The sequence below is a fragment of the Staurois parvus genome, unplaced genomic scaffold (assembly GCF_062004578.1).
Source record: "Staurois parvus isolate SC_StPar_1 unplaced genomic scaffold, SC_StPar_1.0 ptg001168l, whole genome shotgun sequence".
Taxonomy (NCBI): Eukaryota; Metazoa; Chordata; class Amphibia; order Anura; family Ranidae; genus Staurois; species Staurois parvus.
This window is the reverse complement of record NW_028318964.1, coordinates 53,596-197,774: the sequence shown is the minus strand read 5'-3', so window position 1 is coordinate 197,774 and position 144,179 is coordinate 53,596. Positions and strand designations below refer to the sequence as shown.

At 43.0% G+C, this 144,179-nt stretch overlaps 2 protein-coding genes, 1 long non-coding RNA gene and 1 pseudogene across 3 annotated transcripts; 1 reads left to right on the top strand and 3 right to left on the bottom strand.

The window, feature by feature from the left end:
- The first annotated feature begins 12,064 nt into the window (after positions 1–12,064).
- Positions 12,065–21,043, top strand: LOC149438991 (uncharacterized). Its single transcript, XM_089659602.1, has 2 exons — positions 12,065–12,154; positions 19,486–21,043. Exons 1-2 carry the CDS (start codon positions 12,083–12,085, stop codon positions 20,251–20,253), a joined length of 840 nt encoding a protein of 279 aa, XP_089515728.1. The 5' UTR covers positions 12,065–12,082; the 3' UTR covers positions 20,254–21,043.
- Positions 21,044–51,288: 30,245 nt separating this feature from the next.
- LOC149438990 (apolipoprotein L3-like) lies at positions 51,289–56,639 on the bottom strand. The gene is made up of 2 exons (XM_089659600.1): positions 56,622–56,639; positions 51,289–54,225 (listed from the first exon to the last, which is right to left on the bottom strand). Exons 1-2 carry the CDS (start codon positions 56,637–56,639, stop codon positions 53,449–53,451), a joined length of 795 nt encoding a protein of 264 aa, XP_089515726.1. The 3' UTR covers positions 51,289–53,448.
- Positions 56,640–66,912: 10,273 nt separating this feature from the next.
- LOC149438989 (uncharacterized) lies at positions 66,913–113,783 on the bottom strand. Its single transcript, XR_016307884.1, has 4 exons — positions 113,729–113,783; positions 97,492–97,552; positions 77,131–77,172; positions 66,913–66,969 (listed from the first exon to the last, which is right to left on the bottom strand). It is a non-coding gene; the product is annotated as an uncharacterized LOC149438989 (long non-coding RNA).
- A 24,344-nt stretch (positions 113,784–138,127) lies between these two features.
- Positions 138,128–139,704, bottom strand: LOC149438988 (WD repeat-containing protein 53 pseudogene; annotated as a pseudogene).
- Positions 139,705–144,179: the final 4,475 nt, after the last annotated feature.

The window sequence follows — 144,179 nt, the reverse complement described above, 5'->3', positions numbered from 1 at the left end:
ATTCCACAAATTGCTTTCCACGCATGGCAGTCATGATGGCCCATTTAACCACATACTTATGCACCTTACAGATGATGTCCCGGGTTTGTTTATATCCTGGGGTGGCGGTAATAAGGCCCTGTGCGTACAATCTATTTCCACTGGCGCTGATGCAGATTCGCCCAGGATAAGACTGAAGATCCCCTGGAGTGTGGGTACCAGGTCTTGCGCATGGGTAGCCTCAGGCAAACCATGAATCTGTATGTTCTGCCGTTGCTCGCGGTTTTCATAGTCATCCAGTTGTAATAAAAGGGATTCAATCATGGTGTCATGTGTATGGGAGGCTTCCCCCAGTTTAGTCACCGTATGGGATAGATCTTCATGAGCCGTTTCTAAAGTGTCTACTCGATGACCTATAGCAGTGGTATGAGCTCGCACTTTATCCAAGGCCTCTTTAAAGGAAGATTCCATGGCTGCAATCAGCTGCACCATATCAGCCTTAGTAGGGAGGGCCCTAATATGCTCTTTAATGTCCCAGTCTCCTGTAAGGTCATCTAGTACAGAGCCCACTGTCGAGGGCTGTGTAGAAGTATGTGAAGGAGTAGGGCTATCACAGCATAACTGAGAAGAGCTGGCAGCATCCCCATGGTCAGAGGCAGCAGCTGGAGAAGAGGCAGAGGACAGATGGTGATCCGGTGCCATCTTGGATTCCTCATGGCGCGGTCCCAGTAAAGTAGGAATCCAGGGCTCCAGAGCGAGTCTGTGGGGCCCGGGCAGGTGTGGAATATGCCCGCTGCTTTCTTGGCATTGTCAGTTATATGTATATCAGCGCCCGCGCTCTGTGAAGCGGTAAATGGCCCTGGGTGGACGGGAGCTCTCAGGCTGCATGTCCTCACGCTTTCATGGCCAGACCACACCCCCCAATACTCACCTCCACTGTCACAATTTGAAAATAGCGTGGCCATTAAGGGCTATGCCAACACAGCTGGGTAATTTATTCACAGTTTCCTGTGAATAAATTACATAGTTACATAGTTAGTCTGGCTTAAAAAAAGGCAAACGTCCATCCAGTTCAACCATAAAAAAATCAAAACAAGTTTTAATCCTATACCCACAGAGTTCACTATATGATCCACTGATGTGTTTATACATGTTGATCATATCACCCCTTAATCTCCTTTTCTCAAGAGAGAATAAATTCAGTTTCTCTAATATTTCCTCATAGCTGAGCTCCTCCATGCCTCTTCTCAGTTTGGTTGCCCTTCTCTGTACTTTCTCCAGTTCCCCAATGTTCTTTTTGTGAATTGGTGCCCAAAACTGCACTGCATATTCCAGATGAGGTATTACTAATGATTTGTACAGGGGTAATATGATATCTCTCTCTCTGGAGTATATACCTCTTTTAATACAAGAGAGGATTTTGCTCGCTTTAGAAACCGCAGCTTGGCATTGCATGCCATAATTAAGCTTGTGAAATGAAATTGGCTGTTTACCATGTGATCAGCTGTGTCCTATCACAGCCCATCACAAATGTAAACAAACAGCTGTAACTTGCTGTTACCGCTTCTCCTTGTAACACACGGAAGAGAAGGAGAAGGGGAACAGTGAGTTACCGCATTCAGTACTGTGCACCACACTGCCCTGAATGCCTGTTACAGCTGCCCATCAGTGTACCTGTCACCAGCCCATCAGTGTACCTGTCGCCAGTCCATCAGCATACCTGTTGCCAGCCCATCAGCATACCTGTCACCAGTCCATCGGCATACCTGTCGCCAGTCTATCAGCATACCTGTTGCCAGCCCATCAGCATACCTGTCACCAGTCCATTGGCGTACCTGTCGCGCAGCCTGTCAATGTACCTGTCAGTACAGCCCATCATGTACCTATCAGCACAGCCCATCATGTACCTGTCAGTGCAGCCTGTCATGTACCTGTCAGTGCAGCCCATCAAGTACCTGTCAGCAAAGCCCGTCACGTACCTGTCAGCACAGTCCATCATATATCTGTCAGCGCAGTCCATCACGTACCTGACAACACAGCCAACCAGTGTACCTGTCCTGCAGCCTGTTAGTGTACCTGTCAGTACAGCCTGTCAGCATACTTGTCAGCACAGCCCATCATATACTTGTCAGCACAGCCCATCAATGTACCTGTCGTGCAGCCCATCAGTGTACCTGTCAGCACATCCATCAGTGCAGCCTATCAGTGTACCTGTCAGCACACACACCAGTGCAGCCTATTAGTGTACCTGTCATCAGTGCAGCCTAATCAGTGTACCCATCACAGAGCTGCCATCACTGCCACCCATCAGCAGTGTACCCAACACAGTTGCCTGTCATACAACCAAGATGTAAAAAAAAATATTTCACTAGTGAGGAGGCTTTTAAAATCCTCTGCATGATGGACGAGAGCAGTGGGGAGCTCGCACCATCTGATTCTGATTTGGAATACGAGCTAGTTAAAATTAGTGGATCAGTGACCGAATCAGAAGAGGAAGCAGTCCCTCCTAAAAGAGTAAGATGCTCTGAAGAGCAGGCAACCATAAGCAGCGCCAAACAGAGCAAGACCCCAGGATGAAAGTACCAGCACTGGAATATCACACCAGACCCCAAAATTCAGGGCCCAAACAAACCTCCCAGATGCTCTGGCAAACCCTTTATGGCTGCCTTCCAGCTCAGGATCAGCTACAATCCCCCCTTTCACTGCACAACCAGGTGTGCAGCCCAACACAGAACATTTTTCCCCAATTGATTTTTTAAATTTATTTTTCTCCTGATAATTTCCTTCAATTTATTGTGGATCAGACTAACCTGTTTGCTCAACAATATATCACAATCAGCACAAATGTATGCTATGCCCATCTATTTGAATGGAGACGGCTAACAGTAGAGAAGTTTAACTTGTTTTTGGGCCTTACGATCAATATGGGGCTTACAAAAAAAAATGTATTGCATTCATATTGGTCCACTCACCCCATCCATCACATTCCCATCTTTCCAGCTGTAATGTAATACATTCCCCTGCTAAATAATTTTTTTTCTAAAATATTTGCTGAACTTTATGTCCCTGACCAAAATATCTGTGTGGACGAATCTCTTTCTACTTTCCTGTCATGGAAAGTAAGCAAAACATTCCCAGTAAAAGGGCTAGGTATGGACTGAAGTTCAAAAAGCTTTGTGAAAGTGCCATGGGATATGTGCATGCCTTCCACGTGTATAAAGGCAAAGACCCCCAGCTTCAGCCCCCTGGGTGCCCAACCTATATTGTCACAAGTGGAAAAATTGTTTGGGACCTGGCTTTTCCACTTTTCCAAAAGGGGTATCACATCTACCTACAGTTATTACATAAGCCTGCCCCTTTTCCTCCACCTGTAACTTGAGAAAACAATGGCCTGTGGTACTACCCGAACAAACAGGAAGGGCTTCCCACAAAATCTAGTGAACACAAGGCTACAAAGGGGGCAATCTGCATGAATGAGGAACGAGGAAGTGTTGGCCGTGAAGTGGAGAGATAGGAGAGATGTTTACACCCTGTCCACTATCCACAATGACACCATGGTGGAAATTCACAGAAGACAAGGTCCCATCTGAAAGCCAGAGTGTATCTGCAATTACAGTCAATTCATGAGAGGGGTGGATTTAAATGATAAGATGCGGCAGCCCTATTTATCAACAAGGAAGTCCCTCTTCTGGTATAAAAAAGTTGGAATATACTTTTTCCACATGGCCATTTTTAATGCATATATCACCTAACAAGTCAGTGGAAAGACCTACCACCTTCCTCAAATTTTATAGAAGATGTTGTCACTACCCTAATCTATCAGCAAGGATCTCCACCACAAAACATTAGCTCCAATTGTGTCATGATCGCCATTTCCCTGAGAACATTCCACCATCAGAAACAGGATGAAGAAGCCAAAAACAATTTAGGGTATGCAACAGAGGAGGAGTTAGGAGAGACACCAGTTTTTATTGTCCCCAATGTCCCTCCCAACAAGGCCTATACATCAGAGACTGCTTCCAACATTATCACACGTTACTAAAATATTAGTTCCACTTATTTTTAACAGCCTGCAATTTCCCAATTTTTATTATCTGTGCTGATCCTGTGCCTGCTGCCTTGATTGACTATGCCTCTGCTTTCCACCTTAACTGACCCTGGCCTGTTTACCAACAATGCCTCTGCTTGCTATCTGGATTGTTTCTAAACCACATTTCTGCCTTCCACCTGAGCTGACCCTGGCCTGTTTATCAACTATGGTTCTGCCTGCCGTCTGGATTATCAACCACGTTTATGCCTTTTTCTTGGACTGACCTCAGCCTGTTAAATCGACAATGTTTTTTGCCTGCCACTTGAATTGATCTTTTGCCCTGCTACTGTAGTAGTAGGATTCAAGATAACATAGGGGTCTCGCATATGTGAGGGGCTTCAGAGTAGAGTTCTGAATAGAGAAAAACAGTTTTTGGTTTTCTCCGGGTTTTTTAATCCCCGGAACAAGGTCTGTTTGTCTGGAGGCTTCAAAGAGATTGGATGGGATGAAACCTCTACCCCTGTGGCCTGGTCCTACCTGACCGAGGACCTAAGCTTGATGTTTCTGCTTGCTGCCTGGACCAATACTTTGGCTGTGCTGAGCATATCTCTGCTTGCTGTCTGTATTGACCCAAGACTTTTTATGAACCATGTTCCTGGCTGTTGCCTAGACCAATAATTTGGCTGTGTTGGCCATATCGCCTCTTAATGTCTGTACTGACCTAAGACATTTTATGGACCATGTTTCTGCCTGCTGCCTGGATGTCAGCCTTCTGCCTGTTCTGACTCTGGCCTGTTTATCACCATATTCCTGCCTGCTACCTGGGTGATTCCTGTGGCTGTTGCGTGCTTCCTAGTACAATGCTCTCCTCTGCGGACAACTGCTCTACTAAAACCAAAGGTAATCTTTTTTTTATCTTTCTTCAGCTAGGCTGTGAAAAAGTATCACATGTGGTATTGTCATGTTCAGGAAGAGTAGCAAAATGTATATTTTGAGTAGAAATATCCTATAAATTGTCAACTTTGTGTAAAAAAAATACTTTTTCATTTTCTTTCTACATTTTCCAAAAACTTGTGGAAAAAAATTCCATGTTCAAAAGACTCTTTATGCCTTAACCACTTGCCCTCTAGAGGATTTACCCCCCTTAATGACCAGGCCTCATTTTGCTACTCGGCGCTGCACTAATTCAACTGATAATCGCATGGTCATGCAATGCTGTACCCAAGAAAAATTTACGTCTTTTTTTTCACACAAATAGAGATTTCTTTCGGTGGTATTTGATAACCTGTGCGCTTTTTTTTCGCGCAATAGACAAAAAAAGACCGAAAATTTTGAAGAAAAACTACCGTATTTTTCGCTCCATAAGACGCACCTGACCATAAGACGCACCTAGGTTTTAGAGGTGAAAAACAAGAAAAAAAATATTCTGAACCAATGGACTGCAGACACAGTACAGGAGATGACCAGAGACTGCGGACACAGTGCAGGAGATGACCAGAGACTGCGGACACAGTGCAGGAGATGACCAGAGACTGCGGACACAGTGCAGGAGATGACCAGAGACTGCGGACACAGTGCAGGGGATGACCAGAGACTGCGGACACAGTGCAGGGGATGACCAGAGACTGCGGACACAGTGCAGGGGATGACCAGAGACTGCGGACACAGTGCAGGGGATGACCAGAGACTGCGGACACAGTGCAGGAGATGACCAGAGACTGCGGACACAGTGCAGGAGATGACCAGAGACTGCGGACACAGTGCAGGAGATGACCAGAGACTGCGGACACAGTGCAGGAGATGACCAGGGACTGCGGACACAGTGCAGGGGATGACCAGAGACTGCGGACACAGTGCAGGGGATGACCAGAGACTGCGGACACAGTGCAGGAGATGACCAGGGACTGCGGACACAGTGCAGGAGATGACCAGAGACTGATTTTGCTCTTTTTTTGTTAATTTAGCAAAAAATAAAAACCCCAGCGGTGATTAAATACCACCAAAATAAAGCTCTAGTTGTGTGAAGAAAATGATAAAATTTTAGTTTGGGTACAATGTTGTATGACCACACAATTGTCATTCAAAGTGTGAGAGCGCTGAAACCTGAAAAATGGCCTGGGCAGGAAGGTGTAAAATTGCACGGTATTGAAACGGTTAACTGAGAATTACGCAGTCATGCAATACGGTACATAAATGAAATGTTCTTATTTTCACACAAACACCCCCAAATGACCCCTTTTCAGAAAGTAGACACCTTAAGCTATCTGCTGAAAGGCATATTGAGTCCATGGAAGATTTACTCTTTTTCCACAAATGTCTGAAAAATGACAAAAAACGTTTTTTTTTTTTTTACACAAAGTTGTCATTTAAATGATATATTTCTTGCACAAGCCATGGGTATATGTGGAATTACACCCCAAAATACATTTTGCTACTTCTACCAAGTATGGGGATACCGCATATGTGAGACTGAGCCTGAAATCAAATGACCACTTTGAAAGCCCGAAGGTGCGTAACTTCCTCAAATTCACATCCTCACTACCTATCACAGTTTCAAAGGCCCTGAAATGCCAGGATAGCACCAAACCCCCCCCCCCCCCCAAATTACCCCTTTTTGGAAAGTAGACACCCCAAGGAATTTAAAAAGAGGCATGGTATTTTGCAGATCTCATTTTTTCTCACAAGGTTTTGAAATATAAAATAAGAAAATATAAAATAAGAAACAAAAAAATATGTTTTTGCTTTTTTTCTTCATTTTCCAAAAACTTGTGGCAACAAACGAGATCTGCAAAATACTCACCATGCTTCTTATAAAATTCCACGGGGTGTATACTTTCCAAAAAGTTGTCATTTGGGGGGGGGGGTGCTATCCTGGCATTTCAGGGCCTCCGAAACTGTGATAGGTAGTCAGGAAGTGTAAAAACCTGAAGGTGCTTATTGGATTTTGTACTTGGCTAGACTGCCAAAATGTCTCTCACATGTGGTACCCCCATATAAGTAGCAGAATGTATTTTGTGGAGTAATTCCACATATACCCATGGCATGTGTGAGCAATAAATCATTTAAGTGACAATTTTGTGTAAAAAAAAAAAAAGAAAATGTTTTTGTCATTTTCCAAAAACTTGTGGTAAAAAAATAAATTCTTCTATTGATTCAACATTCCTCTCAGCAAATAGTTTGGGGTGTCTACTTTTCAAAAAGGGGTTTTGGAGGCTGGGGGCATTTTATGCCCAGTATTAGAAGTTTATGCCACACATCACTCACTCTTCTAACCACCTGAAGACCAAGCCTTTTCTGACACTTTTTGTTCACATGAAAAAAATCAGTATGTTTTCTAGGAAATGAATTTAAACTCCAAACATTATATATTTTATTTAAAGAAAACACCCTAGTGAATAAAATGGTGGGTGCTGCAATTTTTTATGTCACATAGTACTCTCGCAGTGATTTTTCAAACTCAATTTAAAAAAAAAATACATTTATTTTACTTTAAATGCACAAAAACACAATATATTGGCCAATTATTTGGTAAAATAAAAATATGATGGTATGCCGAATAAATAGATACCGAACATGACATGCTTTAAAACTGCGCATGCCCCATGCAATGGCGACAAACTGCATACGTTTTTAATATCCATAGGCAACGTTTTAAAAGCCTTTTCAAGCTACCATTTTAGATTTACAAAGGAGGTCTAGTGTTAGATTTACTGCCTTTGATTTGACATTCGTGGTGATACCTCATATGCATGGTGCAAACGCTGTTTCCATACTGGCACAGGGTCAGCGCTCACAAACGCAGGTGGGGCGAGGGTACTTTTTGTAATATTTTGATTTCTTAAATTATTTTTACACTGTCCCTTTAATTTTTTTTTTATCACTTTTATTGCTATCACAGGGAATGCAAATATCCCCTATAACTTCAATGAGCATTGTCATATATTCTTTTTTGAGAAATCTGGGTTCTTTCAGAATCTAGATATCTCTCTGCCCTTACATTATCTAATCAAACCAAGATCGGTGTGATCAGCTGCTTTCCCAATTTACAAATGGCGCGGTTTATATCCTGCAAGACTAAAGTGATGAAATGCTCGTAGATTCCGATTTCTTAGGCTATAGAGATGATTGTCACCATTCTGGTCTCCATTCAGCTCTATGGTCAGCTGGCAGAAACACCGGCTGCATTTTCAGGTTCCCCTGATGACACGGGACTGCCCAATAAGGCCTGTGGAAGGCAGCGGGGGAGGGGGCATAGTCTCCCGCTACTTGTAAAAGCAATCCTGCAGCTAATTAGCAACTAGGATTGCTTTTACATGAAAGCCGATCGCCAGCTGAAAAAAATTACACCATTATGATGCCTTCAGCTGTAGGCATCATCCTGGTATAACCATTCAAAGTCCAGTGATGTACCAGTTCCTCACTGGTCCTTGTTGGGTATATATGCTATGTTCTTTTTTTTTTTTTGTATGTGGCCTTTGGACTGAATTGAAAAAATGAGAAGAAATCTCTGCCAGAAAAAGTGTGTGGTATGCCCACCATTAGAATATACCACCCTGCATCCACCCACTTCTAATGGTGGGCACACATTAGGTCACACGGTGCCAAAAATTGTTCATGTATAAGTGGTACCCCATATGGAAAAAGGATGACACCAAGTCCCAAACTATCTTGTCACTACATGTAGTATGACTATCTTTTCCCTTCTAAATCTGAAACTTATAAGTATAGCTTGTTGCCCTCTCACAGGTCTTCTACATCTTGACCCCATATCTGGTATACTTTCTGGGGAGAAATTGTTTGAATGCAATGCGGCCAGAAAAATTAATGAGGGGCTCATCAATGCAGATTTTTTGCTGGGGAATATAGACATCTGCAAATTTTTGGTTAAGGTGATTTACGAGGGGCTAAATTTTGTGGAGCCGGTCAAATTCAGGGTCACCTCAAGGATGACAGAGTGTATTGTTGAAATGCATAAAACTCATTATATTCTCATATCTATGCCTGGCCATGGCAGCAGAGAACACTGGATATAATGAATCAGGTCTGTGGGTCAATACAACCGCAATTCATTTTTTTTGTAATGCCCATGTTGAGGGTTAGGTCCAAAAAAAAATTTAAATTTGGAAACTGTAATGAGTTTCCATGCAAATGGTCTGGCAAGGTTTGAATTTGGGTTGGTGGCGATAAATTGTTGTGCATATAAATTGCTTTGATCCACAATCAATGCATACAGATCTTCCGTGAAAAACAGCTCCAAAAAATCAAAGGGAGTAGTTAAATTTGCTATTTCCACCCGAATTCCAGGTTGGGCAGTGAATGGGGGAAGTACGGGTGCTGCAGAATTTGTGGGCTACCAATCAAGATTTGCAAGCACATCCTGAAGGATACTAGGGGCTCTATGGGCTTGTGTGTGAATTCTTGGTGGTTGTGGGACAATACTTGTGCTCGCCACTGCACCAGCTTGTACTGCACTTATGGGATTCACCACCTCACCAAGTGATACTGCAGTGCTGGTATTATTATTATACAGGATTTATATAGCGCCAACAATTTTCTCAGCGCTTTACAATATAACGGGAGACAATACAGCAACAATACAGTTCAATACAAGAGGGTTAGGAGGGCCCTGCTCCTTGGAGCTTACAATCTAAGAGGTATGTGAAAGACCAGAATGTACTAGGCCACTAGTGCTCACCAGTTCACCAAAAGGTAGCGCGGCACTAGTACTGGCACTCTGCTGCGTATGAGAGTCATCAAAATTTACCAGCAAGTGCTAACAGAGATCAGGCCTGATTCTGCGAACACTGCGGTTTTGTGTGCAATGTATCAAGTGACAGTGACCTACTGACACTGCACTTGCTGGGGGAGAAGGGGGGGGGGTAAGCGTAGGGGCTAATCGCAGGTGCTGGTAGGTGCCGGGGCTGATCCCGCTAATGCTGCATTTTTGGGGACACTATACTAATGTGAACGCTGATATAGTGCTGATTTGATCAAAGATATTGATCTGTTCCGACACTATACTAGCAATGCAGGTTTATTATGTATGAGCGTGTTCCTGGCAATCAAGGGGTTAAATGTGATGACTGGTGTACTGACGGCAAGCCAACGCTATCTGGGAGGGGCGTGAAAACCAGAGGAGTGCGAATCACGTATAAATATGTGATTTTGTGCACCTGTGCCGCCCTGTAGCAGTATTTCTGCTATAGGGCAGTCAGGAAGCGGTTACATAAGCGGTTTGTGTTATGGCACTGCATCATTTTAACTGACAATTGCGTGATCATGCAACGCTGCACCAAAATTAAATTTACATACTTTTTTTCCCCATGAACTGTGCTTCATACTGATCTCTAATAATTAAAGATTATACATTTAAGGCCCCATTCAGATGATCAGTCCATTTACATCTGCCGCCCCATAGATGTGAATGAAGGGTCCAATCTGGTCTGTCACAAAAATGGACAGGTGGACCCAATTGGACCCTTCATTCCCATCTATAGAGCAGTGAATGTAAATGGACTTGCCTACTACTAATCTGTCCCACTAAAAATAAACAGAAGGGGATCTGTTCCCCTCTGTCTAGGTGGTTCAGAACGGAGGGTTGTCGGGTGTAAATGAACAGCTGGTCTGTGTACACCTGACTGCCCACAGAGCAGAGCAGGCTGTGTCCACTCTGCATAAGCGGAGCGGATAAGGACCTGTCATCCATCAGCTCCACTCGGGACAGATCCCTTGCTGAGCGAGTGGATTCTGCCCATGTGAAAGGGGCCTATGTTTGATGAATGTTTAGCAATCACTTGTGCACCCTATCGTACCAGCAACACTTTAGTTCATAAACTGGTCATTTTCAAGCCTCTCCCTGTTTTATAAGCTTGCATTCACACTTGAACGTTTTGTAGCTTGAAGCTCCAAAAATGCTCAAACTTAAAAAGATCAATTGCTCTCTGTGGTGCCTGCTCACTGATCAGGTGTGAACAGGCACAATAGTGAACAATTGATGTTTTTAAGTTTCAGCTTTTTTGGATTTGTGAGCTTCAAGCCTCAAAACGCTCAAGTGTGAATGCAACCTTAGAGGACAATTTCCCCCCATTCTAAAAATTCCAGTTGCATGCAGCTCTGCATGCACTTCCCAAAATATCTTCAAGTCATTTTGTAAATCAAATATTTATTTAACTGATAATTGCATTCCACTTCTAGGTTGAATGAGGCACTGGTGTCAAAGCCAGGGATTCACAAAAGTACCCTGGGAAGGCTATGCCACCATTGCCTTCCAGGGAGAGATGTTGGCTGTGTGCTGCATGATCTCATGAACTTTTTGAAGATCTCAGATGTAGTGTTATCTAAAGAATAGGATTTTTGGGTAGTGGAGCATGTCCAAAATCTTTCTGTGCATCCCTGGGGGGTTGAAACCAATTCTGAGAACAGAAGTGGGACTGAATCTTCTGCTCTCAGTTAATATGAGTAGCAAAAAAGGTAATAAAAGATTCAGCAGCCAATTCACAAACTGTATAATGGTGCCGGTATATTATTAATGGGTAGTAAGATGAAGGTCAGCTTTAAAGATTTTGTCTAAACAGATTACATGATCTAGAGTATACAAACACAATGGGGGGTTGGGATTTACTAAAAATGGTGCACTCAGAATCTGTTGCAGCTGTGCATTATAACCAAGCAGCTTCTAATTTCAGCTTGTGCATTTTGAGTCCAATTGGCAATAAAACCTGGATGCTGATTGGTTACTATGCACAGCTGCACCAGATCCTGTGTACACCAGTTTTAGTAAATCTCCTCCAATGCATACATACACACAGTAACTCTCAGCAACTTTTTCATTTCAACCATTTTATTCCTCAAAAACTGCATTACAGCTGTTCAGAAGGACAAATTCTTAAGTAACAATTACTAAGGGATATGCATACAATGTAATATTTCTGCTCTTCATGTGAGGGGGGCTTATGTGGAAGAAGGCGCAATGTTTATTTATTTTGGTGTATTGGCTTATAAGATTTAAAATGATTAGCACACATTTATTAAAAAAATGTTTATTGATTTAAAGCAGAGGAAAGTGCAGCTGACATGATGGACCCAAGTTCTGAGTCGAATAACTCTCAAATCTCAGAGTATGAGATGTTGGCGCTAGAGACAGAGGTAATTGTTTAATATTTTGCTACATTCTCAAGTAGATGTATTTTTTTACTATCATATAATAGCTATTTACTTTATGTTCATGTAAAACCAATAATAGCAATGAAGATATACACTCACCAGCTACTTTATTAGGTACACCTTGCTAGTGCCGAGAAAATATCTCCCACACCATTACACCACCAGCCTGCGCAGATTATACAAGGCATGATGGATCTAGTCTTTCATGTTGTTTATGCCAAATTCTGACCATTCTCCTCTGACATCAACAAGGCAATTTCCTCCACACAACTGCCGCTCACTGGATATTTTCTCTTTTTTGGACCATATTCTGTAAACCCTAGAGATAGTTGTGTGTGAAAATCTCAGTAGATCAGCAGTTTTTTAAATACTCAGACCAGCCAATCTGGCACCAACAACCATGCCGCGTTCAAAGTCACTAAAATCCCCATTCCTCCCCATTCTGATGCTCAGTTTGAAGTTCAGCAAATCGTCTTCACCTCGTCAACATGCCTAAATGCACTGAGTTGCTGCCAAGTGATTGGCTGATTAGCAATTTGTGTTACCAAGCAATTTAACAGGTGTACTTAATAAAGTGGCCGGTGAGTGTAAATACACTATATTGCCAAAAGTATTGGGACACCCCTCCAAATCATTGGATTCAGGTGTCCCACTCACCTCCATGGCTACAGGTGTATGAGATCAACCACCTAGGCATGTAGACTGCTTCTACAAACATTTGTGAAAGAATGGGTCGCTCTCAGGAGCTCAGTGAATTCAAGCGTGGTACCGTGATAGGTTGCCACCTGTGCAATAAGTCCATCCAAGTAATATCCTTGCTACTAAATATTCCACAGTTAACTGTTAGTGGTATTATAACAAAGTGGAAGCAACTGGGAACAACAGCAACTCAGCCATGAAGTGGTAGGTCACGTAAAATGACAGATCGGGGTCAGCGCATGCTGAAGCTCACAGTGCGCAGAAGTCACCAACTGTTTGCAGACTCAATAGCTAAAGACCTCCAAACTTCATGTGGACTTCAGATTAGCACAACAACATTGCGTAGAGAGCTTCATGGAATTGGTTTCTATGGCAGTGCAGCTGCATCCAAATCTTGCATCACCAATTGCAATGCAAAGCATCGGATGTAGTGGTGTAAACACGCCACCACAATATTCTAGAGCAGTGGAGACGTGTTCCGTGTCTAGGTTTGACAGTTGCCAGGAGAATGGTACTTTCTTTACTGCATTTTGCCAAGTGTACAGCTTGGTGGAAGGAGGATTATGGTGTGGGGTTGTTTTTATGGGTTGGGCTTTGCCCTTTAGTTCCAGTGAAGGGAACTCTTAAGGCATCAGCATACCAAGTCATTTTGGACAATTTCATGCTCCCAACTTTGTGGGAACAGTTTGGGGATGGCCCCTTCCTGTTTAAACATGACTGCGCACTAGTGCACAAAGCAAGGTCCATAAAGGCATAGATGAGCGAGTTTGGGGTGGAGGAACTTGACTGGCCTGCACAGAGTCCTGACCTCAACCCTATAGAACACCATTGGGATGAATTAGAGCAGAGACTGCGAGGTAGGCCTTCTCATCCGACATCAGCACCTGACCTCACAAATGTGCTTCTGGAAGAATGGTCAGACATTCCCATAGACACACTCCTAAACCTTGTGGACAGCCTTCCCAGAAGAGTTGAAGCTGTTATAGCTGCAAAGGGTGGGCCAACTCAATATTGAACTCTACAGACTAAGACTGGGATGCCATTAAAGTTTAATGTGCATGTAAAGGCAGGCGTCCCAATACTTTTGGCAATATAGTGTATATATACACAATATAAAAACCAAACATGAAAGGCTGACCAGAAACTGGAGATCTCTCAGCAGTGATTGTATGAGGTCCGATATCTGCATATCTTAAAGTGTAATTTCACCCAAAATGGTAAGTTCCGTTTGTCTGTCCTCTGCCCTACTCTTTAACTTTTTGCACTTTGTTTTTGCTTTTGACAGGTAACCACTCTAACTTCTACCTGGATCGTTTAGGCCAGGGGTAGGCAACCTGTGGCTCTCTAGCTGTTGTGGAACTACATGTCCCATTAGGCATTGCAAAGATTACAAAACTGACAGTTACAGCTATGACTTGCAGAGGCATGATGGAACTTGTAGTCCTGCAGCTCTCGGGTTGCCTACCCTTGGTTTAGGCGATTTGAGTGGAAGTTTGAACCCCCATTCGCTCACTGCTTTCTGGAATGCGTCACAAGCCCCAGAATGCTGCGTGACCATTCACAAAGTGCAGCACTTGCGCATGTGCAGTGGGAAGCCAACTGTGGAGCAGCAAGCAGTCACAGTCAGCTTCCCAAAGTAAACATGCCAGCATCGGTAACCAGAACACTAGCAAAGAGCTGGCCCAGGTGAGGACGGCGCTGGATTCCTGAACAGGAAAGTGTCCTATTTTCAAAAGTCACTAGCTACAGTATTTGTATTTTTAGATTCTAGGGTGAAGAACCACTTTATTATTATTATTATACAGGATTTATATAGCACCAACAGTTTGCTCAGCGCTTTACAATATAACGGGAGACAATACAGCAACATTACAGTTCAATGCAAGAGGGATAGGAGGGCCCTGCTCCTCGGAGCTTACAATCTAGGAGGGAGGGGCTAGTAGTACAAAAAGGTAGTAACTGCGGGGGATGGGCTGGTTAGAAGAGTAGAAGATTCCATTGTTAGCTGAGGGCAGGATAGGCTTCCCTGAAGAGATAGGTTTTCAGAGATCGCCTAAAAGTGAGCAAAATAGGCGATAGTCTGATAAATTGGGGTACAGAGTTCCAGAGGATGGGAGAAGCTCTGGAGAAGTCCTGGAGATGAGTATGGGAGGAGACAAGGGAGTTAGAGAGCTGCGAGGAGCGAAGCGTACGGTTTGGGTGATATTTAGAGATAAGATCGGTGATGTAACTTGGGGCTGAGTTATAAATGGCTTTATACGTTATTGTTAATGTTTTGAATTGTATCCGTTGGGCAACAGGAAGCCAGTGGAGGGATTGGCAGAGAGGGGTGGCAGATACAGAACGGTTAGTAAGGTGGATGAATCTGGCAGCAGCATTCATGATAGACTGAAGAGGGGATTGCCTGCGATGAGGTAGGCCAATGAGGAGGGAGTTACAATAGTCAAGGCGAGATATAACAAGGGAGTGAATAAGTTGCTTAGTGGTTTCCGAGGTTAGGAACAGGCATATCTTGGAGATGTTGCGGAGCCGATTATATATTTCAAAGAATTATATCTGCATGCTAGGCTAAAACAAATGTTTGTGCCTGAACACAATTTAGCAACTTTGACATGTCTTAGTAGAACTGTACATGTCATTGTAACTACTTTTTGTGTCCAGGCAAAAAATACCTTGTTTTTATTTTAGAACGAATCAGACCTTCTTTTCGTGGTAATTGGTAAAGGATATTTTTTTTTTTAATTATCAAAGGAAAACTGACCCATTATAGTATAAAAAAACAAACCAAAAAAAAACACTTTTTTTAACCACTTCCAGTCCGGATCAATTATGACATTCCTCTCCTACATGTAAAAAAGCTTTTTTTTTGTTAAAAACTAGTTAGAACCCCCAAACATTATACATTTTTATAAGCAGGGGCCCTAGAGCAGGGCTTGAAAAAGCCACTCGCCAAATGTGAGGAGAAATTCCTCTGCAGCGAGCACAGATGAAGCATGGAGCGACTGCACCTGCGCTCCAAGCCTCAGGTGGGGTTGGGGGGCGGATCTGGGCAAGGTTGGGTGGGGCAACTGGTGGAGAGTAAGTTTTGTGACTGGCTAGTAGGTCTGGACTTGAAATTTTAACCCCTGCCCTAGAGAATAAAATGGTGGATTTTGCATATTTTTATGCCACGTGATATTTGTGCGTCAGTTTTTCAAAAACAATTGTTAAAAAAAATACATTTTAAGAAGTTTTAATCCACAAAAACAAAATATAATAATTGTTTGGTAAACATATAAAAGATACCAAACATGTTTCACTTTAAAATTTCATACACCGTGGAATGACGCCAAACTACGGTACCTACAAATATCTATAGACAACGGTTTAAAAGCCTTTATGGGTTTATCAGCCTAGAGTTACACAGGAGGTCTGGTGCTAGAATTATTGCTCTCATTCTGATATTCATGGCAATACCTCACATGTGTGGTGCAATCAGCATTTACTTTGTGTGTGAGCATGGGGGGACGGGAGCGCTTTACATTTTTTTTTAAGTTTATTTTTTATTTTTTCACTGTACCTTTTTTATCAACTTTATTTCTAATACAAGGGATGAACATCATCCTTTGCGATAGCAATAGGCATGACAGGTCCTCTTTATCAAGAGATCTAGGTTCTACTAGACCTCAGATCTCTCTTCTATCCTCCAATGCAGCCACAGATAAGTCTGATCAACTGGACGGTAACCAGCAAGTAAGCACAGCACTGTCACTTCCAGTTAATGATAACACACAGTGGGAGGAACAACATCCATTCCTCTCACTGACTGCCTAGAGCCATGTGGATGGTAGAGTCCGGTAAAGGTAGCGCTAGAAGGGGGGGACCACCGCCTGTAAAAGTAATCCAGTGGCTGTTTAGCCACTTGGATTACTTTTACTAAAGAGAATCGCTGTATTTAAAAAATTACTGCATACCAGGATCATGACTGTAGCTGCAGTCATGATCCAGGTATAACCATTTCAACCTTAGGCCATTTATACAGGATGGGAAGCAGTTACATTTAGCTGTATATTTCTTCCTATTAACATCATTTATCACTAAAGAACAACCCATAATAAATTTTCCTGTTCCTGACGAGTGCAGCATTACCAAATATGTATATGCTAGTTGTTGTTTGTCCATTCAGAGGAGGAAGAAGACACATGGGTGGGCTGCACAGTGACTAACCACTGTGATAGCCAAGCGATCAGGGATTGGGTACTGGGGGAGGAAAGAACAAAGAGAGGGTGCACAGGCCTAGTGCATTACCATAAAAAATGTTTAATAAGAAATAAAATAGGTGTTGTACTCACAAACGACAATAAAGTCAAGGCACATCATAAAAGAACAGTTGGGTCAACACCGCGCTGAGTAACAGTCCGTAATGGGGAATGTAGACATCCAATAGGCTGACGCGTTTTGAGGACTTGCCTCTTCCTCAGAGCCACTGGGGGGTTCTAATTCCCAAATGTTAGTACGAGACCCAGGGCTCTCAGTGAGAGTCCAGTCTCTGTGTTGGCAGCATGCTGTGCAGTGCGCTCCCAGCACAAACACAGGTACACATAGGCAGCCTCACAGGAGAAGATCCACTTCAGTGAGGCAGTATGTGTACAGGCAATGCAAAGGGGTTCAGACTGTCTACTGATCAGGCCACAAATAGCAAGATTAAGCACCTGTCATGTCATGACACTGGGTACCAACTGCCAAGTACACAATGGGCCCTTAGACCATATCAAAAATAAAAAGTAAATACTGCACAGCCAGAATTATTCCTGTACTAGAAATGTTAAGAAGTATTTAATATTAATCTGTGGTCAGACCTCTCTAGCTGCATGTACTGTGTAGTAATTCATTTTCCAAAATCCTCAACGATCATAACAAAGACTCTTAAGTTAATTTTAATCTGTTCCTAACAGCCTACACTTGCTGTACATTAGAAGGCTGGCAGGCTCCTAAGCTGCCATAGAAAGTAAAAAAAGGAAAAGTAATGTAATTTCGGTACCTCTGCTGTGAACTTTGAAGACAAATTTTTCTAAAATGCCTACACCTACAGGGGTGAATGAGGGCTCTGGCATGATATCACTGATAAGAAAACTCTCGCTCTTGCTCAGTATTACACCCATTTTCTTTAGCGTACCTAAATGTGCATATCTAAACAAGTCAATATCAATAAACCCTATTACAGATATACTGTAGTTAAAGTAATACTCTCTTAGAAGCAAAATAATGTGTACACAATTATCAACCAAAGTGAACTTGTTTTTTATGTTTGTAAGATGCCAACCTAATAGAAAATCTGTTATACTCAGGCCCTGAAAGTCCTCTGGCAACTCACTGGACCATTTAGTGTCCCCTTTCCCAGAATCTACCTTATGACACATGCAGTAACAGTAACATAAATTTTACTTTGTTACAAACAGACCAGATGAAACTGATGTAATGGTGAGCATCCCATCTCCTGCAACTTCCACCTTACCACCTTCATGGCTGCGTAGTACGGCGTACTACAGCACAGCCATCCACAGCAGTGTGCTTACACTGAAGCACACTGACACGGCCCCCTAGTAAAACACTCCCTGCACACAGTTAACCCTTTGATCGCCCTTCATGTTAACCCCTTTCTGCTCAGTACAATGCCACTGCTATTTTTTTAGCACTGATCACTGTATTGGTGTCACTAGGGATGTCAGTGACACCAAGTCAGTTCCCCCAAGTGTCAGAATGTCTGCCGCAGTTCCATTATAAGTCGCTGATCGCCTCCACTGCTAGTAAAAAAAAAAAAATTCTTGTATCTATACCGCCATTTGTAAACACTATAACTTTCACGTAAACCAATTAATTTACACGTATTGGGATTTTTTTTTTAGTAAAGACATGTAGCAGAATACATTTTGACCTAAATTTATGACGAAATTAGCTTTTTATTTTATTTACTGGACATGTTTAATAGCAAAAAGTAAAAAATATTTTTATTCTCACAATTGTCTGTCTTTTTTTTTTGTAGCACAAAAAATAAAAACCGCACATGTGATCAAATACCACCAAAAGAAAGCTCAATTAGTGGGAAAAAAAGGCCGTAAATTTAATTTGGGTGCAGCGTTGCATGACTGCACAATCTTCAGTTAAAGTAACGCAGTGCCGTAACGCAAAAAATGGCCTGGTCAGGAAAGGGGGTAAATCCTCTGGAGGGCAAGTGGTTGAAGGACAGGGTGCCCAATGTATGATCTTGCACACAGGCTCTCTGATTTCATTAAATACTCCTGTTTTAATATATACAGCACTGGAAAATAACTGTTCAGGAATATCCGATGGCTATAAAAGTGACATAAGGAGATTATGGTCACAAGAAACATCCTTCTGCAAGATACGGGATACGCATCATAACACATAACTGTTGTATCTCCCCCCCTCCCCTCCAAAAAAAATGACAAAACTTCAGTTTTAAAAGTTAAAACAATGATGAAACTAGAGAATGATGACAGCAGTGATCAGTGTACATATACTCTACATATCCTAATAAATAGATTACTACAAAGATGATGTTTTTCTCTTGGCATGTATTTTATATACTTTCTGTTTTTAATTCTTTTTTGCAGATTGGACAATACATGAAAGAATTCGGAGAAAACCATAATGTGCTGCAAGAGAGCCTTAGTATGTGTATCGAGGAATTGCTTGACATTGCAAAGTACATAGATGAATTTCATAGAAAGGCTACCATTACTGGTGTCTTTGGAAGTTCGGTGGGCATAGCCGGAGGGATCACCACTGTAGTAGGCCTGATTCTGACACCTTTTACACTTGGTGCTTCTTTGATTGTTAGTGCAGTTGGAATGGGTGTGGCTACAGCAGGAGGACTCACTGGTGCTGTGGCCTCTATAGCAGACAATGAGAACATTAAAAAGAAACTCAAAAGAGTAGAAGAAATTGTAAAAGAAATTCAGAATCATATTAAGCACGTACAAACGATTTCTGAAAAAATGAACAGTGTTTTTCAAAAACATGGTATCAATGACTTTCGTAATGTTGCCACAGTTGGGGTTGTACTCACAAGTGCAGCAGTTCAGGTAGGCAGGCTGGTCCGGCTGGGCAGAATAATTGCAACTGCAGCTCAAGGTGCTAAAACAGCAGCCCAAGGGGCCCGTGTGATTACGGCTGTTTCTGGTGTTCTTGCTGGATTGTTTTTAATTATTGATACAGTTTTTATTGTAAAGGGAGCACAAGATCTAAAAAAGGGTTGTAAAACAAAGGAAGCTGCTGAGATTAGGGACCTGGCTCAAAAACTTAGAAAACTCAAAAGTGAGCTACAATCTAATGAGGAAGAGTTGAGAAAGGAATTTGAAGAGCATAACTGGTTTCATTAGGCTTGTGTCTGATGCTTTGTTATCTGTGCCACATCTTCTCAAAACCCATTCACAATATGGGCATGCAGGCTTGGAACATCACAGAGGGGGACTACGTCTGCTTCCCTAATGCTCAAGGGATATTAGACCACATGTTTGCTGCATAAATATTGACTTTAAAATAATAATTATTAGACAAATCAGTAGATTAGGCTGGAAGCACTACTAAAACCGCCAGTGATTAATCAGTCATTACACATTTGTTACAAAAACCTCTCTATGGAGTGAGGTATACAAGTAGCAGGTAATAGCTTGTAATAGTGATTAATCCCACACATTTGGAGCATTGTCAATCATTCAGTCACTTCTGCATGCTACTTGTGTTCCTCAATCCATAGCCATTTGTTCTACATGTGTAGTGGTCAATCAACACTACTACTATTAGCAATTTTATTAACATGTTTGAACTACTAAATATTGCCAATGTGCTCCTAGCCTTAACATAAAGCTTTTGACACAGAAAAATATTGAATACGTTAATCACATAATGGTGTAATGAATTGTAAGTGTTTGATAGATTACTTCCCAGCTGCTTTAACTTTACATGATTTACATTTACAAACAGTAACTGCTGTCAATTTTCAGCTGATGGTGTAATACTCATTTATCTACAGACTGTCAATTTATGTCGTTTTTATTTCAATAGTAAATGTTTCTTTTGTTTCTGTCAAAAATGCATACTAAATATTTGAATGCAATGTATCAGTTATATGGGTTCCTGTGGCAATAAATGGATTAAACATTTATTTCATCTTTCTATTTACGTTACACCTTGACAACAGATATGCTCTGCACTATAGTAAATGTAAGTACCGTAAGCATAGAGACATTTTAAACACTGGGTCTAAATATAAAATCATCAATACTTCTCTACTATATTCTTCTCGAAGGTTAATTTTAGTAATAAGTAGGCAAAATACATAGACATAAGTTCAGCTTTCTATGAACCCCATACGTTTTGGTTCAGAGAAGAAAAAAGAAGCTCACTTGGGAACAAGTGGCCAATTTTGCCTCAGGGATAGAAACAATTTGACATTATCTAAAGCAGGGTCTCCAAACTTTCTAAACATAGGGCCAGTTTATTGTTCATTAGACTTTCGGGGTGCCGGACTGTGGCCATTGGGACTAGAAATTGTCCCGGCATCAGTGGGAGTAAACAACGCATCTTTGGTATTAGGGGGAGGAATAGCGCCCAATTGTTGGTGTCAGCATAAGGAATAGTGCCCAGTTGTGTCAGTGGGAGGAATAGTGCCCCATCATTGATGTCAGTGGGAGAAATAGTGCTCCATCGTTGGTGTCAGTGGGAGGAATAGTGCCCTATCATTGATGTCAGTGGAAGGAATAGTGCCCTATAGTTGGTGTCAATGGGAGAAATAGTGCCTCATTGTTGATGTCAGTAGCAGTAACTATGCCCTATTGTTGGTGGGAGGAAAGGAATAGTGTCTTGTACCAGTGGGAGGAAAAATGCCCTGAGGGCCAGATAACGGCAAGCAAAGGGCCACAACCAGCCCCTGGGCCACAGTTTGGAGACCACTGATCTAAAGTTACAAAGTAATACATACAGTTTGTTTGTTTTTTTTCCAGAAAAATGCTTTCATTTGGTGAAATTGTCTTGCAAAAGTTATTACTTCCAAGCAATTCTATATTGAACATTGTTAGTTTAACAACTGCCTCTCCGGAGATATATATATATTTTTTTTCTGATTTTTTTTTTTAGCTAGAAAACTATTTAAAACCCCTAGCAAATGATATATTTTCTGAAATCTAGGCCCTGTAGAATAAAAATATGGTAGTTGAAATGTTTTATGTTGCACAATATTTGCGCAAATGTTTATCAAATCTATATTTTCAGGAAAAATACACTAAAATGAATGTCAGTGTACACAAATACAAAATACTGTATTTTTTGTAAAACATAATAGGCTGTGTAAAGTAAATAGATATTAAATGAGGTAGGCCTCAACACAGTATGCACCTGTGGAATCACAAAAAATGATGGTACCCATATTTATCAATAGGAGATGCTTTAAATAGCTTTATAGCTCATCAGTTTAGAATTAACTGTAAATAAGGGAAAATTATTTATCTCACTTCAGCATGTATGGCGATATCCAATAAGTGTTGCTTAATTGCTGTTTGTTTGTTTATGTATGCATATGTGCCTTACACATGCATTTGTGCAGCGTGCTGGGGTCCTTTGTATTTTTTCATCATTTTTATTTATTGTATTACACTTTTTTAGATTCTTTATTGCTATCACAAGGTGATGAGACTTTCATTGGGCTGGTTTACATCAAGGTGTGATTATTTTACAGATTTGACATAATCTTTTAAACCAGGTTTAGTAAACTGAGAAAGTGAGTTTTATGAAAGGAAGGTTCCAGTTCTGAATATGATACTGAATTGAAAATACTGTGTGTGTGTTACGTTTCTGTGAGTTGATCACAATATATAACAGTTCTTCTATCGCTGCCAATGACAAAGGCCCAAAAAAGGGTTCACAACCAATCCAATTTCAATAAAGTTCTGTCTGCAAAACCTTTTTTTTGTTTTTTTGGAAGGAGGAGGAAATAGTAGAAATTGCTATAAAAGGTTTTTAGAGTACCCTAGTGTCAAGGTCCTACCTTTTCCCTGAGGTTAGGTTACTTCATGTGCTGGCGTCCATCTTGGATTCTGCTGTGCTTGATGGGAGTCCTTTTATGCCTTCAGGTTTCTGTGGTCTATCCTCCAGAGGGGTGTGGCTGATGACATATAAGCCTGTGGCCCGCACATGCTCACTGCACTTGTGTCTTGTGTCTTTGTGTTGCTGTTACTCTGTTCTGACTCTCGTGACTCTCCTGGTATCTGATTCGGCTTGTCTTGACTATTCTTTGTATTCTCCTTTGATCTGACCCTCTGTTGCTGAACCCGGCTCGTGACCTGTGATTCTCGTCTGCTGTCCTGTACTGTTCTGTCCTGTTGTTGTTGACTCCGGCTTGTCTGACTACTCTTTTGTCTCTTCCACCAGCTACACGCCATTGGCGGCGGCCATTACCGCAGCTGAGGTGTCTCGGGGGCCGCGACCTGGTTCCTGGCTGCGTCAAGTCCATCCCCACCATCAGGGGCCCTGGTGAAGGGCAGCCTGGGATTTAGACTCCGCGCCCTGAGCGACTTCGGTCTGTGGGTGGTGGTTGTCGTCAGCCAGTGCGTTACATTGTTAGGCCTGCCTGTCCGTTCCTCAGCTCCTGCCCTGACATTACACAAGTGCCATGAACCCTGACGGTGCAGGCACGCCTTCGCTCCCAACGCTAGTCGCCAGACTCGATCAACAGGATCACCTGTTGGATCAGTTCGCTCAGGCGTTGCAAACTCTGCTTGCACGCACTGCACACCTTGCTCCTGGTGCTATTAGGCCGGTAGTCGCTCCGGTGGTCTCTCCCCCTGCTTCTCCGCCTATTGCGTCCACCACCTCGACGGCGGCATCAGCGGCGCCCAGAGGTATGACTGGTTCTGCCCCTCTTCCACAGCGCTTTGGGGGTGAGCCGAGTCAGTGTCGTGGGTTCCTCAACCAGGTGGGTATTTATTTTGAATTAATACCCCACGCCTTTCCGTCTGAGAGGTCAAAGGTGGGGTTCCTCATCTCACTACTCTCAGACAAGGCCTTGGCCTGGGCAAATCCCTTATGGGAGAGGAACGACCCGGTGATTCAAAATTTTTCTGGTTTTGTCGATGCCTTCCGTAGGGTATTCGACGTACCGGCCCGTTCCGCCTCGGCGGCCAAGCTGCTCATGACCATGCATCAGGGTTCACGGACCGTGGCCGAGTACGCTATAGAGTTTCGTACCCTGGCGGCAGAGGTCGGTTGGAACAATGAGGCTCTGGTGGCTGCGTTTTCCCATGGTCTTTCTGACTCATTGAAGGACGAGATTGCAGCTAAGGAACTGCCTGTGGTGTTGGAGGAGCTCATCTCTTTCCTGATCCTGATTGACACCAGGCTCAGGGAGAGGCCTTCACTCAAGGAACGCCTGCGGAGGCCTTCCAATCGACTGGCACCTGCGTTTTCTGTCCCACCCGTTCCTCCCTCTCCTCCCACGCCTCCTGGGGATAGCTTGTCTGGTGGGGAACCCATGCAGCTGGGGTTTGCTCGCCTTTCCGAGGGGGAGCGGGCCGCTCGGCGTCGGGAGGGTCGCTGCCTGTACTGTGGTCTCGGTGGGCACTTTCGGCAGTCTTGTCCGGTCCGTCCGGGAAACGCTCGCACCTGAGATCATGTCGGGGACAGATCTTCACCGTGGTCCTTTCTTGGACGGGGGGCTCGGTGACGGCCCAGGCATTGGTAGACTCTGGGGCCGGTGGGTTGTTCTTGGACAGCTCGTTTGCTGCGCAGCACTCCATTCCCCTGCAGGCTCGTGCTGCCCCATTGGTTCTTGAAGCAATAGATGGCAGGCCCCTGCAGCCGCCGCAGGTTACCCACGAGACTCTGCCAATAGAGGTAGCCATTGGGGCTGTTCACAGGGAGTTGGCCTGTTTTCAGGTGATTTCTTCCCCACACTATTCGGTGGTTTTGGGGTATCCCTGGCTCCAGAGGCACAATCCAACCTTCAATTGGCAAACAGCCGAGATTCTCTCATGGTCTCCACAGTGTGGGGCCGGGTGCATCCGGGGGCCGGTTAAGGTATTGTGTGCCTCCTCGGACTCTGCGTTGCCCACCGACTATGGGGAATACCGGGACGTGTTCGATAAGGTACGCGCTGGTACCTTACCACCGCATCGTCCTTACGACTGCGCCATATCCTTGCAACCCGGGGCCACTCCTCCACGTGGCAGGGTGTACCCTCTCTCGGTTGCGGAGAATAAGGCCATGGAGGAGTACGTTGTGGATGCGCTTTCCCGGGGGCACATTCGTAAGTCTACTTCCCCAGCAGGAGCGGGGTTTTTTTTCGTAAAGAAGAAAGGTGGGGAATTGAGGCCCTGCATCGATTATAGGGGTCTCAATCGGGTTACCATTAAAAATGCATATCCAATTCCTTTGATTTCTGAGTTGTTCGACCGCCTTAAGGGAGCAACGGTCTTTACCAAACTCGACCTTAGGGCGGCGTACAACCTCGTACGGATCAGACAGGGGGATGAGTGGAAGACCGCGTTTAACACCAGAACTGGGCACTACGAATACCTGGTGATGCCCTTCGGATTGTGCAACGCGCCCGCGGTCTTTCAGGAATTCATAAACGATGTCCTTCGTGATTTGTTGCAGCAATGCGTAGTGGTTTACCTGGATGACATCTTGGTTTACTCTACCTCCATGGAGTCCCATGTCCAGGATGTTAAGCAGGTGCTGCAACGATTGCGTGAGAACGGACTCTTTTGTAAACTCGAGAAGTGCGAGTTCCATCGATCCCAGGTTGCCTTTTTGGGCTACATAATTTCCGCGGAGGGATTTTCCATGGACCCTCAGAAGGTTGCGGCGGTTCTGCAGTGGCCTCGTCCCAATGGTCTTCGGCCCATTCAGCGCTTTCTGGGTTTTGCCAACTACTATCGGAAGTTCATCAGGAACTTCTCCACATTGGCAAAGCCTCTCTCTGACCTAACCAAGAAGGGGAGTAACCCTCACGAGTGGCCATCCGAGGCCATCATAGCTTTCGAGGCTCTGAAAGCTGCCTTTGCTTCGGCTCCTATTCTTTCGCATCCCAATCCTGGGTTGCCCTTCGTCCTCGAGGTTGATGCTTCCGAGACGGGAGTAGGGGCTCTCCTGTCTCAGCGTCGGTCGCCCGATGGACCCCTACTTCCCTGCGGGTTCTACTCCAGGAAGCTTTCCTCGGCTGAGTGCAACTACCAGATTGGAGATCGGGAGTTGTTGGTCATCATTCTGGCTCTCAAGGAATGGAGGCACCTGCTCGAGGGTTCCACGGTTCCGGTCCTCATTCTTACCGATCACAAGAACCTGACTTATCTTTCGGAGGCCAAGAGATTGACACCCCGCCAGGCCAGATGGGCTCTGTTCTTGTCACGCTTCAACTATGTGGTTTCATATTTGCCTGGTTCCAAGAATGTCAGGGCTGATGCGTTATCACGGCAATACTCTGAGTTGTCCAGGGAGGACTCTGAGCCAATCTCACTTATACCTCCAGATCAGATCCTGGCTGCCATTCGCACCAGTCTGACCTCTCCCCTTGGGGAGCAGATTTTGGCGGCTCAAACTGATGCTCCTCCCGGGAGGCCGGAGGGTAGATGTTTCGTACCCGAGGGATTGCGCACCCGCCTGCTGCGTACCTACCATAATGCCAAAACTGCCGGGCATCCAGGGAAGAACCAGCTGTGTTGGGTCGTCTCTCGCTTATTCTGGTGGCCAACCCTCCGTGCTGACATTGCCTCTTATGTAGCGGCATGTTCGATCTGTGCCCAGAATAAGTCTCCACGGCATCTCCCTTTGGGTCTTCTGCAACCCATTCCCAATGGGGAGCGTCCTTGGTCACATCTAGGGATGGACTTTATTGTAGACCTCCCGGTGTCTCGGGGTCATACGGTCATCCTCATGATCGTCGATCGGTTTTCCAAGATGTGCCATTGCATTCCACTCAGGAAATTACCCACAGCGCAAGAACTGGCCACGGTCTTTTCCAGGGAGATTTTTCGCCTGCATGGGTTGCCTAAGGTGATTGTCTCAGACCGCGGGAGTCAGTTCGTGTCCAGATTCTGGCGTGCCTTCTGCTCCCAGTTGGGTATTAGTCTCTCCTTTTCATCAGCCTACCACCCGCAGTCCAATGGGGCTGCGGAGCGTTCCAATCAGGCCTTAGAACAATTCCTTCGGTGTTATATTTCAGACCATCAGGACGATTGGGCCGATCTCCTGCCATGGGCAGAGTTTGCCAGGAACTCAGCGGTCAACTCCTCCACCGGGATGTCTCCCTTCATGGCCAACTATGGGTTTCAACCCGCGGTATTACCTGAGAGGTTCTCACCACAGGACATTCCGGCTGTGGAGAACCATCTTGCTGCCCTGCGTTCTTCTTGGGGGCAGATCCAGAGGGCCTTGAGGGACTCAGCTCAGCGCCAGAAGTTCCAGGCTGATCGCAGACGGTTGCCCGCTCCTTCATACCAGGTCGGCGATCGGGTGTGGTTGTCTACTCGCAACCTCAATCTTCGGGTGCCCACACCCAAACTGGCTCCCCGTTTTGTCGGTCCTTTCCGCATTCTCCGCAAAGTGAATCCGGTGGCCTATGCCCTTGCCCTTCCGTCTGGGATGCGGATCTCCAATATCTTTCATGTTTCCCTGTTGAAACCTCTGATCTGCAATCGCTTCACTACCTCTCTTCCTCGGCCCCGTCCTGTCCGGGTTGACGGTCATGAGGAGTATGAGGTGAGCCGGATCCTGGACTCTCGATTGGTGCGCGGTCGATTACAGTTCCTGGTTCATTGGCGCGGTTATGGTCCCGAGGAGCGTTCCTGGGTTCCTTCCGCGGATGTCCATGCTCCTGCCCTCCTCCGCGCTTTTCATACCCGCTTTCCTCAGAAACCTTTTGTTGAGCCGCGGAGGGGGAGGGGCCCTTGAGGAGGAGGTACTGTCAAGGTCCTACCTTTTCCCTGAGGTTAGGTTACTTCATGTGCTGGCGTCCATCTTGGATTCTGCTGTGCTTGATGGGAGTCCTTTTATGCCTTCAGGTTTCTGTGGTCCATCCTCCAGAGGGGTGTGGCTGATGACATATAAGCCTGTGGCCCGCACATGCTCACTGCACTTGTGTCTTGTGTCTTTGTGTTGCTGTTACTCTGTTCTGACTCTCGTGACTCTCCTGGTATCTGATTCGGCTTGTCTTGACTATTCTTTGTATTCTCCTTTGATCTGACCCTCTGTTGCTGAACCCGGCTCGTGACCTGTGATTCTCGTCTGCTGTCCTGTACTGTTCTGTCCTGTTGTTGTTGACTCCGGCTTGTCTGACTACTCTTTTGTCTCTTCCACCAGCTACACGCCATTGGCGGCGGCCATTACCGCAGCTGAGGTGTCTCGGGGGCCGCGACCTGGTTCCTGGCTGCGTCAAGTCCATCCCCACCATCAGGGGCCCTGGTGAAGGGCAGCCTGGGACTTAGACTCCGCGCCCTGAGCGACTTCGGTCTGTGGGTGGTGGTTGTCGTCAGCCAGTGCGTTACATTGTTAGGCCTGCCTGTCCGTTCCTCAGCTCCTGCCCTGACACCTAGGCCTCCATTGGATTGATTTTCCCTCACTAACTGTTCTGACAATTGGTAAATTCTGGGACAGGGTGAAAATAGAACAAATGTAGCAATAAGAACACTTGCTTTTAGTAGCATGGGAAAGGGTTGAAAATTAGATTACAGTAGCCAGCTACTATTTACAATACAAATGTGAATGCATGCTATCCATGTGTTCACATCTCCTAATGATTACTTGACAAACACTCCCCTACACCATTTCAGTATTTATTAAGATAAACTCATAAGGGAAGACATGGGCATGGAATATATGTTGTAATTTATCATTCCTGCACAAATATGTTAGCACTATAACATAGCACTTCAACTAAGAATGCAATTATAAACAGGGTTCCTATCCAGACAATGCAAATGAATCTGTTTTATCCCATTCAGTTCTTTCTTATCAAATCTGATTTTTTTGTTTATAATCTCCACCCTGTATTATGCTCTCTCTACCTTTCCTTCTCTATTTCCTTTACCCTCCTCTCCACCCCACAGTTATATATATATAATTCTCATTCCTGCCCTCTCCCTCTTACTGCACTCATCACCTCCTGCTTGTTTTGAACCCACATGCTGACATAACCCTCAGGCCACTAGAGCATGTGTCCTCAATACATTTTTGCTCCCATCTTACCTTCCTCATCCTCCTGCTTCTTCAAATCTTGGGTTATTTCACCTAACTTTGGCTCTCTACGATCTTACTTTCACAACCTCTGCTTAAAACCCTCCTTTCTCTAGCAGCAGTTGCAATTCACACACTCTAATTTCTATTCCCCTGCTTCAAAGAGCCAGCCCTTTCTCATGTGCCCACTGGAATGCCTACTCTGTGTGTAACAAGCGCACCTTTGTCAATGTCCTTTTTGTCTCCTTTAAACTACTTGTTCTTTCTAAAATCTGGCTTCAGGAATATGACTATGCCTCTTTATTTGATCTGTCTCATGGTGACCTCCACTGGACTGATTCACCCAGACTTAGTGGACCAAAGGGAGTTGGAGCCAGAATCCTTCTATGCCCACAAATCACTTTTCAAGTTCTTCCTATGGCTCCATCTCTATCCCTCTCCTCTTTTGAAGCTAGCTGAATTTTTTTCTCCAGCTTCTCTGATTACTGTGATTTATCAGCCTCTTAGACTGGTGTCACACTTTCCTGAAGACATCACTGCATGGCTAAACTATTTCTTCTTCAAGAAAATACCCACTATCATCCATGGTGACTTTACCATTCCTGTCATCTACCTCTTAACTCCTCAGTCTAACCTTTTCCTTTGATCTATTGGACATACGCTTCTACTTACTGTAGGGCAACATAAGGGCAACACCCTTGGCCTTGTGTTATCCCACCTCTGCAACCTCTCCAACACCCCCTTTCCTCTTCGATCACATCCTTATCAGTTTCACACTCTTCCTGTCTTCAGCCTCTTATCCCTGCAACCATCAAACAGTTACCAAATAACCCTTGCCACTTAAACCCTTCTTTACCTATTCTGCAACAGACTACCTCTATGACAAAATCTCACCCCTGTCCTGACCTAACCTGGCCACTCATGACCACAATAGCTCATTTTCATCCTTCCTGAACACACTTGTTCCCTTTGCCACACACAGGATTAGACCCTGACCACTACAATCCTAACATACAGCATATAGATGACTATTTACTGCTGTAACAGGAAAGTGAAGGTAAGACTATGAAAATGGAGGCTGTTAGTGCAATATATATCTGACTGTATATTAATTTATGTGACTTGTAGCCCTCTTTTCAGGGTGGCTTATGAGAAATGGCCCTCCCCAAGCAGGATAGTGTGCTAAGCCTATAGGTAAATAAGAGAACCAGAACCTTTGCTAACTGGAAGAGTGGGTTTGATAATAAAGTTGGTAGTGCCTCCACCCAGGACATGTTCCCTGTGAACAGTGGGGATTCCCTTCCTTGGAAATTAACTAGCTATGTAATCAGAGTAATTGGGACTAGAGGAACTACTGCAACTAACCTATAACATTAACCATAAGTACTGTATATATCATAGATGAACACCAGCATGAAAACAGTAGAAGCTTTATATAGGAAAACATTGATAATAGTAAACACATGCAATGAACAAACATGTACTATCAGCACAGGGCCCAACAGGAGTCTTGGTGGAAATGCACCTATACTCAGGTATATACAGTTATTAAAAAAGATGCCTTCAGATGATAGTTCAGTTGCAGGGGCCCCTGAGGATGATCATGATGCAGCATTTTTCCTTTGTGTCAGTGACCTAAAAACAAGATCACGGTGATGGGGAGATTCTCAAACCATTGTCCAACCAGCCTGGAATGCAGCTTCTCACCAGTAGAAACTGGGGTGTGGCACTGGAATTCTACTCTGCATCTTAGTCCCTAATCTTTTCTAATATGCTATGCAACCAGATCTCTAACTAACAAAACTAGCTGTCAGAAGCCTAATCTGGCTCTGGCCTTTGCTGGTTATTGACCCCTAAGCTAAAACTAGCTATAGAATCCCAGACCAGAAGGGACAGGATCAACTAAAATAACAGGAACTGCATATAAATTGTATTGCAATAAACAGGTTCACCTACTAATATACTGGAAGGCAACCACTACACACATCAGAGGTATAACTAGAACATTCAGGCCCCAGTGCAATAAACCATGAAGGGCCCACCTGACACCCCCTTTCCCTTTCCATCGGTCTCAGGCCCATTCCCTCTGAGCCTGGGGCTCTTCCCACTGATCCTGGGGCCTTTTACTCCAATTGCAGGGCCCTTTATTACAGACCCAGAGCAGGACCCTTTCACATGTTCTGCAGCGGGCCCCCTTCCTGCCATCTTGGGGCTTCCCCATGGTGGCAGAAAACAAGAGATGCACACCAGGGAACTCCATATAAGGGTCTAACGCAGTGGTAGAACTACTAGAGTCGCAAAGGTCGCATTTGCAAACAGGCCCTCTTGCTGTTCTGTTCCTGCTATTGACAACATTTATTCATCCACTCTGTCTCCATGGCAGCGACAGCAGTATATTAGGACCTAGTACTGGCTACATTATGACTGATGGGGACATGTGCGAGAGGGCTGCCACTATTGGTTGTAAACAGCTGAGCTCCACGCTGGTTACCTGACAATGTATAGCCTTCTCTGTTGACATGCCGATCAGGATGTGATACGGGTGATGTTCCCGATCAGCTCTAATATTAAATATGATAATAATTTTATTGATCAGAGCCCTACGTTACTGCATGGAGGCCACATGGCTGCTGAACATATTGTTGATATATATGTGAATGTAGAGAAACAAATATGTGTATGACCGCACTCAAAATCTCAAGTGTTAAACCATCTAAAACAAGAAAAAGTGTTAAAATAATAATAAAATCTAAAATGTATCAACAAAATATACACTTTCAAAATATTGTGCAACTCAGTTCACAAACAATGTATCTATAATAATTATTATTAAATCCGAATAAACAAAGCCCTTAATGTCCACCATCAGATACAATATGTGCAGAAATAAAAAAAAAAGCTATATATAGTGAAATAAAATTGTTTCAACACAACTTAAAATACAAAGTAAAAATTCTTTCCTTTAAAAGGTATCATACACAATGCAATCCACTTCCAATCTTGCTGTAGCACTATGCAATTTTTAACAGCCAAAGATGGGTTAATAGATCCACTCTTTTCATTAATGGGCTTGCAAGTTTTTCACAGTTCCAGACCATTTGCCAGAATGTAGAAAAATAGAAGAGAAGGCTACATAGCGTAAAACAATCTATTATTTATTAATAAAAACCATCATAGGTACACTCACATTGCCATGTGTCATGCCCAACACTAAGGAGGTATGCACATTTCTTATTTATTTCAGGTACTTATATAGCGCAGTCAATTTACGCAGCGTTTTACACACATATATACAGTGGGGATCGAAAGTTTGGGCACCCCAGCTAAAAAGTTGTATTAATGTGCATAAAGAAGCCAAGGAAAGATGGAAAAATCTCCAAAAGGCATCAAATTACAGATTAGACATTCTTATAATATGTCAACAAAAGTTAGATTTTATTTCCATCATTTACACTTTCAAAATAACAGAAAACAAAAAAATGGCGTCTGCAAAGGTTTGGGCACCCTGCAGAGTTAATATCTTGTACTGCCCCCTTTGGCAAGTATCACAGCTTGTAAACACTTTTTGTAGCCAGCCAAGAGTCTTTCAATTCTTGTTTGAGGTATCTTTGCCCATTCTTCCTTACAAAAGTCTTCCAGTTCTTTGAGATTTCTGGGCTGTCTGTCACGCACTGCTCTTTTAAGGTCTAGCCATAGATTTTCAATTATGTTGAGGTCAGGAGATTGTGAAGGCCATGGCAAAACCTTCAGTTTATGCCTCTTGATGTAATCCCCCGTGGATTTTGAGGTGTGTTTAGGATCATTATCCATTTGTAGAAGCCATCCTCTCTTTAACTTCAGCTTTTTCACAGATGGCATCAAGTTACCATCCAAAATTTGCTGAAATTTTATTGAATCCATTTTTCCTTCTACTCGTGAGATGTTCCCTGTGCAACTGGCTGTAACACAACCCCAAAGCACGATTGATCCAACCCCATGCTTAACAGTTGGACAGAGGTTCTTTTCATTAAATTCTGTGCCCCTTCTTCTCCAAACGTACCTTTGCTCATTCCAGCCAAAAAGTTCAATTTTAACCTCATCAGTCCACAGAACTTGTTTCCAAAATGCATCAGGCTTGTCTATATGTTCATTTGCAAAGTTCAAACGATGATTTTTGTGGTGAGGACGTAGAAGAGGTTTTCTTCTGATGACTCTTCCATGAAGACCATATTTGTACAAGTATCTCTTTATAGTGGAATAGTGTACCACAACTCCAGTGTCTGCCAGATCTTTCTGGAGGGATCGTGCAGTCAAACGTGGGTTTTGAATTGTTTTTCTCACAATCCTGCGAGCTGTTCTGTCTGATATTTTTCTTGGTCTTCCAGATCTTGCTTTAACTTCCAATGTTCCTGATGACTGCCATTTCTTAATTACATTCCGAACAGAGGATATTGACATCTGAAAACGCTTTGCTATCTTCTTATAGCCTTCTCCAGCTTTGTGAGCATCAACTATTTTCAGTTTCAGTTTTTTAGACAACTGCTTAGAAGAACCCATGGTGCTGATTGTTGGGGCAAGGTCAGATGAGTCTGGGCATTTAAAACTTTGAGATTGACATCACCTGGTCTTCCCAGACGATGATTGAGAACAATCCATGACACTGGCAGGTCTCAGCTTGGCAAAGGGGGCAGTGCATGCTATAAATTCTGTAGGGTGCCCAAACTTTTGTAGACGCCATTTTTTTGTTTTCTGTTATTTTGAAAGTGTAAATGATGGAAATAAAATCTAACTTTTGTTGACATATTATAAGAATGTCTAATCTGTAATTTGATGCCTTTTGGAGATTTTTCCATCTTTCCTTGGCTTCTTTATGCACATTAATACAACTTTTTAGCTGGGGTGCCCAAACTTTCGATCCCCACTGTATATATATATATATATATATATAGTATATTCACATCAGTCCCTAACCCTCAAGGGGCGTACAACCTAAGTACATATCCAAGTAAAGCCGCTGGCCCCAGCCCCAAATACAGACTGCAGGTCAAAGCAGACTCAGTGCGGGGAACTTCACTCAGAGCGTGGCTCTGCCTAACATGTTTCGACATGTATCGTCATCAGAGGCAGGCTGGGAACCCCCACTGTGGTAGAACGCCAGGTCCCGGTCGCAAGTGTGACCTTTGCGACCCTGGAAGTTCCATGTACAGTAGCCCAGACCTAGCTCTCTGGCACTGTGCATGTGACATAATAACAATAGGACAGATATAAGTCTGTCACAAGGATTTAGATACACACACATGCATTATAGGGAGCTACAGTTAAACTTTTAGAACATAGGAATAATTATATAATTGTCTCTGCTTCTGGCTTGAATGAAATACAACAGGAGGCCCTTAAGGTCTTCTCAGAAGCCCACTTCACCACCTGCCCCCTGGACCCTGTCCCCTCACAACTCCTTTGTTCACCCTCCTCTTCCATCCTATGCTCACTCACTCACATCTTCAATCTCTCCCTCTCTACAGGTGCATTCCCCTCCCCTCTAAAGCACGTGCACATCACTCCCATACTTAAGAAACCCTCCCTAGACCTCACCAACCTGAACAACTTTAGACCCATCTCCCTGCTGCCATTTACCTCTAAACTCCTAGAACGATTAGTCTACAATCGTCTGAGCTCCCACCTCACTGACAACAACCTTCTCGACCCCTTACAGTCTGGCTTTCGCCCCCCTATACTCCACCGAAACTGCCCTACTAAAGCTCTCTAATGACCTACTAACTGCAAAAACCAACGGCCACTATTCAATACTCCTACTACTCGACCTCTCCATGGCTTTCGACACGGTTGACCATCCCCTCCTCCTCAAAAAAATTACACTCTTTTGGCCTCAGCGACTCCGCTCTCTCCTGGTTCTCCTCCTATCTATCTCAGCGCTCCTTTAGTGTTACCTATAACGCTGCCACCTACTCCTCTCTCTGTAGGGGTCCCCCAAGGTTTTGTCCTTGGACCCCTTCTCTTCTCCATCTACACCTCCTCCCTTGGTCACTTGATAAACTCCCACGGCTTCAAGTACCATCTCTATGCTGATGACACACAAATCTATCTGTCTACCCCTCACCTCACCCCTTCAGTTTCCACCCGCATCGCTAGCCTACTAAGCAACATATCGGCATGGATGTCACTCCACTTCCTCAAACTCAACCTTTCCAAAACTGAGCTCCTAGTATTCCCCCCTGCCCGCGCCACCCCCACTGACTTCACCATAAATATTGCTAACACCATCCTCAGTCCATCCCCTCACGCCAGGGTACTAGGTGTAATCCTAGACTCCCATCTGTCCTTCCAGCCCCAGATCCAATCGCTGACAAAATCATGTAGACTTCACCTCCGCAACATCTCCAAGATACAACCGTTCCTAACCCAGAAACCACTAAGCAACTTATTCACTCCCTTGTCATATCACGCCTCGACTACTGTAACTCCCTCTTCATTGGTCTGCCTCATCGTAGGCTATCCCACCTCCAGTCTATCATGAACGCTGCTGCCAGACTCATCCACCTCACCAACCATTCTGTATCCGCATACCTCTCTGCCAATCCCTCCACTGACTCCCAGTTGCCCAACGGATAAAATCCAAACTCTAACAATGACATATAAAGCCATCCACAACACTTCCCCAACTTACATAACCGATCTTGTCTCTAAATATCACCCAAACTGTACACTCCGCTCCTTGCAGGACCTCCTACTCTCTAGCTCCCTTATCTCCTCCTCCCATGCTCATCTCCAAGACTTCTCCAGGGCGTCACCCATCCTCTGGAACTCCCTACCCCAATCTATCAGACTATCACCTACTCTACTTGCCTTTCGGCAATCACTGAAAACCGTTCTCTTCAGGGAAGCCTATCCCGCCCTCTGCTAATTCTGAAATCCTCTACTCTTCCAACCACTCCATCCCCCACAGTGACTACCTACTGTACCATTCACCCCTCCCTCCTAGATTGTAAGCTCCAAGGAGCAGGGTCCTCACATCTCTCTTGTATTGAACTGTATTGTTGCTGTATTGTCTCCCACTATAATGTAAAGCACTGAGTAAACCGTTGGCGCTATATAAATCCTGTATAATAATGTATAATAATAATCTTCTGTGTGTAAAAAGTCATGTGGCTTCAGACTCTCTCTTTCTCCACTTCTTTCTTCCGGGGTTTTCAAAGTCAGCCTCCCAGAGACAGGAAGTTCTAATACACAATTATATATTATTATTATACAGGATTTATATAGCGCCAACAGTTTGCTCAGCGCTTTACAATATAAGGGAGACAGTACAATTACAATACAGTTCAGTACAGAAGGAATAGGAGGGCCCTGCTCATGGAGCTTACAATCTAAAGGAAGGACAAAGGTAGAACATTGATATTTGCAGCTAATAGAAGAGGGCAGCAGATCCCTACAGAACTTAAGTGGGTATATTTGCTTGAAAATTTGCAGATAATAGTTTATGCCCCCTTTGAAATATCAATATCAGTGAAATGCCTTAAAGTAACCTTTTCCATTTCAGCTTAAATGGACACCCAGTGGGGATGATTTCTTAAAGGGATAGAGACTGTCCACTGTAGTATATTGTGTGTAATAAATATCTAGCTATATATAGATAGACAGACAGATAAATAGATAGATAGATATTGAATGAACACACGTAGGCCAGTGACTAGCCAATTTACACATTAAAAGGGAGGTCAACCACTTGCCCTCCGCCCTATACCAGAAGTACTGCTACAGGGCGGCACGGCTGTGCAACCTCATGTATATATACATGATTTGCAGTTCCGGGTAGGGTGCGCGTACGCCGACCTACCCGCACCACTATTGGCAGCTGGAGATGTCAATCATCGGGTCCCGGCCGGCGATTCCCGACTGGCACTCGGTGATTGCCGGGAAAGCTGACAGGGGAGAGACCTGTTTGCATGGACATGCTGCTTTGTATCTCTGCACAGCAGAGAGATACAAAACAGCATGTCTCCAAAGTAAAACAGCACACACAATACACTGTTAACCCTTTGATCACCCCAGATGTTAACCCTTTCCTGCACAGTGTCTTTAGTACAATGTCAGTGCTTTTTATTAGCACTGATCACTGTATTGGTGTCACTGGGGATGTCAGTGGCAGTTAGTCATTTCCCCCCCCAGTGTCAGAATGCCCGCCGCAGTCCCACTATAAGTCGCTGATCACCGCCATTACTAGTATAAAAAAAAAAATAAATAAAAATTCCAGTATATATACTGCCATTTATTGACACTATAACTTTCACGTAAACCAATTAATGTATACATATTGGGATTTTTTTTTAGCAAAGACATGTAGCAAAATAAATTTTGGCCTAAACTTAAGAAGAAATTAGATTTTTTAGGTTTTTTTATTTTACATGTTTTATAGCAAAAAGTCAAAAATATTGTTTTTTTTCAAAATTGTCGGTATTTTTTGTTTATAGTGCAAAAAATAAAAACTGGCAAGGTGGTCAAATACCACCAAAAGAAATCTCTATTTGTGGGGGGAAAAATGACATAAATTTAAATTTATGTACAGTGTTGGATGACCACACAATTGTCAGCTGAAGTAACACGGCGCCATACCGCAAAAAAAGGGGGGTTAATCCTCTGGAGGGCAAGTTAAGATTGATAGAGCTGGCAGACTACTCCTATGATAATACTTCTTAGTAGGCAGATGGTACTTGTATAACTGTATCGAGAAAAATGTTAATTGGCCAGATGTTCACTTGTTTATTGTCCTGGGTAACAGGGGTTGTAGACACTGTAGCATCATTGTAAGTCTTAGTTGTTGCTTATAGTAAAATGCAAGTAGGGTCTTTTCATGTTACGATAAAAAGTGCTTGACCAACCCATCAGCTGTTTTTAGAAGGGGGTAAGAAACTGTATATCAAGAAAAGATTTTTTTGTTGCTGACACTACATCATGATGAAAGCATAGGCCTAAAAAGTAATTATTCATTATTGCATGCCAGGAAGCTACCCAGGTGTATATTATAGAATGAAAATACAGTATGTTGGACAGGTAGAATACCTCTATGCCTGCTAATGTATCATCAGAGCAGGATTGCCAACATTCTGTGGACTCTGTGCTGGGACCCAATAAATGGAAGCCTCGCTGGAAACCCAAGTTGCTGTGGGATAAAATCATTTCTTGGATAGAGGAGTTTTACATTACATATAGGCTAGCTAACTCTTGCCTCAACAACAATAATAATAATAATTACTCCTCATCCCTGTAATATATGACAACATCCACTTGCAAGTGAATGCTCACTTATTTTAAGCTGGATCTATATTCATTTTGAATACTTAATCAAGTGCAAAGGAAATTTTAAAAAAATGTTTTGCTTGTCTAAGATTGTGTGATTCCTTGTTCAGTGTTGTATGGCTGTTTGCAATTTTTTTTAAATCCAAAAGAGTTTTCAGTTGTATTGAAATTGGCATAAATTAACATCAATGCTGACAAAGACATGCAAATATGTCACACACATTCAGTCAAAAGAACATATAATACAAGGTCTCTGCAATATAGCACACGTAGAATGAATGTATTACATAGACAATCAGCAAGTTAGAGTCATCTTGGATACTTTAGTAGCGGGGGGGGGCACAAAAAGAGTAGGAACTACAACCTGTGATGCTGAAGTAGTTTGAAGCTCACAGAAAGGGGGTGCCCTATTGGCCATATCAGATCTCAATGGGGAAAAATCTCATGCTGGATATCTATACTGATATGGACTGGGTAATGTGTTAGGAATGTAAGGATGCCCCATCATTTGATGGAAATGAAAATTATCAACCTACAGAGGACTGAATTCAAAGACACCCCTGAAAATCAAAGTGAAAAAATGATGCAGCAGGCTAGTCCATTTTGCTGAAATTTCATTGCAGCAACTCAAAGTGGTACTCAGTAGTTTGTATGGCCCCCACGTGCTTGTATGCATGCCTGACTATGTCGGGGCATGTTCCTACTGAGACGACAGATGGTGTACTGGGGTATTTCCTCCCAGATCTGGACCAGGGCATGACTGAGCTCCTGGACAATCTGAGCTGCAACCTGGTGTCATCGGATGGACCGAAACATGATATCCCAGAGGTGTTTTATTGGATTTAGGTCAGGCGAGCATGGGGGCCATTCAGTGGTATCAATTCCTTCATCCTCCAGGAACTGCCTGCATACTCTCACCACATGAGGCCGGGCATTGTTGCGCACCAGGAGGAACCCAGGACCCACTGCACCAGCGTAGGTTCTGACAATGGGTCCAAGGATTTCATCCCAATACCTAATGGCAGTCAGGGTGCCATTGTCTAGCCTGTAGAGGTCTGTGCATCCCTCCATGAATATGCCTCTCCAGACACTCACTGACCCACCACCAAAACAGTCATGCTGAACAATGTTACAGGCAGCATAATGTTCTCCATAGCTTTTTCAGACCCTTTCACATCTGTCACATGTGGTGAGGGTGAACCTGCTCTACTCTGTGAAAAGCACAGGGCACCAGTGACGGAATTGCCAATTCTGGTGTTCAATGGCAAATGCCAATCAAGCTCTATGGTGCTGAGCAGTGAGCACAGGGCCCACTAGTGAACATCGGTCCTCAGGCCACCCTCATGAAATCTGTTTCTGATTGTTTGGTTAGAGACATTCACACCAGTGGCCTGCTGGAGGTCATTTTGTAGGGCTCTGGCAGTGCTCATCCTGTTCCTCCTCGCAGAAAGGAGCAGATACCGGTCCTGCTGATGGGTTAATGACCTTCTACGACCCTGTCCAGCTCTCCTAGAGTAACTGCCTGTCTCCTGGAATCTCCTCCATGCTCTTGAGACTGTGTTGGAAGACACAGCAAAACTTCTGGCAATGGCATGTATTGATGTGTCATCCTGGAGGAGTTGGACTGCCTGTGCAACCTCTTAGGTCCAGGTATGGCCTCATGCTATCAGTGAAGGGGATTTCACTGTTGAAGACCGATACTATCCGAGAAGGGTGGACCAAACTGTGGAGGTCACTCTTGTTTTCTAACAGGCGTTTTGGCCCTTTGGGTCGCTTCAAGGAGGTAAGGGGGCAATTCAGCCGTTTTATGGAGTATTTCCTTCTGGTTGTCATGCAAATGTAACTATATCACCTGCACTTTCTGAATTGTTGGATTAGTTGGTATTTTATACGCACCTTTGAACTTTATTTTTCTGGACAAATTTATGCGACACTTTAATAGTGGTTTCTTTGAATATCACTTTTGTTGTGATATCACCTAAATAATGTTTGATTTTATTAATTATTTTTTGTCTTTTAATCACTGCACTTGTCATTATTGTGTGTTATATTTAATCCCACATTTAGAGATTCACGGATCTTTTTTCACTACTTTTCACTATTTTTTCGCTAATTTACAGCCTCTGTGGTCACCATTATTATCAGTGTGATAATTGATCCCATATTTCAGGGATTCACCTTTTATGTTGATTATTATAGTTCATAATTATTGGAGTCCCATTAGGACTTTTTGACTTATTTTCTTTCACTGGTGTTTCTTCATCTATACATTATCAATTCCTTTTTTGTCCCACTATGGATCCCCTAGTGGATCAGTTCACTTTATGATCTGTGAGTGATTGGTTTCTTGTATTCACTGAATAGCACTGGTGGCATTCATTAGTCACTTATAAAGTTTGATATGAGCCATTTTGGATGATTCAAACTGTTTTATGTGCATTCTATTCTATTTTACACATGTATTGTCTATTGGTATGTTACATCATTTATTCGTTTATTCATCTGATATTTTTTTGGGATACGTTAGTGTGGAAGTAGGGTAGTATTTGGGGTAGCGCTGCACCATTTATTTTACATATTGCACAATACCCATTTGGTATATGGTTGGGTGTTAGCAGTCCCCTCCCCAAAATTGTCATTAGTCCATTTTGAGTAGCGCAGGAGGTCCTTATCGTTTTATAAGTAAGCTTAGGAGTAACCAAGAGTGCAATATGTGAATATAAAATAATTGGTGGATAATTGGATTACTACATGAATATATTTTTAGCGTATGCTATGTCTACTTGATCTCTTTAGGAACCTGGATGTGACTTGTTGAGGAGCTGGAAGGCCCCCTAGTGGTCCATAATATGCATTACTACAGATAGCTCCTTAGGCCAGTGTTTCTCAACCTTTTTTCAGTCAAGGCACCCTTTAAAATTATGGACACCCCCGAGGCACCCGTTAAAATTATGGACACCCCCAAGGCACCCCATTGTAAAATGGGGTGCCTCTAGACTGTCCATGATTTTAAAAGGGCACCACATTGTAAAATATGAACAACTATTCTAAGGGCTCATGTACAGTGCAGCTGATAAACTCACGTTTAGGAGCTGTTCAGCGTTTTTTTCAGCAGCCCCTGAACTCTCCCTAATGGTGTTCTATGTGTCAATGTACACATCTTCATTTACAGTCGTTTACAGGCATTTAAGTTTACAGTCATTTTTTTTAAACGCAGAAAACTTGCATTCAGCAGTCGATTTTATCAGCGATTCAAATGCAAAACGCTTGTAAACGTGGCTAAATGAAGCATATCGCGTTTATAAGCGTTTGCGGTTGAAAATTTTTTGTTAACTCTTCCAGTTCCCGATGCTATCCAGAGCCTTTTTTCATCATAAAAAATGCATGCAATGTGTTTTCAAGGTACTCAAATGGACAAAACACTGAACACAGGATGTTCCCACCAAGCTTGTCACACATTGTAAAGACCAATTCACACCTCAGACCTCTCCCACCCTTGGAAACAAAAGATATGTTAATGACCATTCACACCTCAAATTCCTCATGAAGACCCCCTGCCAGGTGACCTTAATGACTCAATCCACCAGACACCTGTCCCACCCTTGGAAACAAAAGAAATGTTAATGAGCAACTCACTAAGCTAATCTCAACACATACTGCTGTCTCTGATTCTACTCTCTGTATTTCTCTGAAACAGTCTGAAATAGTTAATAATTTACCACTTTTCCGTGCATTCTGGGCATTTGGGAGGTTCTCCTGTGCTTATCTTTAAAAAACGCTTCTAAACACAAACACGCATAAACGCGTTATGCAAACACGGCTAAACAGACATTTAATAAAGCGGAACTACACTGCATTTGAGCAGCACAAATAAAACAATGCCATTTAATTAAATCTATATTCATAACAAACTCCCTATCCATCCATGTGTCCTTGCTTTATTTTGCTCAGAATTCACTTTGAAAAACACCCCCCTAGCATTTCTAGATGCAATCATCTTAAGTAAGTGCAGAGGATCCATGGAGAATTTACTTCCTAGAATCAATCTGCCCTTAGCTCAGGCATGCAGGCAAGAAGTTGTGCTTCGCTGAGAAAACCCTCCAATACTCATAAACATTGCAAGCAGTGAAGATGAAGTCCATCTCACTACCCGCTTGTGAGTAGAAAGACTTCTATACGGAATAATATGCATGCTGCTACTGTAATTGATTATAAACTTGTAACATCCCTGTTTATTTTTCTGCCCAGATGTGGCAGTTGGCAAAGTGTGCCCCGACCTGGTCCCCTGTGGTCTTCCAAGTCCCCATACAGAATACAGTTTTGTAATAATAACCTATTAAACAATAATTATGTATGTGTCTCAGTACTTGCACACAGGGCTTTTTTCAGTGGGAACGTGGGGGAACGCAGTTCCGGCGCTGAATGTATTTAATGGCAAGGGATACTGGGGTGTGCTGGAGGGTCTACTGATGCAGGCTGCTCGGGATCTAATGTCACTGGAGGGATTCTATTTTTTCATAGTGGTCTATAGTTGCTGGGGAGGTCTATTGATGCTGGTGGGGGATATATTGTGTCTGGAAGAGGTCTACTGTTGAGGAAGGGGTCTAATGTTGCTGGCTTCTGGGAAATCTGTTGTTTGCTGATGGGGGTCTATTTTTGCTAGGGTGATTTTTTTGTTGTCAGGGTCCATTGTACCTGGGGGAATCTATTGTTACTGGGGGGGTCTGTTTCTGCTGGCTGCGGGGGATCTATTTTAATGCTTTTCTTGTTATCACTAACAAATTCTATAAAAATTACTTTGCATCACAAAATAACACTTGGCTGTGCATTCTCTATAAGCAGTGGTACTGGTAGGTGGGTAGGGTGGAACCAAGGTACTGTGCTCAGAGGTGGGTAGGGGGGCAGAGACAAGACGTGATTCAGAAGTTCCTGCACCTATTTTCCGAGAAAAAGAACCCTGCTTGTACACAGAGGTATATAATGACTGTATAGAGTACCACTAAGTCCTATTTTTTTTTTAAATGTTCTGTAGTTAAATGGTAGAGATACAAATTGGAAATGCAGATCAGCTATTGCAAAGTGTAGAAAATGTGCAGAGTGCAGAACCAGCTGCTGAGAAAAGTCTCTAGCTTTTTGTCTAGCATTGCCTTGCTTAGGTGAGATAAGGGTGGGTCTGCCAATGGTGGTGACAAGTTTCCGAACAGAATGCGCAAATGTTGACAGAGTATTTTGGAACAAAGTTGGAATGTTTTTTCTCCCTAGAGAGTATATCTTCAATTGTTATTGGCTTGAAAAATATGTGTCGGTGAAAAGCAGGATGCAGAGTAATATTCTGACATTTTTTTTGTTCCAAAAATATTTGTTTAAAAAATGTTGAATACCCTTTACAACTGTTGTTTCTCTTTGTCTGTAAATTGTCTTTTTTTGTATGCACACAATAGTTTTGCTGTGTCTTTGGCAGCTTTGAGAGAGAGAGGAAGCCTATTTGTGATGGTCATGTCTGGCACTTGGCTCCCTGTGCCTTGCTTAAATGCTGTTGTGCATGTATTGGATATTTCAGCATCACTGCACATGTGCCGGTTAGAAGGCAGCAGCACACATGGATTAGGGGTTGTCCATACATACTGTACTGATATCAGCTGATAAAAGATACGTGTGTGGAGGCCCGAGGCCATACCGTTGAAGTATGCCGAGTTGTAAGGATCTCAAAGGCCAGAGTGTTGTCCAGGAAAGGGTCAGTTAGATGAATGTCCAAAGCATTACGGATTATATTCTGTCAATATATTGTGAAATATCCCAGTTCCATAGCAGAGAGAGGTTTCTTAGCATATGAAGAGGCCTGAGTGATGTACTAAGGGCCCTTTCACACTAGCCCAGTCCACTGTAGTGTTAAAAGCACACGATTTAACATCTGCAACATCAAGGCAGCCCATCAATTTGGATGTGATGCCTAATGCACCAAAAATCATGCATACAACATTTTAACAGCACTATGCAAAACACACATAATGCACCACAAAGCACTAATGCAAGTAACACACATTATTCTGTGTTGCAGTAACAATATTTAGCTTAAATCCTTTTAAAGTGTTCCTAAACCCAGGACCCTGCATTCATTATATCTGGTCTCCCACAGTACACAGAACATGGAAATGCAATTACTTTAGTAAATAAAAACTGATAAATACCCTTTCTCATCAGAAGTTAGAGCAGTGTTGTGGCTTCTATCAGTGTTCAGCAAAGCACTAGCTACAGCTTGTAGGAAGAGTTTTCTTTCTGCTCTAGGAGGATGCTAAACCGCTGACCTTTGTCTGGACAGTGCTGATTGGCCCTGTGCTGATCACATGCACTGTCCCAAGAAAAAAAAAAAAACTTCTCTAGCAATACACACCAAACTGAGCATGTGCAAAATACCTATGGTTCAGTCTGTCTTATCAGGGAATAAGAGGTGGTAGCTTAAACAAGGGGAGGAACAGAGCAATAAGGATCAAAAGGCCTTTTTACACAATGCAGAGGATTAACCCCTTAGGTTCCACAGTGAGTATAACAAGCATGCTTTAATGCAAATACTACTGATTTTACTGTTGTGGGTTTAGTAACACTTTAAGGAATGGAATTCAGATTCACTGCAACCTTGGTTTTGAGGCAAATACCTTGGTTTTGTTAGTATTGCAAATGTCAAACTTTTTCCAATGTTTTCCATTTTTCCACAATAGTGCAATGTATATCCTTTGCCCCCAATCACCTATGTCACAAAAGCCAATAATCTGTAGAAACGGATAACCCAGCCCCTGTATAAAAAGGGAGGTCTCAGAGCAGCCATATTGCCAGAGTGTGTTGGAGCTGCTGGGAAGAATGTAGGGAAAGATACTATGTTATATTATGGATTGCAGTGGTGGGCCATATATCTTTTGGCACTTCATCCTCTCAAAAGTCCTTTATAGGACATCTGTCACAGCAACAAGTATGATATTTTTTTGTTTCTTTTGTAATATATTGGGGTCCTTTTTTTCGTTGAATATCTTCTAGGGTTAAAAAAATTACACATATACTCTCTCTGTGTATATAAATACTATATATACAGTATATATAAATATTTTTTCAATGTTGCTAGGGCCTTAATCAAGTTTGGATGTGCAGCATACAGTATACTTGTTGCTGAACAGTTTGTCCAGCTTCCCATTTGTGTACAGTACGGTGCCCACATTGCTGTATGGTAACTCATTTGCATTATAGCACCACACATTCACCCCTATCTCTTTAGTATAAATACAATCTAGACTTTCCAGTCACCTCCATAAAACACTACAACTACTATCAGACCTGACCCACTTTCAAAGTACCCTTGCCCCAATGTAGAGGGAGAAGGGTGTTTTCTCCAACTCTGCGTGCTCCTACAAAAAAAAGTGGGATAATAGTGAAATGGGGGACTTATGTTGAATATGGAAGCCCCACTTATAATAGGGGTTGCCCCTATTATATCTGCCCTCTGTGCCCTATTATATCTACACTCTGTGCATCTGCCATCTGTGTACAGGAGTATATTAGTATCTGTCACTCATTCTAACAAAGGGTTAAAAGTAAAAAAAAAAAATACCACAAAATTAAAAATCCTTTAAAAAAAATAAAGCACAAGGGGCTTGGCCAATGAGTAAGGACTGTAAATGAAGTCTGCTCAAACACTTTGAGACGTGGTTCTCATACAGAGTGCCACCTTGGGCTTTGTATCATTGCGGGTAAACACATACCTAACATCTTTTAAAATAAACCTTTTAATGATCCCAGAATAAATCCAGTGTGAGTCATGGTATCTAGTAATGTTCCATCAATAAAGTCATCCAACCAGGTAATCCAAGTCAGTCTGTATACGCAGCACTCCCGCTACTGAATGACAAATTTCTGGCTGTGGTCATTTAAGTTCACTGCCAGGAATCCCTTGTAACATCATTGGCCAAATGCCAGAATTTCCCCAGTGTACCTTAGTTCAAAGTTGAGTCCCCTAAATGGGCATACTGGGGTTGAATTGCTAAAGCAGAAAGGATGTTTACTTTGCAAAATGAATTATCACTTTGCCAAAGAGTTTTCACTCAGCTTACTGAATGCAGTGTAATGCACTTTGCAAATAATATCCTACTGTGGGCAGTGGTGTATTTTGGTTTTGTGCTGCCCTAGGCAAAACTAAAATCGGGCAACTCCTCCCCCCCCCGGCATCTAAATTTGTCCCACCCTTTCATCTTTAGGCTCCACCTCTTCCTATTAGAGCTCCGCCCACTGAAACCAATGATGGGACACTATTCCTCCCACTGACACCAGTGATGGGGCACTATTCCTCCCCCGGACACCAATGATGGGGCACTATTCATCCCACGGACACCAATGATGGGGCACTATTCCTCCCACTGACACCAATGATGGGGCATGATTCCTGCCACTGACACCAATGATGGGGCACTATTCCTCCCTCTGACACCAATGATGGGGCACTATTCCTCCCCCGGACACCAATGATGGGGCACTATTCATCCCACGGACACCAATGATGGGGCGCTATTCCTCACACTGACACCAATGATGGGGCATGATTCCTGCCACTGACATCAGTGATGGGGTACTATTCCTCCCACTGACACCAATGATGGTGCCCCATCATTAGTGTCAGTGTGTGAGGAATAGTGCTCCATCATTGGTATCAGTGGGAGGAATCGTGCCCCATCATTGGTGTCAGTGGGAGGAATCGTGCCCCATCATTGGTGTCAGGGGGAGGAATAGTGCCCCATCATTGCTATCAGTGGGAGGAAGTGCCCCATCATTGGGTTCAGTGGGAGGAATCGTGCCCCATCATTGGTGTCAGTGGGAGGATTAGTGCCCCATCTTTGGTGTCAGTGGGAGGATTAGTGCCCCATCTTTGGTGTCAGTGGGAGGATTAGTGCCCCATCTTTGGTGTCAGGGGGAGGAATAGTTCCCCATCATTGGTGTCAGTGGGAGGAATAGTGCCCCATCATTGGTGTCAGTGGGAGGCCCGGAGGCATAGTGCCCCATCATTGGTGTCAGTGGGAAGAAAAGTGCCCCCTCATTGGTGTCAGTGACACCAATGAGGTGGCACTATTCCTCCCACACTGACACTAATGATGGGGCACTATTACTCCCACTGACACCAATTATACTTACATCGCCGTGCCGCCCCCCTGAAAAGTGCCGCCCTAGGTAAATGCCTTGTTTGCCTCGTGGCAAATTTGCCCCTGGGACAAGTGAGGGGCAGTGGGACAGGAGGAGCGCAGTGGGATAAGTGAGGGGCAGTGGGACTGGAGGAGCGCAGAGGGACAGGTAGAGGGCAGCGTGACAGGGGGCATGGGACAGGATCGGGGCAGCGAGACAGGAGGAGCGCAAAGGGACAAGTGAAGGGCAGTGGGACAGGAGGATCGCAGTGGGACAGGTGAGGGGCAGTGGGACAGGATAAGGAGCACAGAGGGACAGGAGGAGCTCAGAAGGATAGATGAGGGGCAGTGGGACAGGTGAGGGGCAGTGGGACAGGAGGAGCGCAGTGGGACAGGTGAGGGGCAGTGGGACAGGAGGAGAGCAGAGGGACAGACGGGGAACAGTGTGATGGGGGGGAGGGCATGGGACAGGATCAGGGCAGTGGAACAGGAACAGCCCAGTGGGACAGGTGAGGGGCAGTGGGACAGGGGGAGCCAAGTGGGACAGGTAAGGGGCAGTGGGACAGGAGGAGAGCAGTGGGACAGGTGAGGGGCAGTGGGACAGGAGAAGGAACACAGAGGGACAGGAGGAGCACAGAAGGATAGGTGAGGGGCAGTGGGACAGGAGGAGCGCAGAGGGATAGGTGGGGGGCAGCGTGACAGGGGGCATGGGACAGGATTGGGGCAGCTGGACAGGACGAGCGCACAGGGACAGGTGAGGGGCAGATGGACAGGAGGAGCGCAGAAGTATAGGTGAGGGGCAGTGGGACAGGAGGAGCGCAGAGGGATAGATGGGGGGCAGCGTGACAGGGGGAATGGGACAGGATCAGGGGAGCAGCTGGACAGGAGGAACGCAGAGGGACAGGTGAGGGGCAGATGGACAGGAGAAGCACAGAGGGACAGGTGGGGGGAAGTCGCGAAGATGGGTGGTAGTGGGGACAGATGGGTGGTAGTGGGACAATGTGGGGGACAGGACTGGGAAGTGTAACAGGTGTGGGGCAGGGTGACATGTGGAGGCAGGGGGCAGTGTGATGGATGGGGGGCAATGGGATGGGGGAGGGAAGTAGAACAGGTGGGGGGCAGTGTATCAGGGGACAGTGAGACAGGACCGAGGGAGCACCAGTCCTCCAAGCACTTACCTGTCCAGCAGCGGCTCCTCCAGATGGTGTCAGGCTCATTCCAGGACAGGTGCCTGTGTCCCTTCTCCCCCACGATCTCCGGCGGCGGCTGCAAAGGAGCGGGTCAGCTCCGCCCCCCTGAACTCATCCTCTTCTGCTTCCTCCTTCGCTGGCACCTTCTGGCCTTCCTGCAGATCCCGGCAGACTGACAGCGGGCCCCGCCCCTCACGCGCACTGAGCGCACACTGGGGATCAGCCCACCACTCCGCTCTCCTCTGCAGCCAGTCCCTCAGCCATGGCGGTCCTGCCCCTGTCCCTTTCCCACGGAAGTGTTCCTTGAAAAGTGCCGCCCTAGGCAAATGCCTAGTTTGCCTCGCGGCAAATATGCCCGACTGTGGGAAAGAAAAAGTAAATATTTCTTTGCACATGACTGGATGATTGACATCTGCAGGGCTTCACCCCATTCACTAAGCTAATTGAAAATTTCTTGCAAAGTGAAAATTTAGTTTGCTAAGAAAACAGCCTATACGTCTTCAGTAACACAACTCCAATGAGTATCAAATAATTCAAATAATCAGCAAAAAAAAAAAAAAAAACAACCTTTAGTGTTGATTCACACATGTGCGGAGCTCAGGTTTCACAGCTAATTGGCACAGTAGCTGTTCACCGGTACACGTCAGGTTTACATCAGGTTCAGGACAGGAATAGCTCTCAGGATTATCCTGTTCGCAGATGTCAGATTTAGAAATGGTTCCCATAAAAGTCAATAGCCTGGAATCTGCACCTGAACCAGACCATACTGCTCAGAAATTGTACATGTTCAAATATTGTACATGTACAATATTACATTTTTTAAACAGAACTGAATCCGCATCGGCAGTGTACCAGACATATGTGAACAGGCCTCATAGGAAGCAATATTATTTTACATATCATGCAGATTGGATGTGGTTCAAACCACATCCAATGTGCATATATATTAACGGCACTTAAACATTTGTGATTTCTGTGTCATGTTCAATCAAGAGACTGGACACTGTTAAGTGCCCGTTAACATATATGCGGATTGGATGCGGTGTGAACCGCATCGAGTCCACGTGACATGTGACATGTGACATAACACTTCTTCCTATGGTGCCTGTTCACATATGTCCAGTGCACTGCCGGTGTGGATTCCATGCGGATTCAGCACGGTTTGAAAAAGAGTCATGTATGATTTCTGAGCAGTCCAGTTCAGGTGCAGATTACAGGCTATTGACTTCTATAGGAACCTTTTCTAAACCGCACATGTGAACAGGATAAAACCCTGACCTAATCCTGTTTTGAACCTGATGTAACTATTATGTGTACCGGTGAACAGCAACTGTGTCAATTAGATGTGAAACCTGAGCTTCAATCTGCACTGCACATGTGTGGATCAGCATTTACAAATGTTTTCCTACTGCTTATTTGCAAAGCTGGAGGTGGGTAGTATGTGTCCTTTCAGAAGGAGAAACACCAATATTGGATTCATCTTTTTTCTAAAAAGGAGCCCCTGGATCTGACAATAGCTTGAGGGGCAATTTAGCAGACTGTCAGACCTTATGAAACTACTAAAGAAATTGTAACAATGAAATGCAGTGGAGCTTCTGATATTATCATATATAAACAGCAAACATGAGTGATCACCAAACAAAGTTGTTTGCTTGGTTTAGTGAAGAAGGTGGAGCGGTGTTCACTTTAAATGTTCATTCATGCGCAAAGGAATGAAAAAAAAACAGGATGTTTTGCTTGATTGATTGGATGACTGAAGACAAACCAGCTTTATCACTAGGCTAGTAACCATTCCCTACTCCTTTGGTAACTCACTCCATTGTGCCTATTACAGATATAAAAAAAAAAAACATGTATTTATGAACTCTGTTAATAACTATCAGAAAACTTACATGAATTAGATTAGTATGGAGTAAAGAAAACATGTCCAGAGAGAAATATACCTCTACTGACCTCCTTCAGAAAATGCTAGTTGCATGGCCAAGTATGGCTTTAGATTTTGTAAGTAGTTGACCCAGAAACAGGTATGTACTACGTAATATCAGAACTCTGGATCTGCATGCTTGGTTCAGATCAGTGAAGTACGGAAGCCAATATATTACCAAGCAGCTAACATTTTCAGAAGAGGAGGTCAGCATTGGAAACCATTATATTAGCCTCAGGACAGGTGTGCGGAGAGAATTCCTTGCTGGATTCCCAATAAGCCCACTCCATTCAAAAATTGGAAACCTTCTTTGGGTAGAATTGCTGTTTAACAATGCGACAAAAACAATTTGCAAAATTTCCAGAAATAATTAAAAGAGAGACATATTTATTCATTGTTGAGCCGTGAAACGCTTTGAACCAATAGGTATTAATAGCTAACTATCATTCCACAATTCATCTTTTGTGGATAGAATTTCTTCTCATAACAGGATAAAATACAAATTTTCTGTGTATGAGTTCATTCAAAAGAAATTGGTCTTCAAGACAAGTGATTCTGTGAAAACGCTACTGGAAAAGCTTCAATAACATTAGTATGATTGCAAAAAGTGTAATCTTAAAAGAAATCTACAGTCACAGATACACTTTTATTTTATAACATCAGCAACATAGTGACAATATAAACAATAGTTATATTTGATAATCCAACATAAGCTTACTTGAAATATCTCCTTTCATGTTGTGAGCTCTGCCTGTCTGTTCATCATCTCTTTCCACAACTTCCTGGATTTTCTGCATGCACCCTTGTCTCTGCTGTTTACTTTCAACTTCTAAGGACTACATGCCCCATGGTACTGCAAGCAGTGATCCCTGTACTGACTCTGCCTCCTGAAACTCCTCCCCTTAGCACCTCTGTAGTCCAAAAGGCAGGCTCTCCGAAATATATGACACACCTGTGCATAACAGGACACAGTGATTACATGACACAGGATTCAAGGAAATAAAATGAGGGGATCTTCACAAGGTAAGTTTGCAAACTTAAAGATTGTTCAGAGCAATAGGAGTAGGCTAGAAATAATTGAAATACAATGTGGAATATGAATATATGATATGCTTTAAGCAGACATTCAACAGACTGATGATAATCAAATTCTGTAAGCAACATCATGGTTTGCAATCTACTGGTTAGGAATGGCTGATAAATATACATACTGTATATCATATATACACTGCCAAAAAAATTAAAGGAACACTTTAAGAACACATCAGATCTCAATGGGGAAAAAATCTCATGCTGGATATCTATACTGATATGGGCTGGGTAATATGTTAGGAACGTAAGGATGCCCCATCGTTTGATGGAAATGAAAGTTATCAACCTACAGAGGACTGAATTCAAAGACAGCCTGAAAATCAAAGTGAAAAAATGATTCAGCAGGCTAGTCCATTATGTTGAAATTTCATTGCAGCAACTCAAAATGGTACTCAGTAGTTTATATGGCCCCTATGTGCTTGTATACATGCTTGACAACAATGCGTCATGCTTCTAATGAGATGATGGATGATGTTATGGGGTATTTCCTCCCAGATCTGGACCAGGGCATCACTGAGCTCCTGGACAGTCTGAGGTGCAACCTGGTGGCGTCGGATGGACCGAAACATGATCTCCCAGAGGTGTTCTATTGGATTTAGGTCAGGCAATAGTAGGGACCATTCATTGGTATCAATTCCTTCATCATTCAGGAACTGCCTGCATACTGTCTCCACATGAGGCCGGGCATTGGCATGCACCAGGAGGAATAGGTTCAAGGATTTCATCCCAATACCTAATGGCAGTCAGGGTGCCATTGTCTAGCCTGTAGAGGTCTGTGCATCCCTCCATGGATGTGCCTCCCCAGACCATCACTGACCCACCAACAAAATGGTCATGCTGAATGATGTTACAAGCAGCATAATGTTCTCCACGGCTTCTCCAGACCCTTTCACGTCTGTCACATGTGCTCCAGGTGAACCTGTTTTACTCTGTGAAAAGCACAGGGTGCCAGTGGCAGACCTGCCAGTTTGGTGTTCAATGGGAAATGCCGATCAAGCTCTAAGGTTCCGGGCAGTGAGCATAGAGGACGCTGGGCCCTCAGGTCACCCTCATGAAGTCTGTTTCTGATTGTTTGGACAGAGACATTCACACCAGTGCCTGCTGGAGGTCATTTTGTAGGGCTCTGGCAGTGCTCATCCTGTTCCTCCTTGCACAAAGAAGCAGATACCGGTCCTGCTGATGGGCTAAGGACCTTCTACAGCTCTGTACAGCTCTCCTAGAGTAACTGCCTGTCTCCTGGAATCTCCTCCATGCTCTTGAGACTGTACTGGGAAACACAGCAAACCTTCTGGCAATGGCACATATTGGCATGCATCCTGGAGGAGCTGGATTGCGTGTGCAACCACTGTAGGGTCCAGGTATCACCTCATGCTACCAGTAGTGACACTGACCCTAGCCAAATGCAAAACTAGTGAAAACCAGTCAGAAAAGTTGAGTAGTGAAAAAAATGTCCTTGGCTTCCGCCTGTAAAACCGTTCATGTTTTGGGGGTCGTCTCATTGTTGCCCATCTAGTGCACCTGTTGATAAATTCATTAACACCAAAGCAGCTGATACTGATTAACAACCCCCTCTGCTACTTAACTGACCAGATCAATATCCCAGGAGTTTAATTGACTTGATGCTATACTCTGATTAAAAAGTGTTCCTTTCATTTTTTTTGAGCAGTGTACATACTGTATATACAGGTATGCATACTATTCATAACCAACTTGTGAGATGAGTCCCGTAATTTCAGCAAGCAGGTTTTTATTATTTGCTTGCATGCCATGTCTTGTTTCCAGCAAATGAAAAGCAATCTCCCTTATCTGGCCCGCTGTCTCTGTCTTGGCACCTTCATGAAGCTCTACTGCTCCACTTACAACGAAAGCTGTATCAATGAATATAAATAATGCAGCAAATACTCCAGAAATGGCATTAATTACTCGAGCGCCCTGTGCTGCTAACTTAGCCCCTTTAGCTGTAGCTGCTGCTATCCTCCCCAGCTGAAGCAATCTGCCTACTTCCACTGCAACAAACACTCCTTTACCCCCCATTCTGACGGGGTCTGCTAAAGGTGCAGTCTTGATCGCTTTAACTGTGGCATTGATATTTGTAGCAGTTTTTTGTACTGCATTTATCATGTTGTCAATTTCCTTTACCTTCTCAGTTACTGTCTCACATTTCTTTTTGGTATTTATAGAATCAGCTATGGAAGCAGATACTCCAGTGACTCCTCCAGCTGTAGCGGCAGCAATTCCAATAGCGCTTACAACCAGAGATGCGCCAAGTGTCACTGGAGCCAGAGCTATGCCTACAAGTGTGGTGATACCACCGGCAATCCCAACTGCACTTCCTGCAACATTGGCGATGACAGCATTCCTATGGAACTTGTCCACATCATCAGCAATACTGTACAGTTCTAAAACGCAGTCTGAAGAAGCCTCTTCCAAAAGGGATGATTCTTTTTCGTACTCTTGGCGATACTTCTTCAACTATTTAAGAAAAAAAAAAAGAATAAAAATGTTTAATACATATCTTTTTTGTTGCATAAGCATGGCTGGATTTCTGCATAGCCAACACAGATGCTGACGCAGGGTTGCCCAGTACAGCACACAGTCACAGTTCCTATTGTCAAGCTCCCTCTACAAGTGTGTTTCTGTTGGTGGAATATTGTACCTACAGTAAACATACTGTGTGTGTAGTGTACACCTAGAACTGAACTGCTAGCAGAGTGTTGAAAGCTGCTGGTGAAGAGCGGGAAAATCAACTTTTTCAGCTATTCCTTTCCCAGACCCCTATATGTCCTCATGCACACTGGACGTTTTTACAACTGCTGTTTTAGGCGTTTGGCATTAATTTCTACAGCCACTAAACTCCCCAGCATGTTATCCTATGTGTCCATGCACACATACAGGTGAAACTCCAAAAATTAGAATATCGTGCAAAAGTTCATTTATTTCAGTAATGCAACTTAAAAGGTGAAACTAATATATGAGATAGATTCATTACATGCAAAGCAAGATAGTTCAAGCCGTGATTTGTCATAATTGTGATGATTATGGCTTACAGCTCATGAAAACCCCAAATCCACAATCTCAGAAAATTAGAATATTACATGCAATCAATAAATCAAGGATTGTACATAGAACAATATCAGACCTCTGAAAAGTGTAAGCATGTACATGTACTCAGTACTTGGTTTGGGCCCCTTTTGCAGCAATTACTGCCTCAATGTGGCGTGGCATGGAAGCTATCAGCCTGTGGCACTGCTGAGGTGTTATGGAAGACCAGGATGCTTCAATAGCGGCCTTCAGCTCTTCTGCATTGTTCAGTCTCATGTCTCTCATCTTTCCCTTGGAAATGCCCCATAGATTTTCTATGGGGTTCAGGTCAGGCGAGTTTGCTGGCCAATTAAGCACAGTAATCCCACGGTCATTGAACCAGGTTTTGGTGCTTTTGGCAGTGTGGGCAGGTGCCAAGTCCTGCTGGAAAATGAAGTCAGCATCCCCAAAAAGCTCGTCTGTGGAAGGAAGCATGAAGTGCTCCAATCTCCTGGTAGACGGCTGCGTTGACACTGGACTTAATGAAGCACAGTGGACCAACACCAGCAGATGACATGGCTCCCCAAATCAACACAGACTGTGGAAACTTCGCACTGGACTTCAAGTATCTTGCAGTGTGTGCCTCTCCATTCTTCCTCCATACTCTGGGTCCTTGGTTTCCAAATGAGATGTAAAAGTTGCTCTCATCAGAAAAGAGGACTTTGGACCACTGAGCAACAGACCAGGTCTGTTTTTCTTTAGCCCAGGTAAGACGCTTCTGGCGTTGTTTGTTGTTCAGGAGCAGCTTGACAAGAGGAATACGACATTTGAAGCCCATGTCCAGGATCCGTCTATGTCCAACACTTTTGAATGGCCTTTTCCTGACAATCCTCTTCAGGCTGCGGTCATCCCTGCTGCTTGTGCACCTTTTTCTTCCACACTTTTCCCTTCCACATAACTTTCTATTAATGTGCTTTGATGCAGCACTTTGGGAACATCCAACTTCTTTTGCAATTACCTTTTGAGGCTTTCCCTCCTTATGGAGGGTGTCAATGATGGTTTTCTGCACAACTGTAAGGTCAGCAGTCTTTCCCATGATTGTGATTCCTACTGAACCAGACTGAGAGACCATTTAAAGGCTCAGGAACCCTTTGCAGGTGTTATGGCTTAATTAGCTGATTAGAGTGGGACACTTTGAGCCTAGAATATTGCACCTTTTCACAATATTCTAATTTTCTGAGATTGTGGATTTGGGGTTTTCATGAGCTGTAAACCATAATCATCACATTTATGACAAAGCACGGCTTGAACTATCTTGCTTTGCATGTAATGAGTCTATCTCATATATTAGTTTCACTTTTTAAGTTGCATTACTGAAATAAATGAACTTTTGCACGATATTCTAATTTTTCGAGTTTCACCTGTAGATTGTAATCAACGTTTTTTGGCAGGGGCATTTTTGATTGGAAAAAAACCCCAGAACTAGTGAGTTTCTAGAGGAGTTTTTTAGCTGTAAAAATGCTATAACACTGAAAAACGTGGTAAAACACAAATGCGAAAAAACTAAGCAAAACGCCGCTAAATGCTAATGCAAAAATGCTAAAAACCGCTGAGAAACGCACGTTTTTAATGTGACTTTACACAGGTAACGTTACCAGAGTCACTAAAATGCCCAGTGTGCATGGAGCCTTATAAAGATAATGTATGAGCAGAAGATACCTTAAAGCGGTAGTAAACGTGATTAAAAAAGTTTCCCCCTGCAATGTAATATCATAATGTGCTAGTATGCATTGCATTTATTATGTGAAACTTACCTAAAACAAAGCCCTCCAGCGACGTATTGTTACCTCTGACAGGGCTTCCATCTTCACTCGATCTTCTTTTCGGGTTCCTGGGCTACAGCTGCTTGAATGGATGAGCTGCCAATGACATCACAATACCTGCGAATGCGCACAGGAGTTTCGGCCACGGCACACAGCACTGACGGAATGGCATGGGTATGCCGTTCCTTCAGAGCACATGCGCCGGTTATGGCACTGGGTGCTGCTCTGTAGAATATCTCCTAAATGGTGCATGTTTAGGAGATGTTCATTTTACCTACAGGTACGCTTTATTATAAAGTAAAAATAGAAATGAGAATTTACTACCATTTTAACATTTATTTCTACTTCTGCAGCCAATTTGTGTTAAGACATAATTTGAATTTATTACATGTTCTCACTCACATAGCATAACCTAATGTATATGTAAACCAAACATTTCATATTCCTGATATGTGTCTGCTGTACCATGTACTTGTATGAAAAGTATTATGTTCTCCTTGTATTGTTTTCTTTGTGTGAAATCCCTGGTGTTTCTGCCAGTCCCTCTGCTTTCCTAACAAAATCTGACCACACTAGGCATGAGAGCACATTGTAGTCAGTGTTCTGGCTGTGCTGGGAGTCTGCTCTCCTCTGATGATTATACTTGTCCTGAAATGCCCCCCCTCCCCTGCACAGACATTCAGTGGGAAGCCCAGTTTCTCCTCCTCTATCTCTCTGAGCTCCTTATGCAGCTGAGAACAGAGGGTATGTGATCGCTTTTAAAAAGGGAAAAAAAAGGTATTTGTAATGTGTATATACAGTATACAGTGCATTCAAAGTATTTAGACCCCCTTCACTTTTTTTCAATTTTGTTATGTTGCAGCCATATACTACAGTTGATTAACCAATAGCTGCCCGGCCAATAGCCGTTTGGCAGCCGGCAAACTGCTGTAGATTTCCGGGTGCCAAACGAGTGCATGACTAAGTAATAATAATTACTTAGTCATGCAACACTATACCCAAATGAAATGTTTGTCCCTTTTTCACACAAATAGAGCTTTATTTTGGTTGTATTTCATTAGCACTGGGGGGTTTTTTTATTTTTTGAGCTAATAATAAAGACCGAAAAGTTTGAAAAAAAACACATTTTGCTTCGTTTCTGTTATAAAATTTAGCAAATAAGTAGTTTTTCTTCATAAATTTGGGCCAAAATGTATACTGCTACATTGCTTTGGAAAAAATAATCCCAACCAGTGTGTATTATTTGGTCTGTGTGAACGTTTTAGGCTATGTTCACACTAGCTTTGTCAACATGTATATTCTATGAGGCATAATGAGTCTTTTGAACATATAATTTTTTTACTCAAGTTTTCACAAAATGTGGAAAGAAAATTAATTTTTTTTTTTTTTTTTTTTTTTTTACACAAAGTTGTCCAGTTACAAGATATTTCTAACACATAAATGTGCATACCAAAAATTACACCCCAAAATACATTCTGCTGCTATCTTCTGGGAGTGCTGTGCTGCTTGGGCTCTAGTGAGCTCTGGTGAGGAGAGGCAGAGCTGGTCAACAGACTGGTGTCTTTGTGGACATCACATGATGTCATCATGTAATCAGAATGTCCAATCAGAGAGCCCTTCTGCCGTGCAGCATTGCACTGTCCAGTGGACACAGGCACACCGAGAGTTACAGAAAAGGTGAGGTGCTATAATTATTGCTCTTACTCTGATGTTCGTGGCGATACCTCACATGTGTGGTGCGATCGCTGTTTATGTATGTGTATGAGACCAATGTGTGCGTTCGCCTTTGCACGTGAGCAAGGGGGGATGAGGGTACTTTAAATATTTTTTATTATTATTTATTTGTGCACTGTACACTGACAGATGTTTGTGGGACACTGTGACAGATGTTGACATGTGGGCTGTGGACAGGGACAAATGGTGCTTGGTGCACTGGTGTGGGATGCCTGCAGATCTGAGTAACTGATGAATAAAATCATCAGCTACACAGATCAACTCTCACAGTCTGCAGCATCTCCCCTCCCCTCACTGAGCTTTCACAGAGCTTCAGTGAGGAAAACAACTGCAGGTACACATGTCTCTCTTGACATTCTGAGATGGCTGTGATTGGACACAGCCATCACGTGATCGGGAGGGCCAATCAGAGAGCCCATAGCCCAGTTCGATATGGACTGTGTCTGAGGACACAGCCATCACAGAATCATGCTGCAGTGCGGCCTCGGGACTGTGCACAGGCACGTGTTCTGAGGGACATACAGGAACGTCCACTCAGAACAGGGAAGCTCCCACCTGCCTGTTTATGTACATTGGTAAGGTGGGAGGTGGTTAAGGCCTTAAGAAATGAGATCTGCTGTCAATACATCAGGACTAATCAATTTTCAAATATATATAGCATAGTCTGTAGACGCTATAGCTTTCAAACAAACCAATTAATATACATTTATTAGGATTTTTTTATTACCAAAGACATGTAGCAGAATAAATTTTGGTCTAAATTTATGAAGATTTTTTTTATTGGATGTTTTATAACAGAAACAAGAAAATATTGTTCAAAATGTTCTGTTTTTTTTTCATTTATATAACAAATATTGAAAAACCCAATGGTGATTAAATACCACCAAAAGGAGGCTCTGTGCGAAAAAAATACAAATTTAATTTGGATAGTGTCACTGAACTACAGAGTTGCTGAGAGAAGGAGTTTCAGGAGGTGGAGTCAGTACAGGAATCACTCCTCACAGGTAGCAAGGTGTCAGGGGATATGCAATTCTTAGAAATTGAAAGTAAGAAGCAGAGGAGAAGCTGCAAAGCATGCAGGGTATCCAGGAAATTGTGGAAAGAGATGACCAGCAGACAATCAGAAATCACAACAATAAATTGAGATTTTTCAAGTAAGCTTTTATTGGATTGTAAAATATAACTATTGTTTTCATTGCTATTATAATGTTGATGTTAACATACAATTTTATTGTATGACCCTAGATCTCCTAAAAAAGGTCCTCGTTTTCCAAAAAAAATAAAATGCACACATCTATTTCATAAAGAAAAATGTGCATTTGCTATTTTTTTGTTTTTTTGCAAATGAGCCTGCTAAGCATTGTCATCAGTGCATGGTGGGTGCAGTGCCAGGCTCCTGCAGGCCCTTCCTTACTTAATCTTTCTGTCTGAACTAAGGTACTGACTTTCAGTTAGAAAGCTGGAGAAAGCGTCAATGGACTGTGAGTTCAGTTTACTGCACTTGTGTTCCATTGAGAACTAACAAGTCTGTCTGCTGCAGTCTGCTGCAGACAGACCCACTCAAACATTGTTCAAAAATCCTCAAAGTCAGCTATGAGGCCTTCATCTGAGAAACCTATAAAAGTTAAAATATATATATATATATATACACATACATACACATATACATATATATATATACACATACACATATACATACACATATATATACTGTATATATTTTTTTAAAAATTGGTATGCTGTGTGAATGGAAACACAAACATATAGTGGAGTTTTCTCAAATTTGACTGTAAAGTTGAAATACACTTTAAGGGTCCTTTCACACTGATCAATTTTTGATCGGCTTTTCAGTTAAAAAAGAAAAAAAAAAAAAAAAACAGAACAAATGCATGAAAAATGCATCCCAGATGGTGGCCACCCTATTCCTGGATTTGTTCCAGTGGAGGGGTGAGACTCCACCGTGTAACATACACTGACTGTGCTCTTTGTAATTTGCCATAATGATATAACAGTTTTCACTTGTGGAAAGGTTTTGAATTACTACTGTTCATCAGATATAATATCCTCCCTATAGGGATCAGGTTTTATACTGTTTACCACAAAGGAGGATGTGCTGTGGGCTATGTGGTGGGTCCAAGAGGTCTGCTTTCGCTATTACTGCCCTATCCCCTTACATCACGCACCGCACTGTTTTAGTAAAGTTCTCCCTTGAGTAGTGCAGGCTTGTACCCCTGATGGTTGCTTTATTGAAATTATAGGAGATATTAGTTTGATTGGAATTTTGATAGAGCCGTGGGATTTTGGTGATGTTCTGTTATTTATATTAGTGAAACTTCCGTGCTACCTACTGTGTGTTCTACAAAATAATAATTATCTATACCTAGAAAACTCATCACAATCACAAAAAAACCCTAAAATGTAACAAAATATATCAAACAATTAGTAAACACATATCTAGGGTGCTGCTAACATCATAATGTGTTCCTGCACATAACAGATGCACCGCGTTCCAAATTATTATGGAAATTCTATTTAAGTGTCACAAAGATGAAATATTTTGTTTTTCAGTTTAACTCATGGATGGCGTTGTGTGTCAGGGCTCTTTTGATCACTGAAAACAATCTTGGACACCTGTGATTAGATTGGCAGGTGAGCCCAATTTAAGGAAAAACTACTAAAGGAGGGTGTTCCACATTATTAAGCAGAGCACCATTTTCAAGCAATATGGGGAAGAAAAAGCATCTCTCTGCTGCCGAAAAGAGTGAAATAGTTCAATGTCTTGAATGAGGTATGAAAACATTAGATATTTCACGAAAACTTAAGCGTGATCATCGTACTATTAAGAGATTTGTGGCTGATTCAGAGCACAGACGGGTTCGTGCAGATAAAGGCACATTGAGGAAGTTTTCTGCCAGATCCATGCATCGGATCAGGAGAGCAGCTGCTAAAATACCATTACATAGCAGCAAACAGATATTTGAAACTGCTGGTGCCTCTAGAGTCCCACGGACATCAAGGTGTAGAGTACTCCAGAGTCTTGCAACTGTGCATAAAACTTCTAACCAATGCTCACAAGCAGAAACGGCTGCATTGGGCAGTAAAATACATGAAGACTAATTTTCAAACAGTCCTGTTCACTGATGAGTGCCGTGGAACCCTGGATAGTCCAGATGGATAGAGTAGTGGATGGTTGGTGGACGGCCACCCTGTTCCAACAAAGCTGCGACATCAGCAAGGCGGTGGTGGAGTCATGTTTTGGGCCGGAATCATGGGAACAGAGCGGGCCGGCCCCTTTAGAGCCCCCGAAGGTGTAAAGATGACCTCTGCAAAGTATGTGGAGTTTATGACTGACCACTTTCTTCCCTGGTACAGAAGGAAGAACTATGCTTTCCGTAATAAAATCATCTTCATGCATGACAATGCACCATCTCATGCTGCAAAGAATACCTCTGCATCAATGGCTGCTATGGGGATAAAAGGAGAGAAAGTCATGGTGTGGCCTTCATCCTCCCCTGACCTCAATCCTATTGAGAACCTTTGGAGCATCCTCAAGCAAAAGATCTATGAGGGTGGGAGGAAGTTTACATCCAAACAGCAGCTTTGGGAGGCTATTCTGACATCTTGCAAACAAATTCAAGCAGAAACTGTCCAAAAACTCACAAGTTCAATAGATGCAAGATTTGTGAAGCTGCTATCAAATAAGGGGTCCTATGTTAAATGTAACGTGACCTGTTAAAATGTTTAAAAAGTTAAAATGTTGTTAAAACGTTTGATTGAAATAGCTTTTGATTTCAGTAAATATGCTGCAAACACAACAAATGACAATTTTCAGTTCTTTACAACCTATAAAGTGTTTTGAAACTTACTGTGCGTAATAATTTGGAACAGTGCATTGTAAGTTTTTTATGTTTAAAAAAATCCTGTTATCATTAGGAGGTTTGTTCAATAAAATGTGAATTGTACTCTTAATAGTTGATAACATGAGAATTATGCTGACTGTTATTTACACCAATTATTTAGGTAAATGAGAAAAATATCATTTGCATAATAATTTGGAACACGGTGGAAATAATTAGTAATAAACATGTGGAGCTCCCTATATACAACTTTTTAAAACTCCATATATCAACTGTGTGTGCATAAGTCATAAATAAAGTTCATATAGTAAACATCTACCTTAATATCCCATAACGTTAAGGGATTAAATATACCTGAAAAGAGGGTACAATTACTATGTGAACTTAAGAAAGAGAAACCCTTGCTTGTTTTTCTTCAGGAAACACATTTTGTGACCCATTCAATACCCAAACTGACAAATAATTATTTTTCATGGGTTTATCATGCTACGAACCCTTCCCCAAAAACAAGAGGTGTCTCCATTTTGGTGGGGGGAGATTTTTAACTTATTCCACAGCTAGCAGACCCAGAAGGCAGGTTTATTTTTTTTAAAGGGAAATATAAAGATATCCCGATAACATTAGCAAATGTATATTTTTCTAACACTGCTCATATTTCTGTTTGGTGTAAGGTAATGGACAAACTTACATGGTTTGCCTCTGAGCACTAGATCCTGGGAAGTGATTTTAATATCCCTATAGATCTGCTCCAGGATACTTCCTCCAAGGGCAAATCAACCATTGCATTCATAATTCTTTAAAAAATGTAGGTTTTATTGGGATCTTTGACCTTGGTAGACTCATGGCATGTTGTAAATCCAACTGGGCGAGATTTCACTTACTTTTCCACTGCACATAATAAATACATTCCCATATTTTTATATCTCAAAGAGATTTGCCTTCATTGGTGGAGGCTAACAGAAATCCAGACTCCTGATCACACCCCAACATCTGTCTTATTGGAACTGCCAACCATCTCTGCCAAATCATGCAACTGGCGATTAAATTCCTTGTTACTAATGGGTCCCTTGAACATGATGCGCATTTGGAAAACAATCAGTTCTTACTTCCATGAAAACTGGAAGATATCTAACACTATGAGAGGCCCATAAATGTGTTGTGGGAGGGGAAGGGATTAGCCTTGCCTCTCAAATCAATAAGGCTTCAGAGAAAGCTAAATCAAAATAAACATTCATTAGCAGTTCAATCCACACGCAAGCTGTTAGAAGCACACAGGGAATTAAAAACTCTATTAGACATAAGGCTAAATGTATTTTATTTTTTAAAAAAGGGTTCTTTTATGACAATGAAAATAAAAGCGGCAAGTTTCTTGCCAGAGCTTTGAAAGAGATCAGAGTCAGCACCCATATTCCCATAAAGAATACTTCCGGCAATAAGATAACATATGCGCCAGATCAGACTGCGATAGAATTTCATAATTATTATTCCAAACTATATAATTTCCCACCATCACATAAACCTCCCACTGTAGAAGGGATTAATTATACAGGAATATCTCATTTAGAGTGGCATGCCTACCTTGAGTGAAAAGGAGTCAAGGGACCTGGAAGAACCCACTACAACTGAAGAGTTATTATTGGCAATTAAAACATTGAAACCAGGCAAGAGCTCAGGCCCAGATGGCTTCTCAGCCCATTAATATAAAACATTTGCCCCATTAATTACAGATCTCCTGCTCCATACATTAAACTCTCTTAAAGATCCACTTTTGATCCCTAATACTTTTTAATGGCTCATATTTCTGTGCTTCTTAAACCAGGCAAGATTCCTGCTGACTGTGAAAGCTATAGACCTATTTCATTATTAAACCTGAATCTAAAACTTCTAGAGAAAGTTTTGGCAAATAGATTACACAATTACCTATCACAACTTATTGGTCTGGAACAGGTGGGCTTCATGCTGGGTAGAGAGGCACAATGTTACCAAAGCCCTTAATGTGATATACTCCTTACGCAGAGGTTCAGTCAAGGGTCTGCTCCTTTCTACAGACTCAGAGAAGGCCTTCAACAGGGTAGCCTGGGACTTCCTGCTTACACTATGCACTCATACTGGTCTGCGACCACACATGCTTACTTGGATCTCATCTCTCTACCAATATCCTACAGCCCAGTGGTGTAACTTTAGGGGTCGCAAGAGACCCATTTGTGACCCAGCCCCATGCTGCAGGGGCTTGTGAGGCTCCCCTATCAGACTTGTCTACATCTGCATAAGATGGGTGGCGGGGCAGCATATAGAAGAAGCGATCCTCTCAGTGTTTCTCTTGGCCTCTGCAGTAGCTGCAGTCCTTAGGAAGCCAGGAGAAAAAAATTGGAGAAGACCAGATCTTCTATGTACAGCCCCAATGCTCCTCTTATCCAGCCTGGTGCTCGCTGTTTCTGACAGGCATGAGTCAAGATGCAATGTGATGTTGACAAGGGACAAGCAGACAGCTCTTACTGCCAGCTCCATTTCCCAGCTCCGCCCCCTTACTCCGACTCCCGCTTCTTGCCTCGAGGCTGCTCCTGCTGCTGGGTAAGTTAAGAGAAATGCTCCCTGCCCCCAGGCCCCTGCCACCTCGTATCCTGCACATGCCACAGCAGAGCATTCCTGAATCAAATAGTCATTATAGTGTGTCCAGGTGTCCTACCCTTATACTGCCCCCCTACTGTCACATTGCCCTTCTCATACTGCCCCCTCCTGTCACACTGCTCCCTCTCATACTGCCCCCCTCCTGTCACACTTCCCCCTACCTATCACAGTGTATAAATATGCATTAGGGAACCTTCCCCTTTAAGAAAACCACTATGTGCCAACTTTTCAAATAGATTTTGCATATGTGTAATTAGCATTAATATTATAGCTTGAACATATTCCATTTGGGCACTAATTGTATTCAACAATGTTGCAGTTATTGGTTTAAAATGAGTGCCACAGCTGCAGTATGATTGAGCAATTGATTGGTAACAGAAGGGTATGAATACCATCTTCAAAATGGCAGATTTTGCACTTCCTGAAGACGATCTATTGGTTGAAACGCGTTGAGGGCTTATGACGCAACTTCCGCTGATGTTACTTCTGCCGGCTGGAACACGGCGGCCATTTTAACTTCCATTCATATTAACAAGGCTGAATACAACTAGTGCCAGGAAAGGCACTTTCTTTGAGTGACATTTTTATTGTTTGACCCCATTATTAAAGCTTTTACGGTTTTACACTATGGGATGTCTGGTTTTGTTTTAATTTATGCTGAAAATATTAATTACTGCCTGTGGAGGAGAGGAGCTTTCTATTATTGATGCAGCCCTAGTGGAGGGTTACCAGTTACCACCAGCAACAACGGTTAAGAGTATGAAGGAATATTGGCCAACAATACCATATTGCATACTGGGATAGTCCCAAAGCGCATTTGACTAACCTAGAGATAGGTGGTAATGGGATGACGGGGAGTTTACATCCATGTGGGGCACCAGTGTGAGCACAGTGAAGCACTTGTCACCTCAGTATGGAGGTTCACCGTTAAGAATACAGCACCATTGCACTTAAAATTCACATGTTGGGGCTGAATACCAATATTTTATTTGTTTTTGTCTATCGTTATCACTTTAATTTGTACACTGTTACTTAGTTGATTGTATGCCCTAAGCATGGTCTATTTGATATATTTAAGATTTTGTGTATAAGAGTTCACAATTAGGACAGCTGCTGTATAGGTATTATATATTTTTTATATTTTTTTTTATATATTTTGTTTCTAAGCTCAACAGCACCCCCTTTTTCTTTACATTTTTGCCCAGTCTCTTTCTTATTGTTGAATCATGAACACTGACCTCAACTGAAGCAAGTAAGGCCTGCAGTTGTGTAAATGTTGCTCTGGGTTTTTTTGGCCTCCTGGATGAGCTGTCTTTGTGCTCTTGGAGTAGTTCTGGTAGGCCAGCTACTCCTGGGCAGGTTCACCACTGTTCCAGGTTTTCTCTATTTTCAGGTAATGGCTCTCACCATGGTTCGCTGGAATCCCAAAGCCTTACAAATGGCTTTGTAACCCTTTCTAGACTGACACAAGTCAATTACTTTGTTTCTCATCTGTTCTTGAATTTCTTTAGATTGCGGCATTATGTGTTGCTTTTTGATCTTCCAGCATGCTTCAGTTTGTCAGACAGCTTCTACTTAAGTGATTTTTTGATTCAGCAGGTCTGGCAGTAATCAGGCCTGAGTGTGTCAAGTGAAATTTAGCTCTGCTTTCCAAAAATGTGGTTAATTATAGTTCATTCATGATTTAGCCAGAGGGGGGAATTACCTTTTCCACACTGGGCCAGGAAGATCAGGACAGCTTTATTCCTTTGATAAATTAAATCAGCATTTAAAAAATGCATTTTGAATTTGCTCGGGTTAACTTTATCTAATATTAAAATTGTTTGATGACCTGAATCATTTAAGTATGACAAATACGCACTAAAAAAATATGGAAGGGGGCAAATACTTTTTCACAGCACTGTATATTCGTCAACCAGTAGATATCAGTATTTATATGTTTGTAGCTGCATCTTTGTCTTATTCCTGAATAAAATGCCTGTTTCCTATTTGCAGAGACGTAGCAGATAAACACATGTGGACTGCACACTTTCTGTTCTGTAGTGCTATTTACAGAATCTCTAACAGTTGTTTTTACAGTGTATTCTATAGATTACCTTTTTTAGCAACTGTTCCATATTTTCTTGTGTGCCGTCTGTCGGTATGTCATCTTCCTGTAAGAACAAAGAAGGTGAAAAACTAAGGTAAATATGAAATATAAAAATAAAATAATTTATATTTAGCAAACAATATTCATTATGTTTACACTGAACATTATAAACAATTTTTAAAATAAATTGAGAAACGTTCTTGAAGCCCCCTAAGCTTCCTTTGTTTCCAGTCTGGGAGAGCTAAATACATAAAAACTAACTGTGGCTTTAACAAGTATTTAGCAGAATTCTGCAGTCATTTAGATGCTCTTAGAGATGGATAGACTGAGCTCTGCAGATGTTTTCTAAATATTTAGTAAATGCTTCTCCTGATTGAGTCTAAATACTTAATGGAATTTGTAAACTTACCAGTAAAATGTGTTTTCTTAAGGACACACAGGACACAGGCTTTTTTAAATCCTTACAACTTGGCTATATGCAGTACAGCTACCATATATAAAAAACCTGCTGGGACATCCCCATATAACCCTCTCCACCATTCCAACCTACCATCAGTTTTGTAGTAATCAAAAGGGAGATAATAAAAACAGAGGAGAGGGTCTTGTGTCCTTACTATATTCCAGGTAAAAGATTTTACTTGTAAATCAAAAAAACCCAGTTACAGAATTTAACTCAGGCTTTTTTAAATAATTTCAACTGGGATATCAAAAAGCATTCAAACTGAGGGGCGGGTGACATAGCAACAAACCCAACAGGCCCACATAACAATCATGTGGTTCATGAAGGTTCCAAAACTTCAAAAAGCAGTCTATAGCACCTAATGTTCAAAACTGGAATCAGAAGAAGCCTGAATATCCACCAAGGAGAACTTAACAAACATGTTAACTGAGCTTTGATAATAATCTGTCTAATCCACCTAGCAATGATGGAGTGAGATGCAGGGAGACCTCTGCATGAGCCTTCAGAAAACATGAGAAGGAGCAAGAGAAATTAGATTATGTACATGGAAGACTTTACAGCTTTCCTACACAATATCAAAGAGGTTTTAAGGTCTACTTGGATGCCATGGCAGCACCTTGTCTGTACAAATATAATATAAAAGTGAATGTGCTGAGCTACTCCTTGCAGATATAAAACAACAAGTTAATGAAAATAAAGATAAATAAAAATTAAAAAAAACACCTGACAGAGCCTAACACCAGAGTTCATACATGAAAAACTAGATAACCAACATTAGGTGAATAACAAATAGAATCATCAAGCAATAAACACCTGACAGAGCCAATTCCAAATGTGATAAAAATATTATAAATTAAGTATAATGATAAAAAGTGAAATACGATCATCCATAAAAAATTGTGAGAAATAATATATATAACCCCCTGGGTATCAAGGATGCAATATCATCAAACATCAAAAAACATGTAGGTGAGTGAAAAAAAAAATGTGAAAAAGCAATAAATGACCGGCAGAGAACCTGCATAAAAACCATGCACTATAAACTGTGGTCAATAAAAAATATAGTCCCAATCTTGTGCAATAAATCTTCATAAGTGACAGTAAACACCCAGCTGAGATAATTCACACCATTCGATCAATGTAGCTAATGAAAGTCACATAAACAGTCACATGATGAATAAATTCATTAACCGCTTCCCGATCGCAGCAGGGGTGCGCAAAATCACATATATATACTTGATTTTGTACTTTCAGGTAGAGGGCACGCACAAGCCACACGCGCACTGCCATTCACGGCCGCGGCTGTCAATCACCGGGTCCCGGCCAGTGATTCCCCGCCGGAGCCCAGTGATTACCGAGCATCTCCGATGGGGAGGACGACTGCTTTGTTTACTAACAGTTCTCCTTCCTGTCGGTTTGGGCTGCCCCTAAAAAGTAAATTACCACTTATGCAAATAACAATTATGAATAGACAGGGGCTGTGCCGTAAAAAATAAATATAAAAAATAAAAACAAACAATACCACAATCTCTATGCATCTGATGTAAATTGCACATAGTATATGGGCAGCACAGTGGCTAAATGGTTAGCACTTCCACCTGGCAGTACTAGGGTCGTCGGTTCGAATCCCAACCACGGCACCACCTGCCTGGAGTTTGCATGTTCTCCCTGGGCCTGCGTGGGTTTCCTCCGGGTACTCCGGTTTCCTCCCACACTCCAAAAACATGGTGGTAGGTTAATTGGATCCTGTCTAAATTGGCCCTAGTATGTGTATGTATGAATGTGAGTTAGAGACCTTAGATTGCACGCCCCTTGAGAGTTAGGGACTGATGTGAATGTACAATATACTGTATATGTAAAGCGCTGTGTAAATTGATGGCGCTATAGAAGTACCTGAAATAAATAAATAGTATGGTGCTAAGTCCTCCCAATGAATGTTGATCAATTTGATCAAATCATCTCTATGCATCTGACATAAATTGCACCTAGTATGGTGCTAAGTCCTCCCAATAAATGTTGATCAATTAGTGTCCATATATAGACCGTTAAGGCAAATTAGTGGTGAAATTCCTTTTCACTGGCACCTGCTGAAGACAGATATCTATGGGTTACAGCACAGCGTTATAAAAGGACTGTCACCACTAATTAGCCTTAACGGTCTATATATGGACACTAATTGATCAACATTTATTGGGAGGACTTAGCACCATACTAGGTGCAATTTACAGCAGATGCATAGAGATTGTGGCATTGTTTGTTTTTCTTTTTTATATTTCTTTTTTATTGCACAGCTCCTGTCTATTCATAATTGTTAATTACACTGCTCTGGATGGCTGTGCACAGCACAGCCATCCAAAGCAGTGTGCTTACAGTGAAGCACCAACACAGCGACCCCCAATAAAACACTCCCAGCACACAGTTAACTCTTTGATCACCCCGCATCTCTTTTTTTTTTTATAACGCAAAAATTAAAAACTGCACAGGCAATAAAATACCACCAAAAGAAAGCTCAATTCGTGGGAAAAAAGATGTAAATTTCATTTGGGTGCAGCGTTGCATGACCGCGCAATTGTCAGCTAAAATAACGCAGTGCCATAACGCAAAAAAATGGCCTGGTCAGGAAGGGGGGTAAATCCTCAAGAGGGCAAGTGGTTAAACATGATCTGTAGATCTGTAAATCAAAAACACGCTTGGTGATCCTCCACCTGCTGGCGTGCACGCTCACCTCAAGATTAGACCTGTAGAACATATAGGTCAAATGCGCCTTATTGATAATTGGATGTCAGACCAACTCTCTTGTGGCAACCTGGCTTCTTCCTCGGCTCCTCCTCAGGGATCAAAGAAAATAAAAAGGACTTCCCATAGTGTAGCAAATTACAAAAAGCAATGCAACGCGTCGGACGGAATCATGGTGGCATAATTTCCTGCTTACGAGCCAGCAGCCATTTTGGTACACCTGTTTGTATCTAGTTCCATGCTGCTATAGGTCTGCTGACCCACATTTTTAAGTTGAGTAGATTTTATTTGGTTTTTATCCATTAAACTTTTTGAAATTTGCTACACTATGGGAAGTCCTTTTTATAGTATATATATTATTTCTCACTATTTTTTATGGATGATCTTGTCACGTACCTGGTTGGGGAGCCTGATGTGGAGAGAAGGCGTCCTCTTATGACTCCAAATCGGAGCCTCTGATAGTGGGAACAGACGGCGCAGAGCCAGGAGTGGCACGAGTAACGGGTAGGTCTGGAGCTGGTGGCAGGTAGCTGGAGACCCAGGAGATCCGGATGCAGGCCAGGTGCGGATGCAGGAACGTAGGTGCAGCAGCAGGCAGGTATGGCGGCAATCAGGATGCAGACTGGACTGGACACAGGAGCGTGGATGCGGCAGCAGGCAGGTATGGCAGTGACCAGGATGCAGGCCAGGTGCAGGACCGTGGGTGCAGCAGCAGGTAAGTATGGCAGCAGTCAGGATGCAAGCACGGTGCAGGTACAGGTAAGTAGGTGCAGCAGAGTCAGACAAGCCAGGTCAGTATTAAGCGAGCAGATCACGTACAAGGGAGCAGGCAAGCGGATGGTCAGGGAAGGCCGAGGTTGGTGCAAGTGGAGTTCTTTCTTAGGTCAGGTCAGATCAGGATACAGGCAACAAAATCAGGTAATAAGTGCAGGGACGTTGTAGACCAGAAGGCATTGATTTTACTGTTCTGCAGGTTTAAATAGCCCGCCCAGCGGTGACGTGTACACTACTGTGCATGCGCACACTTACACGCATGCGCAACTGCACGCTCCCGCACATGCGCACTGGCACCACCACGGCCTGAGGGGATCCATCACCATCGCACGGCGACAGGATCCCTGACAGATCTATTTCACTTATTATCATTACACTTCATTTATAATATTTTTTTCCCATTTGGTATTGTCTCTGTCAGCTGTTTATTGCTTGCTGATTCTATTTGTTATTCACCTAATGTTGGTTATCTATTTTTTCCCATATGAGCTCTGATGTTGAGCTCTGTTAGGTGTTTTTTCATTGTTATTTATCTTTATTTTTGTTAAGTTGTTGTTTTATATTAGCAAGGAGTAGCGCAGCACATTTACTTTATCTCATATTTGTCTTGTTGTGGGAATACGATTGGTGTTTGCTGCCACTCCGGGTGTTACTTTTAGGAATTGGCAGCAAACAAGATCTCTCTTGCATTAACCTTGTCTGTACACATACTTACATGAACACGGTCATGCAACCTGTGTAAATCCAGGATTTTTCTTTCCTTGTTTTACTCCCCGGGTGCACTCCCTGTCTCTATACCCCCTCTCCTCCACATTCTTCATTTTCCCATTCCTCTCCCCCCCCTTCCCTCTTCTTTCCTCCCCTATCCTAACCTCAGGTGTCAAGCTGCGAGTGCACTTTTACTGTGTAACAAGGCCTCTAATCACACCACCTCGCACATTGATGGAACCATCGGGTGCCGAGGCACTTGCCACATGTACAGTTGTGACCAAAATTATTCAACCCCCACTGAAATTGAGTGTTTTGGCCAGTTTGACATTGCTTTTGATCATTCAGTCATCTTGCTTACATTTACATTAAAGAGGCACTTGTAGGTCAGACAAATATAACATAACAGTTATAATGAAATAACCACAAATGTCTTTTCTGTGCTCACAGCATTATCAGTTTTATTCAACCCCCAAGTGACATTCAATCTTAGTACTTAGTACAGCATCCTTTTACAGTTATAACAGCTTTTAAACGTGAAGCATAGCTTGACACAAGTGTCTTGCAGCGATCTACGGGTATCTTCGCCCATTCTTCATGGGCAAAGGCCTCCAGTTCAGTCACATTCTTAGGCTTGCGCACTGCAACTGCTTTCTTTAAGTCCCACCAGAGGTTCTCAATCGGATTTAAGTCTGGTGACTGCGATGGCCACTCCAAAATGTTCCAGCCTTTCCTCTGCAACCATGCTCTAGTGGACTTGGAGGTATGCTTGGGATCATTGTCCTGTTGAAAGGTCCAACGTCTCCCAAGCCTCAGGTGTGTGACGGACTGCATCACGTTTCCATCCAATATCTCCTGGTACTGAAGAGAATTCATGGTACCTTGCACACGCTGAAGCTTCCCTGTACCTGCAGAAGCAAAACAGCCCCAAAGCATGATTGACCCTCCACCATGCTTCACAGTAGGCAAGGTGTTCTTTTCATCATAGGCCTTGTTCTTCCTCCTCCAAACATAGCGTTGATCCATGGGCCCAAACAGTTCTAATTTTGTTTCATCAGTCCACAGAACACTATCCCACAACTTTTGTGGTTTGTCCACATGGCTTTTGGCATACTGCAGTCGACTCTTCTTATTCTTTGGAGACAGCAAGGGGGTACGCCTGGGAGTTCTGGCACGGAGGCCTTCATTACGCAGTGTGCGTCTTATTGTCTGGGCTGAAACTTCTGTACCCACATCTGACAAATCTTTTCTCAGTTCCTCAGCAGTCACACGGGGACTTCTCTCCACTCTACGCTTCAGGTAGCGCACAGCAGTCGAAGTCAGCATCTTCTTTCTGCCACGACCAGGTAGCGTTTCAACAGTGCCCTTTGCCTTGAATTTGCGAATGATGCTTCCTAAGGTGTCTCTTGGTATGTTTAACATCTTTGCAATCTTCTTATAGCCATTGCCCTTCCTGTGAAGAGAAATCACCTCTTCTCTTGTCTTCCTGGACCATTCTCTTGCCTTCACCATGTTTGTAACCACACCAGTAAATGTCTAGAAGGAGCTGAGTATCACAGTCATTTTAAAGCTGCCTAATTGGTGCTTATTATGCTTGATTGCTGCTCGGTGACATCCACAGGTGTTTTCAATACCTGATGGAAAGCACCTGTATGAACCTCTGTTCTTCAGAGTGGTAGTCTTTAAGGGGTTGAATAATTGTGGCAATGAAGAAACCACATAAGAACCATTTACTACTGTATTACATAAACAATTGATGTCATTTTAGTTGCATTTGGGTAGTTACAACGTCCTTGTAGGATTTGATTCTGAATACAATTCCAAATGTACACTATAGTCCCTAAACCCCTTTACAGCATTGGGGGTTGAATAATTTTGGTCACAACTGTAATTGCTGTTTTTGACAGATATATCTTCACTTATGTCTCTCATGCCTAAACTGTTGTTTCTGACATGCTGAGTTATTAGACATGTTTTTTTCTCTGTTGATATCATTTCTCTTATTTGTGAGTTGCCAAACTGTCATTCTCCTGATCACTTGCGTTTGGCAACGTTGTAAGTCTGCCTTCTTCGAGTGTGACATTGATCATTCTATGTACTTGTATTATGACTTAAGCCTATAAATAAAGTAGATTATAAAACAAGCACAAAGAGAGAATCTGATTTCCATAGGAAACACTAGGTAAACTTTCACAATACATTCAATGTCCAGACAGTTAGAAAATTTCCTTAGGATGCTTCAAAGCACGACATAAGGAAGGAAGGATAATATTCTGGTAAGGGTTGAAAGCAGAGACTAGTTTGGGGAAGAAGACCCTGGGCCTCAAGACAACTTTGTCCTTGTGCAACACCAAGAAGGGCACCATACAGGATACAGATGGAGGCTCCAAGAGGACACAGGGGACAGGACAGAAAGAGAGATGTGAACTGTGCCCTAAACTAGAGAGCAAGAGGTCAGAGGTCTCTATAAAAAATGGTCAAGGCCAAGATTTGTTCATTGATGGCACTCCAGGCTTGATGTATTGTATGTCCAGGCCAGACTAGAGGAAGCACAGAATACAGAGCATTTTCTATGATGAAACCCCACAGCCTTGCACCAAACAAAATAGGTCTTCCAGGTGCAATGGTAGACTTTGCAAGAAGTCAACTACTTAGCCTTAAAGCAAAACTACACTGCAACTCCAAAAAACACAAACCAACCCCACAAACCAAAAACACAATTCAATTCATTTTTAAAATTCAAACCAAACTCACCCATCCATCCATGTCTGCATTGTTTATTTTGCTAAGAGATCACTTTGAAAAACACCCACTAGCATTTCTGACTGTGGCCATCTTGATTGAGGGCAGATGTTACAGGCTCCTGGAATCCATCTACCCTTAGCTCAGGCATGAAGGCAGGAGGGTGTGCTTAGCTGAGAAAACCCCTCCTATCCTTCTGAAAACTCCTGGGATGTATGACATAATTTGTCTAGGCATGGAAACCAGGAAGCACCAGAAGAAATGTAAAAAAAAAAAAAGAAAAGCTTAATAAAAGTAAATCCACTATACGTTTCCTATCTATTTACTAATTCTAGCAGTGTACGGATTAAAAATAGTCAACTTTGATTGAAAGAGTGAAGTTCCGCTTTAAAGAGGTTAGGGATGACAGAATCCGAAAAGCCCCCGTCCCTCAGGAATGTAACTACAACAGCAATCCCATAACAGCCAGTGACTGAGAAGCAGGATGAAACACTGGCTTCTAGAACAGAAGATCCAGAAGGCTGATGGAGCATCTGTCAGATGTCTGAGCATGTCCGAGTGCCCTCTGAGTGCCAGGTCCTCCTGGGTCAATTCAATGCAATGAGAATCACAGGAATGTTCTCCATCTTGATCCTGAACCTGATAGTAAACTTGTCCAGTTTGTTGTTGAATACTAGGAGGATTTTGTTGGGTGTTCTCATAGGAAAGACTAGCGTTGAATGGACAACTAAAACACCCTGAGCTCCATGATATTGAAGGGAAAGTGTAGCTTCTTCCGGCAACTGCATCCCCCACACCAAGAGAGCTTCTGATACTGTGTCTAACAGTCTGGCATCTGCCAAGAGAATTTTTCATAACTGAAGAGGAAAGGGCTTCCCTAGCTCTAATGCTGGGTTGGAAGTACACCTTGCTAAGGATATCCTGGCCCTGGGGGTCAGACACATGGAGAGGTCTAAGGACTGAGCCTGCTTGTCCCATGCTGCCATAACATTGAGTTGCAATGGTCTGGAATGAAATTGGGCAAAGGTATCTTCCAAAGCATTCCCACAATAGCAGAAGGCTATAGTTAAAATTTTCATAAGGATGGAGCCAGAGTCACAGGCCATACATTTGGTGCAGACCGCAGTGGCCTGGCACACTGCCGTGTGGACAACCACAGGCTGCATGGCACAATCCACCAGAGAGAAGAAAGCTTTAAAGAGCGCTTCTAACATCTTATCGGGTTTTTAAACCTGTGTTTATCCTCCAGAGGGGCCATAAGGTTTTGTTAAGGCATCTACCACACAAAGTGCCAAGTTGTGAAAGTTTCTCAGGATAATTTGAGCAAAATATGTTGGTGTTAATCCTGTCGATAGATGCCGAAAAAGCTTTCTAAAGGGTACTTACATCCCTCCAATGAGCTAAAGTCTTAGCTAATGAGCCAGTTGGTTGAACAGTTCTGGCATAACATTACCATGCTAGCACCCCCCAGTATTACAAGTTCCCATTGCTGGTGCCAAAAAGTTAACCCTTGCCATCCTGGACACTCTGCACTCCACAGAGGAACAGCAGTGATAAATTCCCAAGGGGAAAAACACAATGAGGGGCACCCTGGGATGAATGTTTCCACCCTGTACTCACCAATTAGTTACAGGAATAAGAAAGATTTACCCCTTCCTGGCTTCACCACAATGACTATAGTGCAGCCATGTTGTTAAAAAAGAATCACCATGAAAAAGGTTCCAAAGAAAGAAACCTTCTTATAAGAAGGTAAGCTTCACTCAGTAGAAAGAAGAGGTCCATCACCTATGGACTTTAGCAAAATACTGAGGGTACCTGGGAGTGGGAGGGGTTTTATGAGGGATGTCACAGCTGCTTTTTTCTTTTTACCAATTTGCCGATTTTCAATCAAAACTTAAGGTTAAACAAATTCTTGTCTGTACACTGTCTAATGGTGACACCAAACCCAATTTTGAAATTGTGCGACTTACAGTGAAGTCGCACGATTTCAAAGTCAGATGACATGCCAATTTCAGGTGCGATTTGCAAGACATCAGACACAGATGTCTATGCAAATCACACCAAAAGTAGAGCATGTACTACTTTATAAATTGGTGCGGCTCCGACCAAGTCAGAACTGCACCCATATGACTGCTGTAATTGCGGACTATAGGGTGCGACTTGGCACACGATTTGCACGTCACATGGCATGCAACTTGCATGCCAATTCGCATCCAGTGTGACCGGGGACTTAATGTTGTTAACGTGTTGTAACATATGTTGTATGATTTTCACAGAGTTTAATTTAGATTACCACATCTATCAACTGTTCCACATCTGCCTGTATGTCATCCATTTGTAAAAACCAAGCAGGTGAAAAGCTAAAGTATGCAAAATTCACATGCAATACTTTACATTTAGCTGGCTAACAAATCAGCAATTTTATTTTTTAACCTCAAACATTATAAAACAAAGAAAGAAAATATGATCAAAGATGTACATTATTTTTTAAAAGGACATTTTCATGATGCCCCCTAAGCTCCCTTTCATTCCAGTCTGTGATCACTAGATACAGAAATGTTAGCCATAGCTTTATCAAATATTTAGCAGAATTCCGCGGTCAATAAGATGCTATTAGAAACAGTTAGACTAAGCTCTGCAGTTGCTTTCTAAATACTTAGTAAATGCTCCCTAATGGGGGTTACCTGCTAAAAGCAATGATCTTCATAACTTAAGGGTAACAAAATTCCTCTCTGTACAGAGCCTTAGCATTTGTTAATAGGAATTTTAACATGTGTTTTATGATATTTGCACTGTGTATTTTACCGTAATCAGCAGCTGTCCCATATCTGCCTCTAAGTCATCTTCCTATAAGAACAAAACAGGTGAAAAACTAAATACACATGCAATGCTTCAAATTTAGCTGACTAAAATAAGCATTTTTTCCATAATATTTTTTATTGAACATGTTCAATTACAATTCTGCAGAGATGTTAAAGGATTACTAAACCCACAACAGTAAAATCAGTCTGTATATGCAGTAAAGCATGCTTGATATACTTACTGTGGAACCTAAGTGGTTAATTCTCCACATTGTATAAAAAGGCTGTTTGAGCCTTTCTTTTCTGCCCCTCCTCTTGTTGAAATGAAACTTGATACAGACTGAACCCGTGGTCACATGCACATGATCAGTTTGGTGTGTATTGCTAGAGAGGTTTTTTTTTTTTTTTTTCTTGGGAGGGTGCAAGTGATCAGGACAGGGTCAATCAGCACTGTCCAGACAGAGGGTTAGAGGTTTCAAATCCTCCTAAAGCAGAAAGAAAACTCCTCCTACAAGCTTTAACCAGCGCTCTGCTGAAGTCACAAGACTGCTCTAACTGCTGATGAGAAAAGGTATTTAGCAGTTTATATTTACTAAAATAATTGCACTTCCATGTTCTATTTACTGTGGGAGACCAGATAGAGTGACTGCAGGGTCCTGGGTTTAGTATCTAAAAATATACAATGTATTTCAAGAAGGAGCATCATAAAAGTACAAATTGCAGAGTATAAAAAAGGAGAGGGAAATTAGCTGGTGGAATGGGAGCATTGCCCTGAGGACTTCCCAGTCTCATGGTGGCTTGACCACCTCTCCCGAGTGTAGATGGTTTAGCTGGGCTGCAGGAAGGTAATGATCTGGGATGGGTGGGAAGTAAGTCAGTCTCAAAGCTGTTATTGTGGGATTATCGATAAGCATGTCTTTGTGTGTATCTAGAGGGGGTTCCTGAGCTGGACCTAGTACTATCAGAATAGAGTTGGGAGGGAAAGTAGAGTGTGGAGAAAGGGCAGGAAGACTGAAAGTTAGGAAAGGTGTGAGGCATAAATGGGATTGGCAAAAAAAAGGGGGGGCGTTGGCAGAGGAGGAATAGCAAAACAGAAGTGGGACTGATAGGGTCCAAGGAAAGCTAATGGAAAGTGGCTATGCATTTTCTCCAGGAGTCCCATCCCCTTAAGTGGTCAGCAGGGTTATCCAGTGTTCACATGACACTCGAGGTTCTATTTAAAGTTTGTGAGCTCAGGCATCGGGCTTACATTCAGGAATTCAAGAGTAGATTTGTAGTATGTCCAGCATGCACATGTCTTATTATATTTGGCCGGCCTATCCTGGCAGAGTGGATACGTTCTTCCTGCTCTCTTGCTGATCTCTGCTACTCTGTCTAATCTCACAAACTAATCTCTCAGAGTAGGTAATTGTGTTGCTCTATACGCAATACGCATTCTAGCAGCATTGACCTCATGCATAGCCAGGGACTTCATGTAATGTTTGTTAAATAGGGATGTGTGAAGAAGTTATTGGGAAGAAGAGAAAATGAGTGTAAGTGGAGCAAAGCGCGTTGCCATGATATACAGTATGTAGGAATGCCCTCTCCTCTGTTGCACAGCACCAACAAAGATTCAACACCAGTGGGTAATTTTTGTGTAAGAAGGAGGGCATTCTGTTTTTATGTGGGATTTGGAGCCCCTTTTTGGATATAGACGTTCAGGGAGCATTTATGTACTGTACTGTTTATGAACTCCCAGTCATCACCAGAGAAGTTAACCCCTAGGTCTTTCTCCCATACCTTGCAAGTCATACCTATGTTAGCAGTAAGGTCAGAAATCGTGGAGACAAGGTGCTGATGTGGCTCATCCATATGACTTTGGTTCTCTCCCATATTTGTGCCTAAGGAACAGTTAATTCAAAAAATGCTTAATCTGGAGATAAGGCCAGAAGGAGAGTAGTTCAACTTGAGACTGGATTGTTATGTAAAGTCAATCTCTGAAGAGGCCTTCCATAGGTGGACTGACAACTGATAGGGCCCCCGGGCAATAGGGGATCATGGGGCCCCTGTGTCCTTGCCCAAACTCAAAAAAGCCTATGAAAAAGGTACCAGGGGCATCTCATGTGGCCCCCCCTACTGACCCCGGGCCCTCAGGCACTGCCCGAGTTTCCAAATGGTCAGTCCGCCCCTGGGCCCTACTTAAAGAAGTGTCTAGCGACTCTCTTGGGCTGAGTCCAATGGACTTTGAGAAAGAATGTGGACATGCCCGATGGAAAGTCCAGATTGAGCGTTAGAGGAGTTAGGGGATCTGGGAAGGGTCCATAGCATGTCTTCCAGGAGTATAAGCTTGTTTGAATGCCAGGTGTTCCTGGGCCAATTCAGTTTGGAGAAAAATCACCAGAATGTGGAGGGGCAAAAAGGAATAGGTCAAGCTGAACTGATCCCAAAAAGTCACCAGAGCTTTTACTGGGACTGACCAAGGGCCCCTGGACCTGGTGACAAACCTGTCCAGTTTGTTGTTGTTATATCTGGACACCAAAAGATCCACATGTGGCATCCCACACTTGTGGAAATGGGCTTGAAAGACTTCCACGTAGAGGGCCCATTCACCTGAACCCAGGTGCCAGTGACTGAGAAAGTCCATCTGACAATTTTCCATGATACGTATGTGAAGGTGGACAGAATATAACTTTCTGCCCTAGAGAGGATCTAATCTGCTTCCTTTTGAGCAACATGGCTCCAGGCACTCTAACTCTAGTGCTGGACTAGAAATCCACCATGCCTGGCCCTGGGGGTCAGAAGCATTAAAACGGTCTAAGGACTGAATTTGCTTGTTCCACATTTGCAATGTTGTAGAGTAAAATTGAGCAAATGGTATAGCCTAAAAGGGGGCAACAGTGAGACCCAAAACCCTCTTGCAGGAATGACCCAAGGGCCTCTTCTGAGCCCAGAGGCTCTGAGCATGAGAGCGAAGGAACATAGTTGGCCCAGGCAGAAAGACCATCAACAGGGCCCTGTCTAGTTGCAAAAGATGCTCCGATCTGTGAGATGGGTCCAGCTATGAAAGATTGAGGATCCACCCAAAACTCTGCAGAGTTTGCACCACCTGGCAGACATTGTCCATCACAGATATAAAAGATTGGATCTTTAGCAGAAGATCATTCAGATATCCCACAACATCAATTCCTTGAACACAGAGCAGAGGTAAGCTATCCTAAATCTACATATCAGCTTGTGATGAAGCTTTCTAAGAAATACAGCAAGTGCTAAGCGGATTATGCAACTTTTGGAACTTCTTTAGCTGGCCATTTGAGCCACAAATCACCCCAATGGGGGCAGCAGAAACTGGTCTCTTAAAGAGACATTACGAGTAAAGTAGTTGCCAACAGATGGAAGTGGAATTGCAGAAAATGCCAAATATAGCGTGTGTTACCTATTTTGTTGTAGGCCATATACTAAACTGAGTGTGTATTGCACACAGAGGTGGTGGGATCCTGTGTTGGACACGTGAACACTACAATGAAAGCACTATTATGAATGAATCCATACAGGTACTTATTATGTTTGTGTCACTGTGAGCACATAAGGTTTATCGCATACTTATTTTAATCTTTAAATGGTTGTAAATACTCAATATGTTTTACCTTCATGTATTCTAAACCTTTTGTGTGCAGCAGTGCCCCCTCGATACTTACCTGAACCCCATTGCTATCCAGCGATGTGCATGACAGCCTCGGCTGTCCCGGGTCTCTGCCTCCTCATTGGCTGAGACAGCAAGCGGGAGCCATTGACTCCTGCTGCTGTCAATCACAGCCAGTCAGCCAATGAGGAACGAGAGGGGGTGGGGGACAAGCTGTGGCTTGGTGTGTGAATGAACACACAGAGCAGCAGGTGCCCCCATAGTAAGCTGTTTGCTGTGGGGGCACCCAACAGGAGGGAGGGGCCAGGAGAGCCTGTGGGGGACCTGAGAAGAGGAGGATCCAGGCTGCTCTGTGCAAAACCACTGCACGTGGCAGGTAGGTATAGACATGTTTGATATTTTCCAAAAATAAAAAAAGTAACCTTTAGAATCGCTTTAAATTACGGTGTTGCACTGAGATTTTTTTTTTTTTTTTGAGTTACACATATATTGGAGGCAACAGCGCTAGCCATATGGAAGTAATTCTAAAGAGGAAGTAGCTGCTATGAGCTGGAGGTCGATCTGCAACTACTGTTAAATATAGTGCAATTGACCTATATATTTTGTAGGTCAATTGTCAAGGTAAGCAAGCATTGTGTATATATATATATATATATATATATATATATATACAGTCATGGCCGAAATTGTTGGCACCCTTGATATTTTTCCTGAAAATCAAGTATTTCACACAAAAAAGGTATTGCATTAACACATGTTTTGCTATACACATGTTTATTCCCTTTGTATGTATTGGAACAAATATAAAACAGAGGCAGAAAAGCAAATATGACATAATGTCACACAAAACCCCAAAAATGGGCTGGACAAAAGTATTGGCACCCTTAACTTAATATTTGGTTGCACACCCTTTGGAAAACATACCTGAAATCAGTCGCTTCCTATAACCATCAATAAGCTTCTGACACCTCTCACCCGGAATTTTGGACCACTCTTCCTTTGCAAACAGCTCCAGGTCTCTCTTATTGGAAGGACACCTTTTCCCAACAGCAATTTTAAGATCTCTCCACAGGTGTTCAATGGGATTTAGATCTGGGCTCATTGCTGGCCACTTCAGAACTCTCCAGCGCTTCTTTGCCATCCATTTCTGAGTGCTTTTTGACGTATGTTTGGGGTCATTGTCCTGCTGGAAGACCCAGGATCTTGGACGCAAACCCAGCTTTCTGACACTGGGCCCTACAGTGCGACCCAAAATCCTTTGGTAATCCTCAGATTTCATGATGCCTTGCACACAGTCAAGGCACCCAGTGCCAGAGGCAGCAAAACAACCCCAAAACATCATTGAACCTCCACCATATTTTACCGTAGGTACTGTGTTTTGTTCTTTGTAGGCCTCATTCCGTTTTCGGTAAACAGTAGAATGATGTGCTTTACCGAAAAGCTCTATCTTGGTCTCATCTGTCCACAAGACGTTTTCCCAGAAGGCTTTTGGCTTACTCAAGTACATTTTGGCAAACTGTAGTCTTGCTTTTTTATGTCTCTGTGTCAGCAGTGGGGTCCTCCTGGGTCTCCTGCCATAGCGTTTCATTTCATTTAAATGTCGACGGATAGTTCGCGCTGACACTGATGCTCCCTGAGCCTGCAGGACAGCTTGAATGTCTTTGGAACATGTTTGGGGCTGCTTATCCACCATCCGGACTATTCTGCGTTGCAATCTTTCATCAATTTTCCTCATCCGTCCACGACCAGGGAGATTAGCTACAGTGCCATGGGTTGCAAACTTCTTGATAATGTTGCGCACTGTGGACAAAGGCAAATCTAGTTCTCTGGAGATGGACTTGTAACCTTGAGATTGTTGATATTTTGCCACAATTTTGGTTCTCAGGTCCTCAGACAGTTCTCGTCTCCTCTTTCTGTTGTCCATGCTTAGTGTGGCACAGACAGACACACAATGCAAAGGTTAAGTGAACGTCTCTCCTTTTTATCTGCTTTCAGGTGTGATTTCTATATTGCCCACACCTGTTACTTGCCCCAGGTGAGTTTACAGGAGCATCACATGCTTGTAACATTCTTATTTATCCGCAGTTGTGAAAGGGTGCCAATACTTTTGTCCAGCCCATTTTTGGAGGTTTGTGTGACATTATGTCGAATTTGCTTTCTTTCCTCCCTTTTTTTGTTTTGTCCCAATACACACAAAGGGAATAAACATGTGTATAGCAAAACATGTGTTAATGCAATACGTTTCGTGAGAAATACATGATTTCCTGGAGAAATATCAAGGGTGCCAACAATTTCGGCCATGACTGTATATATGTGTGTGTAGATTCATTTTTTTTTTTTTTAGACACTAAAGCACTAATGGAGGAGCACCTGATTGAAGGATTGTGTGTGTCGTGAAAATATTCTGCAGACCAGTGTGGACATTTATTTTATTTTGCACTTTAACCTGACAGGCCCTGCGCTCCACTTTTAAACTTAGGTGGCCAGACCATTATTGCAATTCTTCCATTGCTTTTTTATTTTTCTCTTACAGCTTTAAGAGTTAGTGAAAGACCCCCAAACCATACATTTTCTGTAAGCATAGGACCTTTAGAATAAACATAAGGTGTTAGTAATTTTTTTTGTCCCTGTGATATTAGCGCAAATGTTTATCATAACAATAATTTCACTAAAAATACACTAAAATCATTATTTGCGGACACAAACACAGTAAAACTTACAAAGTTCCTGCTAAATTCCCACTAAATATAGAAGCTAAAATTGTATTGAGTTAAAAAATAACAAATAATTGTAAATTTTGAATTGCACTTTTTTGTGAAATGGTGAAAACTGAAGGTGTGCAAAACTGTAAATAAAAGATATTTGGTGTCTAAACAGACCCCTGATGTCTCTTTTTTGAGACAGAGAAAGGGACCGAAGACAGTCTCAGTCCCTTTCTTTGCAGCCACAGTTGCACTGCATATGAAAGAATAGAAGTCTCTGCATAGAGACTCCTATCCATTCATAAGCTGGAGCATAGTACTGTTTACTATGCTCCAGTGATAAATAAATACAGAAGCGATCTGTACTGATCGCTGTAAGTATTTATTCAGGAAAGAAAGGGGGCTGATAAACACATGTATGTCAGCCTCCCCGCTCTCCATCCTGACAGTGACTTCCCACCCCAGCAGTAGCTGCAGTAGGTGGGAGGGGCAGGAGGGAAAGCCAGCCAGCAGCACTGCCAAGAGGGGTGCTGTGAGATTGGTGAGGGGGGCACTACAGGGGGGAACCAGAACAGAGCGGAGTACACTGCAAAATTATTTGTCTGTGGCTTCCCTGCAGCAGAAAAAGCCAGCGGGAGGACAGAAGAGGGAAGGCAGCTGCTGGTAAGCAACAGCCATCGGTGCAGGGGGGATCAATGCGGGAGGGATCAGTGACTGTGGGGGGAGCAGGAGAATTGCAAATGAAGAGGTGATGGAGGCAGAAGGTATCCGTGACAGGGGGGCTGCCTGCATGGTGGAGGAAGGAATAAGAACTTTCAGTGAAGAGGCGGCAGGTGGCATATTTTGGGTGAATATCTGATCAGAGCTAATGTTTTGTTCAGCAGAGTCTGCTGAACGTTTCTGCTATAAGCTCATGGTCACTGGAGTGACCATGAGCTTAAAACAGAAGGAGGAATCCAGTCCGTACGGTGTACGAACCTGGACAGCTGAATGCAGCTCTGTAGGTCCGTACGCTGTACGGACCTGACAGTGAAAGGGTTAAAGACTTCACAATTTCTTATTCATGTTTGTGTTTTTTATTCTTTTGTGCATTATGCATTAAGTAGGGTAATTGTTTACACACAATTAGAGCTTTCTTTTGGCTGTATTTAATTAGCACTGGGTTTTTTATTTTTTGCGCTGTAAATTAAAAAAGACAAAAATTTTAAAAAAACGCATTTTTCTTAGTTTTGGTTATGAAATTTTGCAAATAAGTAATTTTTCTTCAAAAATTTGGGCCAAAATGTATACTGCTACATTGCTTTGGTAACAATAATCCCAACTGATGTGTATTATTTGGTCTATGTGGAAGTTATAGAGTCTACAAGCTATGGTACCAATCATTTAAAATTGAACACACCTGATCAAACCAGATGTACTTACGGCCTAATTTCTTGAGACACTAACCCCCAGTTCACATCTATGCGGCCGTGCGGGCCACGTTTTGCACAGGCACGAGACATGCAGGGAAAGAAGTCCCTGCACTTCTTTGGAAAACGCAGTCCGCATGGGAACCTCGGTTCCCAGTACAGTTGCATCTTCCAGTGCTAATGGCACCCGCCCGCGGGTCCGCATTTCTCCATGCGGGTGGTGCGGCTGCACAGATTTTCGTGCAGATCCGCAGCGGCACCACCTGCACAGATGTGAACCTAGGGTAACAAGCCAGGACAGTACAAATGCCCCTCAAATGAGACCTTTTTGGAAAGTAGACATTCCAAGGTATTTAGTAAGATGCATGGTGAGTTTTTTCAACCTGTAATTTTTTTCCCACAATTCTTTGGAAAATGAAGAAAGTAAATAAAACTTGTTTTTTGTTTTTTACACACAACTGTTATATTAATAGGTTATTCCTCTCACACGGCATATGCATACTTGCAGTTTCACCCCAAAACACATTCTGCTGCTCCTCCTCCCCAGTGTATATTCTACAAGGCATAATGAGTCTTTTGAACATGTCGTTTTTTTCCACAAGTTTTCAGAAAATATGGAAAGAAAATGAATTTGTTTTTTTTTGTTTTTTTTTTTTTACACAAAGTTGTCCATTTATAAGATATTTCTAACACATAGCATGTATATACCAAAAATTACACTCCAAAATACATTCTGCTACTCCTCCTGAGTATGGGGAGTATTTTCTCGTCCTTCATACTCAGTATCTGGAAAGCCTCCTTGCTGGTGTATAATTTTTTAGACATTTTGATGTTCACTGGTACAGATGTTGATTTGACTCTGGTACACTGTGACAGATATTGAGCACTGGTGAACTGTGACAAATGTGGATTTGACCCTGGTACCTCTGGTACTGTGACTGATGTGGATCACTGGCACTGTGACAGATGTGGATCACAGATGTGGATCACTGGCACTGTGACAGAAGTGGATCACTGGTACTGTGACAAATGTGGATCACTGGTACTGTGGCAGATGTGGATCACAGATGTGGATCACTGGCACTGTGACAAATGTGGATCACAGATGTGGATCACTGGCACTGTAACAGATGTGGATCACTGGTACTGTGACAGGGTGATGTGTGGGCGATGTGCTTGTGTCTAAATTGCAGTTCGGCTCTGCTTCTCCTCACTGGTGGGCTTTGTGTGAGGAGAGGCAGAGCCGTTCACCTGAATGGCGGCTTTGTTGGCATCACATGACAGCTGTGATTGGACACAGCCATCATGTGATCAGAAGGGCCAGTCAGAGGGCCCTTCTGCTGAGTGGTGTTGCGCTGTGTCCAAGGGACACAGGCACACCGGGAGCGTGCAGTTGCACAGCAAAGAGGCCGCACGCGCGCATGTTTTGAAGGACTTTCCTGAACATCCACTCAGAACGGCGAAGCTCCCACATAGCCATTTATGTGCAGTGGCCAGGTGGAAAGCAGTTAAAGAAACCCATGTTCTGTACTGAATGATGAGTATTGGTCATCATCTAGGAAAAATGGGTAAAGTAGTCTTACCTGATATTCTGCTCCCGCAGACCCGTCTGCACTACTAAATTGGTCCCAACAGCCTCTTCTCCCCTGTACAATGGTGTTCAGATGCCTCTGACATCATAAAGAATAATGAGAGACCATACCCCTGTATTGGATGAGAAGATGCCGAGGAGCAGTCCACTGCATGGACTGAGTAGTGATGGGCTGAACACCCCCCTGTTCGGTTCGTGGTCGAACATTCAAACCTACCAAAAGTTCGACCGTGAACTTGGAACAGGGACGATTTACTGAGCGGTATCTTACTGCATCTGAGTATGGGGTAAGATACCACTGTTACTAAAATACCACGAGTCATATTGTTAAGTCATGCGGTATTTTAATACTGAAACATTCATTCATATTTCAGCTGTCAGCAGGGTTCCCCGCTGACAGCTGAATGTCAAAAGAATAGGCAGCATTGCCCAATTAAAATGAAAAAAAAAAAATGGCATAGGGTCGCCCCTCCCATCCATACCAAGTCCTCCGGGTCTAGTATGGATTTTGAAGGGAACCCCCACACTGAAGTTTTAAAAAAAATGGCCTGGGGAGCCCCCCAAAATCCATACCAGACCCTTAACGGAGCATTCAGCCTGGCAGATCAGGAAAGGGGGGACGAGCGAGCGCCCCTCTCCTGAACCATACCAGGCCACATGCCCTCAACCAAGGGGGGTGCTTTGGAGCAGGGGGGCTCTTCCCTGGCTGGAGGTTGTGGGATTCTGTGGGCGGGGAGCTGATCGAAATATGGAAGCCCCTTTAACTGCTTAAGATCCATCCTATAGTAGAAATACTGCTACAGGGCGGACTCCCTGCACAAAATCTTGTGTATATATATATATATATATATATATATATATATATATATATATATATATGTGATTTGTGCTCCTGCCATGATCGCATGCACGCCCGCCGACCCACCAGTGCCGTGATTTGATGCCTGACTGAGCAATCAACAGATTCAGGCCAGTGATGTTCGGCCTGGATCTGCTGATGATCCCTGCCCTATCAGAGAGTTTACATTTACACAGGTACAGGAAATTATGAAATCTTCTCCCTCTGTGCAGAGAAAAAAGCAGATCAACGTGAGAAAAAACAGTGCACACACACAGTGTTTACATTTACGTAGGTACAGGAAATGATGAAATCTCTTTCTGTGCACATTCCGTCCCAGAAAAAGAAAGCAGATCAACGTGAGAAAAAAACAGTGCACACACACACAGTAAAAACACATTTAAGACACATTTAACCCGATTGCCCCCCAGTTAACTCCTTCATTGCCCTGTCACCAGTGTCATTAGTACAGTGTACAGATTTTTTTTACTGATCGCTGTATTAGTGTCACCGGCAACTTTAGATAGCGTTACCATCAGTTAGCGTCCCTTCCAGATAGTGTCAGATGGCTGGCCACTGCACCAGTCATCACATTTAACACCTTGATTGCCAGGAACATGCTCACATACACAATAAGCCTCCATTGCTAGTATAGTGTCTGAACGGATCAATATCTTTGATCAGATCAGCACTATACCAGCGTTCACATTAGTATAGCATCCCCAAAAACACAGCATTATCGGGATTAGCCCCGGCACCTACCAGCACCTGCGTTTAGCCCCTATACTTAACCCCCCTCCCCCCTAGCAAGTGCAGTGTCAGTAGGTCATTGTCGCTTGATACATTGTACAAAAAACCGACGTGTTCGCAGAATCAGGCCTGATCTCTGCTAGCACTTGCAGGCCAATTTTTTTCATAGTAGTTCAAGCAGTCCCTGACAGCCAGGTGCTCTTTTTCCAGTGAGTCGCACTAGGTACCTATAAATTTAGTGGCCAAAATGTCCAACGAAATGTACTCTAGTGAAGAGTCCAACAGGATTCTGAGCATGTCAGATGAGAGCGAAGGGGAAGCCTCACTGACAGAATCTGCCTCAGAATACAAGCCTGTAGACAGCAGCGACACCCTGACAGATAGCTCAGACGATGGAGAAGAGGTCCCTGCTAAGGTCAGGAGTACCCGACCCTGTTGCCAGGTTGCTGAGATGTTACAATTGCATGATGTTCTCATATGCAGCAGAATGCCAGTACTAGTGCCGCTCTACCTTTTGGTGAACTGGCAAGCACCAGTGACCTAGTAAATTCTGGTCTTATACATACTGCAGTATCACTTGGTGACGTGGCGAGTCCCATAAGTGCAGTACAAGCTGGTGCGGTGGCTAGCACAAGTAGTGTCCTGCAGCCACCAAGAATTCACACACAGGCTCGTAGAGCCCCTAGTGTCCTTCCGGATGTGCTTGCAAATCCCGATCAGCAGCCCACAAATTCTGCAGCACCCGTACTTCCCACCATTCACTGCCCAACCCAGAATTCAGGTGGAAACGGCAAATTTAACTACTCCCCTTGATTTTTTGGAGCTGTTTTTTATGGAAGATCTGTATGCGTTGATTGTGGATAAAAGCAATTTATATGCACAACAGTTTATCACCGCCAACCCAAATTCAAACCTTGCCAGACCATTTGCATGGAAACCTATTACGGTTCCCGAATTTCAATTTTTTTGGGCCCAACCCTCAACATGGCATTACTAAAAAAAATGAATTGCGGTTGTATTGGTCTACTGACCCGATTCATCATATGCCCGTGTTCTCTGCTGCCATGGCCAGGCATAGATGTGAGAATATAATGCGATTTGTATATTTCAACAACAATGCACTCTTCCTGGCGATGACCCTGAATTTGACCTGCTTCACAAAATTTGTCCCCCCCCCGTAAATCACCTTAACCAAATATTTGCAGATGTCTATACTCCCCAGCAAAACATCTGTGTTGATGAGTCGCTCATTAGTTTTTCTGGCCGCCTTGCATTCAAACAATTTCTCCCCAGCAAGCATGCCAATTATGGGGTCAAGATGTATAAGATCTGTGAGAGGGCAACATTCTATACATACAAGTTTAGGATTTTCAAGGGAAAAGATAGTCATGTGGAGCCCCTCGAATGCCCAGACTACATGGCGAACAGTGGCCAGATAGTTTGGGACTTGGTGTCATCCTTTTTCCATATGGGGTTCCACTTATACGTGGACAATTTTTATTCGAGCGTGCCACTATTTAGACATTTGTACAACCTTGGAATTGGCTCATGTGGCACCATGCAACCTAATCGCTGGGGCTTCCCCAGTTTTTTCCCCTCTTAGAAAGGGGGAAAAAGCCTGCTTGAGAAATGATGAATTGCTAACAGTAAAGTGGAAGGAAAAATGGGATGTTTTCATTCATGCACACACGACCATCTAAAATGCCATGGCTATAACCTTAACATGGGAGAGGTGGATCAGATGATAAAGCTGTACTTAGTTTCCTGAAAAGCCAGAAGCTGGTGCAAAAAAGTCTCTATTTATTTATTTCAATTTGCTCTATATAACGCTTTTGTGCTTTACAAAGCAACTGGATGTAGTGGATCCTTCCTAAAAGAGATCATCATGGCCCTTTTGTATCCAGAGGATGCTATGGCCCAAACCCCCAACGCAGATGCAGTTAGCCGGCTGCATGAGAGGCACTCTTAGATTGTAACCCTCTTGTATTGAACTGTATTGTTGCTGTATTGTCTCCCTTTATATTGTGAAACGCTGAGCAAACTGTTGGCGCTATATAAACCCGGTATAATAATAATTAGAGATGAGCGAATTTTTCAAAAATTCGATTCGGCTGATTCGGCGAATTCCAGTATGAAATTCGATTCGATGCGAATTAATTCGCTACGAAGTTAACTTATTAAAAGGGTTTCTAGGCTTCAGAGAGCCTTTAAATTAGTGCAGAACACTGTACCTTTAATTTAAATGCCCTTGGAGATGAGGAAGGAGAAGGAGAAGGAGAAGGATGAGAAGAAGGAGAAGGATGAGAAGAAGGAGAAGGATGAGAAGAAGGAGAAGGAGAAGGATGAGAAGAAGGAGAAGGATGAGAAGAAGGAGAAGGAGAAGGATGAGAAGAAGGAGAAGGAGAAGGAGAAGGATGAGAAGAAGGAGAAGGATGAGAAGAAGGAGAAGGATGAGAAGAAGGATGAGAAGAAGGATGAGAAGAAGGAGAAGGATGAGAAGAAGGAGAAGGATGAGAAGAAGGATGAGAAGAAGGAGAAGGATGAGAAGGAGAAGGAGAAGGATGAGAAGAAGGAGAAGGATGAGAAGAAGGAGAAGGATGAGAAGAAGGATGAGAAGAAGGAGAAGGATGAGAAGAAGGACAGTTCTGTGACAGTTTCTGTCTATTTCTGACAGTTCTGTGACATTCACTCCATACAGCGGTTTCAACCGCTGTATGGAGGGAATGTCCCAGAACTGTCAGAAATAGTCTATTTCTGACAGTTCTGGGACATGTATGGAGTGAATGTCCCAGAACTGTCAGAAATAGTCTATTTCTGACAGTTCTGGGACATTCACTCCATACAGCGGTTTCAACCGCTGTATGGAGGGAATGTCCCAGAACTGTCAGAAATAGTCTATTTCTGACAGTTCTGGGACATTCCCTCCATACAGCGGTTTCAACCGCTGTATGGAGGGAATGTCCCAGAACTGTCAAAAATAGTCTATTTCTGACAGTTCTGGGACATTCCCTCCATACAGCGGTTGAAACATTGTATCTATTTCTTTCCATAAATGGATCCATTTATGGAAACAAATAGATACAATGTTTCAACCGCTGTATGGAAGGAATGTCCCAGAACTGTCATAAATAGTCTATTTCTGACAGTTCTGGGACATTCCCTCCATACAGCGGTTTCAACCGCTGTATGGAGGAAATGTCCCAGAACCGTCAGAAATAGACTATTTATGACAGTTCTGGGACATTCCTTCCATACAGCGGTTGAAACATTGTATCTATTTGTTTCCATAAATGGATCCATTTATTTGTTTATGGAAACAAATAGATACAATGTTTCAACCGCTGTATGGAAGGAATGTCCCAGAACTGTCAGAAATAGTCTATTTCTGACAGTTCTGGGACATTCACTCCATACAGCGGTTTCAACCGCTGTATGGAGGGAATGTCCCAGAACTGTCAGAAATAGTCTATTTCTGACAGTTCTGGGACATTCCCTCCATACAGCGGTTTCCGGCAAAAAGTGTATGTGCAGAGTTCCTCTATTCTGCAGATACACTTAGAGGAGCTCTGCAGATACACTTAGAGAAGCTCTGCACATAAACTTTTTGCCGGCTTGGAATTAATCTTATTTTCATCCTACTTCTTCTTCTTCTTCTTCATCCTCATCCTCAGAAGAAGAGGATGAGGATGAGGATGAAGAAGAAGAAGAAGAAGAAGTAGGATGAAAATAAGAATAATTCCAAGCCGGCAAAAAGTGTATGTGCAGAGTTCCTCTATTCTGCAGATACACTTAGAGGAGCTCTGCAGATACACTTTTTGCCGGCTTGGAATTATTCTTATTTTCATCCTACTTCTTCTTCTTCTTCTTCATCCTCATCCTCTTCTTCTGAGGATGAGGATGAGGATGAAGAAGAAGAAGAAGAAGAAGAAGTAGGATGAAAATAAGATTAATTCCAAGCCGGCAAAAAGTGTATGTGCAGAGCTCCTCTAAGTGTATCTGCAGAGCTCCTCTAAGTGTATCTGCAGAATAGAGGAACTCTGCACATACATTTTTTGCCGGCTTGGAATTATTCTTATTTTCATCCTACTTCTTCTTCTTCTTCATCCTCATCCTCTTCTTCTTCTTCTGAGGATGAGGATGAAGAAGAAGAAGAAGTAGGATGAAAATAAGATTAATTCCAAGCCGGCAAAAAGTGTATGTGCAGAGCTCCTCTAAGTGTATCTGCAGAGCTCCTCTAAGTGTATCTGCAGAATAGAGGAACTCTGCACATACACTTTTTGCCGGCTTGGAATTATTCTTATTTTCATCCTACTTCTTCTTCTTCTTCTTCATCCTCATCCTCTTCTTCTTCTGAGGATGAGGATGAGGATGAAGAAGAAGAAGAAGAAGAAGAAGAAGAAGTAGGATGAAAATAAGAATAATTCCAAGCCGGCAAAAAGTGTATGTGCAGAGTTCCTCTATTTCTGACAGTTCTCTGACAGCTTCTTCACATGTACAGCGGTTGAAACATCTGTATCCTAAATGGAAACTAATAGATACAAATTGTATCTATTAGTTTCCATTTAGGATACAGATGTTTCAACCGCTGTACATGTGAAGAAGCTGTCAGAGAACTGTCAGAAATAGAGGAACTCTGCACATACACTTTTTGCCGGCTTGGAATTATTCTTATTTTCATCCTACTTCTTCTTCTTCTTCTTCTTCATCCTCTTCTTCTTCTGAGGATGAGGATGAGGATGAAGAAGAAGAAGAAGAAGAAGAAGTAGGATGAAAATAAGAATAATTCCAAGCCGGCAAAAAGTGTATGTGCAGAGTTCCTCTATTTCTGACAGTTCTCTGACAGCTTCTTCACATGTACAGCGGTTGAAACATCTGTATCCTAAATGTAAACTAATAGATAAAATGTTTCAACCGCTAAACATGTGTTCCTTCTGTCAGAGAACTGTCAGAAATAGCGGAGCTCACTGCAGGGACACTTTTGCCGGCTGATCGGGAAATATTCGATTCGCGCACCCGAAGTAGGCAAAATTTCGGATTCGACGCGAATCGAATATTTCCTGAAATTCGACTCGAATTCCGGTTCGCCTGGTTCGATTCGCTCATCTCTAATAATAATAATAATAATTTTCCCAATGCTATTTTTGGTACCCCAGCCCAAAGGGCACCTTACAATGTTGTGTCTGTAGCAGACATGGAATTAGGCATGACACACACTTTTTGTCACAGCTTAAAGAAAAAAGGAAGTTTAAAAACCAAAAATAGTTGTCAGGTTTTTTTGTTGTCAATTTACTGTTATACTGTTACGGTGTTACTGTTAATTGTTAACCTCGGGTGGCCAGAGGGAGGATGGCCCCTATGCTTCGGCATATATATTTTATAATATTTTTTGGCACATATTTCAATAAGTTATTTGATTGAGTTACTGTTTTATTGTTAACCATTGCTGTTTTCTTTGAAGGAATGTCATTCAGCTGCAGCACCGATCTGTTTATTCTGACAACAACAGGGTCTTGCTCTCAGAATATACGTAAGTGTGTGCAGACCTGTTGGATGAGATATTTCATCCGTATTTAAAAAAGAGCATATATGCCCAAGCATGGGGGCCTGGGGTAGCCAGTGGGTGGATGGCCCCTATGCTTCGGCATATATTTCGAAAAAAAAATTTTGGCAGAGATTTCTTAATTCACATCGATCGATCTATACTCACCAATAGAAGTGGACGGATACAGGGCGGTATATTCTAATGGTGGGCTTACCACACACTTTTTCTGGCAGATATTATCTTTTTTTATATTCAGTCCACAAGCTGCATAAAAAAAAAAAAAGAACATAGCATATACTGTATACCCAACAAGGACCAGCGACGTACTGGTACATCACTGGACTTTGAGTGGTTATACCAGCATGATGCCTGCAGCTGCAAGCATCATCCTGGTATTGTTTTTTTTCAGCCAGTGATCGGCTTTCATGTAAAAGCAATCCTAGTGGCTAATTAGCTGCAGGGTTGCTTTTACAAGCAGCAGGAGAAGATGCCCCCCTGTTGCCTTCCACGGCCTTCTCGGGCAGTTCCGTGCCATCGGGGGAACCTCAGAATGCAGCTGGTGTTTCTGCCAGCTGACCATAGAGTTCATTGGAGACTGGAATGGTGCCAATCATCTCTTTAGTCTAAGAAATCGGAAGCTACGAGCATTTCATCACTACAGCTTCGCAGGATATAAACAGTGCCATTTGTAAATTGTGAAAGCATCTGATCACAACAATCTTGGTGAGATCAGATGATGTAAGGGCAGAGGAGATATCTAGAATCTAATAGACCCCAGATTTTTAAAAAAATAATACCTGTCAATGCCTATTGCAGTCACAGGGAATATTTGCATTCCCTGTGATATCAATAAAAGTGACTAATAAAGATGTAAGGGATAGTGTAAAAATAATTTAAAAAAATTGCCTCCTAAGCAAGCATTGACCACGTGCTGCTATGTAAACAGTGGTTGCACCATGCAAGTGAGGTATCGCCTCAAACGTCAGATCGATGGCGGTAATTCTAGCACTAGACTTCCTTTGTAAATCTTAAATGGTAGCCTGTAAAGGCTTTTAAAGCATCGCCTATGGATATTAAAAATGTATGCAGTTTGTTGCCATTGCACAGGGCGTGCACAGTTTTAAAGCATGTCATATTTGGAATCTATTTACTCGGCATACCATCCTCTTTTATACTTAACCAAATAATTGGTCAATATATTGTGATTTTGTGCATTAAAAGTAAAAAAAGTGTATTTGTTACAAACAATTTGCGTTTGAAAGATCATAAAAAAAATTGCAGCACCCATCATTTTATTCACTAGGGTGTCTGATTTAAAAAAATATATAATGTTTGGGAGTTCAAAGTAATTTCCTAGCAAGTTTTTGGAAAATAACCCCCTCCCCCAATTTTTTTTTTTAATACACAAACTGAAAATGTGTTAGGTAGTGAGGAAGTGAAATGAGGAAGTTATGCATCTTCAGGCTTTCAAAGTGGTCATTGGATTTTGGGCTCCTGTATGTGGCTAGGCTCCCAAAAAGTCTCACACAAGTGGTATCCCATACTCGGTAGCAGAATGTATTGTGGGGTGTAATTCCACACATACCATGGCATGTGTGAGCAATAAATCACTTAACCACTTCCCGTCTGGCCCATGTACATGAACGGCTGGACAGGAGCAGTGCAGGAGCGGGTGGCCATTTATAAACATCCTCCTGTATTTTCTGCCTGTGCATGCTCCCTGGGGAACACTGATCGCTGAACAGGACCTCTTTGGCCAATCAGTGATCACATGAATAGTAGTAAACAAGATGTCACTTCTGGCATCATTGCTTACTACTAGTGAAATCCGTGAATGATCACAGAGGTCACATGGTACAAGGCTATTCACAACGGTCTTGTACCATGTGATAAGCTGTGACCAATCACAAAACTCTCACAGTATTTCTCAATGGTTGCAAGAATACAGCCAGAGAGAAGGAGAAATTATTGCTTTTACAGGCTTTATGGGTATGGCTGTAAAAAAAGAAAAAAAAATCATCATCACCCCCAATAAGTAGTGGGTGACAGTACGTTAATAAAAACAAAAAAAAAACAAATAATAATATAAAAAAAAGAAAAATGTAAAAAAAAAAGGAAAAATTATAGTTTTTGGTTATAAACTAATCTGGGTTATTTTTTTTTACTAAAAAGATAGCTGAATACATTTTGGCCAAGATTTATGAAGAAAGCTCATTTATTTGCAAAATTTTATAAGAAAAACACTTTTTTTTCAAAATGTTTGGAATTTTTCATTTATAAAGGAAAAAAATAAATATCCCATTGGTGAATAAATACCACCAAAATAAAGTTTTATCTGTCTCAAAAAAATGCTAAAAAATTCATATGGGTACAGTGTTGCATGATAGCGCAATTGGCATTCAAAGTGTGATAGCACTGAAAGCTGAAAATTGGCCTGGACAGGAAGGGAGTGAAAGTGTCCGGACTTGAAGTGGTTAACAACTTTGTGTAAAAAAAGAAAAGAATTTCATTTTTCAAAAACTTGTGGAAAAAAAAAATCATCCATGGATTCAACATGCCTCTCAGCAAATAGCTTAAAGGTTCATTTGGGGGTGTTTGTGCTGCCCTGATATTTTAGCACCACAAGAAATGTAACAGGCAGTCAGAAAGTAAAAACTGTGTAAATTCCAGTATCTATACCATAGTTTCTAGACACTATAACTTTCACACAAAACAATTAATATGCAGTGTTTGGGATTTTTTTTACCAAAGACATGTAGAAAAATACATTTTGGCCTAAATTTACGATGAAATTTGAGTTTTTCGGATATGTACAGTATTGCATGACCGTTAAACTGTTAGTTAAACTAGCGCAGCGCTGTATAGCAAAAAATTGCATTAATTGCAGTATCTATACCATAGTTTGTAGACGCTATAACTTTTACACAAAGCAATTAATATACAGTTATTGGGATTTTTTTTGTTACCACAGACATGTAGCTGAATATGTTTTGGCCTAAATTTAGTACTAACTTTGAGTTTACTATATATTTTTTATAGCCAAAATTTTAAAAAAATGTCGATTTTTTCAAAATGTTCTGTCTTTTTTTGTTTATAGTGCAAAAAAAGAAAAAAAAACACACAGGTGATCAAATACCACCGAAGGAAAGCTCTATTTGTGTGAAAAAAGGATATAAATATTGTTTGAGTACAGCATTGCATGACTGCGCAATTACCAGTTGAAATAGCGCAGCGCCGAATAGCAAAAAAAAGGCCTAGTCAGGAAGGGGGGTAAATCCACTGGAGGGCAGGTCATGTGCGATGCTTTGGCCACTCACAATGCACTGTCATGGCGCAGCCCATTGTGGGGCACGGCAGGCGAACAGCCCACCAAATGCCCGTACCATTCATGTGTTCAACGAACACACAAACGACCCATGTTCGAGTTGAACTTGCATTCCATTCGAACATGCAGCCCATCACTATGCCAGAGCAAAGGAGAATACCATCTGCCAGGGGAGCAGAGAATTAGGTAAATAAAAGCGCTTTCCATCCCTTAGACAAAACATCATCTGCCTGTAAGAACAAAGCAGGTGAAAGCTAAAGTAAGTATAAAATATTCACCTGCGATGCTTCATTTATTTTTTTTTACCCTGAACTTTATAAACAAATGTTATGAAATCTGAGAGGTTGTAAGGATTTAAAGAAACCCATGTTCTTTACTGTATGATGAGTATTGGTCATCATCTAGGAAAAATGGGTAAAGCAGTTATTGTTTGTTAATATGCATTGTAATGTGTGTTGTATGCTTTTTACAATGTATATTTTAGATTACCGAGTCCAGCCATTGCTCCTTGTCTTCCTGTAAAAATAAACAGTTATATCAATATCTTCAGTATATCACATTGCCATATAGTGAATTCCTTTTAGCATACCATTTTTAGCATTCTTAAATATTCTGCCAGTTCACGACCTATAGATGATTGCGCGCTGTAACTGAAAGAGTAAAAAAGATTTTACACATTTAAAATTATTTCATCACCTTTTCATCTCATTAAATAACTAGTAAATAAAACACTTCTTACATTTATATAAGATACCAAATATGTTTCAGAAAATACATGTAGATATTCCCTTTTAGGAAATGTTATAAATTCAGAGATATTCTGCATTTTATACAAAGTTTTGTCAGAGAAAGTGCTAAAGGCCATGCTGAAGGTTTCTCAAGAGTAGATTACTGTATATTACACTATATTGCCAAAAGTACTGGGACGCCTGCCTTTATACGCATGTGAATTTTAATGGCATACAAGTTTTAGTCCATAGTAATTTTGAGTTGGCCCACTCTTTGCAGCTATAAAAGTTTCAACTCTTCTGGGAAAGCTGTCCACAAGGTTTAGGAGTGTGTCTATGGGAATATTTGACCATTCTTCCAGAAGCACATTTGTGAGGTCAGGCAACTGATGTCAGACGAGAAGGCCTGGATCGCAGTCTCCACTCTAATTCATCCCAAAGGTGTTCTATTGGGTTGAGGTCAGGACTCTGTGCATGCCAGTCAAGTTCCTCCTCCCCAAACTTGTTCATCCATGTCTTTATGGACCTTGCTTTGTGCACTGGTGCGCAGTCATGTTGGAACAGGAGCCATTTTCTTAACTGTTCCCACAAAGTTGGGCATATGAAATTGTCCAAAATGTCTTGGTATGCTGATGCCTTAAGAGTTCCCTTCACTGGAATTTAGGGCCAAGCTCAACCCCCATAAAAGACAACCCCACACCATAATCCCCCCTTTACCAAACTTTACACTTGGCACAATGCAGTCAAGCAAGTACCATTCTGGCAATTTTCAAACCCAGACTCGTCCATCGGATTGCTAGACAGAAAAGCATGATTCATCACTCCAGAGAACACATCTCCAGTGCTCTGGTGTAAAGTGGCAATGTGCTTTACATCACTGCACCCAATGCTTTGCATTGTACTTGTTGATGTAAGGCTTGAATGCAGCTACTCTGCCATGGAAACCCATTCCTTGATGCTCTCTATGCACTGTTGTGCTAATCTGAAGGCTGCAAGAGGTTTGGAGGTCTTTAGCTATTGACTCTCCAGACAGTTGGCGACTTCTGCGCACTTCAGCATGCGCTGACCCCGCTGTGTCATTTTCGTGGCTGAGTTGCTGTTGTTCTAAGTTGCTTCCACTTTGTTATAATACCATTAACAGCTGACTGTGGAATACTTAGTAGCAAGGAAATTTCATTGATGGACTTATTGCACAGGTGGCAACTAGAGATGAGCGAAGAAATGAAAAATTCGATTCGACTGATTCGGCGAATTCGTGGACAATATTCGATTCGAGTCGAATAAATTCGCTGTGAATTTAACTTAAAAAAGGGTGTTTCTAGGCTTCAGAGAGACTTAATATTAGTGCAGAACACTGTACCTTTAATTTAAATGCCCTTGGAGTCTGCTGGGGAAGAGAAATAATACTGTCAGTCAGTATGACATGCAGATGAGTGCCGTCGATCTTAGAATCACCGCACACTTCACTCATTTGGGCAGTCACGGGGCCAAAACCAGAGTGTGGAGCCACAGTGTGGCGGTGGAGGCAGCAGCAATGGGAGGCCATACAGCACCCTATGACAAAAATGGAAACCACCAGCAGTGTGAGGAGACCTGAAAGTGGCACATGGCAGAGTGTGGCGATAGAGACAGCAGCAATGGGAGGCCGTACAGGGACCCATGACACACTCTGGACCTGGCAGCAGCATGAGGAGGCGGTACAGGGGCCCATGACAGATTACGGGCCTGGCAGCAGCATGAGGAGTCGGTACAGGGGCCCATGGCAGATTACGGGCCTGGCAGCAGCAATGGGAGGCCGTACAGGGACCCATGACACACTCTGGACCTGGCAGCAGCATGGGGAGGCGGTACAGGGGCCCATGACAGATTACGGGCCTGGCAGCAGCATGAGGAGTCGGTACGGGGGCCCATGACACACTCTGGACCTGGCAGCAGCATGAGGAGGCGGTACAGGGGCGCATGACAGATTACGAGCCTGGCAGCAGCAACTTGGACAGGAGGACGTTCAGCTTCTGCACCGTCGGGTGCGTGCTCGCAAACTGTTGTCTCTTGGAAACGGATTCCAAGAAAGACTGCTGACGGAATCCGTGAAGAGGAGTAGCAGGAGAAGGAGCATCTGAACGAGCGGAATATGCCAACAAGCGACAACAGTGGCCCATGACAGATTACGGGCCTGGCAGCAGCATGAGGAGTCGGTACGGGGGCCCATGGCAGATTACGGGCCTGGCAGCAGCTATGGGAGGCCCGTAATCTGCCAGCACCCTATGACAAAAAATGGAACCCACCAGCAGTGTGAGGAGACCTGAAAGTGGCACATGGCAGAGTGTGGCGATGGAGACAGCAGCAATGGGAGGCCGTACAGGGACCCATGAGAGACTCTGGACCTGGCAGCAGCATGAGGAGGCGGTATAGGGGCCCATGGCAGATTAGGGGCCTGGCAGCAGCTATGGGAGGCCCGTAATCTGCCAGCACCCTATGACAAAAAATGGAACACACCAGCAGTGTGAGGAGACCTGAAAGTGGCACATGGCAGAGTGTGGCGATGGAGGCAGCAGCAATGGGAGGCCGTACAGGGACCCATGAGAGACTCTGGACTTGGCAGCAGCATGAGGAGGCGGTATAGGGGCCCATGGCAGATTAGGGGCCTGGCAGCAGCTATGGGAGGCCCGTAATCTGCCAGCACCCTATGACAAAAAATGGAACACACCAGCAGTGTGAGGAGACCTGAAAGTGGCACATGTTTGGGGCATGATTCATGGCGGATTTAGTCAGTTGTGTCAGGAACTGGTGGTTTGAAATCCAGACTAATCCACGCCTGATTCATTTTCACAAACGTCAGTCTCTCCACACTTTGGGTGGACAGTCGTGTCCTCCGCGGAGTTGCAATACCTCCTGCCGCACTAAACACGCGCTCCGATGCCACGCTACTGGCCGGGCATGACAGCCTTTCAAGGGCAAATTCAGCTAGTTGGGGCCAAAGGTCAAGTTTCGTTGCCCAGTAGTCAAGGGGATTGTCTACCTCGGTTGGCAGGGTGCTGTCCAAGTAGGCCTAAGCCTGTTGTTTGAGGTCCTGCTCCAGGTCCACCTGATGCTGCTGCTGCTGCTGCGGCTGGTTAGTAGTTTCCTCACTGCGCTGGTGAAGAAAGCTACTCATCATCGACTGCAGACTGAGGCAGCCGCTGCTGGTGGAGCTGCCACTGCTCCTACCACCCCACCCCTCCCCTGCTGCCATGGCAGCGGAACACGAGCGCACAGGGCCCACAGTGTCTGAGGATGGACGTTGGCGCAGACAGGCAGAGACCAGCTGACTACATAGGTGTTTTTTATAGTACGTTATTTTGGCCTCCCTCTCAGCAGGTGTGAAAAAGGCCACCATTTTTGAACGGTAGCGAGGGTCCAACAAGGTGGACAGCCAAAAGTCATCCCTCTGTCTGATGGTTATTATTCGGCTGTCGCTACGCAAGCAACCGAGCATGCTATGGGCCATTTGTGCCAAGGAATGCGAGGGACTCCCTGCCTCCATCTCCACAGCATACTGCCACGGTGCGTCTAGGTCCTCTGTCTCCTCTTCCTCCTCCTCTACCAGATGCTCCTGCTCCTCCACTCCTGTCCGCTGAGTGGAAAAACCACCCATTTCACTCAATAATTCCTGAGCACCAATGTCCTCCTCTACCTCCTCCTCTTCTTCCAGTCCTGCCCCCACAGGGGCCATGTGGCGTTGAGATCTGTGCGCCACGTCTACCGCACCCTGACCAGCCATTGTTAACAGCATTTGTTCCAGGACGTGCAACAGAGGAATGACGTCGTTCATCCCATAGTCCTGCCGACTCACGAATAGCGTGGCCTCCTCAAAGGGCCTGAGCAAGCGCAGGTGTCACGCATGAGCTGCCAATGGCTGACATCTAAGTTACACAGGGAGTACCTTTATCTGCTTTTAACATCAGGAAATCTGTGATGGCCTTTTGCTGTTCGTAAAGGCGGTCTAACATATGTAGGGTTGAATTCCACCTTGTTGCAACGTCACAGCATGAGGAGTCGGTATAGGGGCCCATGGCAGATTAGGGGCCTGGCAGCAGTTATGGGAGGCCCATAATCTGCCAGCACCCTATGACAAAAAATGGAACACACCAGCAGTGTGAGGAGACCTGAAAGTGGCACATGGCAGAGTGTGGCGATGGAGACAGCAGCAATGGGAGGCCGTACAGGGACCCATGAGAGACTCTGGACCTGGCAGCAGCATGAGGAGGCGGTATATAGGGGCCTACGGCAGATTAGGGGCCTGGCAGCAGCTATAGGAGGCCCGTAATCTGCCAGCACCCTATGTCAAAAAATTCAACACACCAGCAGTGTGTGAGGAGACCTGAAAGTGGCACATGGCAGAGTGTGGCGATGGAGACAGCAGCAATGGGAGGCCGTACAGGGACCCATGACAGACTCTGGACTTGGCAGCAGCATGAGGAGGCGGTATATAGGGGCTTATGGCAGATTAGGGGCCTGGCAGCAGCTATAGGAGGCCCGTAATCTGCCAGCACCCTATGTCAAAAAATTCAACACACCAGCAGTGTGAGGAGACCTGAAAGTGGCACATGGCAGCAGAGTGTGGCGATGGAGACAGCAGCAATGGGAGGCCGTACAGGGACCATGACAGACTCTGGACTTGGCAGCAGCATGAGGAGGCGGTATATAGGGGCCCATGGCAGATTAGGGGCCTGGCAGCAGCTATGTGAGGCCCGTAATCTGCCAGCACCCTATGTCAAAAAATTTAACACACCAGCAGTGTGAAGAGACCTGAAAGTGGCACATGGCAGCAGAGTGTGGCGATGGAGACAGCAGCAATGGGAGGCCGTACAGGGACCCATGAGAGACTCTGGACCTGGCAGCAGCATGAGGAGGCGGTATATTGGGGCCCATGGCAGATTAGGGGCCTGGCAGCAGCTATGTGAGGCCCGTTATCTTGCAGCACCCTATGTCAAAAAATTTTACACACCAGCAGTGTGAAGAGACCTGAAAGTGGCACATGGCAGCAGAGTGTGGCGATGGAGACAGCAGCAATGGGAGGCCGTACAGGGACCCATGAGAGACTCTGGACCTGGCAGCAGCAGGAGGAGGTGGTATATAGGGGCCCATGGCAGATTAGGGGCCTGGCAGCAGCTATGTGAGGCCCGTTATCTTGCAGCACCCTATGTCAAAAAATTTAACACACCAGCAGTGTGAAGAGACCTGAAAGTGGCACATGGCAGCAGAGTGTGGCGATGGAGACAGCAGCAATGGGAGGCCGTACAGGGACCCATGAGAGACTCTGGACCTGGCAGCAGCATGAGGAGGCGGTATATTGGGGCCCATGGCAGATTAGGGGCCTGGCAGCAGCTATGTGAGGCCCGTTATCTTGCAGCACCCTATGTCAAAAAATTTTACACACCAGCAGTGTGAAGAGACCTGAAAGTGGCACATGGCAGCAGAGTGTGGCGATGGAGACAGCAGCAATGGGAGGCCGTACAGGGACCCATGAGAGACTCTGGACCTGGCAGCAGCAGGAGGAGGTGGTATATAGGGGCCCATGGCAGATTAGGGGCCTGGCAGCAGCTATGTGAGGCCCGTAATCTGCCTGCACCCTATGTCAAAAAATTTAACACACCAGCAGTGTGAAGAGACCTGAAAGTGGCACATGGCAGCAGAGTGTGGCGATGGAGACAGCAGCAATGGGAGGCCGTACAGGGACCCATGAGAGACTCTGGACCTGGCAGCAGCAGGAGGAGGCGGTATATAGGGGCCTATGGCAGATTAGGGGCCTGGCAGCAGCTATAGGAGGCCCGTAATCTGCCAGCACCCTATGTCAAAAAATTCAACACACCAGCAGTGTGAGGAGACCTGAAAGTGGCACATGTTTGAGGCATGATTCATGGCGGATTTAGTCAGTTGTGTCAGGAACTGGTGGTTTGAAATCCAGACTAATCCACGCCTGATTCATTTTCACAAACGTGAGTCTCTCCACACTTTGGGTGGACAGTCGTGTCCTCCGCGGAGTTACAATACCTCCTGCCGCACTAAACACGCGCTCCGATGCCACGCTACTGGCCGGGCATGACAGCCTTTCAAGGGCAAATTCAGCTAGTTGGGGCCAAAGGTCAAGTTTCGTTGCCCAGTAGTCAAGGGGATTGTCTACCTCGGTTGGCAGGGTGCTGTCCAAGTAGGCCCAAGCCTGTTGTTTGAGCTCCTGCTCCAGGTCCACCTGATGCTGCTGCTGCTGCTGCGGCTGGTTAGTAGTTTCCTCACTGCGCTGGTGAAGAAAGCTACTCATCATCGACTGCAGACTGAGGCAGCCGCTGCTGGTGGAGCTGCCACTGCTCCTACCACCCCACCCCTCCCCTGCTGCCATGCCAGCGGAACGCGAGCGCACAGGGCCCACAGTGTCTGAGGATGGACGTTGGCGCACAAAGGCAGAGACCAACTGACTACATAGGTGGTTTTTATAGTACGTAATTTTGGCCTCCCTCTCAGCAGGTGTGAAAAAGGCCACCATTTTGGACCGGTAGCGAGGGTCCAACAAGGTGGACAGCCAAAAGTCATCCCTCTGTCTGATGGTTATTATTCGGCTGTCGCTACGCAAGCAACCGAGCATGCTATGGGCCATTTGTGCCAAGGAATGCGAGGGACTCCCTGCCTCCATCTCCACAGCATACTGCCACGGTGCGTCTGGGTCCTCTGTCTCCTCCTCCTCCTCCTCTACCAGATGCTCCTGCTCCTCCACTCCTGTCCGCTGAGTGGAAAAACCACCCATTTCACTCAATAATTCCTGAGCACAAATGTCCTCCTCTACCTCCTCCTCTTCTTCCTGTCCTGCCCCCACAGGGGTCATGTGGCGTTGAGATCTGTGCGCCACGTCTACCGCACCCTGACCAGCCATTGTTAACAGCATTTGTTCCAGGACGTGCAACAGAGGAATGACGTCGTTCATCCCATAGTCCTGCCGACTCACGAATAGCGTGGCCTCCTCAAAGGGCCTGAGCAAGCGGCAGGTGTCACGCATGAGCTGCCAATGGCTGACATCTAAGTTACACAGGGGAGTACCTTTATCCGCTTGTAACATCAGGAAATCGGTGATGGCCTTTCGCTGCTCGTAAAGGCGGTCTAACATGTGTAGGGTTGAATTCCACCTTGTTGCAACGTCGCAGATCAGGCGATGCTGTGGAATTCCGTTCTGCCGCTGCAGCTCAATGAGGGTGTTCTTTGCGGTGTAGGAATGGCTGAAATGCATGCACAGTTTACGTGACATTTTAAGGATGTCTTGCAGTGGGATGGTGGATTTTAGGAACCGCTTGACAACCAGATTGAACACGTGAGCCATGCATGGCGCATGGCACAACCTTCCTTGACGCAGAGCAGACACCATGTTCTTTCCGTTGTCAGTCAACATGGTTCCGATTTTTAGTTTGCGCGGAGACAGCCATCTGTCGATTTCTCTGTTCATTACACTCAGCAGTTCCTCCCCTGTGTGACTACGTTCGCCAAGGCATACCAGGTGCAGCACAGCGTGACACCGTTGCGCCCTGCACATGTGATATGCCGGTCGGGTAATGGGACTTGGCACGGGGGTGGCGGCTGAGGACACGGCGGAAAAAGAGGTGGTAGAGGCGGACATGCTTGCTGGACCAAGGACGTGCAAACGTGGAGGCAAAAGCGTCGTGACCTGTCCAAGTTGCTGGTGCGGCTGTGCCGGCACCACGTTCACCCAGTGGGCCGTAAATGACATGTACTGTCCCTGACCGTAGTTACAGCTCCACACGTCGGCGCTGCCGTGCACTTTGGCAGAGACCGACATGCTCAAAGACTGGCCCACCATCTCTTCTACATGTGAATGCAGGGCTGGCACTGCCTTTTGGGCAAAGAAATGACGGCTTGGCACTCTCCACCGCGGCGCGGCACAAGCCATCATTTCTCGGAAAGGTGCTGAGTCCACCAGTTGGAAAGGGAGGGACTGCAGCACCAGCAACTTGGACAGGAGGACGTTCAGCTTTTGCACCGTCGGGTGCGTGCTCGCAAACTGTTGTCTCTTGGATACGGATTCCAAGAAAGACTGTTGACGGAATCCGAGAAGAGGAGTAGCAGGAGAAGGAGCATCTGAACGAGCGGAAGATGCCAATGAGCGACAACTCCCCTCAGCAGAGGTGTTGGAGCCTTGACTGGCTGATAGAGGGCGATTGACGACGTCGGGTGACGGAGCAAGTAACGGAGCGGGTGATGGAGCGGGGGCTGGGGCAGGCAGAACCGCCGTATGTTTATCACGGTTTTCCCAGGCCACCGAATGGTGACGCTGCATATGCTGACGCAACGCTGTAGTCCCAACATGGGCCCCCTGGCCACGCTTGCATTTCTGGCCACATAGTCGACATACGGCTACGTTTACTTCCTCGGGCGGCTTGAGGAAAAATTGCCACACCACCGAGTAGGAAACTTTGCCCCCGCTACTCTTCACTGGCTGACTGCTACTTCCTCCGTGCGCACCGGCACCACTACTGGCCGTGGTGGTAGGCTGCAGTGGAGCTGGTGCTCTACTCCGTGGACGTTTGGCTCCACTGACACTGATGCGACCCTGCTGCTGTCTCCTGGGCAACCCACCGACTGTTTTGCTCGCTGCCAAGCTGCCACCCTCTTCTCCTGATGATGCGGAAGAAATTGCCTGATGACGACGAGGCTGCCAAGTGCGATCAACCTCCTCATCATCAAGTAGGGTCTCCGCCTCACTACTAGCCCCCTCGGCTGCGTCTGGGTCAGGAGACAGACCTGTCTCTAGACCGGCTACCGAGCCACTCTCCTCGCCAGTACTTGTTCGCTTGGCTGCTGAAAAGGCCGATGTCTCCCCCCGTTCCTGACCGCCCTCTGTTAGCTCTTCCTCACTGTACAGTGGGGCTGAGCCCACAGCATGCGATACTTCGCTTGGTGAGGGAACAGCAAAGGACAGGGGCAGGTAGAGGACACGTGATTTCAGTGGGCTTGGTCCCGGGCCATGCCAACTAACGGTTGTGTCTGACGTACCCACCGACCGTTGGCTGTAGGTGTCAGAGGTGACCTGGGAAGAGGAAGACGACCGAGCCAACCAATCAATGACGGCAGGGTTGTCGGTGGAGACACGACCGCTGGATGACACCGGGAGCACTGGCCTCTGGCTGCGAATACTGCTGCCTCGACCCCTTCCTCTGCTGCCACGTCTGCTCGCTCCTAAAACATTGCCTCCTCTGCCACTCCTCTGCATGTTGTCTGACATACTATTTAATTCAACGATTAGGTGTCCCTGAGTAACAATTCTCTGGCACTCAGTAACAATTCTGTCTGTCCCTGAGTATGAATTCTGTGGCCCTGAGTAACAATTGTGTGTCTGTGCAAGTAACAATTCTGTGTCTGTGCAAGTAACAATTTTGTGTCTGTGAGAGTAACAATTCTCTGGCACTCAGTAACAATTCTGTCTGTCCCTGAGTAACAATTCTCTGGCACTCAGTAACAATTCTGTCTGTCCCTGAGTAACAATTCTGTCTGTCCCTGAGTATGAATTCTGTGGCCCTGAGTAAGAATTCTCTGGCACTCAGTAACAATTCTGTCTGTCCCTGAGTATGAATTCTGTGGCCCTGAGTAACAATTGTGTGTCTGTGCAAGTAACAATTCTGTGTCTGTGCAAGTAACAATTTTGTGTCTGTGAGAGTAACAATTCTCTGGCACTCAGTAACAATTCTGTCTGTCCCTGAGTAACAATTCTCTGGCACTCAGTAACAATTCTGTCTGTCCCTGAGTATGAATTCTGTGGCCCTGAGTAACAATTCTGTCTCTGTGCGAGTAACAATTCTGTGTCTGTGCAAGTAACAATTTTGTGTCTGTGAGAGTAACAATTCTCTGGCACTCAGTAACAATTCTGTCTGTCCCTGAGTAACAATTCTCTGGCACTCAGTAACAATTCTGTCTGTCCCTGAGTAACAATTCTCTGGCACTCAGTAACAATTCTGTCTGTCCCTGAGTAACAATTCTCTGGCACTCAGTAACAATTGTGTGTCTGTGCAAGTAACAATTCTGTGTCTGTGCAAGTAACAATTTTGTGTCTGTGAGAGTAACAATTCTCTGGCACTCAGTAACAATTCTGTCTGTCCCTGAGTAACAATTCTCTGGCACTCAGTAACAATTCTGTCTGTCCCTGAGTATGAATTCTGTGGCCCTGAGTAACAATTCTGTCTCTGTGCGAGTAACAATTCTGTGTCTGTGCAAGTAACAATTTTGTGTCTGTGAGAGTAACAATTCTCTGGCACTCAGTAACAATTCTGTCTGTCCCTGAGTAACAATTCTCTGGCACTCAGTAACAATTCTGTCTGTCCCTGAGTAACAATTCTCTGGCACTCAGTAACAATTCTGTCTGTCCCTGAGTAACAATTCTCTGGCACTCAGTAACAATTGTGTGTCTGTGCAAGTAACAATTCTGTGTCTGTGCAAGTAACAATTTTGTGTCTGTGAGAGTAACAATTCTCTGGCACTCAGTAACAATTCTGTCTGTCCCTGAGTAACAATTCTCTGGCACTCAGTAACAATTCTGTCTGTCCCTGAGTATGAATTCTGTGGCCCTGAGTAACAATTCTGTCTCTGTGCGAGTAACAATTCTGTGTCTGTGCAAGTAACAATTTTGTGTCTGTGAGAGTAACAATTCTCTGGCACTCAGTAACAATTCTGTCTGTCCCTGAGTAACAATTCTCTGGCACTCAGTAACAATTCTGTCTGTCCCTGAGTAACAATTCTCTGGCACTCAGTAACAATTCTGTCTGTCCCTGAGTAACAATTCTCTGGCACTCAGTAACAATTGTGTGTCTGTGCAAGTAACAATTCTGTGTCTGTGCAAGTAACAATTTTGTGTCTGTGAGAGTAACAATTCTCTGGCACTCAGTAACAATTCTGTCTGTCCCTGAGTAACAATTCTCTGGCACTCAGTAACAATTCTGTCTGTCCCTGAGTATGAATTCTGTGGCCCTGAGTAACAATTCTGTCTCTGTGCGAGTAACAATTCTGTGTCTGTGCAAGTAACAATTTTGTGTCTGTGAGAGTAACAATTCTCTGGCACTCAGTAACAATTCTGTCTGTCCCTGAGTAACAATTCTATGGCACTCAGTAACAATTCTGTCTTCCCTGAGTAACAATTCTCTGGCACTCAGTAACAATTCTGTCTGTCCCTGAGTATGAATTCTGTGGCCCTGAGTAACAATTCTGTCTCTGTGCGAGTAACAATTCTGTGTCTGTGCAAGTAACAATTTTGTGTCTGTGAGAGTAACAATTCTCTGGCACTCAGTAACAATTCTGTCTGTCCCTGAGTAACAATTCTCTGGCACTCAGTAACAATTCTGTCTGTCCCTGAGTAACAATTCTCTGGCACTCAGTAACAATTGTGTGTCTGTGCAAGTAACAATTCTGTGTCTGTGCAAGTAACAATTTTGTGTCTGTGAGAGTAACAATTCTCTGGCACTCAGTAACAATTCTGTCTGTCCCTGAGTAACAATTCTCTGGCACTCAGTAACAATTCTGTCTGTCCCTGAGTATGAATTCTGTGGCCCTGAGTAACAATTCTGTCTCTGTGCGAGTAACAATTCTGTGTCTGTGCAAGTAACAATTTTGTGTCTGTGAGAGTAACAATTCTCTGGCACTCAGTAACAATTCTGTCTGTCCCTGAGTAACAATTCTCTGGCACTCAGTAACAATTCTGTCTGTCCCTGAGTAACAATTCTCTGGCACTCAGTAACAATTCTGTCTGTCCCTGAGTAACAATTCTCTGGCACTCAGTAACAATTGTGTGTCTGTGCAAGTAACAATTCTGTGTCTGTGCAAGTAACAATTTTGTGTCTGTGAGAGTAACAATTCTCTGGCACTCAGTAACAATTCTGTCTGTCCCTGAGTAACAATTCTCTGGCACTCAGTAACAATTCTGTCTGTCCCTGAGTATGAATTCTGTGGCCCTGAGTAACAATTGTGTGTCTGTGCAAGTAACAATTCTGTGTCTGTGCAAGTAACAATTTTGTGTCTGTGAGAGTAACAATTCTCTGGCACTCAGTAACAATTCTGTCTGTCCCTGAGTAACAATTCTCTGGCACTCAGTAACAATTCTGTCTGTCCCTGAGTAACAATTCTGTCTGTCCCTGAGTATGAATTCTGTGGACCTGAGTAAGAATTCTCTGGCACTCAGTAACAATTCTGTCTGTCCCTGAGTATGAATTCTGTGGCCCTGAGTAACAATTGTGTGTCTGTGCAAGTAACAATTCTGTGTCTGTGCAAGTAACAATTTTGTGTCTGTGAGAGTAACAATTCTCTGGCACTCAGTAACAATTCTGTCTGTCCCTGAGTAACAATTCTCTGGCACTCAGTAACAATTCTGTCTGTCCCTGAGTAACAATTCTCTGGCACTCAGTAACAATTCTGTCTGTCCCTGAGTAACAATTCTGTCTGTCCCTGAGAATGAATTCTGTGGCCCTGAGTAAGAATTCTCTGGCACTCAGTAACAATTCTGTCTGTCCCTGAGTAACAATTCTCTGGCACTCAGTAACAATTCTGTCTGTCCCTGAGTAAAAATTCTGTGGCCCTAATAACGTTTCTGTGGCCCTAAGTAACAATTCTCTGGCACTGAGTAACAATTCTGTCTGTCCCTGAGTATGAATTCTGTGGCCCTAACTAGCGTTTCTTTGTCCCTAAAGAACGATTCTGTGGCCCTCATTAACAAGTCTGTGTCCCTGAGTAATGGTTCTCTGTCCCTAAGTAACTTCTCTCTGTCCCCAAGTATTGTTTCTGTGGCCCTAACTCTGTCCCTGTCCCTAGTACAGAGCGGTCTGCCTCTGTTCAATGACTGCAGGCAAATGAAGATTTCCAAAATGGCCGCTATATATACCTCGACCATTACACAGTGCTGGCTGGCTGGCTGCTGATTGGCTGATGCGATCACATGTCGTTGAAGAATGCATTATGGGGCAGCGCGCCTTGTCTGCGCGCCTTCCCCGACATCCCCGCTCCGTCGCCGCACATGTCAGCCGCCATTTTCGGAAAAATTTCGATTCGCGCGTCCGAATTAGGCTGTTTTTCGGATTCGGCACGAATCGAAATTTTTCCGAAATTCGACTCGAATTCCACTTCGGATACTTCGATTCGCTCATCTCTAGTGGCAACCTATCACGGTGCCACGCTTGAATTCACTGAGCTCCTGAGAGCGACCCAATCTTTCAAAAATGTAGAAGCAGCCTGCATGCCTAGGTACTTGATTTTATATACCTGTGGCCATGGAGATGATTGGAACACCTGAATCCAATGATTTGGAGGGGTGTCCCAATACTTTTGGCAATATAGTGTATTTGGCAATTCAATATCTTTCAGGAAAAGCATTATAAAGTCAACTTTTTAATGTTAGTTTAAACTAATGTTTTAATATTTTATATTCACAAATAATAACTTAGTCTGGTTGAAAAAAAGACAAAGGTCCATCCAGTTCAACCAATAGAAGGGAAAATATTAATCAGAATCATATAAATACACAATCCACAATCCTTGGGGGGCACAAATGAAATTTGGAGCCCACCGCAGCACCCCACTAGATCTGGCCATGCAATAGAAGGGAAAAAATTATATACAATCATATAAATACACAATCCTATACCCACAGTTGATCCAGAGTAAGGCAAAAAACCCTAATAAAGCATGATCCAATTTGCTCCAGAAAAAATATTCCTTCCTGATCCCCCAAGAGGCAATTGGATATACCCTGGGTCAACCATACCTAAACTAGTTTTCTAAAGAAAGCGCAGCAGAGGTTGTTTGCTTTTAGACTAACTTGCTTTTATTGAAAGTTTCTACTAAGCCTTATGGAAAAAGTAGAGAAAAGGATGGATGTGTTTTGTCCTAACCTATTATTTAAGCTCAAGCTTCTGAGTTCCGTAATAAACAGGAATTTTGTCAGCAAGGTAGTTAGGATTAGTATGAAGCACTTGGCTGGAATAGGCAAAAATGAAATATTCATATGCAATATTTTATATTTAGCTGACTAAAAAAAAAAATCTATCTTTAGATTTTTAGTCTTGAATAAAAAAGGCATCAGCATACCAATTGAATATGTTTCAAGAAAATCATTATAAAGTCAACTTTTTAATGTTAGTTTAAACTGATGTTTTAATATTTTATAAATGTTATTTTTCACAAATAAGTCCCGTTGCCTGTACCATGTGACCTGCTGTGACCAATCACAGCAGGTCACATGACAGTTGTATACAATGGATGGCTTCATTCATGCCATCCATTCTATACTAGTGTCTAGCTGTGAATGGTCACAGCTAATCACAGGCACATGTCATGTGATTAGCTGTGGCCAAATCACAGCTAAGCACAAAAAAAAAAAAAAAAAAAACCCCTGAATGAATCGATGTCATTCAGGTAAATGCTTGCTTATAGCAAAGTAATTCTTTGCTATAAGCAAATTGTGTAAAAAAAAAAAAAAAAGAATACTGATCACTTCCCCAAAGTAGTACAATGTTACTATAGTAACATTGTACTACTTTGGTCATAGTGAAATATGAAAAAAAATCTTAAAAAAAAATAAAAAAATTAATAAAAAAAAAAATATTTTTTTTTTCATACTGTCACCAGTCAGTGCCAGTTATATGATGATGCTGTACTGCACTGGTGACAATATGTAAAAAAAAAAATTGTGAAAATAATTTTTTTTATTTTAGGGGCACATGCAGGGTGGAGGTTAGACTGAGGGGGACACAGCCACTCCTCTACTCCACATAATGGCCACAGTATGTGCAATTCTGCAATTAAAATTATCTGGGGGATATCTGTACTGTTCTGACATTCTTGGACCTCAAGAAATTAGATTGGCTGTCAGTACTTCAGGATTGATCAATTTTCAGATCTATACCATAGTTTGTGAACTCTATAACTTCCCTACAAACTAAAAAATACATCCTAATTTGGGTTATTGTTACCAAAGACATGTAGTAGAATACATCTTGGCCTAAATTTATGAAGAACAATTATTTATTTGCAAACTTTTATAACAGAAACAAAGATAAACGTGTTATTTTCAAAATATTTAGTCTTTTTTTGTTAATTTAGCAAAAAATAAAAACCCCAGCGGCGATTAAATACCACCAAAAGAAAGCTCTAGTTGTGTGAAGAAAATGATAAAATTTTAGTTTGGGTACAATGTTGTATGACCGCGCAATTGTCATTCAAAGTGTGAGAGCGCTGAAACCTGAAAACTGGCCTGGGCAGGAAGGTGTAAAATTGCTCGGTATTGAATTGGTTAATAGTACCCCAATGTCAATCCAAAAGGCATAGAATACATTTGAAGATATTTTTTTTAGCAGGTATTTGCACATGTATTTTCAGGCACATTTTACATTCATTATAGTGCGTTGAACATGCATATGAATTTTAATTTGCACAATTGTAATCCAAATACTAATCCAAAAGACATATGAATGCACTTTTTTAAAGTCAGAACCTTACTTAGCGTAAATTAAGACCCACACCAGAAATGATCAGGCCACACACCAGTTATGTTGAAACATCCAGGCCACACTTTCACATATTTTGCCCCCTATGGGCTTAATCATAGCTGATCCCCATGACTGAGCTTTATAAGGGGTGAAAGACATCAGCCCATGGCCTCAAGCAGGAAGTTTTTCCTGTGTGTACGGTTTGTTCTGTGTGCATCCTAAATATTTTTGGATGTTTCAGTGTCACTAGTTTGTGGCCCGATCCTTTCTGTTGTGTGTGCAATGTTTAATGGGGGTGGGTTCCTGGGCTTCCGCACCCAGGTGCACTATGGAATGGAGGAATACCATGGGATGCTTTGGAGCAACACAACATATTTAGATATTCTTACAAATAATGACACCATTCCTTGGGTAAAAGACAGAACAAAAGAGAATGTTAAGTACTTGATTTCATTTTCACTCTGCTCATCATTTTAAATTCTTTTCACCTGTTTTGTATAAAAGGAGCCCTTTTGTAAAATGACTTATTACATTTATATTAAGAGATGTATGCTGTAGTTGCATTTTAAATAGATTTTACGTTGAAAATAATACTCACATTGCCCCAGGAGAAGAAAGCTGCTAGTTGTTCAGTGGCTGACTTTAAAGCGAAAGTGAAACTGTTTTATCATATATGAGTTGAAGCGTAATAAACAAATTTGCTAAAGTTAGTTCCACTGGACTGAAAACAGCAGCTGACCTTTCCCTATGAAGTCAGTACATGTAATTTGAAATGTGTTTGCATAGGTTGGACTTTCATAACAATTTGTTAATTGGGCCCCTTTTATACTTTTTCCTATAATATCCTACATTTATAGTGGTAATAGTAAATTGTTTTAAAAGGAATTCCCCAAAAGGTGATGGAAACGGACTCATGTAGCACTGTGCCAGTTTTTCCATTTTACCCCATGGAAATGAACACCTGCAATGCCCTTTCCAGCCCTCAGCAGCATACCCCAGCATAGTCAGAGCCATAAAAAGGCTGCTATCTGCTTGGGGAGCATCTCTAGCTCCTTGCTGGTCAGTCCCTTCAGATGATTGGCAGCAGTTGCACCTGGTCAAGGATACAGAGCTCAACTGGCAATACTAAGAGTGGCCAGGCACAGGAAGCCAACTACCTCCATTATAGCCGGCACCAATTACAGAGCATCAGACCAGTGGACACTGCAGGGAAAGTATGCAGGAATACTGTAATGGAGGGTTAGTGGCCAGGAAAGCTGCTCAAAGTTTTCAATTCTCACACATCAATCCATATCTGGATCTCTCTATATTCAATGTGAGAGAAACCAACATAAATCACTGTCCAACACTAACAGGAGAATGGTTGCCCCTGCTGTAAAATCAGCACTACATAGGGCCTGACTGAGGGACACGGGGACCAGACCAAAGGGGACATGCAAGGTGCAAACTGAAGGGACATGCTGGACCCAGACTAAAGGGAATATGCAGTGGCCAGACTGAGTGCAATGTGCAGTGGCCCAACTGATTAGGACATGCAGGAGCCAAACTGATTAGGACATGCATAGGCTGGATTGAATATGACATGCGGGTGTGTCACGTACTTGTATGAGGAGCTCCAGATAATGAGGGTGGCCTCTTGCACAATTCCCATCCAAGCACCTTTGGAAGTAGAGACCAGGGACTGCTAAGGCAGAGGAAGGCACAGGTGTCAGGAAGCCAAACCAGTGGAGTTGAACTGGAAAGTATTGATTTTGGATGATCAAAAGCATGGAGTCAGGTTATGAACTGAATTCGGTAGCAGCTGGATGTAGAGGTACCAAATTATGAACAGAGTTCAAGTCAGAGACAGGCAAACAAAATACAGAATCTGAAGGCAGAAACTTGATCAAAAGTCCCGGCCAAGTTTGGTAACACGGATGAGCAGAAAACATGAACAGGCATGGGTAATCCAGAGAACTGTCAGGAACAGAATCAAGCAGGCTAACAAGGGAATAAGCTGAAAGACCATCCAGCAATGATCCCATGCAGGCCCCAGGTTTTACGAGTCTATTAGGCATCAGTATCTGTGGTGGATGCTTTCATGTGCACGCTGTTGCGTGCTCATTCCTATATGCATGTGCATGAAAATGAGCATGATCTCTCTGACTGCTGACAAGAGGTTCCTGACAAGGGGCCAGGCTGAGTGGGACACACAGGAGGCAGATTTAATGAAACAGCAGAGGGCTAGACTTAGGGGCACATGCAGGGTGGAGGTTAGACTGAGGGGGACACAGCCACTCCTCTACTCCACATAATGGCCACAGTATGTGCAATTCTGCAATTAAAATTATCTGGGGGATATCTGTACTGTTCTGACATTCTTGGACCTCAAGAAATTAGATTGGCTGTCAGTACTTCAGGATTGATCAATTTTCAGATCTATACCATAATTTGTGAACTCTATAACTTTCCTACAAACTAAAAAATACATCCTAATTTGGGTTATTGTTACCAAAGACATGTAGCAGAATACATCTCGGCCTAAATTTATGAAGAACAATTATTTATTTGCAAACTTTTATAACAGAAACAAAGAAAAACGTGTGTTTTTTTTCAAAATTTTTGGTCTTTTTTTGTTAATTTAGCAAAAAATAAAAATCCCAGCGGCGATTAAATACCACCAAAAGAAAGCTCTAGTTGTGTGAAGAAAATTATAAAATTTTAGTTTGGGTACAATGTTGTATGACCGCGCAATTGTCATTCAAAAAGTGTGAGAGCGCTGAAACCTGAAAACTGGCCTGGGCAGGATGGTGTAAAATTGCTCGGTATTGAATTGGTTAATAGTACCCCAATATCAATCCAAAAGGCATAGAATACATTTGAAGATTTTTTTTTTAGCAGGTATTTGCACATGTATTTTCAGGCACATTTTACATTCATTATAGTGCGTTGAACATGCATATGAATTTTAATTTACACAATTGTAATCCAAATACTAATCCAAAAGACATATGAATGCACTTTTTTAAAGTCAGAACCTTACTTAGCGTAAATAAAGACCCACACCAGAAATGATCAGGCCACACACCAGTTATGTTGAAACATCCAGGCCACACTTTGACATATTTTGCCCCCTATGGGCTTAATCATAGCTGATCCCCATGACTGAGCTTTATAAGGGGTGAAAGGCATCAGCCCATGGCCTCAAGCAGGAAGTTTTTCCTGTGTGTACAGTTTTTGTTCTTTGTGCATTCTAAATATTTTTGGATGTTTCAGTGTCACTAGTTTGTGGCCCAATCCTTTCTGTTGTGTGTGCAATGTGGAATGGGGGTGGGTTCCTGGGCTTCCGCACCCAGGTGCACTATGGAATGGAGGAATACCATGGGATGCTTTGGAGCAACACAACATATTTAGATATTCTTACAAATAATGACACCATTCCTTGGGTAAAAGACAGAACAAAAGAGAATGTTAAGTACTTGATTTCATTTTCACTCTGCTCATCATTTTTAAATTCTTTTCACCTGTTTTGTATAAAAGGAGCCCTTTTGTAAAATGACTTATTACATTTATATTAAGAGGTGTACGCTGTAGTTGCATTTTAAAGAGATTTTACGTTGAAAATAATACTCACATTGCCCCAGGAGAAGAAAGCTGCTAGTTGTTCAGTGGCTGACTTTAAAGCGAAAGTGAAACTGTTTTATCATATATGAGTTGAAGCGTAATAAAAAAACAGAGCTCAACTGGCAATACTAAGAGTGGTCAGGCAGGGGAAGCCAACTACCTCCATTATAGCCGGCACCAATTACCCAGCATCAGACCAGTGGACACTGCAGGGAAAGTATGCAGGAATACAGTAATGGAGGGTTAGTGGCCAGGAAAGCTGCTCAAAGTTTTCAATTCTCACAGTATGTGCAATTCTGCAATTAAAATTATCTTCAACATCACACCATTTTTATCCCATTAAATAGTAAATAAAATACATCTTACATTTATGTAAGATACCAACTGATATGCTTTATAAAATACAGGTAGACATTCCCTTTTATGAAATGTTATAAAATCTGGTATATGCTTTATATCTTGGGATATTCTGTATACATCCTTTGCTGGAAATGTTAAACTTATTTTTTCTTTTGCAAATGCCAGTGCTATAAAAATCACTGCTCCTTGAAATTTTTTTAAATACCGTATTTTTCGCTCCATAAGATACACCTAAGTTTTAGAGGAGGAAAACAAGTAAAAAAATATTCTGAACCAATGGACTGCATAGTACAGGAAATGACCAGAGACTGCAGACATAGTACTGTAGATGACCAGAGACTGCGGATGTACTACAGGAGATGACCAGAGACTGCGAATGTACTACAGGAGATGACCAGAGACTGCGGATGTACTACAGGAGATGACCAGAGACTGCAGACATAGTACAGAAGATGACCAGAGACTGCAGACATAGTACAGAAGATGACCAGAGACTGCAGACATAGTACAGGAGATGACCAGAGACTGCAGACATAGTACAGGAGATGACCAGAGACTGCAGATATAGTACAGGAGATGACCAGAGACTGCACACATAGTACAGGAGATGACCAGAGACTGCGGACATAGCACAGGAGATGAGCAGAGACTGCGGACATAACACAGGAGATGAGCAGAGACTGCAGACATAGTACAGGAGATGACCAGAGACTGTAGACATAGTACAGGAGATGACCAGAGACTGAGGACATAGTACTGGAGATGACCAGAGACTGCGGACAAAGCACAGGAGATGACCAGAGACTACGGACATAGTACAAGAGATGACCAGAGACTGCAGACATAGTACAGGAGATGACCAGAGACTGCAGACATAGTACAGGAGATGAACAGAGACCTTTCAGCAATGCACATATATAAAGTTTGGTATAGTAGACCACAGGCAGTCTATGGGGGGGGGGGGGGGGTTGGGAGGACATATAACCTATCACAGTCTACTTTTTCGGACACGGAGCTTGAACAAAAAAGGCTTCAATTTTGCGCCGCCAAACCCCCCTAACCTTTTTGAACTATTTGTTGATTTAAACAAGTTTATTCTGAACCTGACAGTCAAGAGATTATTTCTACTTAAAGACAAAGCAATCACTGATTCTGCTACTAATGCTGATCACTCACCTATTCCCCCTGGGTCAGATGATTCGTTGGAAATGCCCATTTTGGATATTTTAGAAAACCTTTACACTGAAGGTTCTACTATGGATAGTGAATTTGATTATCTTACTTTAACACAATTGGCGGCCTTCTCTCAAGGGGAAATTATGCATACCAGTTTCAAACCCAAATCTACCTTTTACCCACATTGGGTCAAAGGTTACCATACACCCACTTTTTATGAGAGTTTAAGAAAATCTGTAATAGGAATAAACCTGCACAGAAACACTGCTTACAACAGGATCCACTGGTAGCTCCTTTAAAAATATTTAAAGAAAACAAAAATGTCATCATTAGGCAAGCAGACAAAGGAGGAGGTCTTGTTATCCAAGATCGAGATGCTTATATCACAGAAGCTTTGAGACTCCTGAACGACCGCCAGACCAGACCTATGAGGTCCTACTCATGGATCCGATGGCCCAGTATCAACAAAAACTAAAATCACTACTTGAATCAGCACTATCCGACAAAATACTTTCCAAAGATGAATTCCTGTTTTTATACACCAAACACCCTGCTACACCATTTTTTTTTTATCACATTCCCAAAATCCATAAAAACAAAGAGAACCCCCCTGTCAGACCCATCATCTCTGGCAGCCTTACAAGCAATTTAGGGTGCTACATAGATCACTTCCTTAAAGAAATAATCACTCTTTCATCATATGTAAAAGACTCTAGCCACATACTCGATATTTTGGCAGTGTATAAGTGGGAACAGGGTTACAGATGGCTGTCCCTAGATGTGGTTTCATTGTACACATCCATCAAACACCATCATGGTCTTCGTGCCCCAATCCCAATTTCTACTGTATATAATTGTATTGAATTTGCCTTACAGCACAACCACTTTTCCTTTTTAGACAAACATTATCGTCAGATCCAGGGCACTAGATTCGCCCCTAGCTATGCCAATATCTTTATGGGCTATTGGGAAAACTATTACATTTGGAGTAATAACCCCTACAGTGCTAACGTGATCCTATATGGGAGGTACATTGATGATATTATAATCATCTGGAAAGGCACTGATTCTCAGTTGGAAGGATTTCTAGATCATTGTGGGAGTAATCCCTACGATATTACTTTTACCCACGTGATTGATGACGACAAACTAGTTTTCCTAGACTTGGAGTTGAGACATGATTGTAATAGTCGGATATGTTCCAAAACACATTTCAAACCCACAGCAGGGAACGCTTACTTATATGCCAATAGCAACCATCACCCGCAATGGATTAAGTACGTTCCATATGGTCAATTCTGTAGGCTGCGGCGCACATGTACTTTAAAACAAGATTACATTGAACAAAGTATGGTTCTCAAAAACAAATTCAAGGATAAGGGTTACAATGATAAACATGTTGAAACAGCCTTTAACAAATATCTACTTCTATATGATTCTGACCCCATAAAACCCAACAATATGGCAATTAGCTCAAACTCCAAGAGCCTCATTGCTTCCAGTAATAAAATGGAGGTACGTTTTTGCACGAGAGTTTGCAATAGATCTTAGGACATTAAACATATTCTGTCTAAAAGCTTGGACATCCTAAAAAGTGATCCCACTTTAAGAAACACACTCCCAGATAAACCCACTTTAATCTTTAGGAAACCCAGAGACCTCAGGAGAATTATAGCACCAAGCAGGGTACGCAAGATTACAAACCAATGCATATCCAAATCGAATCCTTGGTCTGTGATTTTTGAACAAAACGGCTGCTATAGATGTGGTGTCTCCAATTGTGGCACGTGTGAAATTCTATGGCACCGTAAACGGGACTTTGAGTCCTGACGGTAAAAAATATCCTATAAAAGAGTTCATAAACTGTGGCACGACCTTTGTCATATACGGTCTACTTTGTCCATGCGGCCTATTATATATAGGTCGCACTTCCCGGGGCCTTAGGACCCGCATTAGCGAACATAAAAGCAACATAAAAATGGGAAAAAATAAATACTCAGTCCTGCGCCACTTCAAAGAAGTACATCTGAGTAATTTTCGCGGGATGAGGGTCTTTGGGATTGAGGACATTTCTAAAGATTTGGATGATGGAAGGAGACATCAGGAGCTGTGTAGAAGAGAGTTTTTGGATCTTCACATTGGGTACTCTCTCTCCTAGAGGCTTAAATGATGATCTTGAGATACACACCCTTATCTAGCCATCTTTTATCTACAATTGCAGTTTTTTTATCTAGAGGTTCTTTTACTTTGGTTCTCTCTCAGTCCTGTAGCAAATACACCATCATTGTTATTACTAGTATTATATTCATTTATGACATTTACCATACACAGATATGAGGGGTCCATTACAATCAGGTGTATTAGTAATAATAGCATTAATATAAATAATATTGCTACTATCATTATTAATCCTATTATTTTTTATATTTTGATATATTTATTATATATACATGTCTTTATATTTTTATTATGGTCCAATTGTATTTTTTAGATATAAATCATTTGTATTTGTAAGTTTATGTTTATGTGTGAGTGTGCGTATGTGTGTATGTATGTTTACATATGCATGTGTGTGCATGTACACATGCCTTATCCTGCACACTGATTTTTATGATCAGATTGGGATATATCTGATCTGAAGTCATTCAACACAATATTGTATACATATGTCATATGCTAGGTCAGGAATTCATCATTAGTTCACCTATGTCACAATTACGATTAATTGCAAAATGCTATCATCATGTGAATCATTGTTACAATCACATAATTTTTTAATTAATTTTTAAACTGACTAAATATGGCTCATTATTAATATTATCAGTATCAATTATCCATTATTCATCATTGTATTTATTTAAGAAGCATTTTCTGACACTCTTCCACTCTGTATTGTACAAAGGGTTAAGCATTAGATGTAGGGACTAGCCAAGCAGTCTGGTTCCGCCCCGCGCATGCGCAGTAGTCCGCCGGCTACTGCGTTCCAAGAGGTCTCGGACGGACTGACATCCCTTCTGCTGCGCAGGCGCGGGTTGTATCGTGCATGCGCACCAGACACCGCGCTCCTTTGGCGTGCGTTCTACATACAGGAACGGCCTGATGCCATATTTGGCATACAAGCACGAGATCTCCCTCTGCTGCTGACCTGAAACTATTACCTATCCTGAATCGCTCTCTACAAACACAGTGGATCCAAGATTTGATCCCTTACACCCTGTCAGTCTAGTTTTCAATCTTTTACTATACGTGATCAGACCATAGTTCTATCCATATGACTATCTCTATTAGTACGGGGCATTGTATGTATATGTGTGTGTGTATACATATATATATATATATATATATATATACACAGTGGGGCAAAAAAGTATTTAGTCAGCCACCAATTGTGCAAGTTCTCCCACTTAAAAAGATGAGAGAGGCCTGTAATTGGCATCATAGGTAGACCTCAACTATGAGAGACAAAATGAGAAAAAAAATCCAGACAATCACATTGGCTGATTTGGAAAGAATTTATTTGAAAATTATGGTGGAAAATAAGTATTTGGTCAATATCAAAAGTTCATCTCAATACTTTGTTATATATCCTTTGTTGGCAATGACAGAGGTCAGACGTTTCCTGTAAGTCTTCACAAGGTTGGCACACACTGTTGCTGGTATGTTGGCCCATTCCTCCATGCAGATCTCCTTTAGACCAGTGATGTTTTGGGGCTGTCGCTGGGCAACACAGACTTTCAACTTCCTCCAAAGGTTTTCTATGGGGTTGAGATCTGGAGACTGGCTAGGCCACTCCAGGACCTTGAAATGCTTCTTACGAAGCCACTCCTTCATTGCCTGGGCGGTATGTTTGGGATCATTGTCATTTTGGAAGACCCAACCATGTTTCATCTTCAATGCCCTTGCTGATGGAAGGAGGTTTGCACTCAAAATCTCACGATGCATGGCCCCATTCATTCTGTCCTGCACATAGATCAGTCGTCCTGGTCCCTTTGCAGAGAAACAGCCCCAAAGCATGATGTTGCCACCCCCATGCTTCACAGTAGGTATGGTGTTCTTTGGATGCAACTCAGCATTCTCTCTCCTCCAAACACAACAAGTTGTGTGTCTACCAAACAGTTCTATTTTGGTTTCATCTGACCATATGACATTCTCCCAATCCTCTTCTGGATCATCCAAATGCTCTCTAGCAAACTTCAGACGGGCCCGGACATGTACTGGCTTAAGCAGGGGGACACGTCTGGCACTGCAGGATCTGAGTCCCTGGCAGCGTAGTGTGTTACTGATGGTAGCCTTTGTTACGTTGGTCCTAGCTCTCTGCAGGTCATTCACTAGGTCCCCCCCGTGTGGTCCTTTGATTTTTGCTCACCGTTCTTGTGATCATTTTGTCCCCACGGGGTGATATCTTGCGTGGAGCCCCAGATCGAGGGAGATTATCAGTGGTCTTGTATGTCTTCCATTTTCTAATTATTGCTCCCACAGTTGATTTGTTCACACCAAGCTGCTTGCCTATTGCAGATTCAGTCTTCCCAGCCTGGTGCAGGTCTACAATTTTGTTTCTGGTGTCCTTGGACAGCTCTTTGGTCTTCACCATAGTGGAGTTTGGAGTGTGACTGTTTGAGGTTGTGGACAGGTGTCTTTTATACTGATAACAAGTTCAAACAGGTGCCATTGATACAGGTAAGGAGTGCAGGACAGAGGAGCCTCTTAAAGAAGAAGGTACAGGTCTGTGAGAACCAGAAATCTTGCTTGTTTGTAGGTGACCAAATACTTATTTTCCACCATAATTTGCAAATAAATTCTTTCCAAATCAGGCAATGTGATTGTCTGGATTTCTTTTCTCATTTTGTCTCTCATAGTTGAGGTCTACCTATGATGCCAATTACAGGCCTCTCTCATCTTTTTAAGTGGAAGAACTTGTACAATTGGTGGCTGACTAAATACTTTTTTGCCCCACTGTATATATATATATATATATATATATATATATATATATACACAGTGGGGATCAAAAGTTTGGGCACCCAAGCTAAAAATTTGTATTAATGTGCATAAAGAAGCCAAGGAAAGATGGAAAAATCTCCAAAAGGCATCAAATTACAGATTAGACATTCTTATAATATGTCAACAAAAGTGTAATTTACACTTTCAAAATAACAGAAAACAAAAAAATGGTGTAATTTGATGCCTTTTGGAGATTTTTCCATCTTTCCTTGGCTTCTTTATGCACATTAATACAAATTTTTAGCTGGGGTGCCCAAACTTTCGATCCCCACTGTATATATATATATATATATATATATATATATATATATATAAAGAGAGAGAGAGAGAGAGAGAGAGAGAGAGGGAGGAGAGAGTATTTTACACACTCTATTATTTTTTTTTTTAATTTTTCAACAAGGAATTTTATTAATGAATTATTATATTAATGAATTGGTTTCACATCACATTATATGTACTTTGCTCTTAGAGATTTTATTTTTTTGTATTTACTACTAATATACACTTTTTATACAGATCTATACACGTGTGTGTGTGTATGTATGTATATGTATATATGTATGTCTGTATGTATGTGTATATTTACACCGGTGTTAACCACAGTATTTACATCTGGGCATGTTTGTACATAATCAACATCATACTTTAACAGTAATATTTGTATATTTATTGTTCATTTTTGATGTATATATATAGCTTTTATGGAAATTTCGAATTGTTTTTGTAATTATAGTCTTATCATGTTTGCAAATGCAGCATACCCTCACCATTTTAGCTGCACTATCAGCTTAGCTGGTGTTGTCATTTTATTCTGTTGACACCTTGGCCCCTCCTCCCAATCCAAAGATGGCCCATCCCAGTAGGGAGGTTCCGGTTCTAATTATAGGGAGTATATATGGGAGAAAACACTCATTGTCTAGTCAAGCTCTGATGAAGAAGAAACATCCTTCGAAACGCGTCAGCTGATCCCTGAGTGTTCACCCCTATGATGAGGTCTTTCCATTTCATAGTTCCTTTGAGAACTGACATGCTTGAAATACTTCTTTGTTTGTGAGTATATATTTTTTTGTATTCAATAAAATTGGTTTACTGAGGTAATGCGCAAGGTTGGTGCGCTTCTTTTTTGTCTTTGCTTCATAGTACAAGAGATGACCAGAGACTGCAGACATAGTACAGGAGATGACCAGAGACTGTGGACATAGTACAGGAGATGACCAGAGACTGCGGACATAGTACAGGAGATGACCAGAGACTGCAGACACAGTACAGGAGATGACCAGAGACTGCAGCCATAGTACAGGAGATGACCAGAGACTGCAGCCATAGTACAGGAGATGACCAGAGACTGCAGACATAGTACAGGAGATGAACAGAGACCTTTCAGCAATGCACATATATACAGTTTGGTATAGTAGACCACAGGCAGTCTATGGGGGGGTTGGGAGGACATACTTGGCCAGCCGGGCTCAGCATCCTCTCTGAGGGCGGGGTTCACAACGATGTCTTCAGCGTACCCTGTCAGCTCTGCAGTGCAGTGATCGAGGCCCCAATCTAAGGGCAGCACAGGCTTAAAGAGGAGTTCCACCCAAAAGGGGAAGTTCCGCTTTAATGCTTTGACCCCCGCTCCCCATGAAGGACTGGTACCTTAGGGGAGCGGGGGGGGGGTACTCGAATTTGACAGGTATCCGCTCCCACTTCCACAGCGATCGCCTAGGCGATCGGAAGCGGATGTTGTCCTCCCTCCCTTCCCATAGTCTTCTGGAACATGTTACAGGTCTACAGGGCCATTCACAAAGACTACAGGGCCATTCACAAAGCGCAGCACTTCTCACACATGCGTAGTGGGCACCTGACTGTGAAGCCGCAAGCTGTCATAGCTGGGTACCCACACTAAAGATGCTGGTGCCAGGGAGAGAAGACAGCCAGTGAAACCAGCGGTGGTGAAGACACAGCTGGACCGAGGGACAGGTAAGTGACTTATTTTAAAAGTCAGCAGCTACAGTTTTTGTAGCTCCTGACTTTTTTTTTTTCTCAGCTGGAACTCCGCTCTAAGGGAAGCTGCTTTCGGCCCTGCCTGGTGCTGCTGCACTATTGACTCGGACTCCTCCTCTCTTCTGCCACAGGAGAGCCGAGTGACCGACCCGGTATTCTAACACAGCAATGGCGACGGGGGGAGCCGCCTGGTCAATATTCGCTCTATAAGACATTTCCCCCCTTTTTTTGGGGGAAAAAAAGTGCGTCTTATGGAGTGAAAAATATTGAAGTGTTTTGCGCTGCCACATGTTCCCCAAGGTAGTGCCCACCCTCATATTATTTTTTGACACCCCCTTGCCTATTTGTCCAGAAAAATGGCATTTTTAATTTGACAGATCCAGCTCCTATTGACTTCATTGGAGTTCAGGTTCAGCATCCAAACTTTTTTGAAGTTCAGCAAACCCCTGAAAAATGAAACCCAGGGCACTTTGGCTCATCACTAAATAAAACAGAGGAAAAAAGTGTGAAATAAAGTAAACTAATGCAGCCATATGGTAAACTGCAATGCTATCAATTTTTGGTCTTTGTTTAGATTTTACATAAAAGGAGAAGTATTTTTTTTAGGTCATACTTCTCATATGTCATAGGAGTGCATTTACTTTTACACTCCTGTGACTTTGAGTTGGGCTGTCAGCTGACATGGCATAAATCTTCCAGGTTCTGAAAAGATCCTGACAATTTTGTCAGGATCCACCCAGCTGACTAATTGAGAACTGGTTTTACCTCTCAGCCAAGCGCTAGAGGAGGAAAGCAGAGAGCAGTGACTGGCAGTCGGTGCTCTCTGCTTTGAGGAGACCGAAAACTGAGCAATCAGTAATCATTTGATTGCTCAGTTCTTGCGCTTAGAGCCATTGTGGAAGAGCTACAGCATCACACCGATGCTGCAGCATAGAGGCAAAAATGTGTTTGTTTTTTTAGAAACCCCAAACATCTTAAGGAAGCCTCCTTTAGAATAATAGATGGGTTGCCATTGCTGACAACTGATTCTTAAAATGCTGGATGCCTGGATGTCATGGTAATCCACTGGTTTGCACATATTCAAAGACACTGAACTGTAACACATATTCAGAAATAGCATACCAATATCACTTCAACCTAATAAATACAAAACAAGTACATTCACAGGGGTGCAAATAAGGAGGGTACTTATCATGAAGTGCTTAGAAACTCTTGCTTGAAGATTTCAAAGTGCTTACTAGGATCCATGATAATTGTACGGCTCATTCTCATCACACTCCCCCTTAGCAAATATTGACCCCTCTAATCAGCTTTACACGCTCCTTTAGCATACAATGACCCCTCTCATCCTCTTCACAGTTCCCCTTCACACACACATTGACCCCTCTAATCCGCTACACATGCCAGTCCAGCATACAATGACCAGTCTCATCCCCTTTGCGCCACCCCTCCCCCTCCCCCCCCCCCCCAAAATCCTCTTTACACGCTCCTTTAGCATACAATGACCACTTTAATCCTCTTCGCATTCCCCCTTCGCATATACTGTATTGACTCTTCTCATCCCCTTTACTCTCTTCTCTTGTATATACCTCCCCTTTTGATACCCTCCACACTACTCTCCAACACATACTGCCTAATTGATACCCTCCACACTACTCTACAGCACTTACTGCCTCTTGATACCCTACACACTACACTAAAGCACTTACTGCCCCTTTTGATACCCTACACACACTGCCCATTTTAATACCATTCTTACTACTCTCCAGCACATACTGCCCCTTTTGATACCCTCCATACTCCTCTCCAACACATACTGCCCCTTTTGATACCCTGCACACTCCTCTCTAACATATACTGCCCCTTTTGATACCCTGCACACTCCTCTCCAACACATACTGTCCCTTTTGATACCCTCCACACTCCTAACATATACTGCCCCTTTTGATACCCTCCATACTCCTCTCCAGCACATACTGCCCCTTTTTGGTACCCTCCATACTCATCTCCAGCATACACTGCCCCTTTTGATACCCTCCATACTCCTCTCCAATACATACTGCACCTTTGGATACCCTCCATACTCCTCTCCAGCACATATGACCCCTCTCATACTCTGTCCACACTCCTCTCAAGCACATACAGACAGGGCCCTAAACATCAGAACCTCTCTATGCAACGTACAGCTGCAGAATGCCAATTTGAGAGGCTGCATGCAGCAGGGCTTGTTGCTGCACCTCTCCGTCCTGGGCACACTAAAATGTCAGAGAGGAGGAACTGCTACTAGCTGTGTTTTGATAATGTTTACATTAATTTTAGTACAATTTAACAAATCTTTTGTTATATAAGGCTGAACACTAGACAAACAGCTAAATAAACAGACAATATGCACATAAAGCACACGCTGTAGAAATAATATATTAAGGAGATTTTGAAAAGAAATGTACCGTGCTCCAGTGCAGGAGAAATGCAGGCTGTTCAAGAACTTTGCCTGTAAGCAATCGTTTTATTATATGTAAACTGAAGTCTACTGTAAACTGTGTCAAAGTCCAATTCCATGAAGCTATGATATAAAAACTGCATTAGACATATGTTTCCGGCTTTGTAGTTAGTGCACGTGATAGGAAAGTATTCACACTACTTTACTGAGAGGTTAACATAGGTTGGAGTTTCCTAACATTTCCTCCATCATTATTATTATTATTATACAGGATTTATATAGTGCCAACGGTTTGCTCAGCGCTTTCCATTATAGTGGGAGACAATACAGTAGCAATACAGTTCAATACAAGAGGGATATGAGGGCCCTGCTCCTTGGAGCTTACAATCTAGGAGGGAGGGGTGAATGGTACAATAGGAAATAACTGTGGGGGATGGAGTGGTTGGAAGAGTAGAGGATTCCAGTATTAGCAGAGGGTGGGATAGGCTTCCCTGAAGAGATAGGTTTTCAGAGATCGCCTAAAAGTAAGTAGAGTAGGCAATAGTCTGATAGATTGGGGTAGGAAGTTCCAGAGGATGGGTGACGCCCTGGAAAAGTCTTGGAGACGAGCATGGGAGGAGGAGATAAGGGAGCTAGAGAGTAGGAGGTCTTGCGAGGAGCGGAGAGTACGGTTTGGGTGATATTTAGAGATAAGATCAGTTATGTAAATTGGGGCAGTGCTGTGGATGGCTTTATATGTCATTGTTAGAGTTTTGAATTCTATCCATTGGGCAACTGGGAGCCAGTGGAGGGATTGGCAGGGAGGTATGGCAAATACAGAACGGTTGGTGAGGTGGATGAGTCTGGCAGCAGCGTTCATGATAGACTGGAGGGGGGATAGCCTACGATGAGGCAGGCCAATGAAGAGGGAGTTACAGTAGTCACGCCGTGATATGACAAGGGAGTGAATAAGTTGCTTAGTGGTTTCCGGGTTAGGAACGGTCGTATCTTGGAGATGTTTCGGAGGTGAAGTCTACATGATTTTGTCAGCGATTGGATCTGGGGCTGGAAGGACAGATGGGAGTCTAGGATTACACCTAGTACCCTGGCGTGAGGGGATGGACTGAGGATGGTGTTAGTGATATTTATGGTGAAGTCAGAGGGGAATACTAGGAGCTCAGTTTTGGAAAGGTTGAGTTTGAGGAAGTGGGGTGACATCCAAGCCGATATGTTGCTTAGTAGGCTAGCGATGCAGGTGGAAACTGAAAGGGTGAGGTGAGGGGTAGACAGATAGATTTGCATGTCGTCAGCATAGAGATGGTACTTGAAGCCATGGGAGTTTATCAAGTGACCAAGGGAGGAGATGTAGATGGAGAAGAGAAGGGGTCCAAGGACAAAACCTTGGGGGACCCCTACAGAGAGAGGAGAAGGTGGCAGAGTTATACGCAACACTAAAGGAGGGCTGTGATAGATAGGAGGAGAACCAGGAGAGAGCGGAGTCGCTGAGGCCAAAAGAGTGTAGTTTTTTGAGGAAGAGGGGATGGTCAACCATGTCGAAAGCCACGGGGAGGTCGAGTAGTAGGAGTATTGAATAGTTAGTGTTTTGAATTTTATCCGTTGGGCAACTGGGAGCCAGTGGAAGGATTGGCAGAGAGGGGTGGCAGATACAGAACGGTTAGTAAGGTGGATAAGTCTGGCAGCAGCATTCATGATAGACTGAAGAGGGGATAGCCTGCGATGAGTTAGGCCAATTAGGAGGGAGTTACAATAGTCGAGGCGTGATATGACAAGGGAGTGAATAAGTAGCTTAGTGGTTTCCGGGGTTAGGAATGGTCGTATCTTGGAGATGTTGCGGAGGTGAAGTCTACATGATTTTGTCAGCGATTGGATCTGGGGCTGGAAGGACAGATGGGAGTCTAGGATTACACCTAGTACCCTGGCATGAGGGGATGGACTGATGATTGTGTTACCGATATTTATGGTGAAGTCAGTGGAGGTGGCACGGGCTGGAGGGAATACTAAGAGCTCAGTTTTGGAAAGGTTGAGTTTGAGGAAGTGGAGTGACATCCAAGCCGATATGTCACTTAGTAGGCTAGGGATGCGAGTGGAGACTGAGGTGAGGGGTAGACAGATAGATTTGCGTGTCATCAGCATAGAGATGGTACTTGAAGCCATGGGAGTTTATCAAGTAACCAAGCGAGGAGGTGTAGATGGAGAAGAGAAGGGGTCCAAGGACAGAACCTTGAGGGACCCCTACAGAGAGAGGGAGTGAAGAGGAGGTGACAGCATAATTTGAAGACTGGGCCCCCTCATACTTCATACTTTGATATTCTATCGTTATTGTATTATTGGATAACGTGACACTAAAGCTTCCTTTTTAAATCCAGTTCCAGAGCTGATTATAAGGGTTACTTGGTGTAAAACATTGCCTTTAGTCCAGTTCAAACTGTCCTGATAGCTGCCCCACTCTCCGGTTTTAAGGCGGTTCCTTTTTCTCACAGTGTACTCTCGACTATCCTTGTGTGAGCGTTCCTTGCCATGCTTACATTGAATAACAGAGCGCCATGGGCATGCCACTGCCATGCTTCTTCCTCCTCCCTAGGATTGGTTGTTGGCAGCAGGAACCTGCACTGTAAGCACTCAGGACCCGTGTTCCACTACACGGACATTTAGGAAATCAATCAGGGGCGTATTTACCAAAAGGCAAACAAGGCATTTGCCTAGGGTGGAAGAAGGGATATATACGGCATGGGGACCAGGTGGGATCCGAGAGAGGCTGCAGGCTGCTTGATGGTGTATGCAGAGCCCCTCTGTCGCCCCTGGGGATGTAAAGAGCTGTGAAGGTAAGTGTCTTTCTCTTTGTCACTGGGGGGGGGCTTGGGGTGTTAGAGGAAGGCTCTCTTGGTTGGGAGGGATGGGGCAAGGGTGTTGTTGGTCACTGTCAGGCTCTCTCTGCAGGGGGGTTGGCTTGGGTGAGGAGGTCTGGTGTTGTGTCAGGCTCTCTCTCTGCCAGGGAAGGGGGGGGGCCCGATTTTTGTGTTGCCTAGGTCAGCACAAAACCTGAATACACCACTGAAACCAGTGGTGATGTTTAGTGATGAGTCAAACATATCTGGGTTTGCTTCTTTGTTGGGTCACAGAACATTGTTTTGAATTTGATCAGTTTTTCAAATACATCTAAAATAGGACCCACTTTGCCCAAAGAAAGATAAAGCAAAACAGTTGAAATGCAGCTTCGGAACGGTCATACACCCTACACGGTTGAAGAAAATGGAAATTTGATGACCTGCCCAAGATCCACAACTGGTTAAGGCCTTATGTACTCTAGATAGGCACTGTAGCACACATCAAATGCAGTAACACCCTCTCCACAGTTTGGGGATTTAGGACTATAAAATATGCTGACTTCATAAAATCTAGCTTAACCACTTCCCGTCCGGCCGTTGTATATAAACGGCCGGACGGTGGCAGTGCAGGGTCAGGTGGCCATTTATAAATGGCCTCCCCGCACCCTGCTTGTGCGCGCTCCCTGAGAGCGCGCAGCACCGCGTTCTGGTGCCCACTGTGTCAGACCAAAACAAAGTGGCACATAATTGTGAAGTGGAAGGAAAATGATAAATGGTTTTCAAATTTTTTTACAAATAAATATGTGAAAAGTGTGGCATGCATTTGTATTCAGCCCCCCTGAGTCAAGACTTTGTAAAACCACCTTTCACTGCAATTACAGCTGCAAGTCATTTTGGGGATGTCTCTACCAGCTTTGCACATTTAGAGAATGACATTTTTGTTCCTTCTTCTTTGTAAAATAGCTCAAGCTCTGTCAGATTGGATGGACAGCGTCTGTGAACAGCAATTTTCAAGTCTTGCCACAGATTCTCAATTGGATTTAGGTCTGGACTTTGACTGGGCCATTCCATTTGTAGCTCTGGCTATATGTTTAGAGTCGTCTTGCTGGAAGGTGACTCTCTGCCCCAGTCTCAAGTCTTTTGCAGACTCTAACAGGTTTTCTTCTAAGATTGCCCTGTATTTGGCTCCACCCATCTCCACATCAACTCTGGCCACCTTCCCTGTCCCTGCTGAAGAAAAGCATCCCCACAACATGATGCTGCCACCACGTTTCACGGTGGGGATGGTGTGTTCAGGGTGATGTGCAGTGTTAGTTTTCCACCACACATAGTTTAATTTTAGGCCAAAAAGTTAAATTTTGGTCTCATCTGACCAGAGTACCTTCTTCCACATGTTTGCTGTGTCCCCCCCACATGTCTTCTTGCAAACTGCAAACAGGACTTCTTGTGGCTTTCTTTCAACAATGGCTTTCTTCCCACTCTTTCATAAAGGCCAGATTTGTGGAGTGCACAACTAATAGTTGTCCTGTGGACAGATTCTCCCACCTGAGCTGTGGATCTCTGCAGCTCCTCCAGAGATACCATGGGCCTCTTGGCTGCTTCTCTGATTAATGTTCTCCTTGCCCAGCCTGTCAGTTTAGGTGGATGGCCATGTCTTGGTAGGTTTGCAGTTGTGCCATACTCTTTCCATTTTCAGATGATGGATTGAACATTGCTCTGTGAGATTTCCAAAGCTTGGGATATTTTTTTTATAACTTAACCCTGCTTTAAACATCTCCACAATTTTATCCCTGACCTGTCTGGTGTGTTCCTTAGCCTTCATGATGCCATTTGTTCACTAATGGTCTCTAACAAACCTCTGAGGGCTTCACAGAACAGCTGTGTTTATACAGAGAGTCAATTACACATAGGTGGACTCTATTTACTAATTAGGTGCCTTCTGAAGATTTTAGTTAGGGGTATCAGAGTAAAGGGTCTATCACATAAAATCCCTATTAAATACATTTATGTTTTTGGTTGTAACATGACAAAATGTGGAACATTTCAAGGGGTATGAATGCTTTTTCAATTCACTGTAACTCCATCTAAACCATCTGACATTGGTTGATGCAAAATAATTTTAACTGCAGTAAATTATGTTAATTTCAATTCTATGGAGGGAACATTATTTTAAAAATAAAATGTAAAGCAGTGCGGCGCTCAAACCAAAAAAGAAAAGATAATGCTTCAAATTACATATTCATATATTCTTCCTTTTCACCACCGTATATTATATAGCCCAGACATATATAGCTCTCTCCCTATCTTTAAGCAATTGGGTTCTATCCATATGTTCTACCTCCTCTATCTTTCTAGAGATGAAATCTTTATTATACCCTTTTTGTTCAAACCTTTCTCCTAATTTTTGGACTTGTGCTTTATAGTCACCTACAGTGGTGCAATTTCTTCGTAGGCGGACAAATTGTCCCTTGGGGATGTTGAGGAGCCACTGAGGGTAATGACAGCTATCTAAAGAAATGTAGCCATTACGGTCCACATTTTTGAAATAAGTAGTAGTCACCAGTTTATTGTTCTTAACTGAGATATTAAGGTCCAAGAAGTTAATAGATTCCCCACTAGTTTCCCAGGAGAAAATGATGTTTTTGGGAACAGCACTCTATCTATCATAAAACACCGGATGAATTAGTATTATACAAACGATATATCCATGACGTGATAATTCTGTGGCGGGGGGGATGAGAACTCCTTACAGGTATTCTTGCAGTCACTCAACACTAATGATAAGAACATCTACGCTTAGATACGCCAGTGGGAGGAGCTTATACGACCGAACGTTCTGACGTCATATCCGGCGCGGGCGTCATCTTGGTGCTCCTTTGCCTGAATGCAGTACACCCTTTGAGTGGTGTGAAGGCCTGTTTTTAATGAATGAGCATGTGAGTAGATCTCTGTTGTTATTTTTGATCCAACAAAGCGGTTTTACACTATGTAAGTCCTTTTGTCTTACTGGTGACCACTCGGGAGGGATACTTATCGTTATCATCAACGCCCTGAGATAAGAGACAAGAGGAGGGGAGTCCCACCATCACTACTTGAAGGACCCACCATCTGAAGGACCCATCCAATTTTCCAGGGAAAGATCCAATTTATACCAAAAGGCTCATTGGTCCTTAGGGGCCTGGGCAGGAAGGCGAGGGGGCACTCCACCTATCTGAGGATTGGCACTTGCAGTACACACCTGCATATTTTATGCACATGGACACTATTCACTTTATTATGTTTTAAGTCACCATAGTGCATGAGAAATTCTTTAAGTGTATAATACCACCAGCTTATAATGTATTAATTTTTATATGTGGTATGGCTGTCTGGGCTATATAATATACGGTGGTGAAAAGGAAGAATATATGAATATGTAATTTGAAGCATTATCTTTTCTTTTTTGGTTTGAGCGCCGCACTGCTTTACATTTTATTTTTCTGAATACTGTTGGTGTTAAGATTGTGGCACCTTTAGTGCTGGCTGCTGAATAGTATTAGTACATTTAGTGGCGCAGGAGACACTTTCTCGTTTATTTGAACATTATTTTAAATATTTCTAAAGCTAATTTCAGCTTCTAATCAATGGTTTAGCTGGGTATATATGACAAAGTCGACAACTTAATGGAGCATTTGATCTTGACCTCAGATAGATTCTAAGCTTATGGAATTGGCCTGTGTATGGTATTCTAAATCAATTCATGCCAATGTGCCATTGAGCTTTGAATATCTGGTTGTAGAGAGATCATGTGGTAGATTTGCATAGCTGTTGTCATAAGTTGCAGTGTTACTGATAGTTTTTAGATTGGATTATTGTACTGTTATTTTGATTTGTTTCTTATTTATCACCTATTATATTTCATTACCATTTTACATGGATTTTTATTATTAATAAATATATATATTTGTGCACATTATTGCTTTTTATTTAGTCTTCAAATTAGTGCAAATAAAGAACTCGGATTATCAGTTGATTTATGAAAATCAGTAGAGAATCTCTTTGATTCCAGATCCCAGCCTGTTTTCATGAATTATGTACTGATTATTTTCTCAGCGCTAAAGTTCTGACAGCTCTTAAATAAACTTTTTTTCACAATGTGGTAAAGGACAGGTAAACACTACTGTAAGGATTCTTAATAGCATTTACTTACACTGTCAGTCACTCCAACGCCATCCCTTCACATGGTTATTTTTTATAGGTTTATGATTTTACATATGTAACATATAAAATATATTACAGATGTTTCCATAACAATTGGCACAGAATGCTAGGCTTTCCAGAAAGAAAGTCCAGCACTGCTTGCATGCTTTCTAGCAAGTTGCCTGAATTGACTAGTTCCCAGTAGAGATGAGGGAGGGACTCTACTATTTAGGTCTATTCTTTGCACAGCTGCCAAAAATCCCTACTAATTTTACTAATCACATTGAACTGAGCTGACTGCAAGTGGTATACAGTTTGTGTAATACATAAACATCTTTGTTTGAAAATACAAAATATATAATTTTCTTTGAAGATTAGAAAATAGCTAAAATTATTTTTAAGGGGAATCTGTCATAAAGCAAAGTACAGTCTAATGTCTATGGACATCTTAATACAATGTAAACAAGAGACAAACAATAGAATATTTATTGTATTTGCTTAGACCTGCCATTGCATTGAGGCAAAGAAATACATGTACCCACTGATAATCATTTTATGCAATATCATGCAACACGAAAAAAAAAGGCTTTAATTTCTCTATGCTATAATAAAATCATGCCTCGAATCCAAGACATTCATGGTATAGGTCATCATAAAAAAAAAATACATGTCTGCTTTTAGGGGTTACTCAATTATGGACACTTAACCACTTTAGAGGAGTCAAAAAGTTTCAAAGGTGATAATGCACAATACACACCAAGAAGTGATGCTTGTTTAGGGCAGTTAGAGAATGATTAGGAACCTGGTGTCTATCATGAGAAATCTTGGGTAATAGAAAGAGGTTATGACTGGTCATTTATTTTAGAACAATGATATCTCTTAAATATATGACCAGCTTCAGGACTTGTGGTCACTGGAATATGTTCATTTTAGACCCCATCCAATTCAATGGCAAAGCATACATAGCTTGAATATTGGCAGCAGGTCAGAAGGAAATAAATATATCTGATACTGATTACAAATGCAAGCTAAAGCACCTAAAAGCATGCTGCATTTTCCAGCAAAACAAGTTCTAAAGCAAATCTATCACAACCTAAGACCATTTTAACTAAATATATTTAAAAAAAGGTTAACTTAGTCAAACATGTCAAAATGATCAGCAGATTCATATATAAGCAGCTGAAGTTCTGTACTGGTGCACACTTTTTTTTTTTTTGCTCAACCAGTGAGTTGAATTAAAAAGAAAAAAAGACCGCTGCATTAATACAAGCAATGTTGATGGAGCGATCTCTCCTGCTTTGAGTTTGTATTATGACAGAGGAACTCCCCCACCAGAATATACTGATCAGCACTCACAGCCATTGACTACAAGTGCTGATTGAATGCTGATTTTCCAGCATGCCCGTTTGACAGAAGGCAGTTGTTTGACAGCTGAACACACAAGGTAAAGGTCATCTGGTACCTGCTGAACCAGGCAATTTTCAGGCCATGTGTACTGGGCTTAAAGTGATATTAAAGACTAAAGTTTTTTTTACCTTTATTCATTCTATGCATGAAGGTAAAAAACCTTCTGTATGCAGAAACTCCCCCCCCCCCCCCAGCCACCTCCAATCCATCAATGTTCACGAGAGCCTCTGCTCTATGGGTACTCTTCTTCCTCATTGGCTGAGGAGCCAGTGAGCCAATGAGGCGAGAGCGGGGGGGGCTGCATCGTGGCGCTGTGTGTCTTATACAAGCAACATTGCTCTGGGGGCACTGCTCGAGGGAGAGGAGCAGGAGTGCTGGCAGGGGACCCGAGAAGAGGAGGGTCGGGGCTACTCTGTGCAAACCCATTGCAAGGAACAGGTAAATATGACATGTTTGATATTGTAGAATAAAAAAAACAAAGCTTTAATACCACTTTAAGTCAATGAAGTGACCCATTGCATGAAAAAATAAATAGAGTAAGATGTGGCAGAGCCACAATTTTTACAAGACCAGTTTCAATTTGCATATAAATTCATGTACCTAGATCTCTAGATATACTGATAATTTTTTCTTCATGTAGTTTTTCACCAAACGAAACCTTTACTCATTAAATATTTTTTGTCAAATGCTTAGTTTAAAATTAAAGGTTTGCAACCATTTAAAAGAGTATAGGTTTACATAAAAAAAAAAACTATACTCACCTAGGTTGATGCAGAATCAGTCCAATGCTGCATCTGTCCCCTGCTGCTTCTAAGAACAGAGCCATCATAGACCATTGATCACTCAAGTTCTCAGTCTTCAGTAAGCAGAGAGTTGGTGACTGTCAGTCACCGGCTCTCTATTCCGCCCCTCCAGCACTCACTGGAGCACTGGGCTGTGGAGGAGGCGGCTTGCTGAGAGGCTGAGTCAGATGCCAGTCCAGGTATCTGGGTGGATCCCAACTTTACAGTGGTCCTAAAAGCTGAAAGTTTTCTACCTTCATGCATTCTAAGTATGAAGATTAAAAAAGCTTCAGTGCGCAAGTTCCCCCTGTCAGCTCCGCTAATACTTACCTGAGCTCAATCTTGATCCAGCAATGTGCACGAGATCAGCGGCTCTCCGGGTTCTCTCCCTCTTCATTAGCTCAGACACAGCAGCAGGAGCCATTGGCTCTCACCTCTGTCCATCACAGTCAGTGAGGTGGGAGCGGGGGAGGGTAGCTTGAGCAGCCCTCTGTGTATCTTATGGACACACAGAGGAGTGCTTAGGAGCAAGCACGCAGGAGTGCCCCCATAGCAAGCGGCTTGCTACAGGGGTGCAGAGCCAGGTGTGCTGACAGGGGACGCAAGAAGAGGAGTGGGGCTGCCTTGCGCATTGCACAGAGCAGCTAAGTATAACATGTTATTTTTTTTTTAAATGTATGCTTCGCATTGCTTTAAAGTCAAAATCTAACCACGCTGGACTTGCTGAATGGCATTAGCCGACATTGGGCTTTAGCCCCCTATCGGCTGAAAACGGGTCACAGGAATGCAGAATGAACTGCACTCCTGTGATCCATTGGAGAAGGGCCAAAAAAGCTTTGGCCCTACTTCTCCTTTAATAGCTGCTCATACAATGGAAGATCTCTTTTCACAAATGACAGATGGCTCTCATAGAAATATCTTTTGCTGGGCACTTTTATCCCCAGGCACAGCTATTTTTAAATAGGATATTCTCTGTGTAAAAATATTTCTCTTTTCTAAAAGAAATGGGAATTTTGGGCTAAGAACTCATGGACAAAATACCAAGAAGTTTTTTTCAGAAGTGGACAACCCCATCAAGTTATCTAATTTTTCCAATGTTGCCAAAAGGTGCATTAAAATGCAACATGTCTACATATCTGCGTTCTACCATTTTGATATAATAAGCACTGTATGAATATGAATTATCCCACATCACATTAAATTGGTGTGGCAATAAGTTTTGTTAAGGCACTGCAAAACATTGTGTTAGCTGATTGTGGTTATTACAAGCTCATCTGGAAGGCCTCATGCACACTGGATGGTTTTTTTTTCCAGCTGCTGCTAGGGGTGTCTGGCATTTTTTTTCCTGCCTCTAAACACCCCTGCATGTCCATGCACACATAAGCTTTTAGAGGAGTTTAGAGGCATAGGTGTTTAGAGACAGAAGACTCCACTGCCAGTGCGTCCAGGAGCAGCAGCGTTTTGGCAGAAAAAAAAAAACACTTGACGCATGTGAACATGCGTTAATGCTAGGCGTGTTTCATTTCAATAGCCAGAATAAAGTATTATTCTTGCAAATTAAATTTAAGGAGAAGTACAGTCAAAGCTTTTTTGCTGTACTTCTCCTGTGGATCACAGGAGTCCAGTTCGTTCTGCACTCCTGTGACCCGTTTTCAGCTGAAAAAATTTGCTGTAGGCTATTGTCACTCAGCCGGTCCAGGCTGGGGAAAGATCCCAACTTCAAAGTCGGGATGCACCCCCACCCCAGAGTCTGGAGCGGCACCTGGCTCAGCCTCTCAGCAAAGCACTGAGAGCCAGAGCCAGTCGCTCCCTCCCCCTCCACAGCCCTGCACTCCAGTGAACACTGGGGGGCTGAGCAGACAGCGGTGACTAACAGTCCCACTCTCTGCTCAGAGCGGACAGAAGTCAGTCAGTCGATCAGCGGTCAAGTGATCGTTGAGTTCTCACACTTAGAGCCGACGGGGGACAGATGCAGCATCGGACCGATGCTGCATCCACCTAGGCAAGTATAACTGGGGGGGAAAAAAAGCCCTATTGCTCTTTTAATTAAAGCCACAATTCTTTTTATGCCAAAATAATGCTGTCAGGAGGAAAGACCTCTGAGATAAAGAAACGTCCAGCAGTGTGCATGAGGCTGAAAACTGAAAATAAGTGGCATACTTCCACATAACAAATCCATTTCCTAAAAAAAAAAAAAAAAAAAAAAAAAAAAAAAAAAAAAAAAAAGGAAGTTCCCCTATAGCTCTCCTAACTGGTACATGGATATGGAACTGCTTGGATCTGCCACGAGAACCACTTTCGTTCCCTGAAGTTCAGCTCCTAAAATCCAGTTCACTTTTTCCCCATGTTCAAAACAAAGCTTTGAGCTAACTCTTGGCACAACCTCTGCAGTTTGCTGGATCTTTACATTAGATGAGGACCTTCTAGAATTACGTTTCTGTTTTTGAGGTTGTGTGGTTTCCTTGCTGATGTCCCAGAGACAAACTCTACCATCATTACCTCCCGATAGTAAAATGGTTTGCTCAGGATTTTGTTCAATAAAACTGACTTGAGAGACACCTTGAGTGTGAGCTTTAAAACACAGCTCCTCCTCAAACCGTGTTCCCGATATCCGGAATATTCGGATTTTGCCATCTTCAGCCCCACAACAGAAGACATTTCCACAAGAAGAGACAGAAAGTGAATGTGCCAGAGGTGGATTGAAGATCTGGCCTGGAGACTGATAGTTATCCATATCCTCTTCATCCTGAGTCAAATGTTGCAGGTTTGTGATCCACAGTGGTCTTGTCTTCTGCATGTTCCAAAGCATCACCTGAAACACACAAAAAAGTGAGCCATATATATTGTGGTAGTGTGTTCCCAAATGAGAAAGATCATAAATAAAATGCTTAACCTTTACTATAATGCCCACCATTTATAGGGAGTATTGAAAGTATATTTCTGTTTACTATGCATCAAAACATGAATAGTGGGGAAATATTTCAATGGACACGTGCTCTAGTGACAACTGTCTAATAGGGCTGATCATTTGAAGATTTTTCCCTAATGTCCTGTTGTGTCTATAGGAGAGAAAGTAATGGCACCTTGCAGGAATTTCAGCCAATCCCTTCTCTATCCTAAATAAAAACTATTGGCTTTAGATACAGATTACGTTAAAGTAATCCTGTGCCCCGACTACCACACTACATATTCTAAACAAGCAGTAAAAGCACTTTAAAACAAGCCCTCATTTACCTCTGTAACTATAGGCGGGAAATTCAAATTCACAACACAGGTGCAGAAATGTCAGCTATTTTCTATGGAGAGGCAGCCTGCCAGCCCTCTAGTGTAAACAATCAGCAGGTGCTGTTAGGCTCTTACACACAGGGTGTATGTAATGCCACTTTAAGGGGAAGCTGGTGCCCTAATTTTTTTTTTTCTGCCTCCAAATGCCCCTGCATGTCAGCATCTGTGTTTTTTCAGGAAAAACGCTTGACGCGTCAAGCGCTTGAGCATTGATTCATTTCAATGGCCAGAATTCTAGTCAATGAAATGAAAACACCCAAGTGCTTGACGTGCCTAAACATGTTTACACGTCAAACGGTTTTTCTGCATAAATGTGACTGCCAATGGGGAAAGGAATTTAGGAGAGCTGAGCTAAAAAGGTCCTGTGTGCATGGGGCATTATAAACAGACCAAAACTCCAAAGTCTTTGTTATGATCTTAGGGGAAAAGTTACTTCACAGTATTTACTCGTTTTAAACTGGGTACAGGGTGGCTTGTTTAAAAATTATTTTACAGCTTGCTAAGATTATGTAAATACTGGAATATCTATAGCAGGGTTTCCTAATCAGGGTTCTGTGGAACTCTAGGGTTCTTTCAGCAGTTGCCCGGGGATCCTTGACCAATGAAGAGTTTCTAGTTCCCAGCAAACATTGCTATCAATTATCTTCTAAGCTGTGTGAAAGGGGGGTAATTTTCCTACTGGTTAACAATGTAAGAGTGGCCTTCTCCCACTGACCAATAATACATGGGGTCCTTCTGCCACTGGCCACCAATATAAGAGCCAACTACACCAACTACCAATTTAAGAGGGAACTTTTCCACTGACCACCAATGTAATGGGCACTACAATTTTCACCATTGGTTTTCCTTTTTTGGCCAAAATTATTTTGTTCCATGATTGCTACAACTTTCTTAGAGAGCAGGGGAGTGTTAAAAAAAAAAACTGCTCTGGGTACCAAATATGCTAGATACATCACATTTTTTCTTTTATTCAATATTATATTTTCAACATACTGACCACACAAATGTGTCATATTATTACACAGATGTAATAATTTAGCTGGGGTTCCCTAAGACCTTAAAACTATTTCAAGGTTTTCCCTGTATTAAAATGTTGAGAAAGGCTCGTCTGTATTCTGAATACAGGTACATTTAAACCACTTTCATCCAAAAGTACGCATATGCGGCCCTACGTAAACAATTTTCTGTGCGGAAAAAGCACCCTGCGCGCTCCCAGCACAGTTACCAGCGGGGACTGGAAAGCTTCCAAAGCATATTTGTGATCAGAAGCTTTCCGATCATGTGGCTGTGGTGACTGCCAATCACAGCGGTCGCATGATCGGAATGCCAGCCTCCTGGCATTTAGACCTCTTAAAGAGCCCAGGAGGCAGCGGTGGGAAAGGATTAAAAAAAAAAAAGTCTAAAAATTTTGTTTTCAATGAGCTTTTGCTCATACAGCTGTCTACATTAAAAATACAGATAACATCAGTCAGGGCAACATCCAATCTGAAATTAGTCTGGAGAACTAGATGAAAAATGTAATTTAAAAAAAATAAAAAATAAATAATTTTTTTAAAATAATTTCTTTCTTATTACTTTTTTTTGTAATAACTGTAACCAGAGTAATACAATGTTACCATAGTAACATTGCACTACTCTGTGGAGGTGATCAGGATTTTTTTTTTTTTTTTTTACACATTATAAATCGCTTATAACAGTGAATATCACTGTTATAAACAACCACTTTCACTGAATGAAATCAATTGATTCAGTATGTATTGTTGTGATTAGCTGTGATAGACCACAACTAACCACATGGTACAGGGCTGTGATTAGCCCTGTCTGTACCATGTGATCATTGTGAATCATAGAGAGCAACAAAATAGTATACAATGAATGGAAGCCATCTATTGTGCACAATTGTCATGTGATTTGCCACAGCAATCACACGGTACCGGCAGCGGCCCAGTACAGTGATCTGTCATCAGCTGTGTCTGGTGGACACAGCAGGTGCTAAATCACACTGCAGTGTCCACCCAGAATGCTGAATGTTCCACGATCTGTCACCCAGTGAAGCAGTTAAGATATGTGAAAACTGAAAAGGCAGTTCTTTACACAATTTATTAAAATGACAGTGCCAATAAAAAAAATAAGGGGCCCCCTGCAAGTTAGATTGAATATATTTTTATTAAAGAGTTTCTGTTACTTGTACAAAAGCACCAAATAAACAAAAAAAAAAAAACAGCTGAAATGTAGAACAGGACACGAATAACAGTGTCAATATGGCCAGTACATTACATTATTGAAGAAACAGGATGTTGCTAGCGGATATGAATAGACATATACGATGTAGAGAGACATACAAAATAAGAGCAAGACCATCCAGTATCACAAGCCAAAGGATGTCCAAAACACGACATCTATAGACAATTCGTCCCAATAATTCCTAAATAAACCAGAGAAAGAGAAAAGGAAAAGAGAAATAATATAAGGAACAAAAGAAAGAAAAAGCGAAGCTGAGAAGGGAAAGACTCCAAGGATAAAAAATAACATTGGCAGGAAAGGGTACAGGGACACGAAGGGACATGGGGAAGATGACATGAGATCCACTAATCCAATTCCTTTTACCACATAGCTAATGAGAAACCAAAACAGAGGGAGTGATTAAAGCATATTCCGTAATTTCTCAGAGGTGGAATACTGAATCCAGATGGACCATAGAGAATTCAATTTCTTCCGTGAGTCCATTTCGGCTGCCTGCATTTCTTCCATTAACATAGTATCATTTAAAATATTTACCCAAAGAGATAGGGAAGGACTGGTTGTAGTTTTCCAAAATCTGGAAATGAGTTGCTGCGTGCTGAGGAAAGGAAAAAACTTAAAAGATTATTTTTTTGCGATTTGATAGATCCAGGTAATCTGGACAATAACGCGATTTTGGGAGATGGAGTGAGGAAGTCATTATATATGTCAGAATATATCTGAAAAATCTTAGGCCAGAGCAGGCTAATGAGATCACAGACCCACCACACATGTAAATACGTTCCTCTCTCCTTGAGACAGCACCAGCAGATGTCCGAAGCGGAGGGGAAGATGCGACTAATGCAAACCGGGTCCCGGTACAATCTAGAGAGCAATTTATAATTTATTTCCTCTATATAGTTAGATACAGAAGATTTATGGGTGAAAATAAATGCCTTCTGCCATTCACCAGGGGAGATCTCTATACCCAATTCCTCTGCCCATACTCTAGAATATATAGGTAGAGAACCATGGGTATGAGTGATTATAAATTTATGAACTTTAGAGATGACATGGTAAGGTAATTCTGAAAGAAGGCACATGTGTTCAAAAGCCAACAGAGGCCTATGTACATTTCCAGACGAATGAAGGAATTTACTTTATGTCTAAAGATGAATCTTCGTCAACGAATTGAAAGAAGACGATAGATGGGCAGTAGTATGCACAATGGAGCCTGTGGAGGGATTAACAAAAGAGCATGCAAATGGCCAAGAGTATCTGTCATAGGAGCCATATATAAAAATATGTGTACTATTAGGAAGTTTGGGATTATCAAAAAGAGGAGTAAGTGGACTAGGATCTGAAGACAGCGCATAACGTCCAGGTAAAAGATACCAAATCCTAAACACGGCTTCCGTCAAAGGGGAAAGCACACGAAAAGTGCGATAAGAACCAGAGTAACTCCAAGGTAGTGCTCATAAGTCCACTGGAGAGAGATCTTGTTCGACTATGACAGAAGCCTTGGTAAACAGAAGGGAAAACCATTCCCATAAAACGGGCTAGTAGTGCAGAGGCGTGATAAATTTCAAAATCTGGAAGACCAGCACCCCCCTCAGATTTAGGATGGCACAAAAGCTTATGCTTCAATCTGGAATGATGTACAGTGGGGATCGAAAGTTTGGGCACCCCAGCTAAAAATTTGTATTAATGTGCATAAAGAAGCCAAGGAAAGATGGAAAAATCTCCAAAAGGCATCAAATTACAGATTAGACATTCTTA

Bases quoted from the DNA above. Each gene is read 5' to 3' on its own strand.
- LOC149438991 (XM_089659602.1), top strand. From the start codon at position 12,083: ATGATGGACCCAAGTTCTGAGTCGAATAACTCTCAAATCTCAGAGTAT. The intron at 12,155-19,485 runs GTAATTGTTTAA...TCTTTTTTGCAG, and splicing joins TGTTGGCGCTAGAGACAGAG to ATTGGACAATACATGAAAGA.